The following is a 137369-nucleotide window of genomic DNA, read 5'->3' on the forward strand; positions in this document are numbered from 1 at the left end:
CACAGAGAATTGGTCTTCGAGGAGAAAGGAGTGAAAAGAATGAAGCCGTCGAGACAAGATGAGCAGCACGGACAACAAAGTCAAGAGATTTTGCTGTCCTGCTGTAATGTAGTGAGTGCATGATTTATAATATATATATATATATATATATATATATATATATATATATATATATATATATATATATATATATATATATATATATATTTACATATATATTTATATTATAATATATATATATTTACATATACATTTACATTTATATATATATATATATACACATACAGTATGTGTGTGCGTGTGTGTGTTTTTGCACACACAACTAACTGCACACGTGTAAAGTCTCCTGTTCTCTAAATCAGGTGTCAATGTGCATCACGCAAACTACCTGTATAAAATGATGGTGATATGCAGTTGTTCGGTACGTCAGCAGTCAGTTGTAAGCATCACCACAAACATTTAGTCAGTGTGCTAAATTAAAGTAAATCAATTCAATAGCTGGGTAATAGCTGCTCATGATCATTGTACGCACTTGAAAGCATTAAAACAGGATTGTTATGATCGAGGTATTTCGTCGGCACATCTTGGCCAAAGTGACTTGCCAACTTCCAAGTAAATTGGTCAAACTGAATCATTGCGATAAAACAGCGAGCGATTCTGAAAGTTGATGTCAACAACATACGAGAGGATCGTACAAAATATAATTCCATTAACATTTCCACATAGCAATGCAGACGTAAGACAAACAGATCAATGAGGCCTATTTGGAGAATTTTCTCCAAATAGGTGTGTGCAGTGGAGTAAGTGCAGAGCCTCCATCCTTCTGTGCCAAGAAAGAGGTGCAGCTGATTGTTTGTGTGAGGAAATGTGCGTGTACTCATATACAAATTGTACGTCAGCTTGAGTGCTGCTGTAGTTCAATTTGAATATTTTATCTGATATATTTCCACTTACATGTTTTTTTGTCCCATTTTTTGTGATTTAGATTTTGTATTGAACCTCTGAGCAAATATCTCTTGTATATAACATTCATGGGGTTTATTGTCCCTGAGGGTAGAGTAGTGTAAGATATCTTTCATTGTTCTATTCTGTCTATAAATGCTTTTGTTTTTGGGCAAATCCTCCATTTGTCATTATAGGACACCTTTTTTGAAAACGTAAAAGCCTTAAATACAGACTACACACACCACCTGGTGGCAATCTACAATCAGTGACATAATCAATTCAAACAGTAAAGAGTTCATCACAAAATCTCTATTAATCTAGTCTGTACTTCACCTGTGGAACCGGTTCAAATGGTGAACATATTGATAATCCCTTTTGTGGGTTTATCGTGGGTGCACAGGGCCTCCGAAATTGAGTATTGAAGACAGTTTTACTCCGCACAGCAGGAAAAAAAACAGGTGTAAAAAAAAAAGGATAAATGGAGGATGAAATCCATTTAGCAGCTTCAGTTTCAGGAAAAAGATCATTTTCCCAACAGCTATATTGACATGTCGTGGTTGCAGGGTAAACATAATAACGTGCATTATGGCCGTTTCAACTGGGCCAAAGCCCTGGAATTGGGCATGCTGGCCCACTGAAATGGGTGTTACACACTGAAATGAATGGGTCAATAATTGATGTTATTAAATACTCTATTTACTCAATAACATGCCAAAATGGTTGTTAGTCTATTGTGCTTGCTGTTTTCCTCTCAAAGTTAAATACAACAGAGGCATAGCATTAACGATAGCATTAATACAACAGAGCCATAGCATATGAGACCTTAGCTGTAGGAAACTGTTACGTTATAGAAATCATTTGCTGTATGAGAGAATATATTCATACATTGTTGACGACTACATCACCTTCCCTGGTGGTCTAGTGGTTAGGATTCGGCGCTCTCACCGCCGCGGCCCGGGTTCGATTCCCGGTCAGGGAACGACTGTTTTGTAATTTGTTCCGAGTGCAAATACAGGGTCCTGTTCGTAGATAGGTGTTTGATTTGCCTTACGATCGCTCATCGAGAAACCCACCGCAAACGCAATGACATACAGTATATCTATACATTCAAATACAGCTTTTCTTTCCATTTCAAACCAATGTGTAAATTATTACTTTAGACATTATTTTCCCAGACCAACCGAATTGTGTACGTCAAGCATTTGGGAGATTAAACCTTGTATAGAAACTATGGTTTAAACGGGTAACAGAAGTGTCTCAAACCGTCTGAGGACATCAAAATATATGACCTCTAGTGGTTTAAAAACAGAAAGCAGGATGCAAACTACTCTAGTTGAAAATATTCACTTCAAGCCTTTACAGTCACAATTAACTTTTCAGTCTGTGCTTCTTGATATACAGAACACACACAGAATTGATCTTATAGTTTCATTCTCATCATTAACTATTTATATACAATATCTTCACATAACATCACACGCAAGAACATGTAAGAGAAGGTTCAAATATTTATGGGTATTTCAAGTTTAATCACGTTATCAACACATTCTATAAGTAATAAGGACTCAGCCCTGCCATCCTGAACTAGATACAGAATCTGGTGTTCTTCAACATAGGGAATGGTAACCGTATCCCTACTGCATAATCTTTTCTTCTGTGAAAAGTTAAAATGTACACACACACACACACACAAATTGACCAACTGACTTACTGATCAATCAGGCCAGTATTTCTGTCGCTTGTTTGTGTCACAAGTATCAGAAAGACACAAGAACACACAAAAAGAAACTTAACAGCTGGGTGGCTATTTGTGCAGGCTGTGTGCCTGGAAAGTTCAGTCTGAGTTGTACTGTCCCATCTGATGATGTTAAGAGATAGGAGTAATGTCAGAAGGAATTTCTTTGTTTCCCAGGCTGCTCCTCGTTGTCACGTAAAAAAAAAAGAAAATAAGAGAATGAAGGATTAAGTGCCCGGGTTGGCACATAGATCTACTCCAACACGATGGTGCCGCCTGCTGCCTCCAGGGATGCTTTCAGTTTCTCCGCCTCTTCTTTGGCCACATTGGCTCGGATTTCCTGGGGAAGAGACTCCACTAGTTTCTTAGCCTGGTTGAGGAAAGAGATGAGAAGAAGATTTAGTGTGCTGTTACCCAATCTGGGAAAACATGAACTATGACACTGTCAAAGAAATCTGTGATGAGCACTATTTTTTTGATTTTATAACCTTTATTACTTTGGAAGATACACATATTGGATCAATGGTCTAAATGTATATGAAGGGCAACCTATGGCATTCCCTTGTAAACAAAACCTCTCAATTTAACACAGCGTCTAACCTTGAGGTGGAATAAACGTGTTAAATGTTTCAGTTTCAAATAATATTTGAAACCCTACATTGTTCACATTCATGTTTGCCAACATGCAGCCAGCCGCTCTACAATGTGTTGGTTGCTTGCTGCATTTCATGACATGTTATCGCCACCTGCTGTCAATCAGGAGACTTTATTCCTCCTTATTATAACTCCAGGGTACCTTTAGACCCGTGGTTCTCAACCTTTTATAGTGATGTGCCCCCTATAGAAGTAACCCCTAACCAGCGCAAAGCATTTTTGGTTAAGAAAACAATGCACAGCCCTATGCCATCAGTGTCTGATTGAATATAGAATATGTACAATGCAGTTTAAGAACTTACACTTATATTATTGAATATTTATTAAATAAGTATCTTTAAATAATCTTTGAATTTTGAAAGTACCCCCTGGGGTACTAGTACCCACAATTGAGAACCACTGATATAAATGACTCAATGTAAAGAACTAAGCACTAATTGAGACTTACCTGCACCAGATTCAGGCCTTGGATGCAGTTCTTCACTTCTTTGATAAGTTTAACTTTGTCAGCTGCTTTTAATTCTGTCAATTTGACTGTGAAGTGAGTCTGCACCTTCTTGACGGGTGCCTCATCCTCTTCTGCGGCCTAGATTCACACAGAGAAAAAAAACACGTAAAAATGTAATTTGCAAACTGAAAAGACAAGAAATTAGTAAATCTTGCAGTGATAAAACAGAAAAGTGTCGATTCAAATTCAAAGTATTTTCTGTAGTGTATAGAGGTGTGGTAGCAGATAGTTATATTGCAAAGTGTTCCAGTTGCATCGTCTACTTTCTGTACTTACAGCAGCAGGTTGAGCTGATGCAGCCATTGGCATCATTCCAACATCCTGAATGTTCAGAGTTTTCTGCAACAAAAAACAGATCATCACTCAAGATGAGCCGCAGCGGTCTGACACGGCGTATTGTGGTTTAGAGTCGTGACTCGTCCACAAACCTTGAGCAGCTGGTTGAGGTCCGACACCTCTAATAAAGTGAGGCTGGCTATGTCGCCAACAAGCTGTTGGATTTTGGCGGAATACTGTTTGGGTGCTCCGTCGAGAGGAGGGGTGGCGATGGCGTCGGAGCGGAGGGTTGGGCTGGTGCTCAGGAGTCGGAGCACACACAAGGCTGGCGTTTGCCGCTGAAGCTGTTGCCTGGAAAATAATGAGAAGATGGATTAACTGAGGTTCTCAGATCTCCAAAAACAAGACTCAGCCAATCCAGATGTGCATCTGTCCACAGAAGGGATCTTAAATACTGACAATTGCAAAAACTGAAACTACCATTTATCAAAAAGACGCTCCAGCTTACAAAACGATCTGAGGTTTACAGTCAGCTGTATGTCCAATCCTTTTCACAGCATACTGGATGTTTTTGGAAGTGTTTCTTCAACATTATTTAATGGGTGCATTCACAATGTACCACTAACCAGTTATTCCAAATTTGTCTTAAATTACTGGATAATAATGCATTCACACCTGTCTACTTGTGATCACATTGTAAACGCTTGTGACTCCATGAGTGCATGTGTCACAGACCAGTTCAAATGATTATTCTATATAGACAAAATTAAATATATTTAGGAATTTAAAGGCGGTCAAAATATTTTAGAGCCAGAAGCACAACTAAATGCATAGGTCAATTTATGAATAACTTGCCCGGCCAAACAACTATTTTGATGTTGATCAATATGTGATCAAAAGAAACATTCCTGAGTGGCAGCTTCTCACGTGTGAGGATTTGCTACTTTTTTGTGACTTAGATGGTCTGTCAAAATCATGTAAAGAACATGTACATTTTCTGCTAAAGCAGATAGTGATCCTCAGACGTATCCTTTGCCTCTTCGTGTGGAGGTGGGGTTACACACATACACCAGAATGAGAACACACCCGCCATTAGGTTAACTCCTGGCAGGTCTGGCGGCTCCAGGTGAACCGCGTCGGTTCCTGAACATACAACCTGTAATTAATATAAATGAGCGAGCTAGGAGATGCAGCTTGCAGTTAGTTGAACAGCAAAAATATGACTTCCAACAGACACGAGCATGACCTTGGTGACGTCAGGCGCTCCAAGGAGGTACACGTCAAACACACTTTAAACGGTTTCCACCAGGACACCGTGTTTAGTGTGAGCATCTGCAGAATACTAACTACACCGTTGTTAGACAGTTAAAGCCTGAAGGTGTTTTGCTAACGATGCTGCCGGACAAAGCTAACGTTAGCTGACATACCTAACATAACGTGTAATGGCTGCGGACTAAATGCAGAGTCTGCATTCACACAAGCTGTGGAGTCAATGCCATGTTTCACAACCAACTTAACCGGCAGCAGTCACAGACTGCCTGCCCTTGAGGATGCAGGCAGTGGGATCGTGATGAACCATTGCCTCCATTGACGTGCCTGACTGACGCCTGCTCGGCGGACGTTACGTACCGATGTGAGGTCGCTGCGACCCGCAGCGCGGTCTGGAGGCAGCGTCTGGTGCAGTACATGATGGCGTTAACTGGAGCCGTTTCCCCTGGTGTCCCTTAAAAATAAAACAAGCAAAGTCTGAAACAGCCGGGTCCCTCTGTTTCACAAGCACATGGCGTCCTCTCGACTGCTGCTTCTTTGCTCCTGACCTACCCGCAATGCATTGCGTGAACTCGTAGAAAATCTACGGGAACCCGTAAGGGACATGGGAAAAGGACAAATAACTGTGCATACACACTCAATTCATTGAAACTATTTCTCATAAATAGCGCCAGGTATCTATACTACATACGATATATACACACAAATAAAATATATCTGTACTGTATATGCTTTATACACACATATATCACTGTTCTTGTTGTTGTTGTTCCTAGTTACTTACAGTTGAATGCACTTATTGTAAGTCGCTTTGGATAAAAGCGTCAGCTAAATGAGATGTAATGTAATATATATATATATATATATATATATATATATATATATATATATATATATATATATATATATATATATATATATCAACCAGTCACGTTGTTGCAGTTATTCCCTACGACCATCAGATGATAGCAAACGCTCGTGCTTTTCACATACTCAGGCACAATAATATGATACACCACCATAAAAAATTTCCCCTTGGGATTAATAAAGTACTTTTCAATTCATTCATTCATTCATTCATACAATATGGTCCCACACTTTATTATGACAATGCTTGTCATGTTGATTCGCATTGCTACCCAGAGACAAACGTATTGTATACATTGATATTTGTCCCTCTGTTTCTGTTTGTGTGGCATACCTGTACTGTACAAGTCAGTAATGAACACTGGGGAGGAGCACAGAGGGAATCCTCTTATCCAGGTAATCTCTGCACCCATCTGCTGTAACAGTCCAACATGACCAGTCTTCACAAATATGCCATTTGTCAACTCGTTTCTGTCAAACAGCACAAGTTAAGGTAAGAGGAATCCTCTGAGACAGAAAATCAGTGCATAGACTGGCATAGCCGACAGGGAAACATTACCCTTCTGCTTTTCTCCTCCAGAGCATGCTGCTGTCTCTGCAGGCAGAGAGGAACTGGGAGAGTCTGTGTTTAATGCTTGAAGATGTGCTGGAGGACCAGTCCCCCAGGCAGCTGTTGGCCTTAGAGCTGGGCTCTGGAACTGGGCAGCATGTCATACGCTTTGCCCAGAAGTTGCCCTTTGTTACCTGGCAGCCATCAGACATCAAAAAAGAGTCTCTGGACAGGTTTGTGTCCGAAAAGGCTATATATATATATATATATATATATATATATATATATATATATATATATATATATGCAGTCATACAGTCAAGTGACAGTGAGCTTTGTGGGCAACAGGTTGTGCATTTTACACTTATGTGGATATGAAATAGCAAGTGATTTATTTATTACTGAAATACAAATGTAAATTTAAGTTTGCATACTCAATTTCAGTATTAAGGAATACATTGCTGCAACCCATGAAAAGAATGTGCTGCAGCCCGTCCACCTGGATGCCAGCGAATCGTGGGAGAAATGGGCAGGCCTATCTTGCAACTCCTGTGACATTATTGTTGCCATTAACTTACTGCAATACAGCTCATTCAAAACAGCACAGGTAGGCCTGGTTATCTATATATAAAAAAACAAGATATTGAGTTATAGATTTAATAATAATTCATGAAAGGCCACAAAATACAAATGTGCCCGTTTCGTAAACATTTTTAAAATCATTTCCCCAGGGTGTTTTCACTGGAGCCGGTCAAATCCTCAGACAAAATGGCCTTTTGATAACATATGCGGTATGTACCAGCTGTAAGGAAGTTTCTACGCACTCAAAATACCATAATGTCATCACGTGAGCGCAAAGTGCAACAACTGACACCTTTCCAAATCTTACACCTGTTCCAGGTGTATGCGATCAATGGCACCATTACACCAAGTTGTAACGAACACCTGGATGCAGAGCTTCGACAAATGTGAGTGGACGTTTATTTCCTCTAATGCAGCAATATGTGAATATGTAAATAGACACATTATTTTTAATGCTTTTACACAGGAATCCAGAGTGGGGTCTTCCAGACATCGATGTGCTGAGACAGCTGGCCTATGGGAACGGGATGCGCATGGAGAGGATGGTGAGTCACATGCTTCAGCACCGGGTAACAATACCTGGTAATAACTTCAATATCTTTCACACCCGTGCTGTTTTTCATTTCCAGATTGAGATGGAAGAATACTACAAGTGCCTCATCTTCAGAAAACTTTGAAAAAGACAAAGTGCAAAAAGAAAAGCTTTTTTTTTGGAATGTACAATAATAAGTTAGATGTTAAAGTATGTCATCTTATCACTCATCAATGTCATGTTATGGCCTTTACCCTTCTGATTGAAACATGAATGAATGTGACATGGAACACTGTATTCACATGAATAAAAGTTGTCATACATCTCTTTCTTTTCCAATCCTTAAAAAAAAAAAACAACTAAAAACAAGTTCAAGCAAGTGGACAATAAGAACCAGATATTTATTAAATATAATTTTAAAATTACTTTTAAAGTCAGACAGATCAGTATGATGGAATAAAGAAGTTCACAGGTGGCAAATGAAGAGTTACAAAAAGCACTGATTGGGTGCGTGATAACATACATACATGCGGTACATAATGTTTGCTCTGCTAGCATTTCCACATTACTGGAGAGTAGAGCACACTTGCGAAACAAGCTCCCACCTTTATTTACTACCTACATGTTCTTCTCTGTGACAGTTACAACCCAATGCCTGGACGCCATTTTCAGTTAATTATAGGTTAATGTACTTGTATCGGCAACACAAATCATTTTAATAAAGATATACGGGGCTGGTAGTAGAGCTGCTATAGTTTGTTTTATGGTCACAAGCCTTATCAATTCAATTATTACATTTGTTAAACTATATTTAAAAGACGAATAAACAACCAACCAGCTAATTTTCGAACAGTCCTCCCACAATGTCCAGTCCCTGAAATAGGTTTCACTATTCAAGTACATGAAGACGCTTGTTAATCCAAGCCGTGTACAACAAATAAATGCCAAAACGAGATGACCCCAGTATGTGTGTGCATGAAGGTATGGAACCTACACCTGCAATGGCATGCTGTGACTATGATGGAGATTTGAGTTAGTGATATATATTTCAGGCCTTTGACTGTGCTTTCTCTCCCTAGACATCACACCTATCTCTTAAACGGCACTTATGAGATGTCTCTCAATCACTGCCCAAACTGATAGGATAAGTTGCAGTAATTCACATAAATTTCAGAAAATAATGAAGCTTTAACATGCAGATTTTGATTTAGAAAAATATGAGACAAAGGATGGTTATGTCTTGTCTTTTTTGTCCTCAATTATTATCATACTTATTTATTTTTTTACTTTAATACCACTGACTATTTCTGATATTCAGTTATTCATATAATAAGGAAATACTACATACATATCAGCTGGAAAGAGGGAAGAGGGCAAAAGGGTTATGGTGCCCTCTCTTGCAGCTTCACCCTCCATTCCCACACTACAGTGGGGGAGAGGCAAGGAGAGCGACAGTTCTGCAACATCATCACAATAGTTTACATTGCCACAACATCACAGCAAGGTCGAAGGTGGGAGGTGTGTGCGTGTGTTTCTAGAGGGCGGAGAGTCCGGAGAGTGAGCTGAAAGACCAAAGGAGGAGAGAGGGTGTAGTGTGTCAGACCCTGCAGCATGCAGGCTTTTAATCGAAGGAGATGAGCTGTGCCTCTGTGCTGCCGGGCACAGCCTGAGGGACCTGCTGCTGCTGTTGCTGCTGCTGCTGCTGTTGTTGTTGTTGTTGCTGTTGCTGTTGCTGTTGTTGCTGCTGTGGGCCGCCAGGAGGAGCCACCTGCAAGAAAAATGATAAAGGTAAAAAAAATAAGATTTGTGGGGATTGAAATAAAAACTAGAAATCAAGGATAAATCATTAACGTAGAAGGAAGTAAAAAAAAAAAAAAGAGATTGACCTGTTGGTACATGGGCGGCTGGCCTGGCATGTACTGCTGCTGTGGGGGCATATTGGGGTCCTGTCCTGGCAATGCTGAAATCATGTTCTGCATGCTGTATTGCTGGTAGCCCATGTAACCCATGCCGTTGGTGGGGGCAGGCTGGGGCATCGGGGGCATACTCTGGGGCTGAGAGACCGCATTCTGCATAGAACAAGTACAACATCGAGTGAGCGCATTATTTCTCTTTGAATATTTTGGCTGTAGTTCTTATTGAGGAAAGAAAGTGAGAGTCAACCAGACCTGGTAGCCCTGTGTGGGTGTGGGCTGATAGTTGGAGTAGGGTGGACTAGTTGTGGGTGGAGCCTGGCCAGGAGGAGGAGCAGGCTGCCCATTAGTGCCTGCAGCCTGGTACATGTATGGATTTACCATGTTGGGATCTGGAAGAAGAGAGGACAATCAGTCACGCACACATACAGGAGCACACTGACAAACGTTTCCTGACCGCAGGGCAATTAATCAAGGTTGATTTTCTAGTGAAGCTATCAAACATAGGTCTTCTCACCTGGGGCAGCGTTAGGCATGGCCTGGTACTGCGGTGGTGCAGTCTGCCCAGCCTGGTTCATATAGATGTTGTGCATAGGTGAACCCTCCACAGAACCAGCAGGGCTGAATGTACCCGGGTAGCTGGGTGGAGCACCGGGCTGGTACACTACACCTCCCGCCACATTGGGAGGCAAAGACTGCATCTGCACAACGGCACATACATATATTATCAGACATTTAATCTTTATTGAATTATGTAGAGGTATATATGGTGTCTAAACCACCATTTTATTGTCAAAACTAATTAAATAAATTGTACTGCTGATTGGAATTACAAAGAGCAAAGTTAATGCCCGGGTGCAGTGATTCTCAATCATTCAACATGAAGGCCTACGTGTCTTGCCAACTCGTCGCACTGGGAGCTACGCTGTCAATCAGCCTGGTCATACCAATGACGCTTGCAGTGTGTACCTGAGCGTAGGGCAGAGAGAACGCAGGCATTTGGGCTCTCATCTGGATCGTGTGCTTCTGCTGCTCCAGACGCATCTGCCTCTCCTTTTCCTGCTCCTGGAGACGCTGGATGGCCAACTGTCTTTGCATCTCCAGGTACTCCTGCAGTTCAAAGACAAGATGCTTATGAGTATGGTTATGAACAGCGTATAAATATGTGCATTTTCTGCAAAGAGCCTTCTTTCATTACCTGTTTCTTCTGCCTCATGATCTCGAGCTTCTGTGCCAGCTGAATATGCCTCTGTCTCTCCGCTTCCTCTGTGGCACGACGCAACTTCTCTCTGTGTTCGTCCCGAAGCGCGTTGAGTGCTGCCCGAGCATCGCGCACCTGAGCCAACTTGTCCTGCAGACCCTCATAGTACACTGCAGACGGCATACATGTCGCGATAGTTCAGGGACTGGACTCTCAGAAAAGCCTTGGGACACACACAAACTCATACATAGCCAACACTCACATCGCTTCTCATCCAGCTGGTTGAGGATGTCCAACAGCTGTGGATGCATGTTGTTAATGGACTGGAAGAGTGAGAGCACAGCACTGTCGTTGGTGATGCTGCGCCCGCGCATGTGGTTGCTCTTCATGCGGTTAAGGAAGGTGGTGACGGAGTTCTGCAGAGCCTTCAGAAACTGCTCATGGTTCTCCTCCGACTCACCGTTCTGGTACTGCTGCTGCAGGCGGGGACGAGATGGAAGCAAAACACAGAGAGTGATTTGTGGTTTGCGCACTCCAGTTCAGCTCGAAATAAAACATACCAACCAACATCCGCTCTCAGCACAGAGTGTCAACATACCTCCACTATGCTGACCGGCTGGACTGGAACTGGGACCGCGACAGGGACTGGGACATGACTTTCTACTGGCTGACTGATTGGTGGAAGCGGCTCAGCCATTGGCACAGGAGCAGGAGCTGAAGGGGTGGGACTCTTGCGAGCCTCTTCCTGCTTCTTCTCCCAGTACGTTCTGTTCAGGTAGCGAGCCAGCTGGAATAACATATTAACATCAGTACTACAAGCATTACGTACAATTCCCATTAGTCTGTTATAATGCAAGTATTGCAAAAGAGAAGGATATGACATGTACCTCAGGGTCTACATCCTCAGCTGATGGAGCAGAGGAGTTCTGAAGAAATCATATTGATCACATTGGTCAGTGACAAAATACATTTCCATAATTTGTTAAATAATCGGCAGATGGTTTGTTTAATCACTTAAAAAATGCTTAGTGTGGTAAATAATTAATTTTGCCAGAGAGAATGGCAGCATTAGGACAGAGCTTACCACTGGAGAAGTGTAGAGCGTGCTGACTGGGGGAGCTGATGAAGTCACTGGAGTGGGATCCGCTTTGGGATACATCGAGTAGGAGTTCTTATGCCTCTGTAAGAAGACATACAGGCATGCATCACTGTCTCTTTAGAGTACAAATACTTAGCAACATTTCAGCTGTGCAACCCACCGTGCGCTCCTTCTCCTCAGCCTCGCTTTGAGAAAGGGCAATGGCCAGTTGTAGCTCCTCTTCCTCCTGCAGGGCTGCCTCATCTCTCTTGGGAGGCATCTAGTGAGAGAACAGAACCATGGTAGGATCCAGAAACAGCGCACAAACTACAATAATGAATGATAAAAAAATAATCTCATACAGATTACGTTGAAGCCGTGGTGATCTGTTTTCCTCTGGGGAAGACCTTAAATGAGGACTTCCTTCCTCCACAAAATGCATTTACACTAAAACCAGTAACACCAACAGGCATCTCATTTTTTACTTCTACCTGGGATTGTTGGGACAGCGGGCTGGTCAGGTACTCAGGAGGCAGCTCGGCAGGACCCGGAGTGGGGGCTTTCCCCTCAGCTTTCCTAAGTGGAGGAGAGAGGGAGGGGTGGCTGGAAGGAAAAGGGATCAAGGAGAAAAAACATAACTGTCACTGCTGCAAACACCAGCAGAGAAACGTTAAGCTCTAAGGGTGATGGTTCAAACGTACAAAATTGGTCAGTCAACGAAAACCCTAAACACAAAATTATGGCCGACTAAAATGTGTGTCACTATCGAGTCAGTCATATGTCAAAAAAACTTTTTTTGTAGCACTCCTCAAAAAGAGTATACACAGACCACTGAAACGGCACAATATGTTCTTTTATTTTATATCTTTAAATATTTTTACTCTAAACCAAGAAGCCATCGAGGCTTACAGTGATCAGGAACAAAGTATAACAACCAAAGTATATACAGCATAACTTGAGCAACACAGTAATATACAGTGTCATACTGTAGCTAATGACGTCTCGTGCTTTTCAGACTCAGAGACACTTTTCAGAATCACCATCCACACTTCCCACTTGGAAGTGGCAACTCACTTGTTAAGCAGCTCAAAGCACGGCTCACATACACGCACTTCCTTCTCTATGCCAAACTTTGGAATGGTGGAGTACTTCGACGAACATTTGCCACAGAAAATCTGGCCGCAGGCTCGACAATGGTGCTGGAGAAGCAGAGAACACAAATCAAGGTCAACTTCCTGACATGAGGAACAAACATTTACTCCACTCACTCAAACACGCATGTGCTGCTGTAAATGAATAAAGGAAACCATAAAACTCCAGCCTACCTTTCTTGTCATAACTCCAAACTGAACTCTGCACCGGTGGCACTCCTCAGCATCAACCCAGTCAGGGGCCTGGATCAAACAGACAGACGTCACATATTACACATCATCTCTTCTGAACAGTTCAGTGCTAATGACCAGCACCAAATGGACAAATATCACTGACTGATGACACTAACTAAACAAGAAAAACTAAATGTCTCACTCTCTCAGCTGCAAACATCGCATCACTCTCCTTGAACTCTGGGAACACATGACCTGTGAGAAAAGAAGAGAAACAGACCTGTTCAACTTACAGTATGGTGCATTACAAGAAGTTAATTAAACTAAATAAAATGAATCACAAAGCCAAATAATTCCTTGTATGTGCACCACACTTTGCAATAACCCATTTCTGATTCTGACAATAATTGTTGTGTAATACGCGTCATTTTTTGGAATATTGTTGAGCTTTTAGTTCAATTTGAAGCCATATGCATATGGGACTAATATTAGATGGGAATCAAATGAGATTTAGAAATTACCCTTAATAAAACCTGTTTCATGCAACACATTTGCAAAACATTAGTGTATTTTTTTTTCTTCTAAATTTACTAACATTATCTCCAGAGAATAATGTCAAGCATATGCGGAGCATTTACTTTTACAAAAAATAATATACTTTATGATATTTATATTACATATTCTAAATATTATTATAAATAAGGTTTATAAAATACACAGAAAGACCATTTGCTTTTGTGCAAAAGGGTCTCGGTGCCATGTCGCGAGATGAGCTTCAGAAAAAATTACTGGAGAAAACCAAAAACCTCGCAAAGAAATATGACTCCAAATTACGGAGACTCTGATTAACACCAGACTAATATTAGCACGTGACTTGTATGTCTGGAGAAATATGGTACCGTAATTTGCGGGGAAAATGTTGACTTGCAAAATGTACAGGATTAAGATCACAGAGAACCTATGCAATTATAACAAATAACTAAAGGTTCCAAGGATGTAGTAGTCCCGTGCAAATAGGGAATTAGTCATTAAAATATTGCTGGAATTGTAATTACATACAGACACAAACGTTACTGTGTTTTTCTTCAATGTAATTGGAGCTAAAACATGATGATTGGGAAACATTTTTGTGGGTAATTATTATTTCAGAGATCCTTAAGCTTCCTTTCAGCCAAGCTTGGTGGGAAGAAAACAAAGCAAAACACAGCATGAGTCCACTCACCTTCCACTTTCATGATCTGGTAAGTGTCTTGGACCACCTTATATTTGGGCTCGTTGCGGAAAGCATGAGCCCAGGCCTGGATCAGGTACAGGATCTTGTTTCTGACATTTGGTTCCGTCTGTTTCTGGTGGTAAAAGAACCACACAATGAAATAAAAAGTCTCGGCACTCCCTTTTGTGTTTATATAGATTTCTGTTGTCAAATAACATTCTTCCAACAAGCTTTTCAAAAACACACACACTGATTCAAACAACACTGTGTAAGATCACAAGAACAGAGGTGAGAAGTCCCTTGTTCATGTCTGAGAAAACACTCCTGTCACAAGGCTATGACATCATCAGGAAGTGGAAACCGGCATGAGCTGCAGGAGCTCATGTCACATGAGGCAGCAAATATCCAATAAAATATTGCTCGTCAGGCTGTTATGCAGCCAGCTGCCTGATGTGGGGAGACTTCCAGCCAAGATATGTCCAGACAGATCACCCCGTCTGTCACGAAACACTGTCTCCAAACTTCATACTGCTTTTTTTTTTATTTTACAAAATACATAGTTACACTGATATTATTTATATATTATTTAAACACATTTAGAGGTGAAATAAATAGTCCACTAATCGCTAAACAGAAAAACAATTCAAAAACACCCAATACTGGTTTTATCATTTTAAATATGAGGATTTGCTGCTTTTCTCAGTTTAATATGAATATCAAACTGAATATCTTGAGATTGACTAAAAAATATTATTGACCAAACTATTCTCAAAACTCATGCAAATCTATGTTTATAATATATGTTTAAACTTGAAAGATGAAAAGGATTATAGCAAGAAAAGTACATTTCAAACAGAGCAGAATTATGAAGTTTAAGAAATGAACAGAAAAAGGGTAACCTTAAGTAAATCCTTCAGTTCCTCCATAGTTTGTTTACTCGCGACCTCATCGTGGACTGTCTGGCCACAGTTCTTCACCACGGACTCCAGGACCTGAAGGGAGAGAGATCATAATCACTCACAAAGCCATCTATGTCAGACATATTTCACAGAAGAAGCTTTCTCCAAAAAACGAAGTGAAGAAATTCTGACAAAAGCACACCAACACAACAAAAATAGACAGTTGCACATTGTCCACATGTCTTACCTCAAGAGCATAAAGGGCCACATGGGGATTTTTGTCATTTAGCTTCTTCTTAATGGCCCCAATAGCATACTTAGCTCTGCAGACACACACACAAATAATGCTCAATAGAAAACTCAGGGCAATAAATTAAATAGCAATAAACCTAATAAACAAATCTGCTTCAACAGCTGGTGATATGATGAATGTGGAGGGAAATGGACAGAATGACTTACTGTGCGTCTCCTTGTCGAATGAGATCACAGATCTGCAAGATGGATTCCCAGTCAGTCTCCAGCAGCAACTGACTGGTGGCTTTATCTGCAATTAGAACAGATGGTTAAATCTTGCTTCATGAAAAGCATGTTCGTCTAATCTTTGTATCTATAGATATAAAGTAGGGTAAACGTCCCCATCTACACTTTTAAGTGCACCTCCCTAAAAGTAATGCAGTCGAACAACAATACCGAAATAAATCTTTCCTTCATGAAGGGTCTTATATTCAGGTTTGTTTAAACTGTTTTTTAGAGGTTTTAAATAAACTTTATCTTAATTTAGGAGGCTGTAATTAGCTTTTCTTTTTTTTTTTAAAGGGAACTAAGTGTATGTGTGTATACATGGATGTACTGTATCTTGTGTTAGGCTTCTTTTGATTGTATGCAATCACACAACAATGTTTTCTCATGACAGAGGTACACATCCCTGAACTACATCCCTGAACTACATCCCTGTTCCTTCTTTATTGAGTAAACAAATACAAGTTGTATCCGTTAACCTTGGGCTGTGAAACATTGTGAGCTCGCAATTCTCTTTTTCATTGTAATAATGTTCTATCTAATGTTGTCTGAACTTAGTTTCAGAAGATGCTTGATGATTAACACAATGTTAGGAGTTATTTCACTTTTTAAAATTTAAATATCATTGAGTGCCCACACTTATTCCCAAAATGTGGTTATATTACTGATTCCACTGTGAGAGTTGTGACATTTGGATTAGCCAAAGAGGGCCGTGGCCTCAGACTGTGTGGCATTTAGTTTGTGGCAATAAATCAACCAATTGTATCTTTGGAAATATACACACACAAAAATGCACAGCTATAGTTTACTATCCACTGACATGATGAGGTGTGTCAAGGTGTGTTTTGCTTTGCACCAGATCTTTAGGCTTAGTCTGAGGAATCTCGTTGCACAAGTTAATACAGTGACATGATAATTAGTCCTAAATGTCTGTTTCAAATTAACACACCACAACACAGACAACTTGATAATCATCCATCAAAATAATAATGCCAAACATGCAAAGAGACGTGTTTATCGTCTGAGAGCCAGAAGGTTCACTTCTACTCTAGAAGGTCAAGCTACCCGTCAATAAAAAAGAAAACGTGTGTTAATGCAATTGTGTCAGCCAGATATCAATGTAACTTCAAAGCTGTGAATGTCAATTTTCAACATGTTTGACAAAGTTGGCTACGGCTTGTAAAAGCTAAGCTAATTAGCCTACTGACGTCACCTTCACCAGCTGTATTTCAATAGAAAGGATCTAAACAAGGACTCGTTTAGCTGATCAACCTGTTGTGGCGCCGAACAACTTAGGACAACACTTAGCTAGAAGTCACACGCAGGTTGTCTCGCGAATGGCTGCCTGCTTTCTTAAACAGCCGAGTCATGAGTTACACAGTAACGTTATTACTAACTAAATCATGAAGCTGAAGGAAACCATCAGCCTGTCTTATCTCCGCTAACAGCAGATAACACACGGAGACAGTAACGTGGCTTTGGGGCGACTGGGAGAGGGAAAACAAACATCGGACAAATCCGATTGTAAAGCAGTTTAATCGGGCTGTTGAGCCTCAGTGAGCCCGTCTGGGCCTCCGAACAATAGCAGCGAGACTGTTAGCTAGCTGGTATGAGTTAGCTTGTTAGCATGTTAGCTTGCCCGAAAGCCACAACCCTCTGTCAAAACAATGCGCTGGAGAAAAAAAGCATCGCACTTTGTCTTACAGTTGGCTAATAAACCACAAACTGAACGAATGTGCCGATAACTCACCCAGAAGCCTATCAAACGTGCCTCCGCCTTTCCCCATCTCGGATCAAAAGTGTCAGAGTATCTGTCGCAGCGTCTTATTTTTAGTGAACGGGTATTTTCCACCGCGGAGGTTTCGCCTGTTAGCTCCTCTGTTAGCTCCTCTTGTTAGCCACCGACCACAGCTGTACGGCTCTTTTCTACTTCCCACTTCCGCCGGAGAAACGACAACGAGGAGCGTTTGTCTCCCTCTAGCGACTGGAAATTGCAATTGCAAGTACATTGTACAGTTGTCACGAGGACCAATAAGAATCTGCTTTTGTAGTTAAGTATGGGTTGTCCATATAAGGAATTTGACTATAGTTTTGCATCTCTCTCAATGTCTCTCTCAAAGACATACAAATAACTGTTTGGGACAAGGACACAAAAGCAGCACTGGTAAAGGAATATACAGGACTGTTATGTCTGCAAGTATAGTGAACAACTTTGTGAAATGTTAAATATACGAAGGTGGAAGTAAATTTACAGTTGCAGAATACAGCTGTGAGGTAGTAGAATACTATTTCTAGTTATGTTTCAGAGGGAAACAGTATGGCCTACTTTTTACTCCAAGACCTTTACAGTATGACAGTTATATATACCAGTTAAAATGCAAAATTTAGATTGTATCACTATAGGAAACATGATAAATTAATGAACAGTACATTTAAATATCCAACATTATACAAATTAGGCTTGTTACAATTAGTTGGGTTTTTTTTCACACACATGCACAGGCGTACTCCAAGCAGTTTGACATCACTGATGGGAATGGTTTCATGTGCATAAAGTACACATATTTTTGTCCTCACCGAGTGTGCTCAGCAGTAAAACAGGCTCAACAAGAGAGGGCAGCCAAGCACTGCTTTCCAGCCTGATATTTAATATTCTGCTCAATACGCTGCTTCAATATGAAAATAGTGCACTTGTCTCACTCTACGTGTTCCCTATTGCAGTGTTATAGCACAGTCTGCCTTACTGTATTCACCGCGTTACTCTCCCAGCATTGCTTAGGTCATGTATGAGTCACTACCTGGCACTTGGAACACTGGTGTCCATTGTCATTGTGGTGCTGTAATGCTTTATAAAGTGGCATTGTGTTGCTCTGTCCTCTGCTGATAAGGATGGAATCATTTTACTGTTTACAGCAAATAGAAATCAAATACCGGAGGGAACCTTCAATGCAGTTAATCTTATTTAAAAACATGTAGCTTAGAAAATGAAATTTAGAATCTGCATGCATCAAATCAGTAACTAAAGTGTAAGGGTCTTCAATGGTTTTAATTCACTGAAATTGTTTTTGAAACTCTCTGTGGATGACCATTTAAACGATTACAAAAGATGTGTTACAAACAAGCTGTGTTGATCTATTTGTTCAAATCAGATCAGTTTGGATATCCATGATAGGTGATGGGATGACTTGTCCATTGTGATTTGACAAAGAGTATGAGGTACTTTGAGATCACGTGTGCTAAGAGAGTCTGATTTGCTGTTGTTAACTGAAGAAATCCCAGGATTCTTATAGAAAGAAAGATGTGTTTTCTTTGTCCCTGGTACAAGGAAGAGGAGATAGAAGATAGGAGATGGAGTACCACACACACACACACACACACACACACACACACACACACACACACACTTCTCAACAATATGGCACCACAATCAAAAGTACACACATCTCCATTGTTCTATTGTTCTTCTCCACTCAGTAGAACACAGTAGTGTTTACATAAAGGAGCAAAACAAAGCATTTCTTATTAAAAGTACTATAATGCGTCCCTCAAACACATACAGTTGTAAGATTTTATATCTGTTATCATAAAAATGTGAACACACACCATTTGCTTCAGTAGAGAATTTGGAGGACGAAAACCTTTATTGTGTTTTACACCGACATACAGAGAACAAGGTTATTGAAGAATATCAGGTATGAAATAATACAATGAGTTCAATCTTCGCTAAACAGCCTGCTGCGGCTTTTCAGAGAAAAAAAACTAACTGGTATAACATTAAATATAAAATAATTACAAGGAGCAAAATCAAATGGTGAGGAATCAGGTTTGTCATCGTTTGGGGTGCGTTTGTGGGGTTTGAAGGCATTCAGACATTTTCAGAGCTTAAACGTAACCTTTGACCTGTGAGGCTGCCCTGCGAGGACTACTTTCTCCACTGCTGAAGGTGGGAGAGCCTGTGAGCCCAGGGGGGCTTGACCCGGCATAGAGCAGAGATCCCCCAATGAGGAGCAAGGCTGATGCCCCCCAGCCGATGTAGAGGCCAGGGCCGAGCTCACGCTTGTGTGGGGCCGCCACATGTGGATCATAGAAATCCCTGATGATGGAGTGGGCAGTCCAGCAGACGGGGACAAGGTAGAGGAACCCTGCCAAGGCAAAGAGGGCGCCAGAGATGCGAGCAATACGGGCCTTGGCGCTGTTTACGCCAATGCACTTAGTGCATTTGACTCCGAGGACCCCCATAGCCAGGGCCAGGGCACAGATCAGGATGGAGAAGACGGTGAGGCCTCGGGCAGCCTGCATGTCACTGGGCAGAGCCAACAAGCTGTCATACACCTTACACTGGATTTGACCCGTGCTCTGCACAATGCAATTCATCCAGAGGCCTTCCCAAATGATCTGAGCCGTCACTATGTTGTTACCGATGAAGGCGGTGACCCGCCACAGGGGGATGAGACAGACTATGAACCCACACACCCACCCAACAAGGGACATGATCAGGCCCAGCAGCTGCATGCCCGTGGTTGCCATGATGGAAGGTGTCGTTTGAATCAGATGGATATGTCTCTGTTTTATTTCAGTCTCTGTTTGTCACAGAGGGACAGTTTATAGTCCCACAAAGAAATGTGACAGTCTGTACAGTACTGGAAATATTGTGCTCCACTGCAGGATCCTCAGGTGATGATGATGTGGAGTTCAGCTTGGATCAGACAAGGACACGTATCCTACAAATTCAGAAAAGAAAAGTAGAATATATTTTGATACTTTGTTAACCTTCACACAAATAGTGCTCCAAAACTCACAAATACAAAACATATTTCTAACTTCCCCCACTTGGAACAACACGCATTACATCCGTGAAGTATGAAAAGACCAATGAAGCATATATTTATCATAAACATTTGGGAACAAGCCCATGTTTAGTAGATTCCAATGAGAAGCACAGAGAATAGCCGTCTTTGACACAGCTGTGGGTGTCGAGCTACGCCTTGCTTGGTGAGTGGATTATCTCAGAAAAACATGAGGAGACTCTGAACACAAGCATCTTTCATGAGGGCATGCAGAGTGGGCCAGGAAGACCTATGTCATCTATTTATCTCTGCTCTCAGTATCCACATTTCACCAGTTCTGTCCCTGCACAATTCATCCAGGGGTGGCTTCATGACATGGATGGAGGAGAAAATGTCAAAAGGATGAGCTTTACCAGTTGGTCATCTTTTACATTAACATGTATCCAATAGATCCCAAGCTGAGAGATGTTTTATTGAATTTGATATGGATAAAGTCGAACAGTCTGTTTTTTTTTAAGTGGGCAGATAACAATGGATCATATGAATCCTTGAAACCAGAATAATCAGTCTGACAGGCCCGCATTCTCCCACTGTTACAAATATTGCACACAAATTCATGAAGGGCCCTGAAGACCCCACTTCCATAATATATGTCTTAACTTTGATCCAACTAACGGCCTTGTCTATTGGGATAGTTAACAGTGGTACAAGTGATCCATACACCTGCTTCTAACTATTTAAATAAGTAATACTGTATTAAATTGCGATACAGCTAAACATATAATACAAGAACAACTAGGAACAGTCTTTATGTTCCATCAAACTCATCACATTTAACACAAATGTGTCGGTTTTCAGAATCATTTATTTTGACAGTATTTTTGGAAATGTATGGATATTTACCTCAAAAGAAGTATATTGGACTCAGGCTCCTTCCGTTGGTCCACAAGCTGGTGCTGCTGGTTCTCTGCTTGTGTTGATCAGTTGCGATGCCTGGACTTGTGGATGACCGACGGCCCTGAGGATTCAGTTCAGTCCCCAGGAAGGCTGGAGGCTGAGTCTCAGAGGTCAGGTGAGCTGAAGTGGAGCGGGACGATCAGCTTGGAAACCCAGGACTGGACTGGAGATGGGGCTGCCCGCCGAGATGCCAGCGCAAGTCTGTGTGGCGGTGGGCAGAAGCATGCGCTTGTGTGGACGACGGAGTTAGTGTGTGAATGAGTGAATGTGTTTGAGTGTGTCTCCCAGTGCCTGGCGTATGAGCACAATGCCCTGTTGTTTGGCTGTGCCCTCCCTCCCTGCTCCTCGTCAACCTCTGTCCCAACCCCGCAGACCCTCACGTCCATCCAACTCTGCAACCCATGTTCTCTTCTTTTTGACTCACTTGTTCATTTATGAGAGTCTTTTCTTTTCTTCTAACCTCCTCTTTCCCTTTCAATCTGTTCATGGCTTTCATTGAAGTTTTTTTTTGAGTGTTGGGAGTCAGTCCTTACTCAACCTCTTGTTCACTGTTTAGACCGGGAAAGTGTGGTTCATTGTAGTTTTCAAGGATTTTGTAAATAACTGGATTGATACTGAAAAGATAACCACATCAACTGCATACAGGAGAATTATGAATAAATACACAAATGAAAACATGATGTATAAAGATGGAAAAGTATCATGTTTAAATGCTGCAGAAACCAGACGAGATGATGAGGGGAGCATCGTTTTTGCCGCCATGCAGGCGACCAGGACTGAAGAATGGATGCAGCCTGTCAGTGAATGTATCTGTGAAGGTGTGAATGTGGACTCCAGATTCTGCGCAGTAAAAGGACACGCGGCCCTCAGTGTAGTCCAAAAACACGCCCACCTTCCTGGGCCTCTGCTCCAGAGCCAACGGCGTGACAGGAGAGGTGTTGGCATTGAACTGGCCTCCAGCCTTCAGGCTCAGAGTCCAGAAACCATTCGCAGGGCAGACGGAGAACTTGCCCTTCCTGTTTATGGACTGTCTGACAACACCCAGATTCCACTCCATCTTCCCCCCGACCTCCACCTCCCAGTAGCACCTCCCGCCGCTGAAGCTTTCTTTGGCCAGCACGTTTGCCACACGGTCGAACCGCTTGGGGTGATCTGGTACCTCTTGAAGCTTGTCTGTATGTCTCACTTGTTTTCTGTCATCTGACACAGAGAGGAAGGGGTGGGCTGTCTTGGCGCTCAGATTGACATCCACTAAGAAAGAGGGAAGGGAAAACGCCAAGAAAAGGGTGAAATCATCCATGTTTTGTGTTCAGTCCCTTAGATTTGTTTCTGTGTGGACAAAGCCTTACCTATGTACTTCTCCAATCTCTTCAGTTCTGTCAAAGGAGAGACAAAAGAAAGGAACAAATTACAAATGTATTGTACAATGAGTTAATGGTAAAAGATAAAAGTTGCATTACTCACCAGATTTGGAGAGCCTGTTGACTTCTACCTTAATTTTCTCCATTATGTCTGCCAGCGCCCGTCTGGTGACCCCAACACATGGGTCAGTTTCTATAGTAATCTTGGACCAATCCTTCATGTCAGAGGGGCTCATTGTGGGAACAATGTTCTGCAGGACAAAAGCAAGGTTTTCACCGATGGAAGCCGGTCACCAATACCATTGCATTATCTATAGAAGTTGCATTACCACAGTGACTTGCTCCGTATCGTCATCTTGATCACTTTTCACGGGAACATGGAGATCTGGTTCAGTGTTCTCCTTCCTCAGCTCCTGGATCTCCTGCTCAATCTCCTTCACCAGCGTCGCCACTCTCTTCTCCTCGTCTCTCTGTCTCCCCTCAATTGCGTCGACGACGGCTTTGTGACTCTTCTCCATGGCGTGTACGAGGACAGAAAATACCTTCTGACTCTCTCGCACCTCTCTGAGGTAGGAGTTCTGGTTTGGACGCCATCATGTATCAACAGTCAACAAGCCACATTCTTGTTAAACAGAGGATTTTAATGATGTGTCGAGGTTTTCAACGCACCTTTTGTAGCTCCAGAGCATATTTAAACCGTTCTACCTTCTGCTGCCTCTCCTGAATCATCTGCTCAACATCAATAACCTGTAACAGTGACATACACATGTAAGCTAGATGTAATAATAATAATACATTTTAATTGTATTGCACTTTATATTTTAGCAATCTCAAAGTGCTAATAATCCAATCACTTATGCATGAATTACTGACAAATGCAACAAGGTACCATTTCCTCATCAGGTGGGTTTGGTGGTCGGGTCTTCCTGTAGTTATCTGAGACTTCTGCCAGAATGCGGTTGACGCTGAGGTCAGGCCGGTCGCTAAACAGTCTCCTGCAGCTAGGGCAGTATTTGGACTGGTGTCGGGTCCAGTATTGGCTGAGACAGGACAAGCAGAAGCTGTGTCCACACGGGATGGTCACCGGGCTGGTGAAGATGTCGCGACACAGAGAGCACAGGAAGTGCTTCTCAGGGAGAAGGCTAATTGTAGAAGCCATACTCTGAAAGTTACAACGTCAACAAAGTATGAGAAAGCTTTTTTTTTTCATTTTTTGTTTTTACCTCTGCTGAATAAGTTCTCATGTGAATGTTGTGTAATATACAGAAATAACCAGTCACTTGGAGAGCCCTCGATTTTATTAACAAAAGGTAAAAGAGAATCGTTGTATTTTATGAAGTGGATTCACATTTATGTATAGATACATTAAAGGGACTATTGAAAATGAAGTATTTGTATATGTATTATACTCAGATCCTTTCATGTAGAGAACACAATATTAAATTAAAAAAATACTCCACTCCATACAAAATGTACTTAGAGTAGTACATCGTAAAAAGTGTATGTTTACCTCTATTGTAAAATCGTATTACTATTGCAGGTGTGTCTGTGTGTGTGTGTGAACATGCAATGTGTGCAATGACAATAAAGGCATTAATTCTACTCATGCGGTATTCTAATGCTACTTTGACAACAAATTTCCCCTTAGGGATTAATAAAGTATCTATCTATCTATCTATCTATCTATCTATCTATCTATCTATCTAATTCAGGTTCCACTGTAAAATAGTCCTTATGACATTAAGTAAGTAGCATTGTAAGTAGCATTGTATTGTAGCTGGTTAAAGTGGAGCTAGTTTTACATACTTACAACCTCTGATTTAATCTTTTAAAATATTATTACCCTAATGTGTTAAAGAGGAACTATATTGTGTAAAAATTCCAATAAAATTGCGTACTTTCCGCTACTATTTGAGAACATATTTTTATATCTTTCAATGCTTCATACTGCATATGCCATGTTGATACGTACTTCCTACTGACTGCTGAGCATTTTCTCTAAACTGTGAAAGGACAACTATTTTCAGCACAGACATGCAGCTTTCCGACTCGCAGGACAAATGGTACGTCATGTTCTTAAGCAGAACGGCACTGTTCCCAGATTATGTAATGAAACAAGTACAGGACTTCTCTTTTAAATCTACTAAAGTAACATTCATCTCATTGGTAAAGGCTCCCCATGGTGAAGCCTAAACCTCTGATTGTTTTCTCTTCTTATTGTAATTGTCACAGACAATTCAGTAAAAAGGAATTTCTTTGTGATCGAGGCGATGTACTAACAGAAAACGGAAGCAGTTCAATATATGACGTAAAGTATGTGGTCAAACAGGTAGCAACCACACTGTTACGTCTCTGGGGGAGCTATGTATCAACACAAAGCAGTAACCACTGAAATGTTACATTTTGTTCTGAAATGCTTGTAGGAAACACTACTGGGTTATACAGCAAGTGCATAAATGATTTAAGGTCTGAATTAACTGACAGAAAAGTAGTTTTCAAAGGAAAACCAGAACCTGGTGTCAAATATTTACTGAGCAAAGTGTAGTCTTACCTCTGTCCAGGTAAATCTTGTCCAGAAAACTCTTCACTCTGGAGAATCAGTCTCCACTGCTTCTACTCACAGTTTCAGGTGCGTAGACTGCAAATGATTTACACTGAACAGGTGCAGTAAGGTGTGTGTGTGTGTGTGTGTGTGTGCGTGTTGTGGGGCAGTCCAATAGACAATGGCACTCTCAGTTGAGACTCCACCCTGAATGTTATCTGAGCTTCTCAGCTAGCCTACAGCGAGACACCAGGAAATGTTAGAGCTTAAATAAATCACTATTTGCTTCACAAAGAACAAACTCTCCCATCATGTGTCACAAATCACAACTTCATTTATTCAGTTTACAAATTTACACTTTAAATCAGCTGTGAGATTTACTGCTTCAGGTTCCATTCTCAACCTAAAGGGAGTTGTACATTTCCTTATTTAGTTTGGTATCAAGTCAGCCTGAAAGCTACATAAGCAACAGTTCAATTTCAAAAAGCCCGTGATATATATTTTTCTTTTCCGTTCATACCTGACAAACAGACCGTTATCAGTCAATGCCACACTGTGATGGACGAGGAGCGGAAAAGAAGCGATTGATAAAGATTGAGTTAAAGTTAAGTCTGGCAAGTGGGGCCACCCTGTCCTCCATATGCTCTATAGCTACCTGTGCTGTTCCTCCTGCTGATCCACCTACTGCGCCACCTATGATCCCATACAGAACCATCCCTCCTGGCCCCTCTATGGACCCAAACAGGGCACCCAGGAAAGCTCCCACAACAAACCCTGTACCCAGTCCTCTTGCCAGGGAGGTTCTGAGCCATCCGTTGTCCATTTCCGCTTTGGCTCGGATCTCTGCGCCAACATTGGCGGTGTAGGCGTCCTTCTGGTGATACAACTCCTCCGCTATGTACTGTTTCTCCATCTCGATCCACGCCTTCTCTATCTCTCTCGTCCTCTGCTTCTTGAGCCTCTTCACCTCCTTCTTCACACATTCCTCTGCCTTCTGGAAGGTTCTGCTGGAGAAGCAGACCCCTCCCAAGGAGGCCACCATCCTCTCTATCTTCTGCAGCAGCTCTCTGTCCCGGCTGCGATCTCTCCAGTTCTTGCTGAAAACATGAAAGCGTCCACCATACTGCTCGATCAGTTCTCTTAGGGGCCAGTCAGTCTTCTGCACCCGGTCTTCCAGCGCAGCCACCTCAAGGTTTCCCTCATAGGCCAGGAGCACCATGCAGTGCCTCAGACAGTGTCTTCCAAAGCGTTCCTTCATTAATTTGGGGGTTCTCATTTCATTTATGGCGATTTTCTCCATGTCGAAGGTGACGAGAAAGGCATGGGGACCAGGAATACACAAGCACTTAGACCTCCTCAACTCCATTTTCCTCTTGACTTGAGATATATCCTTGTCGTAGATGTTTGGTCCATTGATCACAGCCACCCGTCTACCGGCGAGCTCTCCGGTATTCTTTCTGCTGCCAGAAATGCTGGTGACATTCTTAGCAAACTCTTTCCTCCCAAGTATGTGGTTTGTTAGTAGGAACTGCGAATGTCCACTGCTGCCGACCACCATAAGCCTTAATTCTGTAGGAGATGCTGTGAAAAAGTGTTACAAGTTTAATTTGAGAATAACAGCAGGTAAATGTAAGAAGTATTGTGCGTTTGCTCCTTGTTACATGCTCTTGAGGCTGTGATATGAGCTTAATGCTTACTTTGGCATGTCAACATGCTCACAATATCAATGTTAACATGCTGTCGTAGGAGGTATAAAGCCATGTTTAACATCATAGTTTAACACAATACCCGTTGCCAATCAGCACAGAATGCAGAAGTGCTGCTCGGACTGAAGCCTTTGACCTGATGAGGGCGCTAGATGAAATGTAAGAGGATCACTAAGTCATTTAAGTTCATCCTAAGGGCGACATGAATGCGACACAACATTTTATCGCAATCCATCAAACATGTCACGTCACAAAGGACCTCGAAGAAAAGCCAGAGGATCAGCAAAGTGATCAGGATTCATAATTTGGGTTACACACATGTCCGTACCAAACTGGCAATCGATTATATTTTTGTTGAGATATTTCAGTCCGGATCAATGAGGTTGTGAACTGACAAACAAACTGACAATGCCATGCCGCAAGCGTGGCTAAAAACTAACGCTAAATAAAAAGAACCAACCTTGTTAAACATATATTTGTGAACCCTGGACATGTGAAATCAGGGATCTTACCTTTCTTTCTCTTATCCATTTGGCAGATCTACAGCACAGATTCACCCTTTCAATTTGGATTATCCCAAAGTTCTCCAGCTTCTCACTGGACTGTAGTCATCACCATAATATATTCAATGAACGCCCTTCTCTGTCTCTCTCTCTGTCTCTCTGTCTCTCTGTCTCTCTCTCTCTCTCTCTCTCTCTCTCTCTCTCTCTCTCTCTCTCTCTCTAGTGATTAGGTAATAGGTACCAGATTTGCTATTACGTGGAAAATTACCTCAGGGTTAAATGCTGACAGAGAGCACATTCACAATTATTGATATTCTCAATAAAATACTTAGATTAAGTTATAAACTATGGTGTTTATATTTATATGTATATCATTGTTTGCAGTTAGATCCTTGGTAAACAGTAAAGATGGAGGAGGGGATTCTTTTTTTCCGGCCGTCTTTATTTAAATTTAGCCACACATTATATGAGTTATTTATATAACCATCCTCATCATCATTCACCACAAGCGCTGATCCAAGGTAATTATTTGAAGATAACAAGCAGGACTACAGAGCAGTTCAAGACATATACAACATGTAATTAACTGTAAACCTAAAAATCCATGATTAAATATTCGAACAGAGTTGAATGTGTGTTATTCTGTTAAAATTACATAAAAAAACACCAGGATTTAAAATGTGACGCTCCACGTCTATCTCTCTGTCAGTCCACCAGACAGTGTTTTTTCCTGGGATCAGAAAATCCATAACTCATTAAATTAGTTTCATCCTGTGTGAGCAGAGCACAAATTTCTATTCTAAATATAGACTAGTGTCTTGTTGTGACTAGTTATCTCTGCAACCACCAGTAACAGTGTTTACAAAAACATGCAGACCAGCCTTATACAAAAAGACTAATATTCAGTTATGCATGAACACTGTGAATGTTTGTATATGACGTATATATGGTACTTAAAGGAGGTTTTTGGATCCCCAGAGTCTTCTTATAAACTGTAATAGCAGTTTAACAAATGCATAATTATAGTGATTAAACACCTGGACATGCACCATAACTCAGTTAAAAACAGAAAAGCCACAAGAAAAATGCAAAAGTACATTTTAGCCATTTTGGAGAGGTTTGGATAAGTTTGGCCCACACATGGACACCAAGGAGCTCTACTTATCATTAGCCTCGTAAAACCTAAGTACTGTTACACATTAACCTGACATTTGGTACTTGTGGGCACTGTCTTGTAGTCTCATGGACGTTAATGGAGTCAGTTAGTTATGTTTATATATCTAATGGCTGTTATTAACCACAGTTCTATAACATATACACTATACAAGCAGGTGAAAACAGGTCCAAATCTGCAGAAATCGGTCAATTCAAACTGAACCGTGCTCTAAAGTATTTGACTTTGCAGATTGAACGCGTACCTGGTAGTCACTGTCCATAAAGGAAGGCCTGACCCTTACGCCAGTGAAATAGCGCCCCCGTGTGGTCAACCCGTGTAACGCACGCAGGGGAAATCACACGTAAGTATTTCCTGTTTGGAGCGACGTCACAGCTGCCCGGAAGAAGAATTTACGCCACTTCGAAGTAACTTCGGCCACATTGTTGTTATGAACACATTGATACAAGGTCTGTCTTTATGATGGCGCCTGACTCGTGTCGCCGTTATCCGGGTCCACGTGTCCATGTGAAGGACACCATTCAGACAGACGGGTTAAAAGGTTAAAAGTGCTGTCGTCAGACACACACCATGATTCAACACTCGCTGCGCGCGGTCCGACGTGCCGTCTCTCCCTCTCTGCGCTGCTTCTCTGAGACTTCCGGTGGAGAAATCATTGAGGAAAATGGATTTGAACGGACAGACACTCCAAGTCCCACAAAGCAGGCGTCCCTCTACGTGCACGTGAGCTAGCGTTTGTCAATAACTGATTTAATAAGTATATGCAGAGACATAAGCATACCCCTGCATGACCGCGGTCAAGTGAGCCCACATACAGTTTTGGAGATAAGTGACTTTAAAGTCAGCTTTAATGACATAATGATATTCATAATGTCAAAATTTCCAATATTCCAACTGCTGTAAAAATAGATCCTTACATTTGTAAAGTAAAATTACAAATTTAAGGATCTGTTTTTATAGCTGCTTGAATATTGGGATATTGGGAAATTGCGTTTGAATGTTTTTTGTGCTATCTAAGCCACAGTAGACCACCATACTGTAACACCAGGAAAAGGCAGTCATTTATTTTCGTGCCTGCGGCTCACTCAGTGGACGAGGGCTTACTTGATCGCAGTCCATGCATGCACTGAATCATACACTCCCCCCCCACCCCCCCCACACACACACACACACACTACATATATATGTATGGCAAATACTAGAAGGTATAGAAAGTTAGCCCAAATCATGTCAAAGTCACCTCCCTCCTCTCTTCCTCTTCTTCAGTGGCCATACTGTCTCAGACGGTGCTCCTACTGCAACTTTAACAAGTACATACCCAGAGAGAACAACAACCACATAATGACGGAGTGCCTTCAGCGGGAGACTGAGACGTTGCTGCAGCTCAGTCAGGTCTCCTGGTACGGTGCTTGTTTTTCTTCTACATGAAATCAGCCTTCAACACGTGCCTTCACACACCCTTTATTTATTTATTTTTTCCTGCAGCGTCACCTCTGTGTTTTTTGGCGGTGGGACTCCGAGCCTTGCTCATCCCTCGACTATTGCTGCTGTCCTCAACACTGTTTCAAAGTGGGCGTGTCTCTCAGATAAGGCTGAGGTCACGCTCGAGGTCAACCCTACTCCTGCTGGAAAGTCAAAGTTAGAGGACTATTGCCATGCAGGGGTTAACCGTTTCTCCATCGGGGTCCAGGTGAATATATAATCTGTAGAATATCGATGACAGAAGATTAGTTTTTGAACTGTGTAGTTGCACATATCACATGTTCAATCCTTCAGTCTTTGCAGGATGAGGATTTGAACATTCTGGGAAGAGATCACAGCTCTCACCAGGCTCTGCAAACTGTCGAAGAAGCCAGGAGGCTGTGCCCTGGGAGCGTGTCCGTGGACGTCATGTTTGGTCGGCCCAAACAGAGCGTTGAATCCTGGGAGAACGAGTTGTCCAAGCTGTTAGAGGTGTGCGATGACCATGTGTCTCTGTACCAGCTGACCTTGGAGCGAGGCACCCAGCTGTTCAAACAGGTGCTAGGAGGAGAGGTGACTGTTCCCACTGAAGACGTGACAGCAGAGATGTACCAGTGTGCAAGGAGGACTCTCCACCAGCACGGCTTTCTGCAGTACGAGGTCTCTAACTTTGCAAGACACGTAAGTCCTCAGCAGAGGGACAGCTCACTGATCGCCCTCTACGCCTTAGGAGGCATTCATTCTTTCATAAAGTTCATTAGCAAATTAGCGTTCATTGCAAAGGGATTCATATAAGGAGTAAACATGCAGCACAACAGCGTTTATATGAAGGATAACTTCAAATAGAAAACACAATAAAATAAAGATAAAAGAATGGAAAACATCAGTAAAAATCTAATGAGTTTAAAGAAGACTATATATATATATATATATATATATATATATATATATATATATATATATATAATTGATACATTATGTATTAGCATGAGAGTTAAAAGAGGCATTGCTTATTTTGGCTTCTCTGTTTTGTTTTTAATGAGACGTCACCAACAGCAAGGCAGATGTCAGATGTCAACAGCATTATAGCGCTTCACTTTGTGTCACATAGAAAGCAGTGAGTCATCACAACACAAGCTACTGGAAGGGAAGACAGTACATTGGCGTCGGCCCAGGTGAGCTATTATCCAAAGCTCCAGACCCTGATCAATGTAGATTGTACTAAAAGTGAGTTTTAACATTTTGATCCGTGGCAGGAGCACACGGGCGGTTTGTTCCTCTGGGGGAGGGAGGGGTCGTCCGGGAGGCGCGGACCCAGACTCTGGAGCCTGACGCATGGATCCGTGAAGTCCGGCAGAGGGGACATGGGACACGTAGGCGGATTCAACTCGGCCATCTTGAACTGTGAGTTGTTGCACTTACAGGCTTATGAGTATCTTGTTTTGCACAAGGGGGGCAGCTGCCATTTCCATGTGTCCGCCAATCCACAGCGTGTGAAACATAGTGTTGAAGATTGTTGTACATGTGCTTGTTCTTCCAGACATGCTGTCCCTGTGAAACACTATTATCAGTCTCCATATCACTCTATGCTGTCCTTGTTAACATCGAAGTCTAGTCACCGAGAAGTTTTCAGATGAAAGATGTTTCTTTTGCAGATTGGAGGAGGTGTTGGCGATGGGAATGAGAATGACAGATGGCATTAGTCACAAGGTGAGGTTTTTACCTGCAGAAGTGCACAAACTGAACATATTATATTTCCAGTTTCTGTGTAATCTTTTCTGTCAGTGCAGGCGAGGTCCAGTATTCAGGTGGTATCTGGTACGTGTATCTTTGTACATGTAGTATTGTTGATCACTTTCTGATATTCAACAGCATTGGGAGATGTTTAGCCCTCAACTGGGTCTCCAGGAAGTCTTTAGCACATCCAGAGATGTCCAAGAGTTGTGCCAGAGTGGACAACTCATTCTCGATGACAGGTGACCAGTGACATTTTTATTTATTTGGCGTAAAAGATTTTACTGGTGAGACAAAAATTTCTCTCTGATGCAAACCTGCATTGAATCTTTTCAATATTTATTTGATCTGCTGCTTATTTTTGGTTCATGAAATGTTGGACAATGCGTGTTATAATTCTCGAAAGTCCAAGGTTTATGTAATCATGCAGCTCATTTTACTTTTCAGCAGTCTTAAACTAATATAGAACAAAGAAAGGCATCACAGTTGAGAAGCTGGTATCAGAGAATATTTGCCATTTTTGATTTAAAAATGACAATTACCGTACTCTTGAGTTTTTCACGTGTCTGAATCTCTCATAATTTTTTCTCTCCTTTTCTTATTATCAGAGGACTGCGATGCTCCTGGGATGGACTGGTCTTACTGGACAGCATACTGCCAGCTCTACTGGTTGAACTGGAAAGACAAATCCGTCAGAGGCTACAAAGGGATCACCATGCTGATCACCAAACAAAAAGTCAAGACTCCAGCCCTCGATGAGAGTAATGTTAATACAGCGGATAACTTCAGAGAAGGTTTGTTTGTGTGTTAGCCTCTCAGGAGGGGGAGAAATCCTGAAAACAGGCAGATGTTTGCATTAGTTTTTCTGTTCAATATTTAATAACTTATTTAAGGCGTTGCCAATTTTCACATTGTAATAATTGTAAAAGTTGTTCCTTTTTAGAGGGAATAGGCTCTGATTTAACCCTGTGAATAGAGAAAGGAAACCGGCTCCACAGGCGTTTATATTATATTGACTCTGGCACTCTGGTTTGGATGCGACCCAGAACATTAGATGTGAATATGTTTGTCCACCTGTGCTATAATGCAAATATTGCTTGTGCTAAACATTTCTCCGGAAGTCGTTTTACTTTCATTTAAACATTGTTATTTCTATTCCTGTACACAGGAATTGTGTTTTATTCTTTAAATAAACGTCAACTTTCTTTTGAAACATTCATGTATTAACTGATCCATCTTCTAAATAGTTAAATTGGAGACAAGTCTTTGTCATAGATTTATTTTCACTGGTCTGTAATTTCCTAATTTAGAGCCGCAACGAGAAATCTATTAGTTGTCAACTATTAAATTCATTGCCAACTTTTTTGATCATCAAATAATCGAGTAGATCTTTTTCTTCTCTGATTCCTGCTTCTTAAATGTGATTTTTTTCTGGTTCCCTTACCCTATGAAAGTAAACTGAATGTTTCTGAGCTTGGACGTCATCGCAGGTTTTGGGAAACACTGATCGCCTTTTTTTTCACAGTTTTTTTTACATTTTATAGGCCACACAATTATTTGGATGAATCGAGAAAGTAATCAACAGATTAATCAACACTAAAACTAATAGTTAGTTGAAACACTTTCCTAAGTATTTTCTTGTGTGACTAATTATAGAGGCGATGGAGAGAAACAGAGACAATGCTCTGTTGAGTCTGAGCAGATCTTTGAAGGAAATTCCTCTGGCAATCTCACTGCTTATAAACTCAACAAACAAAAGCCGAATGAGTCTCCGGCGTTTCTGTTACCAAGTGCTTCTACTTCATGAGTATAAGTTTGATGTGGATTCATTTTTACCAGCTCCTTTATCAACAAATCAATTAAACTCGCTCCAAAAATCCCTTAAAAATGGTAGATCTCACATGTGACGAACACCGATGGTGTATGTCCTCTCACTTTCTGGTTAGAACTAGTGCTCTTCCAGCCAGAGAGATTCAGAAACGCATACTGATCGAGTCAGTTCATTTGTCTCTTATTTTTCTATTCATATAATCGTCACACGGTTTTCTCTCTGAACAGAAGCCACTTGAAAATACTTGCCTGCGCAGCCTGACGTCTGCATTCGAGATATTGTAATTCGTGACGTTGGTATGAGTCGTACTACTTGATAGTGATCACGAGGCTCTCAGAGTAAAAACAGGAGCAACAGACCTCCTTTATGATTCATGAGGCCGATAGTGATGACTCCTCTGCAGCACCTCCGGCAGCGACTGGAATCTGGTTGTAGTTTACACTGTATTAATACATTTTAAACTCTGATGGGCGTCATACATTGCCACGCTTTAAATATCTGCAGTGACCATTGTAGCTCCAAGTCTATTTATTGCTCAATAACTGATGTAGCTTCGTGTCAGTCAAACCGTCCTTTTCACAAACCAAGGACACTCTGAAAGAAGAGCCCACACAATCCTTTTGTCTTGAAAACCAGAAGAGTGGGTTGGATATGTCAGGAAGAAAAGGCTACGGCTTTTTAAGGAATTTAATTTCTACTCTGTGGTGAAGCAGCGTTGGATGTGGGCTCTCTCCATGGTGCTGAATCCACAGAGTCCAATACGTCTCTCACCTCCACCTACTTCATACGGGATGCTGTTGCCTCCAACCACCATGGCGACCCATGAGTGTGTCGGCTATTGGCGCAGATTAATCATGCATCGTAACACTTCAGCCCTTGATGCCAGTCGCAGCGCAGTGGGAGGATGTGAATGTGAACAATCTCTTGTGTACGGTAACAAATACTAGAAGACGTTTAAGGTCGCTGTGAGTCATCTCCTCAAACCGAGGAGCTCCCTCCCACACACGTACGCTCTTCTGTTGTATCATCACTTGAAACAATTGGTGTGTGATGCCCGTGAACACAATCTGACAGTATAGTATGTCTGTCTCACTGACCCATTTCAATGATAGAGCAGAGGCATTAATGACAATTCCAAATGTTTTATTATCAGATTTTATATAGTTACATACAAAAAGACAAAAGATGAAAACACTGGTCCAGCCAGGTAATACAGAGTATAACTCCTTACATAATATGACATTGCAGCATACTACTACAATTGGTTTTTCGAGCAGGCGCACGATTCATTGAATCTGACACCTCTCGGGTTTGTTGTGTTTGGTGCTTGAACGCAGCACCAGCCGCAGGTCGCTGGTGAAGCTCGGGCGGCGCGCCAGCGTGTCCAAGGCGGCGCAGGGCGCGCCGAGCCCCCGGCTCCCTCTCCTGCCTCGCGCGCCGACGCACATCGACTGGTAGCTGAGGATGGATATGAGCTGATGGCGCGACGGGCTCGTCTCGCCGGGCAGTCCGCCCAGAGTCGCGAGAGCCCGGAACACGCCGTCCATGCCGGTGCCGTCTTTCGCGGAGGTTTCGAAGTACGCGACGTCCTCGCCGAGTGCCTCTGCCACCTCTGACCGTCTGACGGCTCTCGGTGCCGCCACGTCCGCTTTGTTTCCGCAGATCACGACGGGCACTCTCGCGGGTTGTTTTAAGTTCAGTAGCTTTGCCCTGGCGTCCTTGATCTCGTTGAGTCGCTCGCAGACTTCACTGAAGGACTCTCGGTCATCCAAACTGAACACGAGCAGGAAGGTGTCACCTGGAAAGAGAGAGCGAGAGAGAGAGAGAGACACTTAATTAATTACAATGTCACATTGTAATGTTCAATCATATTCATAAAACACCACACATACACTGCTTTTATCTGGTAAAAAAAATATTAATAAACATCTTATTGATACTTTAAAAAACTACAGTGATGCAAGGTCTCACCTGTCAGGATGGATAACCTGCGTTTGGCGGGGAAGTCCCTCTCACTAGCGGCGTCCAGCAGGTCGATCTGATATGCCTCTCCTCCGATGTGGAACAGTTTTCTGTGGAAGTCCTCTACTGTGGGTTCGTAGTGCTCTTCGAAGTCTTTACCCAAGAACCGCTGGAGGATGTTGGTTTTTCCTACTTTAGGTGCGCCGAGCACAACTATTCTAAGGCAGTTCCTGCGCTTAGTCAGACCCAGCTCCAGCAGATCCACGGACCTTTTTGGGAGTCGATCTGTGGAAACCTGCCGATTGCCCGAACTGGAAGATCCGCATGGGGACACAGCTCTTTTATCCTGTTGTTTCAAGCGCCCCTTCACCGTTTTGATGATGCCCATGCTCGTCTTCTGTGTCTTTGAGACGTTGGGGTGCTGCGGTAGTGGGGCGATGAGGGCTGCGCTCTGCGTAATGTCTGATTCGTGATGTCCGGTGAGAGAGTTGAACAATTCGAGGATCCCATCAACGGGAAGGTAAATCTTCTGAGTTGCGTTCACCTCCATGTTCTTTCAAGCGTCTCCGGACACCGAGACGAGGCTCTCACAATCTTACCAAGACAGTTGCTTCCCCCATTTGTGTGCGCCCAAAAAGAGCCGAGTGGCCCCTCTTATACACCAGCAGCAAGCGTAGTGTCTGCGTCACCGCCTCATCCAACGAACACACTCCTTTTATAGAAGCACAGAGAAGCAACAAACACAATCAGCACCCAATGTCTCCACTGTACCTTATTGCAGTGTTTCTATTGTCTGGAAATATATAGAAAAGAGCAGTTTTCCAAATGTGTTTAAAATAATCCAAATCCGATTTATATTATGCTTTTGAACATTTTGTCCCGGGACAACACCCATGCAAAACAGAACATTATAATCTATTCTGACATAATGAATGTACTCGAGGCACCTCACGTTAAGGTGTTCCTGTCTCATTATTCATGAATAAATTAATGAACTAATGGACTTAGTGTTCCGATATCTGCCTGCAAATTCCGGTTGTCATGGACACTGCAGGTGTGATACTTAATTGTGTTTACTCGTCATTGTGCACATTAATTATTGGTACATTTTTTAGAGATGTCCCCTTCTTCTATTTATTAGTTATGTTAATATAAATCTCACACCGTGTTCTCCCAACAGAAGCCACTTGATAATACGATCCTGCGCATCCTGACACAACTGTGCATCTGGGATTTTGTTTTTCATGAAGCTATTATGAGCAGTACTTACAACCCTCATTGTTTCTGCAGTGGTCACGACACACTCAGGGTCAGGATGGAGAAACCGCTCACTCTCTGCTCTGAGATCCATAAAGCCTGCATGTAATCTGGTTTTATGTTCCACTGGCTGGCTGGCGTCCCGCCTTCTTTATAGTGAAGACATGAATGCATTCATTTACATCAATACATAGCTTTATTTGAGAGTGAAGGTTTAGTTCCACATGAAAGTTTGAAGGACACCTGCTTTAAAGTTACAGTTCAACAATACTTTGTTGGTGGATTACATGAAACAGAACATATTGAATAACTGCATATTGTTCTCCATCCAACAATGGGCACATAGCAAGGCCACTTCGAATGAACAGCCCACATAATCGTCTCTTTCTGGAAATCTGAAGTGGGTTGCATATGCAGCCCGATAAGAAAGGCTGATTGCCATGGAGAATGCAATCTCTTCTCACAAGTGCATGTTGGAGAAAATTGAAAACCTGGTCGTGATGGGAAAGCAACAGAGGTTTGATGAACCCCGGCATAGATTCATTTCAATATTGTATTTAAGTTCATATTGGACTTTATATTTTGGTTTCAATAAAGATGGAAGAAAAGAAAATATTTAAAAAAAGGCTTTATGTCAACAAAACATACAAGTTATTGCTTTTGCCACTTCTATAATTTCCCTCGATGAAGGGCTCAGTCGTGTCTCGATATTATTACCACTCTGCCCTGAGTCAGGCTCATATGCACTGACACACGCTGGTGATATGAGGAAATATAGAAACCACTTTCACATTCGATTCAATCTGGTTTGTATTTATAGAAATTATTGGACCATACCCATCAAAAAGTCACATACTCTGAAGTAATTTCACTACACTTTACTCTGGTAATATATGTAGCACAAACACATATTTTTTCAAATTATTTTCCAAGGCACAGAAAAATATGTGTCCCTCCACATTTGGATGGTGTTGCAAAGCACCAATACTCTAAAGCCGGAAGTTAGATTATGGACATTTTTTGTTTAATATTTATATGTGAATATCAATTGTGAATATTTGCTAGTTTTCCATAATACGTATAACTGAAATGAGTTGATATACCAAAAAAAGCAAATTGCCGAAACATAACTTTTCAATACATGAGTCAAAAGAACTGTTTTTGTAGATATTGAATCGCAATCAGAAATACTTTATTGATGGCATGGTATGCTACGTTATAGTTGCTCTGACACATAAGCAAGAACAAATAGAAACAAAGGACCGTGCAGAAAATAATTTACATACATAATGCGACAATGCATAACACAATATATGTAGAGAATGTATGTAAATAATAAATAAGGCATGAAAAATAGTCAACATACAGTCACAGTGCAAACAAGCAAACACAAAATGCTGATAAGTGGGTTGCATTAAGTGTGTTAAATATAAACGCAATAATAGTTTAAATAAGAATATTTCTTGAAATGTACAGGATAAATACAGTATTAATAATACACTTTGTTGTATGTGGCGTGAACCTGTGCGGCCCTGGTAGAACTACTCTACAGCTTAATATCTCAAAAGCAAGTAGACAAAAACATAACACGACCCACCAAACAAAGCAAACACTAAACCACAAGAGGGCAGCAAAGAGTGACATATCCATACAACAGCAGTTAAGAAACAGGAATCTCCAGTCAGTGGACAGCTCAGTGATCACACACACTTAATGACGTTGTTTTACAATACACACAAACACAAGAGATGTCAGACTTCCTCTGCTCCGTGACGTCACCTCCGTGCAGTAGCAGGTCCTCTCTCCTCCCCCTCTGGTCTCCCAGACCTCGCCTGCACTGACCTCATCAGGCCTTTGTTGCAAAACAAAGAGTGTTCAGGCATCTGTTTTCAGGAGAAATAGAGAGGAGGAGGGCTGGAGGTGGCATGTGAAGTTTGGCTCCACCAACCTGATCACTGAGAGTCACACGAAAACTAAACAGGGAGCGGCAACAAGTCAATGTGTCCTCCCACACTACACACTCATGCGAACCCTTTGTGAGAACTAGAAATACCTGGTTTCAAAGGCAGCTTAACTGCTTCATCAACTTCAGATTTTTTTTGGTACACTTTGCCTGTGTGTTGTCTCCAAGACACATGCCTTTGTTGTTTCAAGGTGGAGCTGGTATTTCCTGTATATCCTGCTCAGTCAAGGCCCACTGCTATCTCTGCTGCTCCCTCAGCTTTAGGTAATCATTACACACACAAAGTCCAGATAAGACCCCTTTGTACTTTCATGTAGATTGCTAGTAGATAGCAGGTGTTCAGTTGTACGTTTTAACGGACTCCAAGCCCGAGTAAATACAGGAACATATTTAACTCCTGTATAATACATTAGCATGTGACTTCGGACAACATCCCATTAGCTGTGATAAATAAGTAAAGAGCAGAGATGCAACAACGAAGCCGGCGAAGAGGAAATGCAGCCCGATGTTGAAATCCTCTGGGACGTTCGCTCACTCTGCTGGGATAAGTTACCAGCAGTGAACTATGGGAAATGAAAGGCTCTGCGGTATACAATGATTGGTTTGCCCACTGTATCACATTTCATGCTATTTCTATATCCCACTATGTTTCTCCCTGTGACGTCTCCGTAATATTGAAATATTAAACAACTTGCAGACTGATGATTGTTGCCCATGCAGCAATGTGCTGAACTGTAACTCGGGCTCACTGTCATGCAATGAGATCGGGTAAGGAACAGATGTGTCCTAACAGTGTGTCTCCTTCACGCTCCGCAGTGTGCGTTTACATATCGGCACGATCCTGTGTGTCCTGTGTGCGGCGATTCTTCCGCGTGCTCTGATCACCTGCTCCAGTTAAGTGAGCTCAGAATATTTTCCATCCGGCAGTGAAAGGGTTAAGTCTGACTCTGCTTGCGCCGAGCTCTCTCTCTCTCTCTCTCTCTCTCTCTCTCTCTCTCTCTCTCTCTCTCTCTCTCTCTCCATCCATTTTTACTGTGTGTGTGTGTTTTAAGGGGGGGAGGCTGTGTCATTTGCAAGGCTATATTGTGATGTGCACACACACGCACACAACTTAGTTTGATAACACAACAGCACCGCCGCGCTGTGGTTGTGGATAAGGTCTGAGCACACACGGCTTTCCTCTGTGCTTTGAATACCTTTATTTTTTTTTAAACTCTCGTAGCTTTCCTCACGGGATGTGTCGATAGGCGGAGGCGTTTCTTCCTCCACCCAAAGCCTCTCCAAGTTGGGACCCCACTGACGCGCTGTGACATGAAGGTAAGAGGGAAAGTGGATCGTGGTTCGTGGCGATTTTACTGGCTTTCTTTTAAATTCTGTCGAGGTTTCAACTTCTAAACTCGGAAGGAAAGCTGAGTCACGGTCACATACTTCACCTCCGCGATCATCCCGTTTGACGCAACGTGCATGATAATGGCTCCAGTCGTCCCAGTTCGGGACACACACACACACAAAAAAGGACGCAAATGGAATCGAAAGCTGTGTTTCCATCCAGCGGGTTTTGGTGTTTACGATCCATGTTTTGGCCACACATCTGGAGGGCATAATGAAACACACGAGCATGTAGGCCTGATCCGGGAACAGTTTGCTTCCTATAGGTGGCCTGTAGATGAAGAATGTTCGCTCATGATGAGCTCACTTATCAATTTGCTGGATTACTGAACCAGATCGTGCTCTTTTTTACATAATCATTGAATCAGCTAATGTGGAAAGCAGACAAAGTAAATACTTTGAGAGTTGAGTCCAGCCTGTCACCACGTCAAGGTCACAAGTTACAGTACAGTATGTGTGGTATGTGTGGAAGAAAACATTGTGAAGTAGAGAGTAAAGAGTGCTGCCTCCCTCCCCTGGCTACTATCAGTTTGACTTATGTGATAGTCATTCTCACAATAAGTCGCAACACGAATTTATCTTCATTAAGGGTGTGAGTGCAACAGTAATGGTGGCATCCTAGATTATAAATCTGGCTAAAAAGGGACGGTTTAATTGCCACTCTTTGATCTCTCCTGTTACAGCACTTCTGTCTCTCTCATTAGCTTTAATAAAACCACCACTTTACCGGCTTTCAGTTACAGGAACTGACTATCTAGGTACTCCTCAGACTCCAGTCGAGCGACCCCGGGGATCAGGAGATAATGGGACTTAGTCACCACAAACACATTCAGTCTCTTACTACCACTTCATGGTCCATTTAGAACGCTCTCTCATAGTGTGACTGATATTGGAGGCCAACCTTTTATTCATAGCACGCTCCACAGCCTGCATAAAGAGTTAAAACTGTAATGTTTACATTCTTTATTACTGTATCAACATAGCATATTCACATTATTTATGTTAAATATTTCAAGTCAAGGGGTAGATATTGACCATTTTAGCGCCCATCTCGTGCCCCCCCCCATTTTTTTTTGAATATTTGGAAATGCTCACACATGACTCAGCATTTGACTCTTAAGTAAAATGTCTGTGCATTTCAGTTGAATAGATGAGATCTGGGAGGGGAAAGTTATCGGTTTAACTGACTCACTGACTCACTTGTGTACAGAGAAGCAGTTCAAAGGGCAAAGTGCATACACTACATATATATATATACACACTTTTATATATTTGTGTATACTATACACACCCAAACACACACTAAATAGTGGTTCTGTTGTACTACTTGCAGTTTTGTGAGTCTTTATATGCTTTGAAGCACAACTGCTGATGTGGTGATGTAATCAGGTCAGAAAAGCAGGTGGAGTCCCCCCCCCCCCTCCCCCCCTCCCTTTCCTTTCACTCAAAGGTAAAACACATTTCTACGGATGAGTTTCTCCTGGTTGGGTTGAAGTCCCTTGGTCTAAACTAATATTTGCTTTTTAGTGAGGGAAACATTATTTTGATGAATGGAAAATTGAGGAACTGGCTGTCAAGCTGACAATTGCTTACTGAGGAACAATGCACGATAGGCACTCACACAGATCTCTTGCAGTTATTTCAGTGGAAACTGAGCCCAGGTGTTGTGTTTCACATCGCTGGGAGGCGCTGAGTTGTTTCTCTCTCTCCTTCCAAACACAATTACAGAGTGAAAAATGTGTGAGAGTTCAGCTGTAGTCCCTAGCGTTGTTAGTAACAGCATGCAAAAGGAGTGACGACACTAAAGAGGGTGTCGGTGTGTGTGTGTGTGTGTATGTGTGTGTGTCTTATATCTGTCAAAAATTAAATATTTGACACAAGGATAAAAATGCTTATATGTATATCTTTCCTTTCCATCAGAAACACACTCGTGGACATTGCTAAAGTTCCCAATAGAAGGCCAACTTCACTGCATTTTCCCACTGAACTGATCTCCGACGAGCCACCTCTCCTGAGGAGACACAGTGCCTGGCCTGCTGTTGGACTATCTCTTGTCACCTGGGAAACACAACCGCCATCATGCAGACCTCCTCGCTCCGCCGTCAGGTGAAAAACATGGTCGGCAACTTCACGGAGGCTGAGATCAAGGTCCGTGAGGCCACCTCCAATGATCCCTGGGGTCCTCCCGGCTCGCTCATGTCTGAAATCGCAGACCTGACTCTCAATGTCGTGGCTTTCACCGAGGTTATGGGTATGATCTGGAAGCGGCTCAACGACCACGGAAAGAACTGGCGCCATGTTTATAAGGCACTGACCCTGCTGGACTACCTGATCAAAACAGGCCCTGAGCGTGTGGCGCAGGAGTGCCGGGAGAACATTTACACCATCCAGACATTGAGAGACTTCCAGTACATAGATCGGGACGGCATCGACCAAGGTGCCCATGTCCGGGAGAAGGCCAAGCACCTGGTGGCTCTGCTGAAGGACGAGGAGAAGCTGAAGAAGGAGAGAAGCCAGGCACTGAAGACCAAGACGCGCATGGCGGGCTCCAACAGTGGCTTGGGCTCTGGATCCATGCCTCCTCCGTACCCGGGGCGTCGCACAAGCCAGCCCAGCGCGGCAGGGTTCTATGGGGATGAGCATGGCCGGTGCAGAGGCTCACCATCCTCTTTTCACTGTGAGTATCTGAGGAATCTAACATCTACACAATCGCATAACTACTTTCTTTGGCATGTGACTTGTCATCGGTCAAATTCATCACATAAATTTCCATGTGCTCTTATTGATCCTTTTTTTTAATTTGTGGAGACACTGTCAGCTATGTATCTCTAGTTTTGGCACAGTTTTTGAGACCTATCAATCAATGAATCAATCAGTTCTTACCTGTGGCATCTCATTCAGGTACATGCAATTTTAATACCAGCAGCACGTTCCAACATTCAAGGCTTGATGAATAGGAATTTAATAGCTTTTTTTTGTTTTTTGTCCCTGCTGCCAGTTGGACATCTGCATTCCTGTCATTCTCTTGTATACAGTCATGTCAGCTAAACTGGATTTACAAAGAGAGGAGGCCCAGTGTGTGGTTATCTCAATCTAATGTGAAACCACAACTGGATAATGCGTTTACTTTTACAGTATGATCTTTTCTGCTACTGCAGAGATATTGGTGAATTTGCAAGATAATATAAGACCTAAGCGCTCCCTTTGTGAGTGTGTAGGGCTTTGGACATCTGATGTCATTGACTTACTACTGCAAACAGCTCAAACTAGCTAACTATTAGCTGCATTGGTGAATGTATGACTAGTGTGTACCACATACTTTTGGTATGCATGGTTCATGGTGTTTATTAAAAAATATCGGTCAGTCAGTAGCAGAGCTGTGGCTTCATGCACCAGTTACTTTGATGTTGGAGGACTGTTACATGGTTTGAACAGAGACATGCCCACAGCTGGTATCTGTTTTATTTCTAATAATCCATCAAAAGTCCCTTTTCTCAATACACTTTCCACCTGATGCACGTTTCTGGCATACTTTTCTTGGCAGACCGTGTGCCATTGGAAATATCTGGCATGAAACCACATCCAATAGGAGCACGGCTTGCAATACGCAGGGAAAACATATACTTCAATTTAGTTTATTTTATATTTATATATATTACATGTGATAACAAAATGCAGCTTTCAGGCTGGATAATCATAACAATTTCCCAGCTACAGACTTGTGTGCTGAGCTGTGTAAAAGCAGTAATACCATTTTTTTTTTTTTTGCAATTTGCACTTGCTTTGCCCTGGCTGGATCTCTTGGAGATTCCAGGACACGGGCACACAGGGATAGTTGCCGTGTTGGACAGAATGCTAATTGACGGCATGGGTGGGGGTCAAGAGGTTGCCAGCGGCTAATTACCTGCAAGCATTTAAGCTCAGACGCAGTATATTGAGGGGCAGCACAGTGGAAATGATTGGTTTCTGAGACCGAACTTTGCCAATGTCTGGCCTGCTTCCCTCTTTTAGCCTTGTGACCGACAGCCTGACACCCAGACTGGTACAATGCCAGTAACCAACGCTCCCCTCCCCCCATCCCCTATCCCTTCCTCCAAACTAGGACCTGAGCCCTGGGACCCACCCAGCAGTATTCAGGGTAATAAGGTGGGCTCTACTCCAACCCGTCCATTCCTCTCCCCCTCCACCACCCTAACTCTCCACACAGGAGCACCATTGTTCTCAGTGCAGGCAGGCTGTGGCAATCAATGCCAGCAAAGGCCCTGAACAACGGGCAGTGGAAAGAAAATGTAGATGCAAAAACAGTGCCAGCTCTTTTTCTGGCCTTGAAAATCACCCTTAAGCGCTTCTTTCTTTGTTTTCCATGTATCTGTTTGTGTTTCTGCTGACACCCCTCTGCTCCCTGTTCCTCACTTAACACCCTATCCCCTGTGCTGTCCCTCTGTAGCCTCCACTTCCTCTCCTCGACTCGCTCCAGACATGGAGCAAGCTCGGCCGGCGACCAGTGGAGAAGAGGAGCTGCAGCTGCAGCTGGCCCTGGCTATGAGCCGAGAAGAGAGTGAAAAGGTACCTCTAACTAAGATAACACACACACACACACACACACACACACACACACACACACACACACACACACACACACACACACACACACACACACACACCTACACACACACACACACACACACACACACACAAAACCTCTCATCTCTCCAGGAGATGCACCTAACAGAAAGAGGCTTCTTAGTCGCCATGTTGCTGACATGTCACATTGTAACGCTGCAGTGATACATTAAACATTCCCCCCTCACACACACACACACACACACACACACACACACACACACACACACACACATACACACACACACACACACATACACACTTGGACACTGTCATGGTGGGTGAGGCACTCTCACCACGTATCTCTACGAGGCCACCATTTCCCAGATGCTTGAACCGAAAATGATATCATCAACTCGGTCTCGGATGTGGTCAATAATTGTGTAAATAATGCTGAAGAGTGAGAATGCTGCGAGAGAACGAGTGAGAAGCCAGACAGGATGTGTGCATTGATCCACTCTTAAGCATCCACAGCCCGGCGGAGTCTCCATGGCAAGGGCAGCCGCCGCCCTCTGTCACTTCTGTTCGGCTACTATAGGAGTATAGTGCACAGCAGTTCTGTGATACTCACTAAAGCAAAACCAAGCATTTACTTTCCCCTTTGAATAGTCTTCCTTCTTATCCCCCCTGCTTGACCCTAGCCACCTCCTACAGTGGATATGGATGAACAGACCCAGCTCCAGATCGCTATGACTCTCAGCAAGGAGGAGACCCAGAAGGTACAAGTCTGCTGGGACCAGGAAGGGATGACTTTTCTTTTAAATCTCATGCCCTATAGCACATCTCCCGTTACTCTGTACACTGAAACCAACCTCACTGCCCAGTAGGCCCCTCTGAGAAACAGCTGCATGTACTTTTCATTGTCTGTGGCCTCCCTTAACCCCTGAACAGCAAAAGGACATGTCATCTTTCTCCAGCGACTAATCCAATGAGGCTTCATCTTTCTGTTCCACTAACCATTACATCTCTTCTCCTCGTTTAATAGTATGAAATACTAATGTCAAATACTTTCCTGGTGTGGTGTCAGGGAAGGGCAAAGGGTTTAACCCCTTTTACTCTGCCTGGGACACCTGTAGAATTGCATGCAATGTACTCTACTGTGAGTTTGACCAAGCATTAGTTACCCTTTGTTGACCAAATACAATTCCCTCCCCGGTTAAGCCCCCTTCACAGCCAGTTCAACCTGCACCTGCTACACTGGATATGGATGAGGACACGCAGCTCCAGTTAGCCATGAGCCTGAGCAAGGAGGTGCACCAGCAGGTAGGGTTTCTGGTTTCTAGGGGTGACTGGGGGGCAAAGAGGGACTTTTTGTTTAGGGGAAGCTGGGCTTCAAATAATGTAATGTGTTCCTGTACCTACCACTCGTTTAAAGTTGTTGGAAATCTTTGTCTATGTTTTTTGTTTTTTTACTTTTAATTAATTTTCTATCTGAATTTCTGTTAATCACTATAAAAGTGTTACATTTATCTCCTTACCTTCTACTTCTTTTGTTTTGCCTATTTAAAAAAAACAAAAACAGAAAAAACCTTTTGTACCTATCGCTCTGTTGTGTTATCTGTTGCAACATTTTTCCTCTCTTTGTCTTTTTCCTCCCTCACTCTGCCACAATGGAGCTGCTCTGTTAGAGATCACAGTGATGCTCATGCTCTCTCGTCTCTTTGACCGCTCAATTGTCTGCTTTGTGGCCATTGCACTCATCTTCATATCTGGGTCACACATGGCCCAGAAAAATTGGCTTTTGTACTTGTGAGCAGTCGCGGAGTCATAAATATAGTACGATGTGACAATATGGGAATTTTGCTGGAAGCTGTCATGCCCAACGGCGCCCATGTGTCTGTATCTGTTGACAGGAACAACTCAGTCGTCAAGGGGACGACTCAATGCTCAAGAAAGCTCTGGAGGACAGCAAACGTGAGATGGAGACTAAAGGCGGGGTATGATTTATTGGGGTATGGAATATCTCAATGGGGGTGATGAAATATAACCATATGTTATGTTTTGAGATCCTGCATCTATAGAACAAGGACCAAAATCTAAATTCTAATACATAATAGTAAAGATGGGCAGGATTCTTGGGTCTAATCAGGTTTTACATCTCAACCATTAAAATACACTGTGAAAATCTCAAACACAATTTTTTTTCAATAGAATTCATCAATAATTAAACTTAACTATCACTTTGTCAATACGAATTAGAGAACTATCTGAGTGTTGAGGCAATATACTGAACTGACAGATCTTTTCTTGTTTTTTTATGGTCAGACCGCCTTCATGGACCTGGTAGATGTTTTCGCATTGCCCTCAGATCCGCCTCCTAATGACCACCGATGGAACAATGCCCCACGCCAGGCAGCTGCTCATCCGGGGAACACAGACCCCTGGGACTCCCTGGGTGAGCCTAGAGTTAGCCAACCTTGACCAAAGCAGGAGCGTTTTAGCACCAAGTTGTAAATGATATGGACTAAATTATAGTCATAAAATACTTACTCTTTGAAGACTGAAACATTTGCAGACTGATTCATTTCAGGTGTTTTGAGAAACGGATATACGATAATAGTAGAGTGTTTTAATTAAAACCGCCTCATTCTTCATGCTCACAGTACAATATGTTCTGTTCACTTGCCAGAAAAGGAGCCTCTCACACTCTCTCTAATTCACCTCTTGGTTACTAAAGTAGGCAGCAACAACACCCCAAGAGTAGATGATGCCTGGATGGCACCGCCAACATCCAACAGTCCGCCCCCACCGTGGGAGCCCCCGGTCAACCCCTGGGACGGCCCGCAGAGCAACCTCAACGCCACGGGCCAAGACTGGGCCTTCTCTGCCAACCCAGGTGACACATGCACTCATACAGCACAGCCATATACAATCCTGTAAAAAGGACAAGCCATACTGTATTTTTAAATGACATTTTTAAATAATAAAAGTAAATTGTATTTTGGTATGTTTGTAACCGCCCCAGGAGTTGATCCATTCCCCCTCAAAGGACCAATTGGGGAACCTCGTCTCCGACCTGGAAGCCCCTCAGGTGAACAACACATACCTTTTACCATTGTGATTCTGTGCATCCCACCAACTTGCATTGTTAGAATTTGCTATTTTTTTGTTGTTAGACGGGGATCTATTTGATGAGGCCATGGATGGAGGTCAGATGAATGTAAATGGACGAGGGGAGAGTCCTGAGATGTTTGACCTGTCACGTCTTGGAGAAAGCCTGGCAGCCCCCAGCCCTCGTAAATGCCGGACACCTGAGGCCTTCCTGGGCCCCACAGCAGCATCCTTAGTAAACCTGGATAGATTGATCCCAGCAAATCCTCCAGCCAAGAACATGAACCCCTTCCTATCAGGTATTTATTGTATCATTGACTGTCAATGCAACACTCATTATGTGATCCCAGAGGAAGACCAGGAACATGCTTTGATAGCTGCAACTTTAGGTCTAACTTTGTTTTCTGTTGTATCGTTCTGTTTAGGCCTCAGTGCGCCGTCACCCAACAATCCATTCCAAGCTGAGCAGCCCAAACTAACTCTGAATCAAATGGGCTCTAGCTCCCTCTCTTCGGCTCCTCAGGGCGCTTCTCTTCCATACAGTGCATCCTTGCCCCTGCCTATGAGCCACCAGCCTGCCAGCCTCCCTGTGTCCCTTACTCACCCTACCCAGCCTGGTCTGGGCCTGCCAGGGGCCCTCCCTGAGCCCTTGTTGCCCTTCTCTTCAGCCAGCACTGACGGATCACAGGCTGCACAGAACCCTTTCTTATGAGGATCAACTAAATTGGAGAAAATATCTAAGAAAAAAGGGGAATGCCATTAGGTTATGCTCTCCAAATATAACTAACTGCAGATTGACCTTGAGCCCTGAAGACTTGTATGAAACCCCCGTTCTTAATTTTTATATTGTATTATATAATACGGTAACCCTTAGATTGATGCAAGCTGGTTCTGCTCCTCACTGCAATAAGCTGTACTCCTCCTCTCATCAATGAGGCAGTATCAGAGTATACAAAAAAGGACACCTTTATATCAGAAACCATTAGTGTCATTTAAACATTCTTTATGGCCATAACTCATTGCAACCTAAATACAGCCAAAAACAAACAAACACAAAAGCACAGTTTGATAATATTTTGTTGTTGCTTCACATAGTCACAATTACCAGGCAAATGTATTTTGGCTTTTCAAGTAGTCTACAAATCTCTTGCTCACTCAGCTGTATGTTTGATTGGCTTAGCTGGCTATTGCTGCTGTCATATACAAGTGTAAAAAATAGATTTCCTATAAGAGACCAGAGGTAAAGACCTGTCCAATTCTTAAAATGTTGCCGCATCAATACGTTAACTTTGTTGAGCATCTGTTGGACCAAAACTGATGAGAAACATCATGTGTATTTGATTTTACTATTGTGAAATTCATTTCTGGGATTAACTGATTGAAATTTAGTTTGGAAGGACTGGAAATACTTCAGAGTTCACTATAAGCAAGGCAGCATTAGAACATGTATGAATCATGAGTTTTATTGATTGCTTGTGAACCACTGATTCATCAAATATAAGGGTATAAATGGAACACTGTCTCAGTCTTTAGTTGTTTTTATTGTTTCGTATTTCCTCAATTCCTGTGACATCAACACATTTCATTCTGAAATAATCACATCAGGCACACACCCAGGGCCATTTACAATATGTGTTGCGCACTTTATGCCCCCTGCTGGTAGTGACTCATTACCACTATGCTGCATCACCTACAGTAGTCCCTCATGAGTTTCTCACACTTAACTAGTAAACCTACGTGTAAGAGCTTATTTAGTTACACAATAAAACTAGTCCTTAGAGAAGCGTAAGGATCACACTGTTGTCAGTCATGAATCAAAGCAGTTGGCTGGTAATCTGGGCAGAATTAAATTAGTAACAGTGACCAGTAAAAAATAAATATTTTGCATGAGGTAGGACCAACAGTAGTGTTAATTTAACAAATGGTAAAATGGCCAAACATACAATCATTCACTCCTGCCATGATATCACCAATACATCGCCTTCCCCAATCACACTTATTAACAGTCACCATATGTATATATGGTAACAGAAATACAGGCAACGGCTATTCAGTGGGTCCAACAATAAACACATCATTGAATACTATAAAGAAAACAGTCTTTGCACAATGAGGAAACTGACATCTCTTGCCAAAAGGCTTGAAGTCATCATCCAACGTCATGTGAGAGTCGAACCACACACCTATGATAGTTCACTTGACTATGATGGACTCCAGCCAGTTCAGCACCTCCTGAAGTCCCTGTCCAGTGCGGGCACTGAGTTCCAGTATTTTGATTGGCTGAGTAGCAGATGCAATGATGTCATCCATTCTAAACAGTGATTTTATCTCTATGAGACTCATAATGCACGGCATGTCCCTGGAAAAATGTGGAAAGAAAAAGAGAAAATATACAATGGCGTGAACAGCTTCCACCAAGAGACAGAACCAAGGTATAGCAAGTGAAAGTAGGGATTGTTGTGTATGTGTATATGAGTGTTACCTCTTGTTGAAAAGAATAAGCACAGAGACATTGTGCAGAGGCTCCGCGGAGAGTACTGACAGCAGCTGGATGCAGGACGAGGATATCTGAGCAATGTTGGATGAGTCCACTATGAACTATGAGAAAATAAAACAAAACACATTCAAAGAAATTATTACAACAGCTAGTTTGTGTACCTCTCTCAAATGTCACAAAAAGATGCAGCTTGTTTCTAAAAAAACAAAACAACATACAATGACAGAGGAGCAGTCCTTGAAGTAACTTGGCCATATCGGGCCCATGCAGCCTCCCAGCTCTCTTAGGGTCACCTTTTTCTTCTTCAGTTTCAGGTCAGTGAGGTTGGTTCCTACCTGTGGAGGTTTAAAGAGTTACGACACATTACGGGATTGCCCGTCTTATCAAAACTGAGCTATAACACATATTAAAACTGGGATTAAAAACAACCTTCCCATATTACTTACTGTAGGCAAAGTAGAAGGAGGTTCCCCCAGTTCACATAATCCATGCAAAGTGAACTGTAAACTAAATCTGTTAGGAAAAATATCCCCATGAGCCAGTGCGTTAGCTTCAGATGTGAAACATAACTATTTAAACTGTTTGTTTGATATTATATATTTGGTCAGTTATATATAACTAAGCTATTTAGGTTAGTGTATTGTTTAAATGTAATGTGAGTTACTACTTAGTTAGCTTAACAGGTAATTATTGCATTAGCTAATATTATTATCTGGCTAAACTAGCTAGCAAGCTAACTAACGTTAGTGGAAAAGCTACACAACACTTTATATTTACAGTTTTTGTTTTGTTCTAGATCAAAACATTCAGCTGGGCAAAGGATATTTTGTAGACGTTTCATCAACAAAGTTTTTCCGACGCCAGTCGCTCCTAGAAGCAGGCAAATGTCATGGCTGCTCATTCCGGGTTTCCAGCAGAAGTACAGTCAACCGATGGAGCTTCATTTGGCACCATGGCGACGATCACGTGACCGTGATACGCCCCTGTGATAGGACGAAAAAGAAATCACGTGTCGATATAACGGAAGAAAAACAAGACTGCAGTCCACGATAGTGGTTGTTGGTTCATACGACAAGTAAAGTAAAACAACTAAGCTAAATTAAACTTCCGGCTCCGCATTGCGCATTAGTGCTACTACACGTCTACTAAAGTTGGCCGTGGGACACAATAATGGAAGCTAAATTAAAGAAAGAGTTGGGCACCGCCATGCTGAAGTCAACTGGTCACTCAGGTGGAGGATGTATCAGCGAGGGCCAGAGTTATGATACTGACACTGGGAGAGTGTTTGTGAAGATAAATCACAAGAGCGAGGTATTTTATCATCGCTGTATTATTATTATTATTATTATTATTATTATTAACAGTATTTTGACTGGCACTGTACATTGTGCACATGTTACGATGAAGATCAATCAATTACATAATATGCACATGCAAATTGGTGAAGATATATGTGCTACTGTACTACTCACCAGCCCAAATCTGCTTTTGCTTGATTCAGGCCAAATTGATGTTTGATGGGGAGATGGCCAGTTTGGAAGCCATTTTAAAGACAGAAACTGTTAAAGTCCCCAAGCCTGTGAAGGTGATTGAACTTGACACAGGAGGATGTGTATTTGTGATGGAGCACCTGGACATGAGAGGTCTTACCAAGTAAGATATCTCTCATACAATGTGTTCTGCACTGTATCAGTAGAATAGATGGCAACATGAACACATAGTTTTGCAAGTATAGTTTGTGCTTTTTCTTTTTCTTTTTTTAACAAAACACTTTTTTCCAAACCCAATGTAGGTACTCAATGCACCTAGGAAAGCAGCTGGCAGATCTGCATGTTCACAACAAGAGACAGTTGGAAAAATTAAATAAAGAGCAGCAGACAGTGGGTAATCCACCTTAACTTAACGTTTTGTACATACAGACAAATGCACAAACACGTATTATTTCATATTGCCATTACTACAGTAAATAACAGTTAACTCCCATAATGTAATTGCCGATTAGTTAAAATGTACTACAGACTTATTTGACTGTACATAGGAAAAGGAGCTGGACAATCGGAGGTGGCGGTTATTGAAAAATTTGGCTTCAGTGTGCCAACATGCTGTGGATATCTACCTCAGGTAAAATGAAAAGTATTGTGTCTGTATACTATATAATATCTGGTCTCTATGTCTTTAAGATGTCGATGCGGTGTTTTTACCTTACCTCCTCAGGAAAATGAGTGGCAGGATGACTGGGTGACGTTTTACTCCCAGCAGAGGCTGCAGCACCAGCTTAACATGGTGGAGAAATCTTATGGAGACAGGGAGGCCAGAGAGCTATGGGCCAAGCTACAGGTGCACCTCCTCCTTGACTGCCTCAGGATCAAAACATACTTTACACAAGTTTTTATGATTGTATCCATGCTTTGACGCAGCAGCAAACATACTATGTTTGTTATTTACAGTTGGAGATACCTCAGTTTTTCAAAGATGTGGAGATTGTCCCCGCTCTCCTCCATGGAGACTTATGGGGAGGCAACGTGGGGCAGTGTGCAGAGGGCCCGGTCATCTATGACCCGGCCTCCTTCTATGGCCATTCAGAGTATGAGCTGGGTATTGCAGGGATGTTTGGTGGCTTCAACAGCTCGTTTTACTCTGCGTACCATGAGAAAATTCCTCAACCACCGGGCTTTGCAAAGAGAAACCAGCTTTACCAACTCTTCCACTATCTGAATCACTGGAACCATTTTGGTGGGGGCTACAGGGCCACTTCAATAAGTATTATGAAGAACCTACTGAAATAATTGCACTCCCATTCACTTGTAGAAAGCTTCACAGTCTTAAACTCAAAACCAAGTATTATGTATGTATTGCCAGATACTAATTTGACCAAAAATAGTGTGGCTAATTGTTGAAGAGACTAACCATAATATTCTAACATTGTAATGTCTGTGACATTGTGTAGACAATACAGAATCAACATAGCAAGAAAGATTTGCCCTGTCTGCTCCATCTATACTAACCTGCTTCATATAAAATATGGAATTGTATGGTTGAACAAGGACATAAACTCTATAGGTATTTTTTAAATTCTGTATTTCCCACAACTAAACATAAACCCTATTTTGCAAAACTGTTTAAAAAGGAAAGGATTACCACACCAAGACCTCAGCTCTGCACTAACTTAAAACCTCTTGGTTTTTATTTCAATATGTTGTACGCGTGGAACGCATTACAGGTATTTTAGGCCTGTTTGTCAGTTGGAACACATACCAAGAAATTTGAAGTTGATCTGCAGCTGAGTATGCTTTGTTATGCTTATACTTTTTGCGCTTTACCCCATTTACTGCTGTAATACTGAAATGTCCCCACTGCAGGAATAATAAAAGAATATATAATCTAATCTCTACCTCTGTTATTATGATGATTTCTACCACTGACTGTTTGATTTCTGCCACAAAAATATTTCTTCTCCCAAACTGTTATACACCTTTCCTCCCTGAAATCACATACAACTTAGTAACATACACATATGACCGTAGCCATCTTAACTGCTGTTGCTACTTTGTTTATATGTGTGATGTTATGTTGTTATGTATATTTGTATTATGTATGTGTATGTCAATATGCTTTTATGTTTTCTCAGGTATAAAATAACAATCTTTTAGGAACTTGACTTGGAATGACAAATCAGAATGGTACAGACTGTGCCATTGAACCAGTAATTTAGTATGTATTGTCACATATGTTTGGAATTGAAATTCCAAACATCAGTGCAATTTTAAATTGCACTGATGGAAAACATTTTCAATGATTTTACATAAAAGTAGGGAAACGCAACACTAGAAATACTACAAATAAAAGTAATTTATTCAAAATGTAACTAACTGGAATAATGCACAAAACTATTTTCATGCATGGACATTATTATTTAAGCATTAACATGGAAAACCACCTAAATGGTGTAGTTGGTTGAGGTTAAGCTAATTTTACTATTGTTAGATCCGTAACACTATATCTAATTTTAGAATAGACCTACTGATCACTTGTTTGTAAAACTTAGATCTGAAAACTAACATGTACGCTAGTTATAGGTAGCTGTTGAAAAAAAGGTTCAAAATTGTCCTCTGAAAGGTAGAGTAACATTTTAAAATCGCATAAGATGAAGGTAATAGTGTAGTGGTTTTCAAATGGGGGTAATTGAGATTATTATATGTATATAACAATTGCATGAATAAAAAATCCTTTAAAGAATTTATTTAATAAATATGAATACATAATTAATACATATCCAATATTATAAGTGCACGTTCTTAAACTGAATTGTATATATACTATATAAAATCAGACACTTATGGCACAGCGCTGTGTATTACATTGTTTTTTCAATCACAAATGCTTTGCCCTGGTTAGGGGGTACTTTGCTGAAAAAGGTTGAGAACCACTAGTGTACAGCGTTGATCACTTTGCGTATCACGTGACCGACGATGCGCGTGCACGTCTGAGCCATCTCGCTTTCCGTACGAGGGCAGGGCGAGAGCACAGCTTCTACGAACATAAGCAAGATTGCATGAAAACTCCTGGTTCGCTGTTGTTTGATTGAATTAATTTCAGTTTGCATGTATTCATTTTCATCTGTATGCTCTCTAGACCAAGTCAGTGTTGTAGCTATTGATTATTAATTGAAGCTTATACAAAGTGTTGTTTCGTGAGCTCATTTTTGTATTGACATTCGTTCCTGTTGCTTAGTAATGCTAATATTAGCTAGCGTTAGCTAACGTTAACGTGTTAATATCTTCATAACAACACACACCAGCGTCAGCCTCTGCAACAAAGAGACTATTTGTCGGTGGACGCCGGGCATAATGGCCTTACCCGAGACAGAGAATGGATCCTCCGGCGGTGATGGAGCAGAGTCCATCGTTCAAACGTGTGTGTTGGGGGGCTTCAGTGAGAGCAGTGAGACCAGAGCTCTTCTTTCAAGTCTACTGGAGGTCCACGGCGACATGTTGACAGTCGAGACTGTTATACAGAGGTTCTTAGGTGACATAATCACCTTCAAAGAATAAACTAAATCAATCCGTGCTTAGGATAAGTCTCATTTTAATTCATCACACTTGCCCATTTCCTCACACAGTGATAATGAACAGATATCAAGAGCAACCTCATCTGCTGGATCCACACTTAGGTACAATGTTTCTTCATTTTAACTTTATTAGTACTCAATATTCACTTGGAGAATGTGTTTATGCATTTATTTATTATTGCTTCTATTCACTGTTGTTATAGAATGGATGCTGAACATGATGCTGGAGTTTGTGAAGAGTGAAAACTCTCCCTCTTCATTGGTTCATTTGGCCTTTAAGTTTCTCTACATCATCTGTAAGGTCAGTCAAAAACAGGTTCACGTTGACTGTGTTGTAAACCAGTTAATACTAACCAGACTGCACTACAGAGTAAAACCTGGAAGTCTTATTTCACTGACACAAAAGCTATATAGCTAATTCAGTAATCCTAATTTGTAAGGCCTTGTGTGTTTGAATTCATATATATTTTCCTGTTGCAGGTCAGAGGCTACAAAATCTTCATGCAGCTTCTCCCCCATGAGGTGGCAGATGTCCAGCCAGTTCTAGACCTGTTGTCCAAGCAGGATCCCAAAGACTCTGAGGTAAGATTGGCCTTACTTATTAAGAGTAATAATATTCAGGCCTTCACAGTTACTCCTCTATGAATTTGCCTAAAAGAGGTTATTTGTATGCATTATGCATACATGATATTTTTGTTTTTCCCATCAGCAAATATTGAATAGTCCATTTTATCATGTACTCATTCCAGACTTGGGAAACTCGCTACATGTTACTGTTGTGGCTGTCCATGACCTGCCTCATACCTTTTGACCTTTATCGTCTGGATGGTAATTTGGAGTCAGACGCTGGCAAGGCCAGAGAGTCCACTATGGACCGCATTCTCGCTATTGCAAAGGTAAGTTAAATATATGATACCATTTTTATTCTGTTTTGCTGTTTTGCATTAGAGAGATTTGACTGTATAGGTCTCGCTCCTTATAGTGGCTTGGCTCTATTCTCAGGATTTATGAATCTTCTGAATATACTTTCTGGATGTTTGACAACAGTAAGCGTGGGCCAGTAATGACACATAGTAACCTTTAAACAAGCATACCTTGCTGTTTTAGAGGTAGTGATACATCCATAATTACAGCAACAAAACAAATAATCAATATGTCAAAAGAAATTAAGTTAACCAAAGATAATCCAGACACTTTATTATCCAAACATTTTTTTTTAAGCCTGGGTAATGTTTGTTGATTTGTTTGTAGTTACTCCAATATTTAAGAATGTGATGATCAGCAACGGTGATGTTATCAAACATTACAAGTGACACATTTGTTTTTTCCCCCAGTCTTATCTACTTGTCAGTGATAGTCCTCGGGATGCGGCATCTGTACTAGTATCAAAGTAAGTAACAGTAACACCACGCAAGTAATGCATACTATGTGTTCATATTTTGGTTGTATCCAAAAATATCACAGTATAAAACATTGGAACAATAATACCATTCACAAATATAAAACAAGTTCTAACTGGACTTGCAGTACTCACTGGCTGTCACTTGCAGACTTAATTTTACTCGAATGCCATTCATAATAAAATGTGAATATACTTTTGCAGCCGCAAAATTCCCAAAGTCTAAACCTGAGCGGCTTTCCTGATGTATGCACGTATACATATGCTATAGTAATGAATGACTGACTTTTTTTGATGAAGTCAGTGCCATCGAAAAATCAGTGACATCCACCCTCATGATTTAATGCTCCATATATGAAAATAAAGGTCGACTGTATCGTTGACGCTGTTTTCCACCGATAGACTCCTGCTCTCGCGATTTCCCCTGATGGATACAATATTGAGGAAGTAAACAACTCATTACAGATGTTGCTAAGCTAATGCTAGCGCAGAGATATTTAATGAAGGAATGACTTTTGATTTCCGGAAATCTGACCGTCATCGTCGTTAGCGCGAAGCTCCGGCGGTCAATGAAACATCAGCAAACTGTTCCGCATTAAGCGAATTATGGACGAAAGGTTAGTGCAAATATGCTGACGTCAACAACCACATACATCTGTGTTACTCTGACGAAACGGACTAAAAGGAAGAGGACAGGGCGTGAGCACCTGAAGGGACGTTTTTGTAACTTCGGTGTCCTAAGAAAGACACATGAGATGATTGATCAATTTATCATTTTATTTTATTATAACAATAATACTTTCATAATATTTAACCAATTTATTTTGAGCTTTATTCAATTTGTTCTGCTCTGTGTTATGTGAACAAGGTGTTAAACACGTATAATTTGGTACCTCGGTCTGGGCAAGGTGACAAAGTTAAATACATAATGTAAATTCGTTGTGGAAATGTCCAGTGGAGTAGTCGGCCGATGCCGAACTCACCTATATTTGGTTTGCAAATAGAGATTCATAATCAAGATGTTTCAATACACTTTGATAGAATTCAAACATATTGCCAAGCTCTACTTTTGCCTTTTGTACTCACGTGGAAACGTACACTTGCTTTGTTGTCTTGTTTGTAAAAAGCTTTATATTTGATTTTTTTTTAAATGCACATAACGCTGTTGTGCATGATGATAATCTTCCATCATCCACCTTCATGTTTTGTTGTACAGAATGCATCCTGTGGTCACAATGTGTACATGCTCTGAAATATTATCTTTAAAGGACAATCAAATACATTGTTATTAGTCTTAGTGTAGTTTGCTTAATAACAAAGGCTTGTTGCATATGTCAAGGCCAGATGTCGGCTCTGTCTATAATGTAAAGCATGATCTCCAAAAGGTGCTATGAAAATATGGCAATTTGCAGTAAATATACAATACAATTCGGAAGTTATTGTAATGTCCTTTTCAGCCAGTAGAGGGCAATGTTGCCTTTTAAATCTATTTACTGGCGTCTGAATTTGTTTATTCATATGAAACCTTGACGGCTTTTGTATCTTTATTGCTCATGACTGTACAGGTTCATGACACGCCCTGATGTGATACACAAGTGTCTAGGAGACTTTTTGGACTGGAGCCTGACCACTATAACCCAGACCAATGATGAGTCAATGAGAGACATTATGGTGCTAGATGGTGCGCTGCAGTCTCTGGTAAACATGCATACTCACTGATCACCCTCAAACCTGTAGTGTTGCACACACACCTGTCTGTGTATGTTGTAAGCCAGTGTACTCTTGCAGAGGATGGTTTACAAGAGCTGACATGACCGGTATGTCTCACACAATAACTAATGTGGTTTTAGCAGGTGTGTAATGCACCTGCTGCTGTGTGGGATCTGCTGTTCGAAGTGACTTGTGTCATTTTAATACACTGCTTTAAGATAAACAGTTTTCCATAAAATGAGAATGGCAATGAGAGTATTTAGTCCCAATGAAATCCCCTTTTTTCACCCTGTTGCCCCTCACATTACAGCTGTTCTCTCTGCAAATCCGTAGCAAGGTTTAATTTAAGGTCAGCTATGTATAATGCAGCCCTCAAGCAAGTACATGGCATTCATATCATTGGCACATAAACTTGCACAACATGTTTAGAAAGCTTTTCTTTGTACCTAATGTAACCTGGTTCCAGCCTATGTGGTGCTTAGGGCGTTCAAATCTGCCTCTCCGTGTTCAGTCAACAAGCCAACAGAACCCATACTTGCATGATTTCTTTTTGTGTACATTGAAGTTAAAGTGCAAAGAATTATTGTTAAGAAATTAGCTATTAGGAATTTGGCTTTTAAGAGTAATTTTCAGTTTGCTTGTACAATAAAGACACGTGATGCCTTTCCAAATGTTACTGCTATCGTGTATCTTAAACTGATTTGGTCATCTTGTTTATCTCCCCCAGGCAACACTTTTCAAACATGGAAAAAGAGATGACATCTTACAGTATGGTGGGTTCCCTTTCCGGCTGTTATATTTATCAGCTCTAATCTTGAAAATGGACGTCAGAATTTCCAGAAAAGCAGTTATTGAATCATATGATTGTGACATTGTAATCTTTAATCAGTTGTTTTTTTTAAATAACACAATTATTTGGGTTGACAAATTAAGTTAAATGGCCAATGATATTTAAATGCAGACCTGTTGTGGGTTTGACTGATATTCCTGTTTACGTTTGTCATTCTTTTCATTTTAACCATATTTGTTCCCAGCTCCTGCAATTCTGCAGTGTCTGGAGCAGAAACGTCTTTCAGAGAGCAACCAGGCTATGCTGAGGAAGCTTGGTGTCAAACTAATCCAGAGACTTGGCCTCACCTTCCTGAAGCCCCGTTTGGCCATTTGGAGGTCAGACTTAACGCCAGCTCATTATACCTAATGTTGTAAAAACTCAGTCTCCAAACACAGTCAGCAGGCGCATTATCTGTACTACATATTGACACAAATCCAGTGTGTGTTTGTTCTATCTAAAACCTAGCATCATAGTACATAAACAATATTGCGAATACCAAAACAAAAGTATTCCTATCACCAATCATGGCTCCCTGATCAGTTTGGAATTGCTTCATCGCAGTTTATCTTCCAGTTTTCTTTCATAGTGAATAATGTCATATATGTCTCAACATACTTTAGATATCATTTATGATATATGGCGAGATCAGGCAGTAGCACAGAGCTGAGCGCCTTAAAAAGTTTAAACACATGTTTTTTAGGTACCAGAGAGGCAGCCGCTCACTAGCAGCAAACCTTTCCATGTCCCAATCTACTGCAGTCGCTACCGCTGTGACTCCTGAGACAGAGACACAAGAAATGGAAGAGGACTATGACATTCCTGAGGAAGTGGAGACAGTTATTGGTCAGTTTCAGCCTCCACTGTGTTTAAATCGCTTGTTAATGCGTTATTCCTGCTCAGGAAATGTAATGTGTGTTTTATTTTACAGAGCAACTGCTGTTAGGACTGAAAGACAAGGAAACAATTGTGCGCTGGTCTGCAGCAAAGGGGTAATATAGGTCATATGTCACCTAGCAAGTCATCCTCATTGCTTATTGTCTTTTGTAATCTTTATGTCAAAGACAGCTCATCTGAAAGAGTTTACGTGTTACAGTAATCATCTGTTTTATTTAACACTTTAGCATTGGAAGGGTGACTGGGAGGCTTCCCAAAGAGCTGGCAGACGAGGTGGTTGGATCAGTGCTGGACTGCTTCAGGTAGGTTCATTCGAGGGGCAGATTGGCTCTCTGTTATGCTATTTATCATTTTCTTTTCATTTTCATTGTTTCCAAATACCACATAATGGCCAATTTATCAAGCAGCCCCATATTCCATCAACGTGTTTTATGTTCGCCCGTGTTGTGTGTGTGTGTGTGTGTTCTTTTTAAAGCTTCCAGGAAACAGACAACGCTTGGCATGGCGGCTGCCTGGCACTGGCAGAACTCGGTCGGAGAGGCCTGCTGCTTCCTTCCAGGTTGACAGATGGTACGTGACTACACATTCACATTGAGATAGTTATCATAAGATACACGGACTAGTGCAAGCAAATTCTGGTGATTTATTGATTCAACATTTTTAAATTTACAATACATTACCACATCGTCCAAAAATATACAAATTTAAATATTAACCTCCCATATAAAACAATGCTTTTCACCTTTTGCAATCAAGTGTGAGAACGAGACATAATATGTCTTTGCATTTCACTATTATTTTCTTACAGTTGATCCTGTGGCAGTGCTATAGACATTTTACTTATTAATTATGTTCAATACATCAATCTTTACAATGTTAGGCTTGCAGTGTTGAAGGTTTTGAGATCCGTCCTTCACACCAAGTAATTACAACAGTCACAGTTTAGCGGCAGCGAGGCCTCCTCCTCGAAGCCCGTCCTGTTGCTTTTGCTCTCTTGTTTGGTTTGAGGCCTTTGCTATCAGCCTGGCCACTGCTTGCTCTTTTCACACCAATTTTCTTCGCCATACTTGTGTGTTTGATCTTTTTTGGAGAGCTAGAACGTATTGTGTCTGTGGAATTATGTGAAGGCCTCTCCGCAGTGTTAAAGTCGCGTGAAGAGGCAGCAGAACTTGCAATGGCTAGCTGACAGAGTGCCAGTGCTGCACTCTGCCTCTGGTCACATGGTTCTTCATCCAGCTCAGTGTCTGGCCCTGCCTGAAGATCGTCTGAAGTGCGCAAGGCAGAGCTGTGAACAGAGCTGCTATGAGAAGCTCGCAGGCTGAGGTTCAAAGGCAACTCTTCCCTGTTTAAGTTCTTTGTGTCTGAGCACGTCAGTCTGTGGTCAGGTGGACCTTTTTCTTTGTCCTGGTTCCTTGTTGAGAGGTTTAGGGGTGTCAAATGTTCTCTGTTGTTCTCTCCATCTTGGTCTGGGGTTTTTTCAGGACATGGCTCAGAAACAGGCACAGAGTAATATCTGTTACTCTCAGCCAGTCTGAAAGGTGAAAATAACCAATTAAAGGACTTAATAATTAAATCAAATAATTGCAAAAACAACACACTGTAGCTCAACTAAAGCAAGAATACAGATTTGGGTAATTTTACTCACCCTCCATCCACATGCGAAGTTCTTAACTGCAGCAAGCTTTGTGCAGACTCCTCAAGTCTTATGTCAGTTTTAAAAGGTTCAATGGGTGTAGCTGTGTGTTCTAGTTGGGTGGTGGCCTGTGGGCCACTCTTGTTGGTGTAGTGTGGGGCGTCCGTGTCTCTCTGGATGATGTGTGCATGGCTGGGTCTGTCAGGGGACCCCAATGCTGAACAGCCCTCTTTAGGACTCAGCCTGGTTTCCTTGTCGCCTCTTTGCCCGTGGTTGCTCTCCTCTTGTGTAGATGTGTTCTGGCTGTCAAGACTGGACCGGGAATGCACGTATAAGTCGTAATCCTTTGGCCCAAGGGCCGGGCCATACAAATCCATAGGGAGATATCTGGGTCCTGTGACTGGCATGGGGAGCTCGTGGGGCCTGTACAGGGTAAAATGCATAGAGGGGCTCGAGTGAAGAGGATGGCAGTATCTGTATGAGTATGGGGGATAGAGGGAAGTGTGAGGTGGGGCAATGGGTTGTGGCACCACAGGCCTCTGGGGATCCATAAACTCTGGCTGGAAAGAGGGAGCATTTGACTCATTTGCGTGATGGTTTGCTGGGAGGTAGTATGGTGGATACAGGTGCCGGTCCGGCAGTAGATAAGGAGTGTATTCAGGAACCATGGAAGGAGGGAATGGTTTTAAGGAAATAGGTGAAGACATCGTGCCCCATGGGAAGCCTGGGTGGTTGAAAGTGGGAACAGGAGCTTGTGAATCCTCCGCCTGCTGCACAGATGACTTGAAGGCTTCTGCTCCGTCACTTTTGGGTGTGACAGGGGAGAAAGCAGATGGGCGTGGCAGAGACTTGTTCTCATTTTTGTTCTCTCCCTCTGTTACTGTATTTGATTTTGTCACACTCTGGCTATCCTTATTGACTGGACTATCACACCCAACGTCTACTTCTTCTGTGTCATCTTTGCTCTCAGTACCTTGTTTCGCGTGACTATTGTTCTGAACTGCTGGCAGAGGGCTTGAACAGTCCTTAGATTTGTCAGCGACTTCCTTAACTACAGGCTTGACCTGTCGGGCTGTTTGCCCATTTTTCTGGGACATCAGGGAGATGGAGTTCTTACACAAGTTGTATTTCATGTGGTTGAAGAGATGGGACTTTTCATTGCAGGTGAAAGGACACTGGAAACAATGGTACTTGTAAGGCTTGCCTGGCGGTCGAGGAATGTAGTGGGGCCTTTTTGGCTTGCGTTCCTGAGCGGTTTCCATCTCGATACCAATGGATGTTTTCTGAAAGAAAAATTCATCACATTGCAGTTGAGCAATTCATGATAGGTTTTTTTTTGCTATGTGGGAATGTGTCACTAAAGCATACACAAGAAACTCATGAATCACTGTAGCTTGTTCTATCTAATTTTCACTGAGCTGAAGAGGCTAATGGAGTTGTTGGACTGGTTCAGGTGGCGAGTCGCTCTCATTGGAAAGTTGTTGTCTGTGTTCCTTAAGCTGCTCGCGCAGAAAAATCTCTAGCTGCACAAAACACTGCACCCTCAGGCTAATGTATTTTACAACTGTTACTGCTCACTGGACTAGAAAAATAGTTAAATGGGAAAACCTGTCTTCTGTATGCAAAAGTGGCCCCATATGTTTGCATAGGTGCACTCCTTTCTTTGTGTGGTTTTGGTTGATTAGCAGCAGCCTACAAACGCCTTCACCTGACGGTCCACCTGTCTATCCGTTCGGATATCACTCGACTCATCAGTCCTATAAAGTGAGAGGCCTGCTCAGGCGCTAGGTAGACAGATGTTGGGTAGACTACACACTTACTAACACCGTCTCTGCAGACCCGGAGGGCATGCAGAGACTTGCTTTCTCTATCAACCTTACTAAACTCTGTGCTGTCGGCGTGGGAACCACAAGCCACCTGCTTCCCATGACTACACCTGCGGGATGCAGCCAGCTCCCAATCATCATATGATGAGCTCTAACAACTCTGGAGAAATAATGATTTAATAATTCTATAGCATTGCAATGTATCAGTTAGCATGAATAGCAATTGTTAAAACCAGCCATTTTCTTAAAACGGTGAAGGAGGAGGCATCTGAAGCATTTCAGTTTCGCCTTTGAAATGAAACATCACCTAAAGCTGTGAGTAAAGTGTTGCTGGGTGCCGCATGGAGGAACCTGCTTGTCATGCGCTGTCGCAAGAAGTTGTCACTCAAGTTTCTGCCCAGTTGTTGTAGCATGCAAAGCCACTCCTTTCTTAAGTACTGCAATTCATTCGAAAATCCCTTTAAAACAATATGTAACAAAAAATTATAACAGTTTCTCTCTGACTGTGAATATCATTCAGTCAAAACATTTAGTTTTAATTTTTACTTAACTAAAATATATATTTGGTTTCAGCTCAGGTGCTGTGTTTTTCTAATGTTATAAATATGTTTAAGTATCTTTAAAGATCTCTAATGATACCATATTTAGAGAGCTTTGGTTCTCTAAAGATGGTTTAATGTTTTAGAAAAGTCTTCTACTGAGGCCGGCTACTTTAAACTTTGTCAAGACAGTAGTAGAGGCTAATTATAATCCATAGGTAACAGGTGGATACGCAACTTTTACTAACTCTAATATACAAACTAGTTTATGATACCTTTTCAAAAACATTTTTTTACAATAACACAGAAAGACTTTGATGGAGTGCTACAAGTAAATTAATGTAACTTAATGTCACTTGCGTGACTGAGGGACAATAAAAATGAAGACATTACCTGCTCTGGTTGTAGCAACAGAGTCCTCTCCTGAGTGGTCAGCCTGCAGAGAGCCGCTCCGTCGTCCTCAGCCAGCACTAGTCAGGATGTTCACTTCAATATGTGCAAAGAGATTAGAGTGTGTTTATTGAATGTGTGTGATGGTTTGCGTGTGTGTGCTGTATTTGGTAATGTTAGTTGTGTGGTGAGTTCCTCTCTCTTGAGATGTTGTCTAACTAGTGGGTGGGGCTTCAGCCCAAACAGCAGGGCCCTCAGGCAACATTGATGTACCTGATATTAGTCGAGCCTTAAGCCATGATTTACATAACGGGGTGGGGTGGGGGCTCTCGCACCTTCTTCCTCTTACCCTCTCCATCTCTTCCTTTTTTTTGAAAAAGGACCTCACAGGCCTGCATTTCCTGGAAATAAATAACAACAATCATGTTGATTTCCACCAACGCGCCACGTTTTTAGTCTCTAGTAGCAGGCGGGCAACATTGGCATGACATATATAAACATGCAGTTACAATTGGTGCTGATCTTGTTTATTGTGTTAAAAAAATAATAAAGTGCTACAGATATATAACCTCATAGAACTTTTAATGAATCTGCTGACTTTATTACTAACACCTGGCACCTGGGAAAGTAACAGTTGGGCAGGCACTGCATTGGATTCAATTAGGATCCCAATAGTTCTTCTTATGGATGATGAACATGGTGTGGCGCTTTGTTTTTATGCAAAATATGCAGCAAAAGTGTTGCTTTTATATGCATGTCATTACTACAATCTAAAAATGCTTATCACAGTTCTAGATTTGGTGTATGGAACATTCAAATGTTAATATCTGTTTTCCATTTTTGCAAAAATAAACAGTACATTGCCTACACACAACCTTAATTCAGCTAGACTTTGGTTTGATCATCCATGTCTGTTGTTTACTTACAGTTGTGCCGCTCATTGTCAAATCCCTAACCTACGATGAAAAGAGAGGAGCGTGCAGCGTTGGTTCCAATGTGCGTGACGCCGCTTGCTACGTGTGCTGGTCCTTCGCCAGGGCTTACGAACCCAAAGAGCTCGAGCCTTTTGTCACTCAGATCGCCAGGTAACCTTCATAGGCTTGTGATAAGATTTCAAGAACTTGAAAAGCTAAGGTCGACTACAAAAAAAGACGCTTTCTGATATCGTCCCATTTTATTTTTGACTTTTAATATAGTTTGTTGATAATACAAGCACATTTCCTCCCTGTGAATGCATTGTACATGTTTTACAGCATTGTTTTACATCAGCATAACATCACCAGTTTAATTGTCTCCCTCAACAACAATATAATCCTTGTATCTTTCCTTACAGGTCAAATATCATACTGCACAGAAATGAATGTATTTGTTACAAGCCCACTATCCGTCAATAATATCAATAATATCATGACCACTATGTACATACTTTAAATATGTTCCCATACTTAGAAAAAGGTGCAGCGAGAATCAAGAGATAAAAACAGGATAAACTGTTTTAATATTCAGCAAGTCATTCACTGCCTCAAACCAGTTTTTCTGTACTACGTCAGGCGTGCATGTCCCCACACAACCACCTGATGTGTGTGCTTCTTATATTGAAGTCGCAGTAGGTCTTAATTACACAATGTCCTTTTTAAGGTAATTAAAATAAAAAATATATAAAATGTTAAAAAAATGTAACATTGCTGGCTGTAAATTGTTGGCTTTTGCCAGTAGAACATAGGCAACCTTTACATTCAATTTCTGACAACTTCCTGTTTAGAAGGCAAAGAGCTGCATTTACACGTGTTTGGCAGAGAGAGGCATCATTTGCATACTTTCAATTTTTAACGTCGATAACTCACAGCAGACAAGCATTGGGCGGCAGTTGGGACTCATTTTATTCCTGTTTTCTCACATGCTGTATGTAAAACATTTGACCAGGTTGCTTATTCAAATATGTGACCGCATTTTAAATAAACATCAGATTGTCGTCAGGGCTGCATGTTTGTAAGAGTCTTATGATTTATCTCCAGAGTCGATCAATAAACAGTTTTATTTGCAGTTTGCCCAACTGTAGGGCGTGAGAAGAAATTGTCTTTTTTGGTCAGGACACTAAAATGAGGCATTGTTCTCGAACCATAAGCTGGAACCAGCCTGAACAGTAATGAGTAAGCCCTTAAAACGTGTCTATCTATACGGCAACACGGGTGCCATGTCATCCAGGGACGTACGTTCAGTCTTACTCAATAGTAACAGTTTGCCTCCTCCTCAGTCTCCTTTTTCTCGGTGTGCATGTATGAACCTGTGGACTCTGACTGTGCAGACCAGCTCTGCAGTGTCAGTTTGAACCCCTGTGACTACCATTACCATCAGCAGTCGTGACAACACCCTCCCTTTCCCTAGCCTACAGGATTGCCAGGTTTCGCCTGTTGCTGTAGGTTTCGGTCGCCGTTTGGCAGCAGTGCTCAGACAAGCTGGTTCCTGCTCTATTCATCACAACTTGATGACATTTACAGAAAACTTACATTTGCAAATGTGTGACTTAGAGACACACACACACGCACACACACGCACAGTTATCTCTCTGTTCACTTATTAAGTATAGCAGCCATAGACATAATTCAAAATATCCTGTAGGCCATTATCCAGAGAGGACTGTTGTTGTTTCCAAGCCCTCTGGGCTGGGGCAGTTAGTAAAGCTTCAGGCCTGAGTCTTCCTGTTAGGAGACAGGGAATATGGGAGGAGAGCAAACAAGGCCAACAGCAGTTGGTCTCAGACTGTCACTCTTTGATGTAAAAGTAAGTTGCCCCCCCTTCACTAACTGACATTCACACACCCTCCTGAGACTTGTAGAGGCAGTGTAGAGAGGAGCAATATTTGGGGTGAACAAACAATCAGACACAACCTCTAGTATTGCTGGAGACTCCTAGTTAATCATATTGTTGCTGCACTACAAACTGTTCCAGGAACCTGTGCCCCTCAATGTTTCATGGTGATGATGTAATCTAGATTTAAACACCACTTTAATATGAGTCACTGACTTGTAACTAATTATTGAGATGTTGAGAGACTCTTACAGGAAAGATGTATTAAAGTTAGGAGCTCAGTTAAATATATCTATAGAAGGTGTCTACATTTAAAACTACTAAAAAAAATGATACCAAAGCAATACAAATGGACCAAGGAGTAAGGAGAACAAATACATATTGAAATAGTTAACTGTCAAAAAAAAAATGCAAAAAGGACCATTTTCTGTAAGTTGTCTCTGCTTTTAAACTTAAATGTTTACACATCCTGTGACTGAAAACACTCAATACCCTCTTTTTGTTGCATTCGGTGGACAATTCGATGTACACCACTTTTATCAGATATTTTATACTCTCCAGTCTAATTCACACTTTGTGTTTTTTCTCTGCAGTTCTTTGGTGATCACAGCCGTGTTCGACAGAAACGTAAACTGCCGCAGAGCTGGCTCTGTAAGTTCCCCGGTCAACTTTCTACAATAATTAAAGATTGTCAGCTTTTCAGTGACTGATTTTAATTTTTACATCTCATTTTGTCCCAGGCTGCCTTCCAGGAGAATGTCGGCAGACAGGTTTGTGGCTACTTGTGTATTATGAGTTACTGTGATTTGATGTTTATTTGCTGCCAATCACTCAGGTCTTGCTCAAACTTGTCTTGTTAGTGAAAGCTTTTGAAGCAAAGCGATAACCTCCCAGTACAGCTACATGGCACCAGCAGACATTTAATTTGCCAACAGTGCTTCAGCATAAATCTCTCTTTTATATTCGAGGTCATTACATACATTTTAAACTAATTCACTCATAACCCTTCTCAGATTCCACTGCTCAGTGTTAAACAACGTGGGCCATTCCTACACAATGCTCTGAAAACGTTTGTCTTTTGTTGCTTGCTTTTGTGTCAACAGGGGACATTTCCTCACGGTATTGATATCTTGACAGCAGCAGACTACCACACTGTAGGGAATCTCAGCAACTGCTATCTGAACATCAGGTAACAAACTGTGTATTCTGCACATTGGCAGCCATATTGTGTTATTCACACAGTCATCAAGTGACGCTGCACTTGGGTAAATGCTACAAGAGCCAAAACAATAAAGTGGGTGGCAACAGCTAGTGTCCCATCCTTCCTCAGTGACAAAGGAGATGACAAATAGAAACCAGTCCAACTTCATGGCTGAACTCGCGGCCAAAAGATTTTCTTCTCGTCTTCCTATCCCAAAGAAAAAAATTCACTTTGGTCAAAGGAGAGTTGTGTGCAGACATTCCATGATTTCTGATTTGTAAAGTACCCAGAAATGTGCTGCAAATTCAACTAAACATAGTAAAGTTTAGTTTAACTAATGTGGCACTAAAGCAAAGTTATCAATATCTGGTGTTGAGATTACCAAAATTTGCAGTTTGAAGCTCCAAAATCCTTCCCAGAACGAAGCCATTGCTAATGTTGCTATAGCCAGGCAGTTTACTGCTTGTGAAGAATATGTATTTTTAAATTAGAACTAAGAACTACTGCCACCTATTGTATGTGCATATCAGGCATTTAAGATATGAAATGCAACATAATTAAAATAGAAAAGCTCCAAAACCTTTTCAGTAAATTGTCACCTTTGGCAGAAGTAGAACAAAGATTCAAGCAGAACGACTGAAGAAAGATGCTAGCCTCAGGGTATGACTACAGAACTGCACATAACAAAGAAAAGTAAATAAAGATGTAGAAAATGATGAGAAGTTGATTCAATGGTTAAATTAAATTTGTTTATTGGAGACATTAGCAGCTAACGCTGTCTGTTTTGTTTTCAAAGTGTCTACATAGCTAGTTTCCCAGAGTACACCAAGGCCATGATAGATCATTTGATAGCCATGAAGATCAACCACTGGGATGGGTATGTACTTGTATTCATATATTTTGGATGTGAGTTTGTGTGCATGTTCATCTGCATGTCATGTCCTGTTTTTTATTCTGTTGTTTTTTTTGTTTTCTTACTGACTTGTAAAGTATACTGAAACTTTCTGGTTAATGTGCATTTTATGTTAAATTAGTATTTGTCTGTCTTCATAAATGTCACCGAATATAGTTGGTCTGACCACAATGCTGTATTCTTTATATGTGCTTTACAGAATGATCAGAGAGCTTGCCACCAAAGCACTCCACAACCTGACGCCTCAAGCACCTGATTATATGGCAACTACAGGTAAACAATGTCACCTCACCTGTTCCACGGGCTATGGAGAAAGCCAGTCGCTCCTAAGCCATTTGGAAATTGTCAGAAAACTATAATGATTGCTCTTTTATTTTTTATTTTCCTCCCTTGTTTTGTCAGTTTTGCCACAGCTGTTGCCAATGGCAGTGGGTTTTGACATCCACGGTCGCCATGGAGCCATCCTAGCGTGTGCAGAGATCACACACGCTCTGTACAAACTGGGCCTTCAGACCAACAGGTAGACTTTAATACCCAGTTAGAATAACTAGTCTATGCACATTTGTAAAACGTCTGCTCATGATGCAGCATCTTTAGGTTTTTAAATAATTTAGTTCCCTTCTCTATTCTATGAATTGTTGCTTCGAACTGGGATGAGTCTCACATCTTGTCTCCCTATATTTGTATGACAGGACTGTGGTGGACATCATTTCTCCAGAATGTGTGGATGCATTAAAGAACATTCACCAGAAGGTACGTGTACCGAAGCGAGCTGACTAATACTGATAATAATTAATAATATTACATAAACTGAGCCCTCTGTTGCTGATGATGTTCATTTGTTGGCTTACTTTCAGCTTAATGACAAAAAACAGTACAAGTAAGTGGAAAGGATATATATTTTATTAGCAGTATCTTTTAAAAATAAATAATTTATTATCAATCAATATTTTGTTTTTAATAACAATTCTGCTTTTGTTTCAGGGGTTTTGGTGGAGAGCTAATGAGGCCAGCAAGTAAGTCACACAGCAATTACAAAAAATGGCTTCCACAAAGCAATTAATTGGTTTGAATAAGTTGTTGCACATACATGAGGAAAGATGATAAGCAATACTAAGTTCTCATAATACTGTAGATGTGATCAGTTTAATTTTTTTCTACAGTGTGCTCTCTCATTGAAAAGCTGTCACTGTCCAAGATGCCTTTCAAGAACGACCCCGCAATCTGTAAGTTATCTTTTGCTTTTTAAACATTTGTTTTTCTTTCCACGTTTCAGCTCAAAGTTTCTAAAGTTGTGACACTTTGTTTCAGCTGGCTGGCAGTGGCTTATTGACGACACCATAAAGAGTGGTGTGAAGGATGGCAATATGGTGAGCTTTTCTTTTTTAAATGCAAGTAACATTGTGGATCCAAGAGAATATACATTTTCCCCTTGCCAATTAAATAATGGTTAAATGTTCAACATTTACAAAGAAATGCGGCTTTTTGGCAGAAGTTAAAAAGTGTCTTTTCTTAAGAAGTTAAAATTAGCAGTTCTATTTTGATACTTTTCAAAACTGTGGAAGTCAAGACTGCCACTATTTGTTGTTTATAATGCTGCCTTTCACTCAGAAAGATTATTTGTTGTTCTATTTGCTTCGTCCTCCATCGTCTGCAGGTTGTTGTCGTGTCGGCCTTATCTGCTCTGTGTGAGGAGTACTACCAGGCCGAGCTGGGCAAGGCGGACTCACACATGCAGGGTGAGTTGGATAATATGCCTTTGTTCCACTAGTTATACTGTGGTTGGATTTGAAGGTAATCTCTGCATGGCATGTGTGCGTTTGTAGATGTCCTGGTATCGCAGTACATTGAAGGGCTGATGAGTAACCAGATTCTCATTCGTTGTGGATCTGCACTTGCTCTCGGCTGTCTGCCAGGATTTATGATCCAGAGCAAACTGAAGCAGGTCTGTTTGGAGGTTATTTACATTTTCTAGCCATTTTACAACTCACTGCTTCAGTATTTAGTTATTAAGTGTGTCTCTGTTTGTGTGTTAGATCCTTGAAGGCCTCACGCAGATGTGCACAGTCAGCCAGAAGGAGGGGACTTTTACAGAGTCGAGGAGAGATGCAGTCAGAGCAATTGCTCAGTGAGTTTCCATATTCACTTGTATTTATTCATTATATTTTCTTATTTAATAAAGTTGTTGTGGTTCAGACTCATGATGTGAAGGACCCTCATTCGCTCCTCTGTTCTTTGTCTTGGCTGTCTCGGCAGTAATGCTAAAATAAACACCTGCCTGACAACCTGTACGACCTGAATGACGTGTCCGACCATTTGTTTCCCTCCCCTATTTTCTCTCAAATTTCAAATTATTTCTCATTGAACTAGGTCATCAGCTTCTGTATTGCCTTCTGGTGAACATTTTGAGTCTTTTTTCAAATATGTATTTATTTCTAATCCTCCATCAGAGTGTGTGGGAAGGTGGTTGTCTGTGCCCACGGCTCCCCAGACTCTGCTCTATGTTCGGAAAACGTAGCAGAGGTATACGGGGCTCTGCTTCATAGTATGAATGACTACACGACAGACAACAGAGGAGACGTAGGCGCTTGGTAAGTTGACTTCCTCTTCATCGTACTTTCGTAAAAACACATGCAGATTGCAAATACACAAATGTGCTTTTAATGCGCCTCAGGGATTAGGGATGCTCCCCTGCCTGAGGCCTCTGGTGTTTTTCTGTACCTCCACCTAGGGACACAAAGACATGACATACATGCCTGTCTCACTAATATCCCCGGGCCATCCTTGCCGCCTCGCCAGGAATGTCACCAGGCTTGTCACTTGTCCTTACTACATGGGCTGGGCTTCTTCTCTCACACTGTCTAGTAATCTTTTTCTTTTCTTCAGTTTTTCTTGTGAATTGACCTCGTTTGCGTCCTTATCTCTTCAGTTTTCGTGCACTTTTCTTCTTCTTTTCTCAGCCTACACCATACAGGGAGAGATTTATTTCCACTGTGCACCTGTTTCTGGGAGTGACATTTTAATGAGTATGTCTCGATTAACATTTAGCATAAACGAAGTGTGCCCTGTGGCCATGAAGCTAATTTGACTACAAAATTGACATATTTATTGACATAAAAATATGATCTTCCACTGACAGCTTGCGTCCTTGTGCCATCTTGTGTTATATATGTGTAAACGTATCGTTTGTTAAAAGATTATGTTTGAGAAGCTGCTGATAATGTAAGTGGTTGTATCATATTGACACAGGTTGTGTGTAAAGTAGATTCAAGCCCTTATCGTTGAAAACATAAAGTCCTCTTCACCCGTTCTGTGACCACCAGGGTGAGAGAGGCCGCGATGACGAGTCTGATGGAGGTGACTTTGCTGGTGGCCAGCAGTGCTCCAGAGATCCTTCAGCCAGATCTGTGAGTAGCAAATGGAGAACTCCACACTGGGTTAAAATTCACCAGCAGGGGACATAAAAGTTATGTCAGTCAGTTTATGACTGTAGTCTTCACTGTTATTTCAATTTCAACATCCAACTTGCATTATGCAGTGTTTTAAGTTATAAAGGAACAGGTTAACAAAATAATACAACTTTACTTTATTTGATTATGGTTGAATTCACACACAGACTATTGCCTTTGGGCTTATTTATTGTTCAATATTGATTAATTAATTAATTTTTAATTGTTTTTAACCAGTTGGTACAAGTTACAACACAATAGGCGATTTGTTGATACCGTGGTGAAGTTTAGTCAAGTGACACCATGCATGGATTTCTGATGAAGTAAAATAGATGATTGCACTAATTTACTTTATTCCCCACTATTCTGTATGCAGGGTGAAGTGTATGATGTGCTGCTTGGCCCAGCAGGCAGCCGAGAAGATTGACCGCTACAGAGCCCACGCTGGCAACATCTTCCTTCGCCTCCTCCACAGCACAAAGCCTGCAGTACCTCACATTCCCCAGCAAGAGGAGCTGCTGAGCATTTTCCCTGTGTGAGTCACCCCGCTCTCAACTTGCACCATCACAAGTTGGCTATACTGTTTTGTCAAATATGTAAAGAATATGAAGGTTTGAACCCTGTTTTTAGCAAAGGCTTAAACTAAATTATACTTAACGATCTTTCCCTCTACTTGCTTTGTCTTTCAGTGAGACCACAACCAGTCTGAACTGGAATGCTCCATCACAAGCGTTCCAGTACATCACCCAGCTGCTTGGACTGCCCCAGTATCAGTACCACACCCTGCTGGGCCTAACTGTGTCTGTGGGAGGGATCACCGAGTCCACAGTAGGTCAACTGTAATGAGATGAGTAGAAAATGGTCAAAACAGAGCTTCATGATGTACAGATTACTTTAAAAAGTAAAACAGAAAACAAATGCAGGCCAGACAGTCACCGTATGCTATCATATAATATGGCTTTTGCAGTCACAAGATTTCAAAATGCTAAATGAGGCAACATATTTGGAAAGAGAGGTGTTCCATCCCTGCAGCAGATTTTGCAATGTATAATAAGGAGCACTACATTTCTCTATCTCATGGTTAGACCCTCCCTTTATGAAGACACTTAATGGTCTAATGATGTTTAACTTGTCCATAAATCAGTTTTTTTCCAAATAAAACTTCACTTTAACCTACAGTGTACTAGAGGTTTCTATAATTGTAATCACATTTCAAGGTCATAATGAAGAAGTTCACAGGATGAAAAATGTAGTGTATGGAGTTTAGTAGGAAATATAACATATTTTAACTTGTTATTTCCCTTTTTAAGGATGCTGTTTCAACATTTCACTACTGGTATTAAGTAAAGAACTCTTGAAATAACATAAGAGAGACATTTAATGGCATATCAACAAGCTGTTGCGTTTCACATTTCATTTTGGATATTCACATTTTATCACACAGTAAGGCCTGAATATTAGTGGTAGATCTTCCTGCCTGTATTAAGTTGGCAAAGTCAGCTCTTGGCTGTTACATTCAGGCCAACAGGGGGAGCCATATGTCTTCTTTAGTCTACTCAGTCTTCTGCGCTGAAATCCCATACTCTTGAATTCATAACTTTCAATACATTTTTAAAAAAAAACAACTGATATCAAGCTGTAACACTTTGACTTGTCTCTCCACCATGTCCCTGCTCGTAATACTGTGGCAACCACCTGAGCTTGAAGCATTGATCCAGAACAAATTGATCTCATGAGTCCCTCGTGATAGGGACGAGCGTGAATTTCCCATCATTTGAACCTTCGGTATCCACTGCTAAATAACAGCTTCAAAGCATGTCTGACACTTTCCACTCCTGACCCCTTACACAGAATCTCTCCGGAGGCTCAGCAGGGGCCCCAGCAGGGGCTGATCAAGTTCTCCCTCCTGTTCCAGTATGACCTAACCCCGTAAAACCAATCATTCGAAAGATTGTCCCGCTCGCAAAGATTTTTGACGGTTGTGTTATTTTTAACTTTTAGTGTTGGTGGATGTAAAAAAAGAAAGATAAATTTAAAGTCTGTAGTAGCGGCAGTGAAGTTAAACTTGTCTGCCAATGAAGGCTGTGAACATATCCCCTTAGAGACAATCTGGCTCTCGTCTGGATTTTACCTCCAATTTCTTTGCCACAGATGCATTCTTAAGGACGGGAAAGACTGATATGTTTGTATTGGATTGCATGCCGGAAACTGAGCCAACGCCGCATCAATACACGAGCCAAGATTACCATTCTCACACCACAGGCACATATTCACACAGACCAGAGAGAGATGGAGCATCCACGAACTTTCCAAGAACTGCTTTGAAGGCCTGCCTCAATGTAGAGAGATCATGAGGCCATGCAGAAACCAAACAGCGGAAACTGTCAGTCAGTCGCAAGATGGAGAAACCTTATTCTTTACCAAGTGTTTATGTGTGTTATATCTGGTAATATGAATTCTAAATGCTTGAAGTAACATTCAAGCATTGAAACACAAATCAAATGTAAAATAAGTGTAGATTCTGATAGCAGACACACCTTTTCCATGTTACTTTGTTTTTAGCACATTGTGTTGCTATGTTTTGTTGCTATGTTGAAAGTGTCAAGATTTGACACTTTTATTTCCTGCAGCCTGATGATATCATCACTTTTACTGTTTTTCTTTCCAGGGCCCCCAGGTTCACACTCACTAATAAACACACAGCAGTGGAGTTATTACAGTGTTCTGTTTTCATCAGTAACTTACATTCAAACCAATATTTACTTCTGTTTTTTCCTATTATTTTCTGATTGCAACATACATGTTTTCTACTAAACTCTTTTCAACTTACTCTAAACAACGTTTTTATTCTGCAAAAAAACTATATATTCTGCAGCCCTGGCTAACAACCGCACTGAGTGGTAATTCCACTGTTTTAATCATCAAGTGGCGTCACATTAACGCTCTCTGTTGTTTCCATTCAGGTGCATTTTTCTTCCCAGTCGTTGTTTGACTACCTGAGAGGGATTCAGGACAGCAGTGCTGCTCTGACACCGTTTGGAGATACGTTGCTGAGCATCTTCAGAGACCATCTCCGCAATGACAGGTACACACTTTATTTTAATTTTATATTTGAACCTTTATTTAACCAGTAGAGTCCTATAAAAACTTTTTGGAGGGATACCTGGCCAAGACAGGCAGCAACATAAGAAACACATAGTTACAGACAGAAAACACGGAACAAGACAAGTTAAAAGAAACTAAAAGCGAAGAGACAGTGATGCAATGAGTTAATTTAAGAAACATTTACATTTTTGGGAACCTGCCTCTATTTCTTTCATTTTGGATTCAAAAGCAGTAAGTTGTATCAGTTCTTCAAGTTATAAATCATTCTGCAACATTTTCCACAATAAGGGTGCAGAGTACCCATGAATATATTTGTAATATTAATATGTCACCCTGTCTTTTAACTTTAACTTTATTACTTTTGATGGAACACATTTCTGTGTTTAAATAGTGACATGTGCTTATTTTATTGTCAATGTTATCAACATGTTTAGGGCTTCTTTCTTAACAAATACACTTAAAAAGCAACCAGAAAAATACTTTAAGATACCATAATATACTCTCGCTGTGACTCTGTTTCTTTCTATAGGGTGTCTATTCCTTTTCTTAAGATGCTCAATCAGATGCTTGCCAACAGCTGCTTTGAAATCTTCACTACACAAGAAAAGTGAGTATTTCAAAAGCTTTGTTTCAAAAAAAAATTAAAAAGGAAATACACATGAATGATTTGTGTGAGAGCTTATGTTTTTATGTCCTTTTTTTCTTGAAGTCACCAGTTCTGTCTGGACCTTCTGACTCTTTGCAAAGAGTTCAGGAAGACCAAAGATATTTCCAAGCTGCGCGCCTGCATATCTGTGTAAGCCTCCATCTTATTGACTTATATAGTTACATACTGCACCGAACAGAAAACACACACTACATGATGACTGTGCTGTTTGCTTCTTCCCAGCTTTTGTGGGCTGATTCAGTTCCCGGGTGATGTGAGGAAGAAAGTATTGTCCCAGCTGCTGATGCTACTCTGCCATTCCTTCCCTGTGGTAAGTTCACAGGACAGGACCATTCGTATATCCTTACTAGATCTACAGAACCATTGACCGGCTGTCTTTCAGCATTAAAACATGTGGATACTCTGGTTGACGGTAAAACATTCAGACTCTCACAATACTAGTGGTATTACTGCATTGCATTGTGGTTTTAGCTAGAAGTGTGGCAACGTCAGTTGTTTGGTTGGTCGGTTGGTCGACATCTTTGTTCCAGAGATATTTTAACAGCTATTAGATGAATTGCATTGAAATTCATGGTCCCAAGAGGATTCATCCTAATGACTTTGGTGTTCCCCTGACTTTTTCATCCAACCCCACCCCGAGGTTAATATTTGTGGTTTTGAGTGAAATTAATCAACTTTAATGATCCCTTGGCTTTTTGTCAAACACTATCATCAGGTCATGCTTTTAAGTATAATGGTTTATGAACTAATAACTGCAAGACTAATAACATTCCTATGAGCCTAAGTTATACTTTGTGTTGAATGCTAATTAGCACATGTTAGCATGCCAACACCCCTCCCCCCCTCATGTTGTGTTTCCAAATGTATTAATGTTGGCACAGCTGTCAAAAGAAAAGACAACCGGATCCCGGATCACTGGCTATTTTCCTCAGAGCAACTTCCAACGAAACAGGATGTACTGCATTTTATTTTCCACGTTTACTTCAATTGTTCCCCCGGGATAGTTACTTCGAAGCACTTATGTTGATCAATAACTGTCAATAGCAAACTATTGCTATTCTCTTCCTGTTTTGGTTGCAGCCTTCATCCTGGGATTTAGACAGAGCTGGGTAGTAAAAGCGAGTATTACAGGGAACCAATCTAAATGTGGATAGTGTTTTTATTCTATTACATCACATTGGTGTCGTCAACATTTACTTCATAATGATAAGTTAAGGTCTACTACTACTTTAACTATCACGGTTAACATGGTGAACAACATAGCTGCTTAACAGCAGCATGTTAGCATTATCACTGAGAATGTGTTAGCTTGCTAGAGTTTGCGGTTGGTCAGTACAGCCTCACAAAATCGCCAACGTGGCTGCAGACCCCGAGTTATCGACATTCACAACATAAACTTCATGAATTGTTCCTCTCTAACAACTCCAGATCAGAAATGCCACGGCAAGCCAGATGTACGAGATGCTTCTGACCTACGATGATGTCATAGATCCAGAAGTGTTGGATGATGTCATGACCCTGCTCAGTGACGCTAATTGGTTAGTGGTCACGTTGGGTGCAGTTACTAAATATCGTTTCATTGTTAAATCCTTTAGATATGTATGTATATGTGACATTTTGTCTGTTCCAGGGAGAGTGACCTCGCCACAGTTCGCCCACAGAGGAATCAGCTTTGTGACTGGCTGGGAGTCCCCAAGCCGCAGGCAATTACCAAGGTAACCAGGATCTCTGTCAGCAGATGCAAACAGCAAATATTTGTACTTTTATCACCATGTTGGACATAGTTAACCCTGACTCTTTTTCCCCAGCAGAGCCCTGCCCAGGTTTCCTGATCACCTGCGGCTGTCAACAGCAGCTGCAAGTCATGTAATGTTGACAAAGGGCTGTAATAATTAAGAATGAGCTGCTCTTCTGAAGCCGCCCTGGATCATTAATCTGTACGTCTGCCAAAAAATAACACGTTGAATGAATTGCAATTAGACAGTTTACGTAACAATAGATGTGATCCGAACATCAGCTATTGTTACTACAAAGTTATTTTGCATGTGCGCGTGTGTCAACTTGTGTTTTGACAGATATAAAACTATGGTATTTGAACTCCACTGACTGTGATTAGCTAATATAATCCAGCACACTCTCACTCACTTGTACTCATGTATGTTGTTAACAATGCGTTGACCCTTTGCTCCTTCCCTTCAGGAGGTCTGAACATTATTATTAAAACAAGTAAAAATAATCAGTGTGGTGGATTTCTCTCTCTCTGTCTTGTTATTACATATTCCAATCCCAAAGCAGATATTTAAAACGCTTTCCCACATGCACCATTCAGGAACAAGCCCAGTGAGACTTTGGAGAAGGTTTCGATAGAGCTGGTAACTTGTAACCTGTACCTGGAACAACACTGAGAGGTGAAACCGAAACTGTAGTTTGTGCGCACGCCAGGGAAATGGTTGCCATTTAGCCGTTTTTGGCCCAAACGGTGGAATGACACCGGGACCCTGCTCCTGCTCCCCTTGGGGCCCACGCAGACCTACTTTTTCTGCATCAGTGGAGGTGCCAGGGACTGGAGGAGTACCAGGCCTGATAGTGGAGCCTAACTGGTCGCCTGTTGAACAGAGCCTGTTGTTTCACTATTGGTCCAGACGTTCTCATTACACTCTAATAGTGGCCACATTGTCTCCGCCAGCTTACACCGACAATGATACAAATGTTACATTCTTTCAGAATTAGGTGGTTTCTGGTTGTTTATCCTACATTGCAGAAACTCCCCAGCCGAGTAATCACTATATTGCATTACATTTTTCTGTAATATGATTAATTTAACTAGGCTTGTCCAATCCCATGAAAATTGCTGTGCATTTTGACTCATAAAACTGTGTAGAACCTTTTTTCCCCATGTGTTTGACTGTCTGTATTTCAGCAGCTCCTGTAATTGTGTGTGTGCTGCTAAGTCATTGGTAATATCTGGTGATTATCCCCTAGTTGTTCTTTAAAGGTCCTCTAAGACATTCAGAACATCAATGTAGCAGCAAAAGACTATTTCCTCTGTAAAGATGTATTGTCCCGGCCGGCTGTGCTTGCTTTCAGTGTGTTGAGTGTGATTCCAAACTCTGTTAAAATGTGTCTTCACTAACGTGGATTTACTTTCTCGTTTTCAATCAACTGTTTTAAAATGGATCACTTCATTGGATCAGTATTTCTGCACCATAAGACAACTCATTTACTTCTGTGGTGATGAATACAATACCATTACGTTGCATACGTTGAACATTCGAGGATTTGACTTGTGCATTACAATAAACATACCTAGAATAAAACAATACAAATATAACACAATCAATAAATATAGTGCAATCATATATACATATGGTAGATAACAAACATCACAGTACTTAAATACAGTATTTTAAAATGAAAGTGTATTTTAATAAGAGAAGAAAGAGGATGTAATTGTACTAAAAGAATCAGGAAATGACACTAACTTTGAGGTCATTTAAAGTTAAAGCCACAAGTGCACACTTTTTCAAAAGATAAGTTTGGTATAAAGATGTTTGTGGCCAAGAAGAATGACGATCAACAGTCACGTAGTTATCTGTGCTATGGCTATCTCGCCCTATAACTGCTGAGTTAGGGCCTCTGACGAGTGGCTTTGCTCGCCTCTTGCTGCGCTCATTAACAAGGCCACATTCACTCTTACCCTCCATGGGTGTTGTTGAATTTGTCTGGCTAGTCCAATATTGCTGCAGCCCATAATTCGACTTTAATTAATTCCCAGCCAGATAGAAATTCCTGTATTTTCTAATAAAAGAAATGGTGTGTTTCTCTCAAGGCGGATTGATGGTAAAGCGAGTAGTTTTGCTACAGTGCTCGGGGTAGAGAGGAATGCTAATAATTCTAAAAGGCTTACAGTTCGCAGGCAGTAGCCATGGCAATTCTTCACATACAATGGTGGCCTTTTAGAGGAGTGGGGAAGGGAGGGGACGGCTCCCTTGTTGACTCAGTTCGGTGTGATATTAGGAAAGACCTCTTTTCACTTTCCACTGTTCTGGTTATTATGAGATTAAGTGCTACTCATAGTAGTTTGCCCAAGTTAATGATCCCGGAGTGGAGAGGGCAGTGTCGTGTTTGGAGATCGGTCCACACAACACGGTCAGGTTGTCTACACTACAGCATTATTAATATTTGATTTGTGAGTCTATGTCTACACTGAATTCCTTTTGAAATAACACACACATTGGTGCCATTGCTGCTACTTATTTTGTAAACTGTGAGTATGCACTGCAGCATCTCCCAAAACGTACAGCAGGTTACAGACCTTTTAGACCTCCAGTTTCTTGTGACGCTTCAACCTTGTTGGACAATTGTGCAATTTTACCGTAACTGAAAAACTTGCTGTTGTTGCTCAGATAATGTGTTTCTAATTCCCCTCATGGTCCACTGAATGGATTTACCGTTACAGCAGCATATATGAGTCATCATTTCCCCTAAACGATGACTTAACTTGTGGTTGACACATAGGCAAATTGCCTTCCAGATAACCTTTTCTTTATTCATTCATTTTCTATATTGGAATTTCTGGACTACTACTATACTATCTAAAATATATATTTCTAATAGCGCACCAACTGATTAATGTGTGGGTCCTTGTCAGAAATTTGGGAATCATGCAGTTGCAAAAAACTCTGAACAATCCTAATAAGTTGTTCCTGAGCACAGTTTAGCGGTACTTATGAAGTGCAGCTATTGTGCTTAAACTGTTTTTATCGCAGTGTTTAGCTTCACTTTCTGTACACGGAAGCTTTTCTCGTATTTCCTTGGTGGCATAGGCCCTGAGATGGAGCTGTTGTCTGCTGAAAGAGTTTATTACTCCCAGGTGTTACTCCTGCTGAGACTTCCTGTGTGAGGCCTCAACACCTGGTGTCGGAGCCACAACCCTCCTCCAGCTTGTTGGTCAGGTTCATTAGTGGAGCTCGGGCCTTAATTGCCCTGCATTTATGGAGTGAGGGTACTGTGGAGCAGCTGTTACAACTAGCTTGGCTTTTGAGTTCAGCGCTCTTTACAGCCCTCCAAATGAATTTTGAACATATACATTGTTTATAAGCTTAACTCATCCTATTTTTAAGAGATAGTCGTTTTAATTTTCTCATAAAGTATGTGATTTTAAAAGGGAGCTGTCCACAAAAAGGCTGTGTGCGTCAGACATGTGTGTGATATCATGTGAAGAGAGCAGCACACAGCTCGTGCCTTTGTCCACGATCGTGTGACCTCCGTCCGTCTGTCGTGGCTTCGTCATAAAAATATCAAGTCAAGCACTCAAAGCAAAGCTCGTGCTGGAACTGAGGTGGAAAAGAAAATCTACAGACACTGTTCTGACAGGGACGACTGTCATGGATCTTAATCTGTAAATAAAACTTTAGGAAATTGCAGAAAACAAAGTTTCAAGTCAAAGTGACTGAATATGATAATTACATGACTGATAGAAATAGCAGAGATACAAAAATCACATGATTGTTAGAAATAGCAGAAATGCTATAATTATGAATATATGACAGCTGATGCGGTCTCCCTGACGGAAACCACAGTCTTTATACGTTCCCAAAAAGCCATAATCAGCCGGCACCAGGCATGCGCTCGCTGCCTTGTAAATTACCACGTTGTTTAGAATTATAGTCATTTGGAAATAGAGGCAGCTGGATACGTTTGGGAATGTGGACTAATTACTAAGAATCTGTCCTTTTTTAAACCGCAGGTTAATGGGCATTGTGTTTTTTTGTATATAAACAGCACAAGCCGTTTTTTTTCTTTTTTTTAAAATAATGTTGAATATTGACGCATATAAATGACATATTCAACTGTTGACTTCTGTTTCTTTGTTGTTCTTCTTGTGAAAAACCACTTGTCTGTTGAAAGTTGACCAAAATGGATTGGGCAAGCTTGACAACGTCTCACTGCTTTAATGTTTCCTTTCAAATTTTTTCCCCTTTTTTTTCACAATGGGCACTCTGTATATACTCTGACCACCTTATCACAGTAGTCGTGTGGTGGATGCAAAATAACATGTGGTTTAGACCTGATAAACAGTTTCCTCGGCGTGTGTCTGAGGACTGGCGGGCCTTGTTGGAGAGCAGCTTTCCTTCCTTACTGCTGCTGTCCTAGAGGAGCCTGACAGCCACGATCAGCTCCAGCACCGCACATAGTCCACATTCACCAGTCATGTCATGTTTGTAAAATGTGTGTGTGTGTGTGTGTTATGTCTGTGTGACCACTGAACAGTGAGGGGCAGATGCTCTTGTGTTATTGCTGAGTAAGCGAGAGAAGGCCAGCTGGTCCGTTGGGGTTAAAATGAAATCAAGAGGCCTGCTGAGGGAATTATGATCTTTTGATAAAGGAGGCTCGGGGCTGCTTACTTGGCGTGGTCATGGTATTTTTGGCGAATAAGATTTGTTGTTATTTGTTCACATTACGCTGGTTATGAGTATGACGAGACTAAATGTAACCTTGAAGGCATGTTTTCAAAACACCCTTCTCTAAGATGTACCTCCTCTTCCTGTCCTCACTCTGGCCTTGGTTGAACTAATTCTCAATGTTTTGCAGCCCTGTCTGCTGAGACCGTGCTGCTGCTCTGTCTCGCTCTGTGCTCGGAGAGTGACTTCATGGAGACGGCTCAACATGTCAGGGGCCTGGACTGCACTCTCGTTTTGGACGGTGGCCAAAATGAGCTCATCCACGACAGCGAATCCAGCTGCTCGAGTCGTAAGAGCGCTGTTCTCTCTCGACCTCTGCACCCGTCCCTGAACCCGGGAGCCGGCTGATGTGAGGATGAGGGTTAGAGTGAGTGTGACACCATTCCCAGAAGCTCCGGCAGCGACTGACCACTGGCAGCCTGCCGCCCCCTCGGCGCCTGCTAAGCAGCACGGCCTCAGGCCTCCGCTGTTCCCCACGGAGAGGCCCAGTTTGTTCTGGACACACGCCAGCGCTGAGCGGCAGGGGGGCATGGCCAGGTCAGCTCTCAGGGGTGGTCTTGTAGTCCGTGTGTGTGGATGTATGTGCATGTGTGATGTGTTTGGAGCCATAATGATTAGCTTGTGTTTTGTTTTTGTGTGTGATTCTATTATTTTTGCTTCAGCGCAAAGCCTTCGAGCTGTAAGATCTGTCTGTCTTTGTCGAGCCCCTTATGAGTCTTGGGAATAGAGAGGAGGACAGCACATAAAAGATTATGCTTCTAACTCATTCAACTTTTCTGCAAAGATCAATGCTGATGGGCTTCTGGTCCTCAGGAAGAATTGTGTTTGTTAAAAGACAGAGAGAGTCGCTTTCTCCAGCAACCCGCGCAACATTTACATACTGAGTGGCGAGGTGCCGCTCTATCTTTAATATCAGCCTTAGTTAAAGATCTCTGGAGTACATGAGGTATCCACAGCTCTCAAAGATAGCCCCTGTGGGGAAGATAGCTTCACTGGACTGTGTGCGATTCTGGTAGTGAGATTATTCTGTCACTCGGTCATCTCCTGGGCTAACGCAGGCAATCTGGTATCAATCTGTGGCAAAGCACATGAGCGTGGGTGCAGCCAAAGGTCAGGACCTGAGATGGAGTCATATCTCCTTGCTCCTCCCTCTGAGCTCGCGCTCTCTCCGTGGCCACCTCCTCCAACCCTGCACCCGGTCCTACCGAGCTCACCATTTGGAAGCCATTATCCAACCCAGAGTTTTCTGATAATTAAAAGGAGACGTTCTCCAACGTTCTCCCTCAGATTAACGGCTGTTCGCTGGGATCAACCCGTGGGAGGGCTGACACAGCAAGGAGGTGGGTGGTGCTCTGGAGACTCCAGGCCATGAAGAAAAGGGCCTTAGGGTGGAGGATAGGTATATAGTTGGACAAGTTGTCTTAAATTGCTGGAATTTGGGATTGAGGGATTGTCTTTAAAAGGGTGGAAAGACGTTCTTCTGGTGTACAACTTAGCGTACGCCAAAGCTGTGGTTTGCTCAAATAAAAAATCGATCAAAAACATCTGTCGCATAGTGTAGACCTGGGCAGTCCTATTCGTGGGTCAATTCGGGATCCAGTTGGATCTGCTTGCAGTGTTGGGCAGAGGTCAGAAACACTGGGATTGCAGCTCATTGCTACAATATCATAAAACCATCCCAGCAGAAGTGCACTTGGTCAGGTTGAGTTCATCCCACGTCTCTGAAACTGTGTTTGACAGCTTTGACTTTTTTCATTATTAGGTCTTGGCTCAAATGGGTATACGCTTTCCATTGTGATTACAACAAATCTACCCATTATTCCAATGTCCACGTTATAGGAGAATAAAAATCAACATTTCTGATGGCAGCCAGAAGTAACATAAAAACTCTGTCCAAATACATTTTACGTTCAGTTAAATTAATTCATAAATAATGTCAAATGAAGAGGAAACGTGGTGGTGGAAAGGACTTTGTCTAAGGAAATACATGAGATATATTTTAAGCAAAATTCAAATAGTGAGGATGACTTTCATTACTTAGAAAAACAGATGAGTCACATCAGATAGCATCAGTTCCAGTTCTGTGCTTAATGTCCCACTCATACATGTTCCATATCTGTGTGCACATCTGCAGGACTCAGATGATTATTTTCACTTTGCATGGAGAAACTTGCAAATCGAAAGGCTACCAGCCAGCAGCGTGAACGAGGTCATATCCAGTCACTAGTTTGTGGTTGGAGCATGTGATAAGGCTGCAGCATGTATCTGATGAGCCAAAGTTGGTCTCTGCAGGGCGGTGTATTAACCGCGGCTGGTCTTGAACTTGTGGCGTGCGAACAGACGGACACTTCACGACTGCAGGGCCCAAAGATCCTCACAGCTCTCAGATCAGTTGATATGGTGGCTCTAAAAGTCTTTTTGTCTTGTTGACATCTTCGTCACAGTTGTGTTCTCCTGTCATGTGATGCCATGTTCCTGCGGGGCTGTAATGGTGACTATGGGCTGTGTTATATTGTGTGATATAGATCTGTTATCAGGGCTTTAGGATTGTTGTGTTCAGAAGTCAAAGAGTCATTCAGAATTGTGAACTATATAACATTTGTATTTTCATGGAGCTTATAAACATAATCTCACCTGCTTGAAATTCAAATATATTTGTGTGGTTCGGTGCATCAGCTTTAGCATCCTATTTTAAGTGGCATGAACTTAATTCTGTCACTTGCCTTTTGTAAAAATCTGTTGGTCAGATGAGACTTTTGGTACGTTGTCAGCACCTTCCCTCAATTCAATAATCCTATTTGTCTATGTATCAAGAGTTTTAGCTTCATAAATGTGGTTCAGGCCATTGTTTAGTTTGGTTAACCTCAGCTGGACGAATCAATATATTGTGTGTTAGCACGACAGATGTTATTGTATTGCCTTGTCTTTTAACAACGGTCCAAATTACAGGGCTGGAAGCTGTGACTTTCAGGTGGTTGGAGTGTACATACTCAGCATAATCTCCGCTTCCTTTGAAATCTTTCAGCTGTTCATGCCTCATTTCCCATCAGCCTCCAGTGAACACAAGGACCAGAGCGGTTACACTGCGCCAGACGTGTGTGGGTCATTAACATGATAAATATCACACCAGTTACAGGGCTGCCATTCGCTCACACTTCTGATGACACACACACACACCCACGCACACACACTTTTTACATAAAAGGAGATGTTTAGAGGTACTGAACCAACCGAAACATAGCAATCAAAGCCCCGTCCTCTGTTGTTAGAATCTGTCTGTGATCTGGGTCCATTGCAAGCACATGTTTGTGTTTCCATTCAAATGTAAGGAATGTTTTTGAAAATATATAATACATACAAAAACCACAGGCTGGCAACGCAAGAGGCAGCGGGAGCTTTGGCAGGCGAGAGGGGCTTCTGAGTGAGTGATGCCATGCCTCTCTCCCCCACATGGCAGGCCTGCTGGCGCGGTCATGGGTCGACATCAGACTAATAACAAGCTGCTGCTCTGCTCCAATCAGAGGAATTCAGACATCCGCCCGGGCCAGCCGCCCTATACTCTCTCTATTTCTCTATTTTAAGAGCCAGACCGAGGGGGGTGGAATTACACTCCAATATACTTAATCATTTCCATCAGTGATGTGGGATACAGACCAGGGACTGAGCTCCTCTGCCGCTACGGGGCTGTTTCCATGAGGCCCGTTCATGCTCCACATTAATGCCCTCAAACGGTTTAGAGACGATCACCGCACAACTGCCGCTTGTAGACAAGCCTTTGGAACTATCCGTGATTTGCGTCACCAATGCTTTGACCCAGCAAGCGCGGTGCAGTCTGCATACTAATTCTAGTGCTGAGGAGAGCGAGAGAGCGAGAGGGAGAGATTTGGGATGAGTAGACGGAGGAAGAAAGGACATTGGATGCGGTTGCGGCGGTCTACAAGCAGCTGTCATCCCAAATGACTGGCTCAACTCGAGGAAGTGGCTTTTGACATGCAGTCTAAAGGAAGTGTGCACATTAACTGAACTGTTCATCTGTACTTTTATGCTCCACATTAAATTGAATGTGCCCAGTGTCAAAGTAGCTGCAGCATTGTCACTGTTGTCTGTTTTCGCTCCCCCTTTAAGTAACCGTATCCTATTTTTCTGAGGTTCCTCAGACGGACAAGAAGATGAAATTGCAGGATGTGGGATTCCCCCTGTGAAATGATTATCCCTCTTTCCTCTCATCTATGTGGTCATGGGAGTGGGCGGGGGGGGGCAAGGAAGGAACAAGCGCGTGCAGGGCCACAGGCCGGCTCGCATGCTGTTGGGAAGATCACAAAGGCTTTGGCGGGAGCGCTTCTGTGATGTGGCTGCCGGGTGACACACACGGCCACCGATTCTGTCCCTGGGTGGCAACAGTGGCTCATTGGAAATCCCCAGTCATCTGCTGCGTGATACAAAAAGTGCTTTCAGGACAGCAGTGGATGTGTTTATGTGTTTCCTCTCCACTTCGGCGCGACCGCTGACCCACAGGGCCCCAAATCTGGTACGAGGCAACTCAGTGACGCGATACAGTCCAGCTTACACTTATCAGCCCAAAAGCAAGACATCAATCACGTACATAACAGGTTCTCTCATGACCACAAATTAAACAAATTAGTCACTGCTTTCTTACAGGTGCTGCGGCTGCTCTGTCACATTCTGTTGTGGCATTCACTCAAGTTAATCAGTCTGTCATGTCTTATTACCGGTTCTCAGTTCAACCCCGCCTACTGACGTGCGCGATGACACTTGTGGTGAAAAGGCGAGTCTTGGCATGCCTGGAACAATAGCAAGCGTTTGTCATGATGGCAAGACATCCATGAAGATCAACATACTGCAACACTTTTTTTCAAATATGTTTTTACTGTATGGTCTTTTATGATATTTTATTCTTACTTTTGTGTTCATCCCTTTACGGTATTTTGACATCCAGGTGAGCCAACTGACATTCTGGCGGCAGTTTGAGTTCACCGTGAGTTTACTTGTCTCATGATGAATGTGAGTGTATAAGTGTAAAATATGAAATTCTATCAGGAGATGGGAAACAACGACAACTGATTTTTGAACTGAGTAATTGTGAAAAAAGGAGGGAACTTGTATTGCTATTTTGGGCTCTGAGCTGTTATGAGTGATTCCACTCATGACAAGGCTATTCTTAATAAATGACTGTTTTTATCTTAAGGTTATCTGTGCCTTTAAGCGACGTTAGCTAAAAGTGTAAAAAGTTTGCCTAATAGCTCAAACTAATGGACAGACAGTTGAAAGTACTCAACAGATCAATGAGTTTGCTAAAATCTAACATAAAATGGTTAAAAATGTGCAGTTACACTACTTCCTATACAAACGCAAACCAAACAGACATATTAAACTGTACAAAAAAGCGTCTCAAACATCCAAGTTTAAGTAATAATGTTAGGTAACGTGCTCTTTAAAATCAGTTGCAAAGTGAACATCATGGATAGACAGACGGACGACAGAGGATGGGAAACACTGGTCTAGCTTGTGTGGTCTGAGTGGTTTGGAGGAAACGTATTATCATTTTCAGCCTTTGAGCCACTCCACCAGAATTATTGAACTCCACTGTTTGCACTGCTCACTCTTGAACCTCATAGCTGTATAGCTGAGCTCCAATTAATATAGTGAGCCATCTGTATTCAGCCATTCTGAATGGGTGAGTCATTAACAAGGAGTTATAAGGAGAGTCCAGCATTTTGCATCCCCTGAAGAGCAGTAGTCATATTATGGCTGCTCGACTCTGCTGTTTACAGTCTGTGTTGGCCTTTGACCCCCTCCTCCCTTTGCTGACTCCTTCCATCAAATCCCATATTTATTAAACAGCCTCACCACCTGTTTGTACAAGAGGAATGCGTGCGCTGTCAGGGTGCAGGAGGATCGCTACCGCTGCTGCCAGTTTCTGCCTCCATTTTAGAGGAGACAGGAGAGGGAGAGGCAGCGAAAGGTTAACCGCTGGACTGCTGCGGTTTCAGGCTGGACTTCCAGGACCAGGCAGCCTGCTGGTTCTCTCATTAGCTGCCTCTTTTTCCTTCCAAAATTTCTTATTCCCCCTCATTCTGCTGCGATGTGCCAGTGTTTTTTTTGTTGCCTGGAACACTGAAATAGCCTATGTCTTGTTTTATTTGTCAGGCATTCAGTGAAAATTCCCCCTCCAACCCACAGCTGGCTCAGGAATGTCCTTTGACTCCCCTCTCAAGTCTCCACTCACTTCATCACGTCCCTATCCCCCACTCGCTCTTTATTTTTCCTCTTTTCCCTCACTCGCTCGCTTCACGTTGCCCCACATCAAATTTTGTCTCTTGCGCTCACCGCTTCCTCTTTTTCTATGTCGCCCGCTCGTCTTTTCAGGGATGGCAGTTAGGAAGGGGCGAAAGCGAGGAGACGTGTCGGTCGGTGCCAAAGCTCACAAACTGCTAGCTTCCAACACAAAGAGTTGCTGTGGCGATGGGATCACGTATGGCGAAAATGGATTTGCTCACTTTGTCGTATCTGCTTCTTTTTTTTCTCTCTCAGTGTTGCTGCCTGTTGCTCTGCCCAATGTTGTTTTCCCCCTCTTTCTGCTCAACTGCCAGTACACGCTTACCTTTCTGTGGTGTGTACCTCTGCAGGTGATGAACGGGTTACAAACATCTGCCCGCGTGTTACAAAAGTTATAGTGATGAAGTATTGTATTGGACAAAAACACGAGTGACACTTAAAATATTTTATTTGAAGGAAACAAAGAAAGCATTTATGAACAAAACTGTAAACTCTCTAAAAGAAAATCTGCCCCGAGCACTATTTGTCATCAACCCCTCATTGACTAGAATGTAACAAGAGAATACGAAGAACCTCTTCTTCAGTTTGGAGGCCTAAGAAATGACAAATGAATTAAGATCAGTCAGTATTTTGTTAAAAACATGACAGTCTTTGCTACGTAAAGCGATCATCAGGTACTGCATGTACTTATAGTTGATGTGTATATGTTCTATGTTTTTTTACATATATTTATGAGAACATATCTTTCCTTATGTAAATGCTTTCTGGCCGTTTCTGCAGGAAGGACACACTTTTGGATTATTTTCTCTTCTCAACTGTAAAAGCACGATACATTTGTGAACCCATTAATAATATTTTCCTATGACATGGGCAGCATAAACAAGCTGTTAAACCAAATCTGACATTGTTTCAGCTTTTAAGTTGATATTTAACTTGTTAATAGTTACTCATCAAGCCCCATAAGCATTTATTTTGGGTCCTGTTTCTGCTCCCTAAGTCCAATATTCAGTCTTTTCTAGCTCTAGTTTCCCCCAGCCAGTGAACTAGAGGATACCTTTTTTTAAGCCTTTTGCTGAAAACAGCTGCCTGCTATAACAACGGTTTGACAGCGATGAGACAAAGCAAAGTGGCAGCCACAACAGGAAACCCTCTCCCTGTAACAGAGTGGGGTGTTAATTGTCTGTGGGTTCATCATTAAAATGAATGAATATGTCACATTCAAGCAGTTCTGTTATTCATAAACATATTATATGTACTGATTATACACTGTAAATTGCCTTAAAATGTGCCTTAAAAATGTAACTTGCTGTAAACATCCTTTATACAATAACGAAAAGCTGCTTTAAGGACAATCAGTCATTTAGATGTGCATTTGAATGCGACCAAAGATGAAAAATATACATTTTTTAAAGCATTCCCCCTCTAAAATCTGCCACAGACACTATTCATCATCAACTGGAATGTATCAGGAGACGTATGGCATTTCTGAATCCTCCGTAGAGAAGTATTTTATGGGTTCATATAAATACCAAAGGAGAGAGCGACTGCTTTCTGCTCAGCTACCTGCAGTCAGCTCTGCAGAAAGCAGCTGGTGGAGAGAAAAGAGCTCATGGGGCTCATACTCAGCATGCTAAGCTGTTATAAACCACAACCAAAACCTGTGAACCCGTCTGTTTCAAATGATTTACAGCATAGGACCACGGTCCCCTTCATTTTCCACTCCTCACACAGGGAACAAAGGGAGCGTTGTTTGGGACGCAGAGACCCTAGTAGAAGCTTTATAGACAGGGTTAGGTCAATGTTAAGGTGGTTCTGTGAATGTGTAATTTTCTTCTAAACATGCCCAGCGCCCTGGGTAAAGTACAGTATTTTCCACTCCATAACTGAATTCTCTCTCATTCAGACTCCAAAACATGACTCTTTTTTGAATGCAAAGAACTTCCTCTGAATAATATACAATAGTGCCTCCACAGAAGATCACCTAATACAATTATGAATGGGCCCCTCCAGTGAATAAAGAGTGCTTGTGAGCTTTTGTGGACTGCAGGTATTCTAATCCTCCATCACTATGCCATGAATCTATTGTTCAGCTCTCTGTCGCCCAAACAAAACAGAGCAGCATGAATAAAACGGCGTCTAATGCCTCATGAAATATACATCGGGTGCTATGCTCTCAAGCTTTGCAGCACATCATCCTCTGTGATTCCTATGTGCTGTGCAGGAGAGAGAAAATGCATGCACTGTAGAAATGGAAGCACTTGTTGATGCTGAAGCTAAAGTGAACCAGATGTAGTGGATGGATTTGCTGCATTGCTCTGCGCTGAGATCATTCTTGGGCTCAGTTTTGGCAATAGTACCTTATTTGCACACTCGCTTTGGTGTTAACTTGGAAGACAAACAAGGAAGTGTTTATGGGCAGGTGTAAATGAGGTGTTGCCCTTCCTGTCAGTGTGTTGAGTAATCCCAAAACAGAATAGTAGACTTGAATTGGGCACAGCCATGGTTGCCCAATATAGTCTTTTTTTGGCAGAGTCGTTGGCACATTTGAGGCAGATTTGTGCTCCATATCCTGAGGATTAATTCATGGTGAGAGTACAGTCCTTCCAGCCAGAGCCTTTGGTTTACTGAAGGTAAAGTGAATAAAGATAGCTTATTCATAAACTACTTGTTTGAGACGTTGAAGACTGTAGTGTCACTCGTGCATAAAAAGATAGTTGCGTAATTGCGTAATGATGATAGATTACAGAGTGGGACTGCCGTTGGCTGATTATGGTTAAGAAATTCTTCCTCAACTATTTCATTTTTATTTCTTTTTCTACTTTGGTCTGCTTTTTGTCTCCCTCTTCCACTGGTCTTTTACCATTGTGGAATATGGATTTGTATCAAATACCAAGTAATTTACTTTTCTGGGCGAATCATTTCTTCTCGAGGCATTAAAGGCCAGATTACAAGTTGTTCCACGTGTTTGAAGATTGGGTCCTTGTATGTCCTTGTGTTCACAAATGTCCCAGACATAGATAGGACCTGCTGCGGGTAGGAAACAAGATTTTATTCCCTCATACTCTCTAGGAGGAGACCTTGAGTCCAGAACAAGTCATTCAGCTGTGTTTGAGCTGTTCTAACTTGTCTAATGGCTACATATCAGCAAGTGTAAACACAAAGCACACACACACAACAAAGACCGCAATGTCAAGATAACAAAAAGCACGTATGTCTTGTGACTCAAAGTTCCTCTGACTCTGTATGCAAATATTGTTAAAGGGGAGATTTGCATATTTAACATTTTCAAATGTATGTTTAGAGATTTGAGTATACGGACGTGAGCGCTGTAGTGGTTACCAGAAACCCATTGTTCAAAAAACAAAAAGTGTCATGCATTAAGCCTCTGATTGCAGCCAACATGAGCAATAATCTGTGAAATGGAACTCGGTGAGAATAAAAAGAAAAACCATTGGGAGGCACTGTAGTCGCTACAATTTGCTACAATTATTATTATGGAGAATTTGAAATGTTCAAATTCATGCAAACATAACAAAATAATGCAAAGTCCAGCCACTGGCTATTTTTTAAATAAAGAAATGTCAAATAAAAGTTAAAGGTCAACTTTAAATGATGAACTTTAAAAAAAAACAACTTTCTCTTACGATACAAACTAAAGTGTTTGAATCGACTCTCAGTTGAGGCACATTTAATCACTAATATCTATAGATCTGCATGTAGCAGCACCTCTCTCACCAGATCCTTCCCGTGTCCAGTTCGCCCATGAACAACATGCAGGTCCACTCCAAGGTACACACAGAAGTTGCAAAGGGGGCCCCTGCTGTCCTAGTCCATTGTTGGGGGGGCCACAGGCATGCTTGGACACATCAGCCGAGGATCACATTGCTTTTGTTGGGGCCGGTCCCGGGGCCACGCTGCTCCCCATGACTTCAAAGGGCCATGTCAGTGCGTGTTAGAGAAGATGAGAAGCGGTACCAGCACAAGTCAGCGGAGTGTGATCAGCAGGGGCCGTGTTGCACCCTCAGGACGACACCATGTTGTCTTAGCGGGCGAGAAAGTCACGCAGGACTAACAAAACACCCATGCACAGGCGGAGAGCTGGTCAGCAAATGTGAACAAGACAAGATGGAAATAACTATAGTTATAAACGTATGGAATAGATACTGTCCATGGGGAGGGGTCAAAACAATAATGAGAACAGAGGCTGGCTGCGCTGATGTGAGACAGAGCCAGTGTTATCTCCTGTACAGGCCAGTGGACTGAATGTATGCACAACATGCAGCTTTTTTATGAAGAGCTACAATGGGACAGAGGTTGGGAGAGGATGGTGGAGGTCAGGAGTCACCACACAGGAGGCAAAACATCCTCTGCAATACTCCCAAAAATCACATCCCCTGATGTCGCTGCAGCCAGACCTAAGCATCCTCTCCCTGGTCCAAACACAGCAACTCTCTTCCCTACACACCTAGTCTGCAAAAGGAAATTCAGCTGTAAAAACGTTCAGATTGTAATGTCTGAGCGGGCCGTCTGTTATCTTTTAGGGTGTTTACATAGAATAGAGGGGCAGAAGAGAATATTTTGATATGTTGTCGTGGCGGTGTGAAAGCCGTTTATCTCAACCACTTTGAGATATTTCATGTGTTGCCTTGAAGTAAAGACAATTTCATGAGCTTTAAATACAAATGAAATTTGCTCAAAAACACATGGCGGCCAAAAACTGTAAACAGCGCCATCATTCTTATCTTCTTTAAAGCTGACGTTTTTGAGGTTTTCCACCACACAGTGACGCACTGGTGATGTTTTTCACTCGTCATTCTTCAGGGTGTTTTTGAGTGCACAGGAAGCTACGAGTGTTGAGCGTGTGAGGTGGCAACGCCTCGTGCGCGGAGAAAGAAGCGTTTTACCGACAGGTGTGACTTTTGACCTCTGTCAACACATCCAGGCCTGATGTCTGGGCTCGGGCATGGAGAGACACGCAGCACGACCACAGGCTTTGTCTGCTCACCTGGATACAATAACCACTCTGCTGAACAGCAACAGTACGCGCGTGTACCTGGTTTTGACTATTCAGCTGTTGTAAGCAAGTCTTTGACAAGTTAAAAGCCAGAGGAAAAATGTGGTACTTGTACATAAAGTGTGTATACACGGCCTCTTTCTTCTCTGTGCAGCAGATAATAGAGCAGTTACACGGTGGGCCGTCCTGCCATGAGTAACGAGGAGGGGACTGATTGTATACTTGTTGATGCTCAGCAGGAATTTGCTCAGTGGAGATGATGTCAAAGCCCAAACATCTGCTGGCAATTCACCAGTGAGTTTCCTTAATTTATTTGCTGGACAGTGAGGTTAATCTTTTACACAGTGAAAACATTCCTGGCAAACCTCCTGAAATACACACACATGCATGTGCATGCTTTCATTCAACCGGCAGATGATTCCAGATGTTTCCTAAACGGATGAAAGGCAGGGAAGCTCCTCACAAGGCTGCATTAGGCTCAATTTAGAGTTGGAAACGGACCAGCTGGAACCACCCAGGCCTCCATACTGTTTCCTCCTCACTGGCCCCTCCCAAACGCAGACCATAGTTGTGATTTATCTCCCCAGGAAATGTAAGGCGCGTGGGGAGGAGGCCGGGGCAGACGTCCCTGCCGTTAAATGCAGCGCTCCACGATAAGAGACAGTCCGGGTAAAGAATAGAATAAATAAATAAAACCAAAAGAGAAACCCAAGCTTGGAGCATATAGATGTCCTCTTTTCAGCACATCTGTTTATGCATCGTTAGAATGTCCGTCTTGTGGAAACATTATTTCTCATTTGGGGTTTAACATTGGCAGCGAGGGATTATTAAACTTCTCCAGTGGACTGTTCTTTCGTCACAGATCACCGATCCACCTTGTGGAAATATCAGGCTGTTATTAAACCTGTCACTCCAGCTCTATAGAGCTTGCGGTCTAGACCTCGGCACACACACACACACACACACACACACACACACGCACACACACACACACACACACACACATGAAGATACAAACAGGAGCTCACTGTAGTTAGGGCTCAAGCTGCAACCTCAGGTGCGCGAGCCACCCACGTTTTCCCCCCATTATATCTGATTAATACTACATCACTGAAAGCCACAAACCTCTCAGGATGTCACTGGGAGTCAAAAGTGGGTGTGTTTTTCACCTGAATGGGAAGATTGTAACAATTATGGTGTTACCTCAAAACGTACAATGAGGCCATTGTGCGACGTGCAACTCCCCAGGCTGCTGGTGGATCTGAGGCTTGGCGAGAGCAGAGCAGGACAGGGTGGAGGTGCAGAGCGAGCCCACCGCTGAATCGCTGGCTTTGTTTGCAGATATATCCTGAGATTTTGATCATACGGTTGAAATGGCTGGGGCTCAAAGCTGCTTAGCTTTGCTTGTAGTCTGGGCTGCACATTGTCAGACACATCTAAAGGCACATTTAATCATGCTTTATGAATCTTATCAGTTTTCCAAACCCATCTGGACTCAGTTTTAGGCACGCATTATGCATTTAATAATGTGTTACATTGTTGTTTAAGTTGTGTGAATGTGTGCTATGTTTGATTTCTGGTGATGATTAGTCGGATTTCAGCCACGATTTTGATTGATTTGTTGTTCTGTTTTGGACACTGTACACTGCACTGTACACTCTGCTCGTGCCTCCTTTGTGAAAGTGTGTGGTTGTGTGAGTTAGTGGTTGTGTGCGTGTGCACGTGTGTGTGTGTGTATGTGTGTGTGCGTGTGTGTATATGTGTGTGTATGTGTGTGCTTGTGGCTGTGTCACCTGCTGTAGCTTTTCACCTGCATAGATGCATGTCTCATCATGACGGAGTCTCCTGTGTTTCAACAGGTGTCAGGCAGCACAATAACATGAACTCCTTCACATGAGGACATATTCCTCAAAGGGAAACACAAAACAAGCTTGCGTGTATTTAAAAGTGTTATCTGAATGTACACATTCAATTTAATTACATTTAATAATACGTGTTGTTGAGGTCGCCTAACACCACAATGTCGTGTTCACACCAGTGACGTGCCATCAGTTTAACTTCTATCATTCATTCGTCCTCACATTGTGAATCTTCTGTGCTTTGTTGTGAGATATGTTTTCACATGTGGCTTCACACACGACTTTTGACCTCCTGAAGCGTGCCTGTGTACTAGAACATATGACCCACAGAAGAAGTCTGTGCGGAGTGTGCCAGCCTGGAGTATATGGGAGGATCTAGACGCGTGTGTGTGTGTGTGTCACATACACAAACCGGCGAGACAACTTGCTGGTTCAACCCCACGGTGCTAAAGGTGTGTGTTTGTGTGTGTGTGTAAGACACTGAGCTACTTAGCCTGGCTAAGCCGTGCAGGCAAAGAGTGGAGTAGAGTGCCGAGCAACACAAAGCACAATAATAAGATCACAGAGCACAGCCTCAATGCCCAGCTCGCATGATCCCTCAGCTGATCCCTCAGCTGATCTGGCCTCCATGTTCTCCTCAGTCAGCACATCAGCCGCTTTCAACCTCATCCAGGTTGCTGAATATTAAGACTTGCTCTGCATTTAGCAGCACCTGCTTAAGCCCTGAAATAATCTCCTGATGCGGACGTGTCCTTTCAGCGGAGTCGCTCAGTGGAAGTGTAATATTGCAGGTTTCATCTAAGGTGTTTCAACCCAGCCTCATTCCTCCAACGGCTCATTGCTCACAAACAGTATTAATCTGAATGGTGACTAGGTGTCTTATTGTTTTTGTCAGAGGTTAGTGATTCATTTACATCTTTGTTTTCTGGATACCAGTTTGATCTAAAATGACTCTTCATTTCATCACAAGCTCTGCTGGCCTGAGGTAACCTTAATGATTCCAGAAAGATACAGACCTAACAGGTTATTTGTTTGTTGTGTTCTGCTATCTACGAATGCTTCTTGTCTCAGCATGCCCACAATGTGTTTTTTTTCATGTGAGACCACAAAACAAAGAAGATATTTGAGTATTTAGTAATGACTTGGCAGGCAGCATATATTTTTTTTCTTTCATGTTCCTCATCAGTGAGACAAGCACTTTGCAGCGTACGGAGGGACAAGAGGTTGATGAAATGTGTTCTTTATAAACCCGGAACAACCACCATGCTCCTTGCCAGAAAAGCTGTAGTGAAGTCTAAAAAGCAAAAGCTGGAATTACTGGGGGAACATTTGTTCTCCAGTAAATCTGCTGAGTGTGTATCTTTTTCACTCTGATTAGCGGCAATTCCTTTCAAACATGCCTGAAAGTTTCAGCTTTTGAGCTAGTGATGGAACATCTGTGCCCCTATTCAGGAATTAAGTATTTTATATTAGGCACTATCACCTAATTTAATATTATGATGGGAGGCTCATAAAAACCTAACACAACTGCACTGGACCAGAACGTGTAAAACAATAAGATGCAAGTTTCAAGGATGCGCTGTTCTTGATTTCAGTGTCTGAAAACCTCAGGAATGAGTGTTTGTATCCCCAAACATGAACTCTTTGTCTTCCTTATTGACCCTTATATGGTTTTCCCTGAACCCTACCTTTCCCATCAATCTTCCACTTCCTGTCACCTGTGGCCACGGCTGTCACCAGCTTGTGAATCAGCAGATGAGGCGAGTATCGCCTTCAGAGCAGGCCACTCCATTGGCAGAACTCTGGGTTTCCGAAATCCAGCTCTCATTACAGGCAGAAAGAGATGCATTCAGACGGGTGCCAGAGGATCTTAAAGACCCCTCTGTATCAGCACTCCAAGAACCAGACAATTGGGTCAGAATTTCCATAAAGAGCCATCGTGCTTAGTTTAATGATTGTTATGTTCTCAATAATTTCTTGGTTGTTTCTGCAGGCAAACCATGTGCTAATACACAACATTGCCTCTTGATGGACACAATAGGCCAACTGTTCTCCTCTCCTGCATTTCCTTTTCTTGTTTTCTTCCTGTGTAAACACATGAGCGTGTAATGTGAAATGATGTGCTTGTTGGCTGTATTAATACCACAGTGGAAAAATACACCATTACAAGTAAACGTCCTGCATTCAAACTTCACTGAAGTATGTGTAAAAAGGGTATAAGGTAAATGTGATTCAAGTATCAAGAGTAAAATAAAAAATTCTACACATAACAGAATATTAGAATAACATGGAAGCACCATTTTAATGTTGCTGCTGGTGAAGGTGGAGCTGATTTGAATGACTCCATCTTGCTATGTAATTATCCACAGGGATTGAGTCATTAAAGTGTTGTATTGATAGGGTAAGTGAAAAGAAATAATTAAGTCACTCTTTGTGTGTTTTGTTATCCAAGCGTCTCTTTGCTTTATTGTCACAGTCGTGCTGTTCACGCATGTGAGCGTGCTCCCGGCCACCGCTGCTCTGCACTGCTCTCATTTGGCGGTCACAGCTGATAATGCTGCTTCGACCAGTTCTCTCAACACTTTTGCCGTAGTGTGCACTCTTAGCACTATTTGCGCCTTCTAGTTGGGAGCTGCTGGCACAGCCATCACTAGGTTGACAGGAAATAGAAATGCGTCCTATCTCGTAATTAACACTTTTAAAATATGGCTACAAGTGTGTACAAGCAGTATTCTTTGTTACCTTTTCAACCCTAAAAACCACATGGGGGAGATATCTCCTGGACGATCTCATCCTCAAAGTATAAAGGCCAAAAAACACAACTTTTATGAACAGTTCAAAATGTCCAGGGTGTCTGGCTAAGCCTCATCTGCACTGGCAGATTACTGCATCTCTGATTAAAGACAGATGACATCTGCAATATTGAAGCTCTAAAAAAACAAATCTGTTTTGCTTTGTTTCAGAAACACAGAGATAGACACGGCCTTCGTGAAATCAATATTATTTGGATAGTCAGATGTTTAAATGTTCTCCTGCAGTGTTCGAGAGAGAGCCAAAGCGTTGCACAGGAATTCTGCCAGAGTCTTCGGGTTGATAGAGGGAGCTCCCTGTGTGAGCCAGAGAACTTGGGCATTAACAAAAGAAGGCGCTCTTGCTTCTCTCTCCCCCCACAGTCTCTGGGTCTATCATGGCTGTCACCCAGCATCAGGGAGCCTAATGGCTGAAGCTTTTTGTGTACAGCATCCTGGACTGATCAAGTGAATCGAAGAATGAGTGTCCCGAACAAGGAAGCTCTCATGTCACAGGTCCATAAAGAAAAAAGAGGGACGTGAGCTCTTTCTCCACACGAGGCCATGAGAATCAGATCAGCGAGGCTAATCTGAAGAGCGGAAGTCGTCCTGCAGAAAGGGCGCTGCAAAGACACAAACTGCTTTTCCTTAGTGAGACACATTTCACCTTCAGTGCTGGTCCCTGTCTTTCTCCTTGCAAAGTTGATTGGCTAATCCTGAAGCTTGAGAGGCACCTGGATCTGCTCGCCTAATCCATAACTGATCTTTGTGAAACGTAAAAGCAGAATATCACTTTTATTATTTTTGCTTTCATAAGAGTTGCCCACCTGTCCTGTCAAAATGAGCGCTGACCCAAATTCCTTTTATGAGCGCTGTGGTTCCTCAGGGTTCTGGTGCTGAGTGAGGGATATGAAGATGCTGATAGCATGGTGTTGGAAACAGCTTGAAGGCATCGAGGACTAATTCAGCATGGACTTGAGCATGTCGCAGTGTGGAGGCCTTGGCAACAACTAATCTCCTCCGCCACCCCTCACATTGCTTACAATAGTAACACCAAGGAACACCACCGTGACATTTTCTGTCTTTCTCCTCTTTGGCCTCTCTTTTCTCCCTACTTCAGTGTGTTTTTCTTCTTCTCCTACAAGCACGTTAGCTATACATCACCATTTCAGGGCTGAAACAAAAGACAGGCTTTGTCTTCCCTGGCTTGCAAAAACTTTGAGGAATTCTGAGTGAGATGCGCCAGTTGCTGCATACTTCAAACATGTCACTTCCTCCCACAATTTTTTCCACACTCAATTGATATATGGACTTCACAATGAGCAATACAACCACAGGCCAGGGCTGATGATTGACGGCTGGAATGTGTGTTCATGTTATTTAAGCAAGAAAAAGTATGGCAAGGTGATGGAAGAGACAAACGCCACGTCTGTCTTCAGATACCACTAGTTCCTGTTTACTAAGAGAAATGTTCATGCAGGTTTGAGCTCAGCTCCTTGTGTGACTGTCTGGAAAGAAGCCAGAGAGGGATGATGACAGGCAGACGGCCTCTCGATGATATCAGCCTCTGCCTTTGCATACCACAAGATATCGGACATGCTTGTGTGACTTTACGGTTTATCTGTCCAAGATAGTAGACTAAAAGAAACAGGTTGAGACCAGCTCTGCAGCAGAGCAGTGGGTTAGGTGTTCATCAAACTGTTTCACAGGGGAAGGTTGTTAAAAATCTACTCCATAAGGGTATGTCAGCCACCAACACCAAAGATCTCAGCCAAACTGGATCCTTTAGAACCCAGAGGAGAAAGTGCAAACACTGAGTTTGTTCACTGTCTGCCGTTTTACAAAAAAAAACAAAAAAAACTGTTCTTTTGTTCAATTATTGACAAGCTTGTTTTCTTCTTTTACCACAGCAAAACAATTAAAAAGTTAAAGAAAGAGGAGACGGTGCGGACACACAAGCAAACACACATAAACATCACATCCTGTCTACTTTATGACTGCTTTTTCACCTGGAGGCTATAGCTCCGGGCATAAAAGTGAGTCACACAGCAAGAGTTTGGGACAACAGGCCCGACAAAAAAAACAATCCTACCCCTCCCCCTCAAACTTCAGCAGCCTCCCCCCTCTCTGATTCTCAAATAACTTGACTATCCCAGGCTACAAAACTCATATTTATCACCTAATCCTCTAATTAAATCTGCAGCTCATTCTTTGTCTGTTGAACGTGATGTTTTCTCTGCCAAGTTTCAATCCAAAACCTGAGCACGCTGTGTGATTAACTGCCACAGTCTCCTGCTATATGTCATCGATTTTTTTTTTTTCCCGCCTTCATTTCCCACTTTCCGTTCCCACAACCATTGAAACCTCTGACAGGTGGAGGGTGAGAGAGCTAAACCTGCTTGCTTTCAGAAAATAACAAACACTGAGAGCAAGTGATCAAGCAACTGGAATAACAAGAAGAGGCCAAACACCCTTTTCTTGGATGAGATTAAATACGTGTTGTGTAATATATTTAACCGTGATTTAAGCATGGCTGCGACAACATATTATTCTCACGACAGACTAATTCTTAATTATATATGTCGACGAATCGTCTAGTCTATAAAATATCAAAGAATTGTGAAAATGGCCATCACAAAGGTCATGTTATCAAATCTCAATGGTTGGCATTGACTTAAATGATTGATATATTACAAACCTGTTGATGACTTTTCCCTTAATCAACTAATTGTTCACACTGTAGTTGTGACATTGAAGTCCATCAAAAAAGTCAGTGTGCAGACTAAAAGCTAAAATACTTTGCTAAATATGATACAGTAAGTAACGTTGTTTTACTGTAAACTGGCTATATATATATATATATATATATATATATATATATATATATATATATATATATATATATATATATATATATATATATATAAAGTTCGGTCAGAGATTTAGGTGTGTTATCACAGTAGCGGCTAATGTATCCTCGCTCCGCTATGCCTCAAACTCACTGCCCGAAACCCTCTTTTTTTTTTGTTCTAGAGCCACAAAAAGCTTTAAACTTTAATCTTAAAACATGACAAGAAAGCCGGATACACATTGTGTAATTTGATTTAAAAAAAAAAAGATTGAGAAACTCTTACAGGTAGTTTTGGTATTACAGTACAGGTGTCATTGTGACAGCTCCTCCGACATCAAGTTCGGACACGCCTCGAGGTTATTTTACCTCATCCAGTGGTTTTATGCCAGACAGCGTGCAATACAAGGACTACAGAAACCAGACCAACTAATACAGTGACTAATTTACACAAACAATACTACACCATTGCTCAATTCAAAGTCTGGAAGAGGCATTGCTGAGAGTTTGAGCAGTTTCATTCAAGAGAGAGAATCTACTGAAAACCCCTTCTGCACTCTGCACCTGAGGTTCGCAGGGCTCTTTGGCGGCACGTGGCCCAGGCTGGGACATGTACCCTGCATGTCGGGTCATACAGAGACGTCCATCAGCACCGAGCCACAACCAAGTCCTGAGAAACCAGAGAAGAAAAAGTAGCAGTTACAAACTGCTCTGGTTTTCCTCGTCAGACAGGTTTCTTTCCCATGCCAAACACCAGACACATAAAAAAATCTTGTTTCAAAAGAAAACCCGGGATCCACGATTTGAGTGATGAGTAATTTATGTTTACAGATGCACCCGGTGGTTAACGGACCCCGCCACTGTACAAGTCTCTGCAGCTCTTGTTGCACGTGGAAACAGAGCTGAACTATAAAGCTCAGAGGGGTTGTCTCCCAGCTTTGTGTCATAAACTAATCAATCAATTGTAAAAGTATTAATAGGGATTACTATTCTTATTTGATATTCTGAAATTACTCTTTAACTGTGGAGCTGTTTAGGATGCATGGTATGGTTTTCTAGATCCTCACTCGTCATATATATATATATATATATATATATATATATATATATATATATATATATATATATATATATATATATATATATATATATATATATATTGCTGTACAATTGTTGAAAGCTTACAATGTAGTCAAACTGAGCAATAATCCAGTTCTCTGTTACACTGCAACTATATATGACTATACTCTGGTGACAGTTTCAGAAAGCAGTTCCTTAATTTACAGGAAGCCAGCTATAATCATGATAGTAACAAAATGCAATACATGTGCCAATAATAAACTGGCTTTGTCAAGTTTTATTTAGTCACCTCTCCAACAGATGCTCTCACTTTTCTTCCTTGTCATCTCCCACCATTTAGCCTGACTTCACTAACTTAAGGACAGACAGATGTGATTGGAGGACTGTTCTGCCAAATCCCTGATTTAGTTAAGTACAGGGTCAACTTCTTGGAGCCGTTCTCAATTTAGGAATAATGCTGATTTCCCTACTTCAAATGAAAAACGGCACAATTTAGTTTCGTCTAAATATAATAAGGAGAACATGCAGAGATGTTGTAGTCCTCTGCAAAAACAAAACTTGACTTTTATGCTTACTTCAAGTACTGTCGGAACTTTTACCAGTGTTATCAGATAAATTATCTCGAAACATCTCAATAAAGAAGTACATATAAAATGATGAAATTGGCAATTTTCTAATTGGTAACGCAAATAATGTAATAGTACACATTGGTCTATTTTTTATTGATATATTTTTTGAACTCACTAAATTATTATCGGCTACACTCAATGTTCACAACAAAAAAATTTGAATTGGTACAGTATGTAAATAACTGTGATGATTACAAACAAAAAAACAATCAAATAGGCAACATCTTTAGCCTTAAACTTTGTTGATTATTAGGTTAATAATCTATTTGTCATATTTTGTATTTAATCTGCAACTATAATGTTTGTCAAACATGTATTCATTAACCCATGAAAAATAATAAAATAAGAAAGATACAAACATATGTTTTCACCAATGTATATATAGTAATTCAGTTGTGTTTGTGAAATGAAACAACATTTAACCCACTTCCTAAAGCGTCGTTTCGTTGAAGCTCTGAGATCCGAGTCTCAGTTTAGTCCCTGAAGGCAACATCCGCGATAAACTACTGTGGACGGGGTGTGACGTAAAGAGCAATCAGGGCTCGAGTCGAAAGTTGAGCTCGCTCCACACTTTTACTGTCAGCACCGGACGCATTGGACCGAGTCTGAACAGCGCCGTTACTCACCTAAACCCCCCGAGCCTTAAGGCACATCCCCCGGGGACCAGCGCCGACCGGACCGGGCACACATGGACACGCCATGTCGCTGGAAGTACGGCGGTGGACCTCTGCTTAGTTTCGCTCGAGGAGAGGCGAAGTGAGCTGCGAGATAAACATGCTCGCCCCGATGCTGGCCTACCTGCTGCTGCCTCTTCTCCTCCTCTGTCGGATTTCTTTCTGCCAGTATTCAAGCGACCAGTGCAGCTGGAAGGGCAGGTGAGGGTTCACTGTCGTGTAAACCTGTTGCGCACAAGTTATTTGAATCAAAGTCTGGAAGTAAAGTGAGCTGCAGCTGAAAGGACTGTGACCGAAACTCAGACCGCGATGATGCGAGAATGACCCGCACATTAGTACAGAACTGAAACGGGCTAGAGACCGCATGTCTCCTCAATGTTCAATAGCTACATTCATGATATGATAGTACGTGAAAAGTCGTATGGTTGTTTTACAGACTCTGTCTGAGTGGTGAGGAATTTATGAATGACTTGTAGGCCTACGGGTATTTAATCGGAACTTTGAGTATTCAAAATGGTGCTGAATTAATGATTGAAATATGACTATGATGTTAAAGTTCTTACTTTTTATGAAGGGGTTTAATGTACCCCACAAACTATACTGAAATAGTCACTGGATTACATGCACAGATCTCCCAAGAGCTTTTAAGTATTATTTTTTTCAAACCAATTTCCAAAACCTCAAGCAGCAAATGCTGGAAAATTAAACTTCCCATCACACATCTGCTGAAGTCTGTTTTGCACTTGAGCGGCTGCGCCTCAAATAGTGTGGTTGTGTTTTTCATCCTCCTGTCAGGAGGGGCAGGCGAAATGCAGCACTGTGAGCCCCTAACCATGTAATCTGTTGTCCATTAGGGAAACTCTTGACTAATCTTCTTTAATTGCATGCAGAAGTGATGAAGTTAGAAAGCACTTAATTAGAGGCGTGCTGAGGAGAGCCTGGTTATGGGGCTTCAGCTGCAGATGCTCTGCATGTGCCATGGGTTACTTCAGATCTAGGGCAAATTAGGATTTCAGCATCTCATTTTGAGGAAACTGGGCGTTTCTCCCTCAGAGTCAAACCACTAGCTTGGCATGCGCATGCTGGTGGACTGCTGATGGCTTCCTGCCTCTGGCTTTGCCACAGAAGTGACTGACTGACTGGAGTTTTCAAACCCTGACCAGGCATTAAGTTCGGGAGGGAGTCATTTGGTCATGCTGGCGCCAGAGTCCAGAGTGCTGTCCGGACAAGTCTCTTCCAGTCTCTTTGGTGGCTTGAAAGCGAGGGGAGGGCTCGGTGCGTGACCTGCATTTGCACTTGCATGCAGCAGGCCCGGCTACTGTTGCTGCCGTTGTCTGCCCAGAAGCCCTTGTGTCCCTCCATTCATCCATTTCTGCTTCCAAGCTCTTCCTAAAGGCAGCTTGCCAGTGGTGCATTTTGCCAAAGCTCTGGGAAAAGAACAATGTGGTATGGGAGGTAAGGGAGGGGGGAAGAGAGAGAGAAAGAGAGAGAGTGTGTGTGTGTGTGTGTGTGTGTGTGTGTGTGTGTGTGTGTGTGTGTGTGTGTGTGTGTGTGTGTGTGTTGGAGCTGAGGTCACGGCGGCTGCTCCGGCTCGTGACTGGTCACGCAGCCAGTCTTGCGCGCAGGCGGACATAATGCTTCAGGAGGAATGTGGTCTAATGTCCTTACAGTCTGCCAGCAGAGGTCTTCACCTTGGTCGGATAACTCGGGCCTAGAATAAGGAGAAAATCATTTTCTGATTACTCCCTTTACGCTGAATTAAAGATGTAGCGTTTTATAAACTCCACAAAGAAAGCTTTCACATTCTTGAGATTTCCGTGATTGTGCTTTTCAGAAACTCATCACAGATTTGAGTCGTCGATGTCTGCTGACATCTTTTTCTTTTTTCCTTTCAGCGGTCTGACTCACGAAGGCCACGCCAGGGATGTGGAGCAGGTGTACTTGCGTTGTTCCCAAGGCTCTCTGGAGTGGCTCTACCCGACGGGGGCCATCATCGTCAACCTTCGACCCAACACGGCCTCCCCCGCCGCCGCCCGCCTCTCCGTCTGCATCAAACCCTCAGCAGAATCCAGCGGCACCAATGTCTACCTGGACCGTAACGGCAAGCTGCGGTTGCTTCTGCGGGATCAGGACCAAGCGCAGGGCAAGGTGCAGTGCTTCAGCATCCAAGAGGGCGCTCTGTTCATCGAGGCCGTCCCGCACATGGACATCAGCCGCCGGATCACGGCGTTTCAGTACGAGCTGGTCAGCGACAGGCTGGGGCCAGAGGCACACACGGTGGGAGGTGAGATACATCTCCATTGTGTTGCTTTTTACAGCTCAATATTGGTGGTAAACCTGTACATGTTTGTATTTCATCTAGTCATTATAAAGGGCGGCAGACTTGTTTTTGATTAATTCCCTCAAGGTCTGGCTTCCTTTGTGCTTTGTCTCTGTGGTGTGCACTAAATGCAGCCATCTACTGGTGGAAACTTTTATTCAGTTGGACCTTAATAGTAGGAAACTCAACATTTGCTCCAGTAGACTGCTAATACTAAAGCCAAAGTCCATTTCTCTGCTAGCATGTCTGTACAATTTGGTTTGGGGAGGGAGGGTGGGGTGGGGGGGGGATATATTTCTTGTCAAACTTGATTATCAAGACGGCAAAAAGTCTTCATGGAACTTTTTTAGGATTAAACGTTCACATTTCAGCATGGTTTCACAACCATCCACGCATTGTGTGTGTGTGTGTGTGCGTGTGCGTGCAGCCAAACGGGGCCTCCATTGGAAAAAAACCCATCTATTTTCACGCTGAGTACCTGCGAAACCTGCACAGTTTCAAGCTGCGCAACAGTGCGAGTAGCTGTTTTTTTTTCTTCCACCTAAAACAAAATAAGAGCAATATCAGGCCAACATCTGTTTTTAGGGCTCTCTGGGTTCACATATCCACATCCTGCGTCATTCTCTGGCACAGCGGAAAGCGGGAGAGAGGGTTAAACATAGAGCGCAGTGAGCGTGGAGTTGTTTTGGCCACATTAGTGTGCTCTGCTCCGTTCTGCAGTATAATCTGCGTGTGTGATGTGGCCTGAGATAGCATTGGGATGATTCACAAAGACAGTGGTCTCGCGTCATCTGAAGCCTGAGCTGGTGGATTGATTGCTGCTTTGCTTCTTCTCATTTTCTTTCTTTTCTTTTTCTGTCTCTTCCATCTTTCCTCTTCTCTGTGACCTGCTGTGCTGGGATTGAGTTGCTCACCGTCAAGCTGGAATGTGTCTCCAGCCAGATGTTGGGAGGACCTTCTTGGAGCATGTAGTCTTATTCCCCCTCCCCTTTCTTTTTTGCTGTCACTCCCTCAGCCTCCCTTTTAGCTCACCTGAATTATTCGTTTTCTTCCTCTGTGTCCCTCTATTTCCTCCCTCCATTTCTTTCTTGTCTATTTATCATTCTAGTGTTTTCATTTTCATTCCTCCCCCCTTCATATATCTTCCCGCTCCTCTTCCCGGCTGTTTGAAGTGGTTTTTGTCTGTGCTGAGTGGTAGCGAGTTGTGCTCCATGACAGTGGAATGCATCATGGCCCAGATGTTGCAGGGACACTGGATGGTGCCCCTCCACCCCTTTTTTTTTTTACCACTCATCCCATCCCTCATCCCTCTCTGCTCCTGTGAAGTGGTTCTAAACTGAGCGCTGCTGCATGTGCATGGACCGGAGAGAGATGCTGACTCTGCTCTCAGTCCATTCCTGTGGTTCTGTTTCATGTCTGAAACGTGAGCCCTGCTCGGCTCTGCTTTGGAGGGAAGAAAAAACATGCCTGGGTTTAGACCTCGGCTCTGGGCTGCTCTGCCTAATGCTATAGCAGCACACCGGCTCACTTCAAAGGGCCTTTGCACTCTGCACGGGCTCGGGGCGAGGTCGGCCGCTCTGAAGTCTCCCGGCTCTCCAGCTGTTCTTAAGCCGTCCGAGCTTGTGGCTGTTTGACCTCTGACCTCTCCGGTGATGCAGCAGAGCCTTGCGTTGCTTCTCAAGCTGACCTGAGACATGCTCACCCCTGAACTCTCAGCTTCAGACAAGCCAGCTAAAAATATGCTCCAGCTGTTAAAGATGATTAGGTTAGCGACTTAATTTCAGGGTGATGGTCCTCATGTATTTTTCACCAGAATGCATAGTTTATAAACTACATAAAATGTTCAGCGTTCATGAGACTATGTATCCAGGGTGGTCTCCATTACACCAAATCCACCAGAGGGAACAGTTTTTGATACTTCTTTCTCCAATTTAATTGATGGACACTCCATTGCTGCCCAACCCTCGGCTCATTGCTGACTCGACGCTCTTTCCTCGACCCCTACTCCTCCTCCCCGCTTGGCCCTGTGTGCCAATCTGCCGCAAAGGAAAACCACAGCAGATCTCAGGCTAATAAAGGCGTTCCAGTAAGGCCAGCCGCAGGACCAGCTGAGTCAACTAATCATTGACTTGACTGCTCTCATTTAGGGCCCTTTCTCCTGCTATAAAACACTCGAAGCGGGCAGTCAGTGTTGCTGCTCTACAGCCTCCAGGAAAAGGTCAAATGCAGCCCGGGGCAGGCTTTCAAAATACGGCCTCTTTCACTTTTCTAGACCCAATTATTTGCCCTTCAGTTATGAGAACATGTCCTCTCTTGGCTTTCCGTTTTATTGTTCAAAACAAGATATGTTGGAGGTTGTATATAAGTAGTAGGTTTTTTCCTCCTTATCTGCCTCCTCTCTGAAGTGATTTCACGTTTTTAAGGCTGTTGAAAACTCTGCTTTTAAGGCTGTTAAAAACTCTGCTTGGATGTTATTGTTGAGACACTGCTCACAGTTTCAGTCCCAGCAGGCCTGCTGGAGTGCGAACACTGCTCAGGTCAGAGATGAAGCTTTTCCTCGTGTCTGTGCTCTCCTCACCCTTTTCATCTGGTCTTTGTTTGTCATGGGCTGTTGTGGCGGGGAAGCTGACCAAACGGCCCCTATGAGTATTAAACACGCAGCATTTTTTGTTGATGAATCTTTTTTTCAGCAGCATGCCCAGTTCTTAAACCAGGAAGCTCATGACAGCTGAATCCTTCCCTGCCATCTTTGTATATAAATAACCATTTGTGGGGAAATAAAATTAGTGTGTGTGTGACTCCTACAATGCTAGCCCACAATTTTGTGTTTGTCTAAGGGGTACTTGACTGGAACACTGTGGATTCAATGAAGATTTGTATCATGCAGTAAGACTGGGCGTGCCGAAGACACAGGGGATGTTTCGTCTTCCTGTTTGTGGTGCTCTACCAAACTCATCCTCATTCCCTCTCTGTTTTCATTCAGGACCTTGTCAGCCCTGCAGCGACACTGAGATGCTTCTAGCCGTCTGCACCAATGACTTTGGTGAGTCAAAATCGCTGTTTGGGAGAATTATAGGCATCCTGCTGCTGCATGGTGTACATAAATGTCCAATAAAAACACCACTCTGTGTAGCATGACACATGGGCTTAACTTAAATCTTGTCTTTCTGCTTGGTGTTTTCAGTGGCTCGGGGCATCATCAAGAAGGTGGAGCTGGAGGAGGAGCACTCGTCCGTCACCGTGGAGCTCCGTCGCCTCTACAGACAGAAAACCCAGGTCTTTGTATCCGGGGGTGTGAGGGTACGGAGATGGACCGGCCACATCAAGATGCCCCTGCGGTGTGAGGTGAAGCCCGGAGAGGGGGAGTTCCTCTTCACAGGGACCGTGAGGTTTGGGGAGGCTTGGATGGGTTGCGCCCCACGCTACAAAGACTTCCTGCGGTTGTATGGCGAGGCGCAGCAACAGGGCACCAACCCATGTCACATAGACACAGACTGAGTGTGTTACCTGTCCTCGCTTTGAAAAGGACAAGTCCTCACCATGGGAGGAGGAGAGTTGAAGCTAGAGTTCATGCTCAGGAGAGAACGAGGCTGACGGACTGGCCCAGTGGCAGAGTCTCTCTTTTTTTCTCTCTCCTCTTCTGCTATCTCGTGACTCTTTGGGGACAATGACTGGAGCTCCTGAATGTTGCCAAGCAGCATGCTGGACGGACTCGGCTCTCAAAATCGAACGTGATGCAACGTGGAATGTGTTCAGACTGCTTTTCTCGCAGACGAGGATCTCCCAGTTTTTAAATGTAGCAAACCCCCATTTGGTTTTCATTTGTATAAAATGTGAATGAACATTGTATATTTTGAAGTTTTTGTGTGCTTTGTAAAAAAAAAAAAGATAGCCTGATGTACAGTTTTGAAGTTATTACTTGTGAAAGAAATGTATAAAGTAAAAGCCTGTTTTTATTTTGTTTTAAAAAAGTATTTACAATTTTAATGCCTGAATTCATGTTTGTTTTTTTCAGGCTGTACAATTGTAGAAAAATAAACCAAAAAAAAAGCAAAAACTCTTTTGCCGTTGAGAATAAAAGCTTTTATTCCCTGGATGATGTCTGTGGTGTTTACATGTAAAAGCAATAATTAACCCACATTGGGTAAATTTTATAAGTTCATCAACAGAAAATAAATCGTTAAATACTTAGTTTATTGATCAATAATTTAAACGTTCAAACAAAAAAAGACTTTTCCCTCTTTTGCATTATAGTAATCTTACTATATTTGGGTTTTGGACTGTTGGCTGGCCATACTGTACCTACATTTGAAGACTGTGGGAAACTGGTGCTTGTTATTTATTTGACCTGTCAGTCCAAAAAATCGAGTAGTTAGAAATATATAATTGGCAGATTACCGACTGACATATTTGTAGCCCTAATCATATCTATTTTGAACACTAAACCAACACTTAGTGTTTTACATTTGCCCAGGTGGACATAGTGGGTAATTTGAGATCAGAATATATTCTCAGTGGTGCAACGGTAATTCTTTTTCCCCTGGATGCTCCGTTAGAATAAAACTCCACTCATATGATGTGCATTAGCCTTCTCGCCGAGATCCACCTCAGCCTTAAGCTGGAACCGTCTGCCAGGGTTACAGAGATTGATATCAGAGAGTTGGAGTGGATTCCTCTGCGTTGGTTCCTGTGGTGATGGGGGTGGCCGTGTGTCAAGGTCAATGTGAAAGGCCTCTTTGTTCTAGCGCAGCGGCCCGGTATGAGAGAGAGGCCTGAAGACAGACCTGCATACAGCCCTGTGACTGGGCACGCAGAAGAAAGCAGCACTCTCCAACCACACTCTAAATTTTGATTGGCATGTGCAGTCCTGCTCAGGCTCCCTGTTTAAATTAAGGCCTTTTCATTTTCATCACCTCAAACATGAGGAACAAATCACAAGGTGGTTATTGAAGTGCTTAGCTGTGCTGCGACACCAAGATGCAACCTGCGAGTCGGGCGTGTTGAGGCCCTGTTTGTCCCCCTTTTCTCTTAAAGCGGAAATGCACCTAGAATGTCTTTCAGTAAGTTGCTCCACATAGACAATTACTTTTCCAGACAGCACTATGGCTTGAATTGAATGTCTGAATTCCAGCTGAAAGCCAGTGGCCCCTGAATTGCTCACTGGGAAATGCAAACAGAGTTTCTATGGGAACGATGACTTACTGTGAACCTTCCTGCGATGGCTTTAAGACCAGGAGCCGAGGAGGAGGAGGAGGAGGAGGAAGAAGAAGGCGAGGAGGGTTGGTAGGCATAACTTGGCTGGTGTGTTCTTTGCTGGCCCTGTGCTGTCAGACCTTCCTCTCTGGTAACTGACACGCAAAGTCTTCAGGTGTTCACTGCAACATAATCAATATCTGCTTTACTGTAGTTGGTGAATTGATCAGTCTATTGAAAATATTCTAATAATCAATCGCAAAAAATAAAGATGAAATGTCCTTTGGAAACTATTTTCTGATGTGTAGCTATTGGCAACAATACCGCACTTTCTTTTTGGGTTTCTTCTACTTAATGAGCAAGCCTCAGGAAACAATTATCTAAATAATAAATAATATTAAATTAAATATTTTAGAGAATGTTCAAAAAGATCTCCTTAAGGATTTGGTTCTAGTGTCGCTGGGTGTAGTTTGTTCATTTAATCTGACTAATCTGCTGTGTATGCACACGTAATGGGTGGCAACTTTATGGGCGAGGTCAGTTTTCTTTGTAGTAGTTAAGAAGGATCAGTTTAAACCAGGCATGGATATGAGATATGTCATTGTGCCGTTAGTGTGATTCAGTCATTGCGTGGGTGGAATTAAAAAAAGAGGAAAAAAAACAATTCTGTTGAAAACTACAGCCAATGGCAAATTGCTCAGTGACGTCGCAGAAAGAAGAGCAGTCGAGTAGAACAGCAGGAGGTCCCCAGCAGCGAGAAAAGGCCTGCGAGCTCACTGGAGTGGCTCATATTTTATGCCTCTTTGGGAAGTGCTGGAATGTGGGGAATGTGTTGACTTCACACACGCATGCACAGCGTCCCTCAGTGCCGCTGCCTTGATTAGCTCTAATCAATAGAGTCTCTGTGTGTGTGTGTGTGTGTGTGTGTGTGTGTGCCAGTGTTGGTGTGTATGCCTGCACTGTGCGCGTGGCCCTAACCCCAGCACACATAAACACACCGCCCCTGCAGTGAGATAGCCGCCACCCACACTGAGCCACAACTGACTGACTGCAGCTGCAGTCCTAACACCTCCGATCTGACACAACTCTGCCCCGACACTTCTGTTTAGCAGCCCTCACATGCTCACATTTCAGGTTGAAAATCAGACCTTTTAATCACAATAATCATGTGCATTATTACTGTTTATCTGAAGATGGTATTTGTTTTAACAAATCTCTTCGATTTAGGTTTGCCGGGTTCCCTTGACTGTATAAATCAGCCTTGTGTTAGTCCATCAGATGTATAGGACACTAAAATTGTACGATTTGATTTATTTAGATGTCCCTGGTTAAATAAGTCCAGTTAGACACAGAGAGAAAGCGAGCGACCTTTATGGGGGTCACCTTATGTTCCCAGGGTTCTAAACAAACAAAAAGGAAGGGAGATGAATGTTTCAATAGCAGTTTAAATGGTGAAAATGCATTTCACAGTGAACGTATCAATACCTAAAGAAAAGTTTCAAGCAATACAACATCAGCCGTCGGTGGGTGATATAAAGATTTGACCTGGAGAAACATACATTGTTGAGAACATAAAACCCTTAGAAAGGTCTACAATAGTCTACAGCAAATTAGCAGCTTTGTGTAGGTTTAGGCACAACCATGCTAACTTAAGTTAAGCTAGATGCTAACTTATGATGCTAACACGCTCACAGGACAATGATAACATGCAGATGATTTGCAGGTAATATTTACCATGTTCAAATTTAGCCTATTAGCCTGCAAATATTTGATAATTAGCACAGACTCCAGCTGGGGTTGAAGAAGGGAACAGTTTTGGAGGGAGGCCTATATAAAATTTTGACCTGAGCCATTACCATTCATCCCTAGTGATGTTGAATGTCTTTACTATATTAAAAGTAAATCCATTCAAAAGTCTGAGATATTTTAGTCTGGACCAAAGTGGTGGACTGGTGTATTTGATGAGCTGAACTTATTTAAATAAGATTGATCTTTTGATAACAATAAATACAAAAGTACACTTCCATTTCCAATTCAAGCCAGAGAGAAGGGGACATAGCAGAAAGCGAGGGTCAGCAAGCCAATAAGGCCCCTCACAGAATGCTCATTAATCCCCAGTGGGTCATGAGTTTCCCAGTCATGAAAAGCATCGTAGCCGCCTCCTTCGCCCCGCCTCTTCCACCGATGTGCTACGACAGGATTACAGACTCTGGTGTTGGGTGTCTCTTGCAAAAAGTGATTGCGGGGTCACAGAAGGGGCCTGCATGTCTAAATATCAAGTATCAAAGAGGATCTAGGAATTGTGTGCTTCGACTGAGTAAATGGGTAGTGTACATGAGGTAGACCAGGCACTGTCTTCACTGGGTTGCTTAATTCTGGCAGAGACTCATGGGATCACATCCATTCACAAACATACAGTAGCAATAGTCTGTTAAAGAAACTCATGCATGTGATAGAAAGCTCCAGACTGCAATGCTTTATCATGTAAATTCCTCTTTCTTGGCTGATGTCTGTATTATGACTAATTATTTCTCCTTGTGAATGGTGGTTTTCTGCTGCAGTCTGCTTCTACAAGACTGTCTCCTTCTCTCTTTTGTCCCTCATCGTCCTCTTTTCTAAATAAGTGAATGTGCGCGGCCGCTGTCAGCTCACATGGCTCCCAGGGGCCGCGTCGGGAGTGCCCTGTTCGCTCAGCAAACACGCCAACGTGTTCCAGAGTGGGGGGTCCCGCTGCACAGAGCCACCGGGAGCCCCCCGGTGCACGGCAGCCTCATAACAGAGCAGAATTTGGCTCCAAGGACATCAAGCAAACACACAGCAAATGGCACTTTTATTTACTTGCCTTCGCGTCCCCGCCCCCAACAGTGTTCATTTACTGGGATCTGCAGTGCCATTTCCAGGAGCCCATGGCAACAGTCGGCCTTGTCAACGTGTGTGTGGGGGTGGGAGGGCAACTTTCTCATGATGTCACCATGTCATGGTTATTAGCGGCCTGTTGCAAAGAGATGAGATGTCAGCGTCGCAATGGAACCGATTTTTCTTTTTACAAAACCCAATTTGGACTTTGGTATTGAACCTTGGACTATGAAGTCATGTGTTTTTTTGATGGATCAGGTTTTGTAGGTTATGTTCCCACATTTCTGTTCCCTTGTTGTTTCTAGTTTTCTTTGACTATCACCAAAGTAAAGACACCAATCAAACTGCTTGTCAGTTGAATAGCTTCAGATACCCCCAACCCCAGACTTTTACGACATTGTTTGTTCTATTACTTCCTTAAACAGACGATCAGTCATCCAATGGCCAGCTCTTCACGCCTTGCAGTGCGGCCGCTCGCAGCACCTCCCAACACTTTCGCCTACCAATTTGAAGGCAACACGTTCTATAAAGTTATCTTCTAGCATTAACAGCTTTAAGTGATACAATGGATTGTGAAAGAACCATTACAGGAAATTTCCCTGATCACAATAACAAAAGCTTGTCCCGTCACTAGAGTTCTCTTGACTTAATCTTGGCTTTGAATGAGCGTGTTGTTGTGCGCTCTATACAACCTTTCACTCATTAACCCTTGCTTCTTGTCTGATTGTGATAATGCAATGTGCCTGGGCTCCTCTGCTCTCAGGCCTGTCAGACTTAGAAGATCTGCTGTTTGCACAGTCCAATGAGCATCAGTGGCTTTGCCCCGCCAGTGGACTCCTTGGCAACCAGGCCGACCCCCTCTGACCTCTGGCCTGGGTTGTGGCCTTTGGGTGAGAAAAAAAAAGGTTCCTGTCTAAATTCAACCATTAGAATCTGGAGGAGATGGGGACGTGCACTCTAACCTCTGAAGGAAATATACATCTTTGTGCATTGGGGGCGGACGAAGATCATCAGCCAATGGCGGGACAAGTGCAGAGCGTGATGGATTGTGTAATGGAACATGTGACGTTTGATGGATGTCTAAATGAGGAGCATAATAGCTGCGTGATGGATAGGTAGGAAGAGAACACTTATATTTGAACACAGCAGCGGATGTGAGCTGTTTGTTTTGAGACAGAGGATGACTGATCGATTCTTGAGGGAGGAGGACTGGGCAAACAACGGAATAAATGCATCGTACTGCTGTTTAGTTTTCATTATTATTTTTTATTTAGGTTTCTTATTTTAGATGGTTTCACACATAAACAAGAATTGAAGCCACGAGACAGCACCATCCTGGTCCACATCTAATATTTTAAATTTGCAAACGTTTCTCTGTTACTTTCAATGAGGCAGGTAAAAGTTAGACATGGAAAGCATACAGGATAGGCTATAATCATAGGCTATAATCTTCTTGTATGTCCAAAATAGACCCAAATTCACTCAAAGGTACATTTATTCAGACTCCAACAAAACTTCATGCACCACTAAAAGGATGTGACGGTGGTCGATAGTTCTCTTATTCAGTACTTTTAATTTCATCTAGAGGTAAAAACTACATACTGTCTTGCCAGAGATTGTGTAAATGCTTAAAATTGAAAAAAGAAGAACTTTGTTTAAAAAAAAACAAACTACAAGCTGTTCAATATTTCGAGTGTGCTTCTTCAACATTATAAGCACATGTTGAACTTAACCCAACAGAAGCGCTGCCTAATTCAGGATAGTATCAGAGGAATTTAAGGCCCGTCGCACACGTCTCCCATAAAGCTCAGCACACATCCCAAGATGTCAAACTTGGATTAACAGAATTTTTACTCTTGCTTGGTCAAATTAACATAAAAAACACATTGTCTCTGTACAATCCCTGAAGTATGATGTACAGTATGTTCAATTACTGGGTTATCTGTCCCACAGGGGTTGCATTAAAATCATTACTGTGTAAACCATCATGCTGAGTTTTGAGTTACAGCAACAGTAATCAAGTGGACAAGTGTTGGCAACAGCTGAACGGTCAGCTGGGAAAAGAATGCCTGAGCAGAGGGAAAGTAGAGCAGTAGGGGGTCACACACACACACACACACACACACACACACACACACACACACACACACACAGAAACACACACACACTTGTGTGCACTTGCATGTAACTGTTTCATGTAGTAGCTTAGCACAGGTGACAGTCAGTGACCCTTAATCAGAGTTCAGGACCCTGTTTTGTTGCTGTGAACCTGCCGGCCCCCCAAAAGGTGAAAGGTCAACCTGATTGACTGGCATTGAGGATGTAATCCACAACTGCAAAGTGCACAAAAAAACAAAACAGAATTGAAATTCCAATTTTGCTGTCCAGCTTGTGAGAATGAACACTTGGCATTACCAGGACAGAAAGGGAATACAAACAGGCAATTTTTGATAAATGAGACCACAAACATGGGAAGTCACTTTACATAAAGATTATTTATTTCATTCCATTTGACTCGCAGCCTATTTCGGTTCTGTGAGAAACTCTTGGGGCGTTGTGTGCTCATGTTGCACCAAAGTTGATTCACGTTTACCCAATTGAGGCTGAAGGGACAAACGCTCAATGGCATGACATAATGTGTAGATTTTATAGGGATTATCACTGCTCTACTGTGGAATGCATAACATGTCTGCGTGGGGAAATCAGCGAGATAGAGTGCAGCCACGAGGACACAGGAGCCTCACAAGGTGCTGATAGTTTTATTCTGGATCCCAAAAAATAATATGAAATACGACTCCACTCCCGCTGCTACAATCCCAGCGGGTTTGACGTGTTCTTTCACAATATGCCGTCTGATATGTGCATAAAAAAATCTGATCAATGTTCTTAAAAACAAATGTAACAGGTACAAAATCCCCTTTACTTATAATACTGTTCAATGTCTTTATTTTTTTTTAAACATTTTTAAAATGTTTTTCTTCACACAACTCTCTCGTCATAAGACGGATGGTGCCCCCTGCAGGAAGAATCTCTTGCAACTGTGCATGATGAATCCTGAGACCATGACAATGTGGAGTCCAGAGTACATCCCTCCACTTATCACCATCATGTCTGCACCAACAGACCGAGTTAAGTACAGTATTAACCCACAAACCAAACCCATAATAACAGAGAAGTGAGAGCACAGAAAATAGAAAACGCTCATATTTCCTGCCGTGGTAAAGTGCAGATTTATGCTGCAGTCATAACAAAGCCTGAATAAGTCTGACGCGGCATAATAAAGGGTTAAAATGATCATTTGTACTGTGGACATGAAATCCGCACACGCATGGATGGCTTGATTCTGTCTAATGTATCAGAGGATGGGATCACCACAATAAGACCGGGCTTACCTGCAGTACTACTGCCTTGCTGATGCAGAAAACGAGTTGCTGTCCTAAAGAAAACAGTGACCCCACAAGGGAAGGAAACTTTACACTGCTGAGAGGGATTTGGCCGAGTGTGTACTTAAAAACTCATCAGTGTGTTCACAAGGGATTGATTTTCGAGTGTTGGGGGATATTTCATACCAAATTTAGAAAGAAAACATGTTCCAACAGATCAAGTTCAGCTTGTGACGCCTCGGAAGAAATTTAGTAATAAGATAACAGTTGTTTGCCTGTGAGGGGCCTACGAGCTTGTTTTCAATGGGCCTGTGAACACTGACAACCTTTGACTCATTTTACTGTTAACAAAATGCCAGAAAGTTGATTTACTTTCAGGAATCGCCTAATTTGTTGAATGTCCTCTCATAGACTCTTTTACAGTTTTTACAGTAGAAAATAAATCAACAACTTGTTGGTTATTTTTCTTCTGACGAGATAAAACAAGAATTATGTACACATACTTTACAAGTCTTCAGCAGTTATACTTCATATAAATATGGTCAGAGAACATTTCTAGTTCAACAATGGGTTTTTATGACAAGTGAGGATGTTTCTCTTTGTGTTTCTGAGAAAGACAACTGGGAAAAATAGGAAAAATACAAGTAGGAACCAGATGTTTTTTTCATTGAACAATCTGTTGTAAAATTGTATTATTACTGCATTTTTCAAGCTGTAGGAGTTCAATGAAGCTAAAAGAGTGACTTAGGAACCTTTAGGCTGCTGAAGTAAGAGGAAACAGAAAGTTAATACGATATCTGCTAATAATAACAAAATACTCAATATGCTCTTACAGTCTTACAACTGTTACTGTTTGAGGTAGTCTCAAAGTGAGGGGAAAGAAACTGTTCTGAAGTTTGCCGATACGGCAACTGACACGTCTGTATCTCTTTCCAGCCGGCAGCAGGTGAACAGCCTGTAGCCTGCGTGAGTCTTGTCTTTTATTATCTATTTGAGCTCTAAGCAATCTCCTCTTCTCACCAATATCACTGATGCTCTGTTGATGGGTACCAATGATGTTCTGGGTGGTTTTAATCACGCGCTGCAGAGCCCTCCTGTCCCGGGCTGTGCACATCTCATGCTAGTTTGTAATGTTTCCTGTCAAGATGCTTTCTATTCCTGCTGTATAAAAGGTTACAGGACCTTGGCCGAGATTTTTCCACCTCAAGTTTCTTTAAGAAATACAGCCGTTTATTACCTTAATTCTCCAAGAAATGTGTCACAACCATGTCAGGTGGACAGCATGAGCGGGAGGGGGCCGAGCACACAGCCCTGGGGGGCTCCAGTGTTCAACACTAGTGGAGCAGCTTTGGAGTGAACTTGATGGGATGTTCAGTAAAAAAATAAGTCATCCTGTTTATGTGCTGCTGTGTTGAAGGATTCATGGCAGGTTCTCCCTGCCGACCTGCGAGTGTAACAAAACTGAAAACATGCATAAACATGAAAAAGATAACGCTGAGCAGCAACATGTCATACACCTTTTTAAAGAATGCTGTCATAAACTCACAGGAGCAGAGCTTATCCAACATATAAGAACATGTGTACATCATGTTTGATAGGGACACTGCCACATTTAAGGCCACGTGAAAGACCTGATTGTCCGATAATAAAAGATATTCTTTTTCCATTTATTATACTAGAAAAAGTAACCCATGACCTGTAGGTGGCGCTACAGGCTTCAACTACAAATATGTACATTGTTATGGCTTCTATTGTTTGTTTTTACCATTTGAAGTACCTTCAGTACCGTTTAAAGCGCTATAGAATTAAAATGGGCTATTATTAATATATTCATATTTTGTTCAGGATGTCAATTTTTGTAAATTATAGCATGTCTGTTTATGTTTATTAAAACTGTAAACACGATTTGATTTATGTAAGATTTCAGCTTAGTAAAACGGAAATTACATCACAAAACAGAATTGCAAGTCATTCAAGCTGTAATTTTTTCAACAAATATTGTGTGTCCATTTCTTAGATGTTTAATTAAATAATTAATTGATCCATATGCTTCTATAAATCAAGTGTAATAACATACTTTTCCTCTCCTGATGGCTCACGTTGGTTAGCAGCTTCTTCTCTTGCTTTTTGAGTGCTTGACATTACAAATCACAAATTATAAAACATCACAAATGTGGCAGACTTAATGGGGGCACACTTTATAGGAACTCTCTATTCACAGGTCCTTGTCAGGTAAATGATTTACATTGGTTATTTTCTATAAATTATACATTTTCTTAGAAACAACCTGAAATGGGTTTAAAATGAGCAGTTGGCCCTCAGCCAACAGAAGTGAGCGGAAGTTAAAGATTACACACACACACACACACACACACACACACACACACACACACACACACACACACACACACACACACAGAGTGATATAATCCAACTTGTGTACGTAGAGGCAGGTAGAACCAGTTCATTCGTCGACGTGGTCTCCTCGACACAACACATTATTTATTTGAAACCGATCGTGTGACTAAAAAACAATGTCGGCACTGCTCAGCTCCTGGGCTCACAGTCTCAGGTGCGTGGAAGGACTCAAACACAGCAAGGTGTGGAAAATATGCAGCACAAGTTTGCTCCAGTGTTGTCGGTAAGTTTATGCTCATGATCAGTGGTCAATGCAGGCGACAACTTTTCTGATTCAGAATTAAAAAAAAACATGTTTGCACACATGCATTCAAGAAACTGACCACGACCAGTCTAAGTGTGAGTAATATGCAGACTTTGTTTGTCCATATGTTTGGTTTTAGAGTCATTATCAGTGCACTGGAACAATAGCTCCTCTAAAGTCGTTTTGCTTTCAGAAGTTCACTCACTGAGATGTGGTCTTGGCCAAGTAAAGCGCGACTTAGTCTGGTTTTACTGTTCTGATTGTTTTCTAACTAAATTATGGCGTCAGCATACTCCGTGACCCCTTCAGGGTCCCAGGTAAATGGGTCTTTTAGCCTCCTCCCACACTCCACCGCGACCTCGCTTTTCTTCAGCCGTCCGCCTTTAAACTGGGCTTCCCGCAACGTGACTTTTGTGAACTATTTTGTATTTTTTTTCTGTCCTGGTGGCATCCACCTGGTCTCGCCAACAATTTATTTCACACCAAAATCGACCCCACGAGTTGCCCACGTTGTGCATGTCAGCAAATATTCAAACCACACGAGCTCACCCTTGTGGTCGAGTTGTCTTCTACTACGACAAGGAGTACGACTACTACTACTTGATTAAATCAAGTACCGTCCTGCTCCATTAAAAACAATTTTGTTTGTATCAAATCACTTGTTTTAAGCAGCCTGATGAAATAACGTGTCATTGATAATAATTCTCTCTGACTTCGTGGCATTTTTCTACAGGATCTAAAACCTGCAGTTCTCAGTCTTGATGCTACTGTACTATTGGCTGATATCAAATGTACCATTTTTAGATCAAGACATAGAAGTGGACTGAGATAAGACTTCGTTGTAGCACAGGAAAAAAGACAGAATATCAGCTCTCACCTTTACTCTCTGTCTATTAACTAAGAGTCAAATCATAGAACATGTGCTATATTTGACCCCTGTGCTTCTTCCTAAATCTTTGTGTGCCAGACCCCTCCATGTGGACAGTCCTCCTCGCACACCCTCTCTGACCAGCAGCTATGTGCATGGCACCTCCTCCACCTCTCTGCTCCCTCTGACTGTCAGCCAGAGCCTGGACTCCGCAGTCCATCGCTGGCCTGACCGTGAAGCTGTGGTCTTCCTGCACGACAGCATTCGTAAAACCTTTGCACAGTTTCAGCAAGATGTGCGTCTCCTACTTTGTGCCTTCATGCATGTATCAACACTTTATTGCTATTAGTGTTGTACAAGTGAGTTTCCTGTTTCAATAACACAACATGTCAAATCATTGTAAGTAGCGGGTACCCTTTCTTTCTGTGTTCACTTTTAAGGTTAATAGAATTGTTGTTTTACTATATGAATTGGTTCTCTTCTCTGAGTCATCACAAACTTCTCAAAATCACAAGAAACATTTTCCATCAAATACTATCACATCCACAAAGCTAGAACGCTAAGGTAGAGTGCCAGAAGTGATACGACTAAATATCTTTGTGACATTCATGGCTGCAGGTCGACAAGACGGCTGCAGGTCTGCTTGCTTTGGGCTTGAAGCGAGGCGACAGACTGGGAATTTGGGGACCCAATACGTATGAGTGGATCCTCTTCCAGTTTGCATCAGCCAAAGCTGGAATAATACAGGTCAGTTTGAGAGTAGTTTGTAACGTTAAAATTACATTTACTGTGTAGCCTTGTGGTTCGACAGACAGCTGCTCTGTGTTACCAAACACCCTTCTGTCAAACATACCGTATAATATTGTATGATATGTTATCTACTGGAAAGGCCTTTAGATAATGTGCTTTGTGGGTCTGTATACATACACTTTACTTGAACCTGTTTTATGTGCAGGTGTCATTGAACCCGGCCTATCAGTTGAAGGAAGTGGAGTTTACTCTCAAGCAGGTACGACGAGTTGTGTAACAGCCGACACACATAGCCACCAGTTGTGGTGTCAGACCCTGGGGCATAAGGGCCATGAAGAAATTAAAAACCCGTGGTTTTCCTGCCCATCAACTAAAACAATATGATGTGTTATTCTGAAAAGGATAAGTACTTTGATCTCTGGAAGTTCTCAAGCTTCCCAAAACTATATCATATTGTAAAACAGCTGCATTGTTAAAGTAATCTGCATTTTATAGCATCAATATTATATATTTTACTAATATGATATATGCTGGTTTGAGATGGGCTGCACAGCATGTGGACCTTTTACACTAAGTCAATTTAGGTGCAAATGTTTTTGATTAGTTTGAGTTCAAAAGCATTAACCTGAAAGTTTACTAATTTAATAGAAATAGTAATCGTTACACACCACTATGTAAATACATTAAACAGAACTGATTTGACGTACGCAGGTCCAGTGTAAAGCGGTCGTCTGCCCTGCCCGCTTTAAAACCCAACATTTTAGTGAGATGCTGAGGGAGCTCTGCCCAGAGATCGACACGATGCCTGAAGGCATGATCCAAAGCTCCAGGTTTGACAAAGCAGACGTCATGTTTGTGCTCTATTGCCACTATGGGAGTAAAAGGCTGTAAGAACTTCACAATCTACGTGAAGGACGGATGTGATGTTAACATCCTGTCTCGGGTCTGCCAGGTTGCCAGACTTGCGCATGGTGATAGTGACGGACAGCAGGCAGCCGGGGATGCTCCATGTGGATGATGTGATGCGAGCAGGGGAGAGCCGGCACCACAAACAGCTGATGGATCTGCAGAGAAAGTTGTCCTTCGATGATCCCATCAACATCCAGTTCACATCAGTTACATTCAGCATTGCATCTTTCACACTGGCACAGTTATATACATTTGACCGACATTACGTTGTAACTATGATTCAGATCAATGTATTGTTTTTTGTTTCAGGGGACTACAGGGAGTCCAAAGGGAGCCATTCTTTCCCATCACAATATTGTAAACAATGCTTACTTCATGGGTCTTCGAATGGGTTATGAACGGATAGTAAGTCCATACTTTTCTTTCAATTTGCAAAAAACAAAGACAGTGAATTTTAAGTAACCTTTTTTTCCCGTATTTATCTTAGCCTAAAGTCCGAGTGTGTGTGCCCGTACCCTTGTTCCACTGCTTTGGATCTGTGCTGGCAGGGATAAATATGGCTGTGCATGGTATCACGCTGGTCTTTCCTTCCCCCGGCTACAACAGCCGAGCTAACCTGGAGGCTATTCAGAGGGAAAAGTATGGCCCGCTGCTCATCACCCAAATTACTTTCAAATATGCAACATTATGCACTTCAATTGATTCTTGTGTTTCCACTCAAGGTGTAATTTTGTTTATGGCACTCCCACTATGTTCACCGACATGCTCATCCAACAGGAATTACACAAGTATGATGTGTCTTCAATTGAAGCCGGTAATAGAAGATCTCTATGAATACAAACGTTGAACTTGATGGGATGTTGAGCAAGCATTTGAGGCATCATTGTTTATGTTTTGCTGTGTTGAAGGCCTCGTGGCAGGGTCTCCCTGCCCACCTGAGATTGTGACAAAACTGAAAACAAGTATGAAAATGAAAGAGATAACGGTGAGCGGTTACATGTCCTAAACCTTTTCGAAAACTGCTGTAATAACCTCTCCAGGATATAAGAACATGTGTATGTCATATTTTAACAGATAGGTTATGGAACCACTGAGAACAGCCCCATTACATTTCTGGGATTTCCACAAGACAACGATGAGCTGAAGACAAATACTGTTGGATGCATCATGAACCACACTGAGGTATGTCTTTTTTTGTTTGTTGCAAATAAAGCTTTATCTGCATATCAGCATCACAACACTCTGACTCTTACCTGTGTCTTTACTGTAGGCTAAAGTGGTGGACCCAGATACTGGGGAGATTGTCCCACTGGGGGCTTCAGGGGAGCTGATGATCAGAGGCAGCTGTGTGATGCATGGGTACTGGAACGATCCCGAGAAAACCAGAGAAGTTATCTCCCAAGACCGTTGGTACAGGACTGGGTGAGATAATACATGACTCCTGAATGTTTGTCGAAAAGAGAACCTGCAGAGACCTGTTGAAGGAACGAGTTGACGCTCACGTTACATGTTGTGTGGTCTTTCTTCTGCACAGTGACACAGCCAGTCTGAACAGTTTGGGATACTGCCGCATTGAAGGCCGCATGAAAGACTTGATCATCCGAGGAGGAGAGAACATCTATCCCGCTGAGATTGAGCAATTTCTCTTTACACATCCCAAAGTACAGGAGGTGCAGGTAAGAGTCGACACCACTAGAGGGCAGCAGACGTCAGATTCCTTGTCTCTAAGCAAGCGACTACCGATGCACCTTGAAACCATACTTCTTCTCTCTGAATGTTACATTGACAGTTACGGACATTCGTTTTAATGTGCATTTAATCAGTATAAATGTCATGTTATAATAATGAAATGAGTGTTGAATCTGCTCTCTGGTTGTTGTGTTTCTGTGTCTGTTTCGCAGGTTGTTGGAGTGAAAGATGAGAGGTTGGGGGAGCAGGTGTGTGCCTGCATCAGGCTGAGGAAGGACCAGACATCCAGCGCAGAGGAGATAAGAGCTTTCTGCAAAGGCCAGGTGAGTGTTTGGATGTGATCAATGAAACTGCTCAACATACTCAGAATCAGCAAGGCTGTTGTACAATTTGTGTTTTACTCTACTAGATTTCTCACTTCAAGATCCCACACTATGTGCTCTTTGTAGACAGCTACCCTCTGACGGTCTCTGGAAAGGTACGATATACTTCTGCTCTCACACCAACTGAACTGTCCTGAGGATTTACCGTTGATCAGTTGAATGAGACTAAAATGACTACTGTCTGCTTTTCCAGATCAAGAAGAACATATTAAAGGAGCAAATGGAGAACAAATTAGGCCTTTAATTTTGTGACCCACATCAACGTTCATGCATCAGCAGGAAGAATCAGAACTGATCCGTGTTGAGTTCATGTTTTATTTACCGAGAGCTGAACTGGGACTCTTCAAAATGTTTAGCTGCTGATTGTTCATTACTTGAACAGTTGTAGCACATACACTGTCATTACTTCAAATTCTTTTATTTTTACTTCAAAATGTTAAAAAAGAGGATGCAACACTAAACTATGATATATTTTATCACACTTTTTTCAATTTCTCTTTACACATCCCAAAGTACAGGAGGTGGAGGTAAGACTCAGCACCACCAAGGTGCAGCAAAAGAGAGATTCCTTGTCTCTAAGCAGGCGACTAAAGCTGCACCTTGCAACCATACTTCTTCTTTACAAATATTTTTATTTGTTTTAACCTGTGAGATGTCCAGTATTGTATTACCCTGTCAAAGTGTTTCTTCTAATAAATGTCATAATCCTGGGGTAATCTTTGGTCTCATTAAGCCATCCATTGCCACATGGATCCTAAGAAACTGCAAGCTTTTTAGTCGTTTTGATCAGTACAAAGTGCAGTACGAAGTACCATTTCAACCCTCTCAAGGCATCGTCGCAATCTGTGGTCACTTACATAACTAGAACTTTACAGAAGATTGATGATGAATTAATCTTAACATTGAGAGTTAATGATGAGCCAGCAGACTCATCATGAAGGCTTTTCCTATTTCGAAAAAATAAACCACAATCTCATGTAATCAAAGAACGTATACCTGATATTATTAACTATAGTAACATCTATGGTGTTACGGGTCAATTTCGACCCATGTATACTTCAAGAAAAAGGCTAAAACATATTTTTTTTTTAGCAATAGAACTTTAATACAAACACAAAATGAAAACCTGAACGAGTCATACCACAAAATATAGATGTGCAAGGTCAAAAAAACAACAACCAACCAATCAAATTATTCTTTTTTTAACTAGGTTGAAAACGACCCTAATAACACAAAGGTCCTAATTTTCTTTCACTCAGCTGTCAACACCCTTAACTCTGCACCAAGGTCACAGCCCCATCACCACACAAACACCAGACACCTCCCTAATATTTATATATATATATATACACACACACACACACACACACACACACACACACACACACACACACACACACAATGTTAATACATAAAATGTAAATACCTGTTTATACTGTCTATCATATTATCCATCACACTGCACTGCACCTTAACTGCATTTATGTGCTACAACTGTTCAAGTAATGAACAATCAGCAGCTAAACATTTTGAAGAGTCCCAGTTCAGCTCTCGGTAAATAAAACATGAACTCAACACGGATCAGTTCTGATTCTTCCTGCTGATGCATGAACGTTGATGTGGGTCACAAAATTAAAGGCCAAATTTGTTCTCCATTTGCTCCTTTAATATGTTCTTCTTGATCTGGAAAAGCAGACAGTAGTCATTTTAGTCTCATTCAACTGATCAACGGTAAATCCTCAGGACAGTTCAGTTGGTGTGAGAGCAGAAGTATATCGTACCTTTCCAGAGACCGTCAGAGGGTAGCTGTCTACAAAGAGCACATAGTGTGGGATCTTGAAGTGAGAAATCTAGTAGAGTAAAACACAAATTGTACAACAGCCTTGCTGATTCTGAGTATGTTGAGCAGTTTCATTGATCACATCCAAACACTCACCTGGCCTTTGCAGAAAGCTCTTATCTCCTCTGCGCTGGATGTCTGGTCCCTCCTCAGCCTGATGCAGGCACACACCTGCTCCCCCAACCTCTCATCTTTCACTCCAACAACCTGCGAAACAGACACAGAAACACAACAACCAGAGAGCAGATTCAACACTCATTTCATTATTATAACATGACATTCATACTGATTAAATGGACATTAAAACGAATGTCCGTAACTGTCAATGTAACATTCAGAGAGAAGAAGTATGGTTTCAAGGTGCATCGGTAGTCGCTTGCTTAGAGACAAGGAATCTGACGTCTGCTGCCCTCTAGTGGTGTCGACTCTTACCTGCACCTCCTGTACTTTGGGATGTGTAAAGAGAAATTGCTCAATCTCAGCGGGATAGATGTTCTCTCCTCCTCGGATGATCAAGTCTTTCATGCGGCCTTCAATGCGGCAGTATCCCAAACTGTTCAGACTGGCTGTGTCACTGTGCAGAAGAAAGACCACACAACATGTAACGTGAGCGTCAACTCGTTCCTTCAACAGGTCTCTGCAGGTTCTCTTTTCGACAAACATTCAGGAGTCATGTATTATCTCACCCAGTCCTGTACCAACGGTCTTGGGAGATAACTTCTCTGGTTTTCTCGGGTTCGTTCCAGTACCCATGCATCACACAGCTGCCTCTGATCATCAGCTCCCCTGAAGCCCCCAGTGGGACAATCTCCCCAGTATCTGGGTCCACCACTTTAGCCTACAGTAAAGACACAGGTAAGAGTCAGAGTGTTGTGATGCTGATATGCAGATAAAGCTTTATTTGCAACAAACAAAAAAAGACATACCTCAGTGTGGTTCATGATGCATCCAACAGTATTTGTCTTCAGCTCATCGTTGTCTTGTGGAAATCCCAGAAATGTAATGGGGCTGTTCTCAGTGGTTCCATAAGCTATCTATTAAAACATGATATACACATGTTCTTATATCCTGGAGAGGTTATTGCAGCAGTCTTTGAAAAGGTTTAGGACATGTAACCGTTCACCGTTATCTCTTTCATGTTCATGCTTGTTTTCAGTTTTGTCACAATCTCAGGTGGGCAGGGAGAACCTCCCATGATGCCTTCAACACAGCAAAACATAAACAATGATGCCTCAAATGCTTGCTCAACATCCCATCAAGTTCAACGTTTGTATTCATAGAGATCTTCTATTACCGGCTTCAATTGAAGACACATCATACTTGTGTAATTCCTGTTGGATGAGCATGTCGGTGAACATAGTGGGAGTGCCATAAACAAAATTACACCTTAAGTGGAAACACAAGAATCGATTGAAGTGCATAATGTTGTATATTTGAAAGTAATTTGGGTGATGAGCAGCAGGCCATACTTTTCCCTCTGAATAGCCTCTAGGTTAGCTCGGCTGTTGTAGCCGGGGGAAGGAAAGACCAGCGTGATACCATGCACAGCCATATTTATCCCTGCTATCACAGATCCAAAGCAGTGGAACAAGGGCAAGGGCACACACACTCGCACTTCAGGCTGAGAAGAACATGGAAAGTGAGATTACCGGTACTTAAAATTCACTGTCTTTGTTTTTTGCAAATTGAAAGAAAAGTACGGACTTACTCTCCGATCATAACCCATTCGAAGACCCATGAAGTAAGCATTGTTTACAATATTGTGATGGGAAAGAATGGCTCCCTTTGGACTCCCTGTAGTCCCCTGAAACAAACAACAATACATTGATCTGAATCATAGTTACAACGTAATGTCGGTCAAATGTATATAACTGTGCCAGTGTGAAAGATGCAATGCTGAATGTAACTGATGTGAACTGGATGTTGATGGGATCATCGAAGGACAACTTTCTCTGCAGATCCATCAGCTGTTTGTGGTGCCGGCTCTCCCCTGCTTGCATCACATCATCCACATGGAGCATCCCCGGCTGCCTGCTGTCCGTCACTATCACCATGCGCAAGTCTGGCAACCTGGCAGACCCGAGACAGGATGTTAACATCACATCCGTCCTTCATATAGATTGTGAAGTTCTTACAGCCTTTTACTCCCATAGTGGCAATAGAGCACAAACATGACATCTGCTTTGTCAAACCTGGAGCTTTGGATCATGCCTTCAGGCATCGTGTCGATCTCTGGGCAGAGCTCCCTCAGCATCTCACTAAAATGTTGGGTTTTAAAGCGGGCAGGGCAGACGACCGCTTTACACTGGACCTGCATACGTCAAATCAGTTCTGTTTAATGTATTTACATAGTGGTGTGTAACGATTACTATTTCTATGAAATTAGTACACTGTCAAGATTTTTTTTGTCTTTAGTATTTTTTTAGTTCAGTACAGTCATCATTTGGTTTCAGAGGTACAATTATCTTGTAAATGAAGCTGTACCACAGTGTAGAAATACTTTATTGCAAAACGTTTAAAAATATTTGAACCTAAATTTACTTAAAATATAAAAGGGCAACATCTTAAAATAATGTATATCATATTGGTGAAATACAATATAATGCTTTAAAATACACATTACTTTAATGTTGCAGTTGGTAAATGTGTGTCTTTTTACAATATACATTTTTGGGTAGCTTGAGAACTTTACCAAAAGATCAATTAATACTTATCTTTATCCCAAATAACACATATTTTATAAGTTGATTATGTTGTATGATTACCTACTTAATTACGAGACACTGTTCTGTGAGGACGGCAAGAATACATCCGTTTCTCTTTTATTCCTTCATAAGCCTCAAGCCCTGTGGTCTGACTACGTAGGTCGGCTGTTACACAACTCGTCGTACCTGCTTGAGAGTAAACTCCACTTCCTTCAACTGATAGGCCGTGTTCAATGACACCTGCACATAAAACAGGTTCAAGTAAAGTGTATGTATACAGACCCACAACGCACATTATCTAAAGGCCTTTCCAGTAGATAACATATCATACAATATAAACTACTCTCAAACTGACCTGTATTATTCCAGCTTTGGCTGATGCAAACTGGAAGAGGATCCACTCATACGTATTGGGTCCCCAAATTCCCAGTCTGTCGCCTCGCTTCAAGCCCAAAGCAAGCAGACCTGCAGCCGTCTTGTCGACCTGCAGCCATGAATGTCACAAAGACATTTAGTCGTATCACTTCTGGCACTCTACCTTAGCGTTCTAGCTTTGTGGATGTGATAGTGTTTGATGGAAAATGTTTCTTGTGATTTTGAGAAGTTAGTGATGACTCAGAGAAGAGAACCAATTCATATAGTAAAACAACAATTCTATTAACCTTAAAAGTGAACACAGAAAGAAAGGGTACCCGCTACTTACAATGATTTGACATGTTGTGTTATTGAAACAGGAAACTCACTTGTACAACACTAATAGCAATAAAGTGTTGATACATGCATGAAGGCACAAAGTAGGAGACGCACATCTTGCTGAAACTGTGCAAAGGTTTTACGAATGCTGTCGTGCAGGAAGACCACAGCTTCACGGTCAGGCCAGCGATGGACTGCGGAGTCCAGGCTCTGGCTGACAGTCAGAGGGAGCAGAGAGGTGGAGGAGGTGCCATGCACATAGCTGCTGGTCAGAGAGGGTGTGCGAGGAGGACTGTCCACATGGAGGGGTCTGGCACACAAAGATTTAGGAAAAAGCACAGGGGTCAAATATAGCACATGTTCTATGATTTGACTCTTATCTCAGTCCACTTCTATGTCTTGACCTAAACATGGTAAGTTTGGATTTAATGGAGCAGGGTGATACTTGGCTTATTTAGTCACTGCTAAGTAGTAGTAGGAGACAACTCGGACCACAAAGGAGAGCTAGTGTGGTTTGAATGGGATGGAGAAGTTTGTTGGCACGTGATGACATGCCACTATAGTCGCGAGGTAGACTTTAGTGTGAAATAAATTGTTGTTTCGAGCGTGCGATCCCAGGTTGAGGCCATCACGACAGAAGAAAGTACAAAAAAATGGTCCACAAAATATGTGTTGCGGGAAGCCCAGTTTCAATAGGACAGGTGTGGAAGACAAGATGACACGAGCAATGCCACAGTGGAGTAAGGGAGGGGACCAGAGGCTCAAAGACCCGTTTACCTGGGACCAGAGGCGGACTGGGGGTAAAAAGTCTCCCGGGAGTTACTGTCAGACCGGCCCACTCAATGGGTCTTAACATTATTTTGGACGATTACAAAGAAATTACATCATGTATGTTTTTTAATAACATTTGGATCCACCAATTTGCCTGGATGGACACGAGGAATAAAATGATACTGCTATTGGTTTTGCGTGTTAACTCTTCTCTGCCCTCTGTATCGCGCACATTGGAGTTCCGCCCTGATGCGCACACACACAGGTGAGCACTGAGCACACACACCAGCGGACAAGTGTCAAAAAATATGTCAGGTGAAAAGCAGACAGCTATATCTGCATTTTAACGCTCACAGGGTGAAAATGGTAGCAGTCGCTCTCCTGCTCCAAGTGAAACGAGCCAAACGCTCGTGTCTTGAATCCAACAATGAGCCTGCTGACTTTGCACAATACAAAAGTACAAAGTACACGGACATAAAACCAGAAATGTCTGAACTTTTGGGTAAATGCCTAAATTTTTGGGTAAACGGTTACGGTACGCCGTTAATAGGTTACGCTTGTAATAATTAGCTTATTGTTTTCCACAATAAGTGATTCAGTCGTAACTACATTTTTTGGTCTGATGGAGCAATCTGATTTACTTGAAAATGATTGTAATTTTCTTTATTCTGTTATTTCTAAAAGCACAGATGGAGTCACACAGTTATGTTAATTGCAGAAATAGTTGAAGAACCACTGGTTTAACTGTGTCACTGTCACCGTCTTTAAAGTTAATGTTCAGATGAATTCATAGTTATGTACCATGAAGCATTTATGGAACATTAACATCAATACAACAATTTTAGTGACACCATGTTGCATTGACCACTGATCATGAGCATAAACTTACCGACAACACTGGAGCAAACTTGTGCTGCATATTTTCCACACCTTGCTGTGTTTGAGTCCTTCCACGCACCTGAGACTGTGAGCCCAGGAGCTGAGCAGTGCCGACATTGTTTTTTAGTCACACGATCGGTTTCAAATAAATAATGTGTTGTGTCGAGGAGACCACGTCGACGAATGAACTGGTTCTACCTGCCTCTACGTACACAGGTTGGATTATATCACTCTGTCTGTCTGTGTCTGTGTCTGTGTGTGTGTGTGTGTGTGTGTGTGTGTGTGTAATCTTTAACTTCCGCTCACTTCTGTTGGCTGACGGCCAACTGCTCATTTTAAACCCATTTCAGGTTGTTCTAAGAAAATGTATAATTTAAAGAAAATAACCAATGTAAATCATTTACCTGACAAGGACCTGTGAATAGAGAGTTCCTATAAAGTGTGCCCCCATTAAGTCTGCCACATTAGTGATGTTTTATAATTTTTTAATGTCATGCACTCAAAAAGCAAGAGAAGAAGCTGCTAACCAACGTGAGCCATCAGGAGAGGAAAAGTATGTTATTACACTTGATTTATAGAAGCATATGGATCAATAAATGAATTAACCAAACTAATAAATGGACACAAATATCTGTTGTATATTTTATTCATAACTACTGCTGGAAGAATAAATTAAATTAATAAAAATAAGGTCAAATTACCGGTGTGGACCTGATTACCTCACTCTGCAACTGGTTATTATCCTTCCTCACCAACAGACCGCATTTAAGATGGGCAGGACATCACACGTCTACATAAACGCATAAACGGCTGTATTTCTTAAGTAACTTAAGGAGACAAAATACTAGTGCCAAGTTCTTGTTAACTTTTACAGGGGAGCAAGGTAAAGCATCCTGACTGGAAAAATTACAAACTGACATGAGATGTGCACGTTCCGGGACAGGATTAAAACCACCCAGAACATTATTGGTACCATCTACTGACGAGACATTGGTGAGAAGAGGAGCCTGCTTAGAGCTCAAAAGGATATTAACTACACAATATACTTTATATGTGTCCATCTTTATTTGCTTAAACAAGTTTGACAAACAATTTGATATAATACAATGGCTTTAAGCATTCATTATCTGAACATGCCATACAGAATCTGAAATAAATAGGAATGTAATGTCCAAATGTCAGTATGTACAAATGTGGTAGGCAAAATTACCATCCTTACAAGCTGTATACACCGACTGTAGAACACACTTTAGTAACAAACTCATAGAGTGGCCAAAATGACAGCTCGTATTTTCAAACACAAAAAAATAGTTACGGGTCAAATTATGCTTTGATTTGATGACACAAAGATCTTTGAAATAGAGAAATATGTGGGCAAAATGGGTTTAGACCAAATTTTGGCATGTGAAAAGTGAATGCATTGTCAATATAGCTAAAAATCAAAGAAAGAAAGCCAAATTAACATTACACAATAACAAATAAGCAAATGCCACAATGGACCATAAATCCATACACCAGTTAAAGTCCACATAGTCTCAAAAAGAATCTTTCAGTCAGTTTTGTGCATCTTTTTGTGAGTTTTATAAAGCCACATGTAGCTACCCATATTACAAATTCATCGTAGATCATTGCCATTATATCAGAATGAGGTAAATGAGCCTGTCACAATAGTAAAAAAACAAAACAATATATTCAACATAAAAAAGGCAAATCTGTTCCCTCTAAATATCAATGATGTCCACAGAGGAAAACACAAAATTGCAGCAAAATCTGCGAGTAGCCGTTTGTTTAAGTGCAGGTTTAACCCAGAGGACAGAACCAGCTGATACTTCCAACCTTTAACACGGAGACTACTGCCGAATCCAGCAAGTAGCCAGTAACAAGAGGAACGACTGCACTGTGGCTACGTGGCTTTGAACGATCAACATTCACTTCAGTCATGAACATGGGGAGCAATGATACCTCTCCAACCCCACATTACATATGCACACATGCAAGCAAATCGGAAACATTGCATTTTTAAAGCATACTGCGAGATAAATTAAGTCATGTGAACACATCCCTTTTTAAATATAATACATTCTAAAATTGAAAATAGTTTAACTGTGCAATTTAAGTGAAAGTACAAGAGGAAAAAAAGATGAAGATGAAGCTGTGGGTCTGTTGGGGAGCTTTTGTCAGAGATGAGTGACATACACCTGTTCAGGTGAACAACGGAACCAAGAATATAATGGTGCAACTTCGGAGTTGACATCTAAAGAGCAACGCATTTGCGATGGCGTTCGTACAAGCACAGCACAGTACAGCTATAGGCACATGCAGGTATGTGGTAGGAACATATGCATACACACGACTGTGCACCTACTCACAAATGCATTTCGCACCGCAAACTGGATGCAACTCCATTGTTTTGTCAAGCCTCTCTTTCCACACATCCCATTCAAAAACACACACAGCCACACGCACACACCTAGCATACAATGTAATGGTCTTTCAAGTGTCCTCTCGGTTCCCACATTGTGTTGGGTAAATAGCAGTTTCAGTCGAGGTGTATGTGGTTATGCGCGCCTCACAATCTCAGAGGCAGCATGCCGGGTGGAGACACGGCTCGGGAGGTCGCCATGGAGGTCAGGGAGCTGGGATCCAATCCATTTACAGTCCTGCAGTTACCACATGGACATTGTCCATATTAACATACACAGACACACATACAAGGCAGAACAAATGTGCATAAAACCAGGTGTAATGCACTGAATTGCTCAGGAGAAGAACACAATTTGCTCCAAGGACTCACGTTTTGTCAAAGTAAGTGGTATGTAGAGAATGAGAGAACTTTGTGGCATTGCTGTTGATGAGTTTTCCATTGTCTGTAGAGTAATTTTTTCTTGCTGCCTGGTCTTTGGCAAAGTTCCTACAGGCGGCAATTTTGGACTCCAAAGCCTAGTCACAAAGCAGAAAGTTTGTATTTAGCCTCGTCATCTCTTGTGGTCGAAGACACTCGTTTCAGATAAATAACGTAATTATGTCTCAAAATAAAAGAGAATAAAACCTACCCCAACTTTTCTCAGGAGATCACCAACAATATTAAGAGCTGAGATTCTAGCAGAAGGAGTGAGGGATGAGTTGCCACATCCATTGGTCAATGCTGCATAAGAACACAAGTTGATATTAGAATACACACTCGAAATGCCAATCTCCAATTTCATATGTGCAATAAAGAGTGAGTTTAATAAATCCTGACCTTTTGGGCTGCTGAAGGAGTGCTCTATGCTCTTTCCTACGGGTGTGGCTGGGAGGGATAAAGAGGCCTGTACTGCTGAATCCATCTTGTCAATGTCTAAAGTCGGTGAGCTCGGTGCCGACATCCTGTCTGTAGTCCGCTCACGCACCGCCATCTCCTGTCTTAGGTCTGCAAAACAAAGAGTTAAACGTATTAAGTATTTCTCTATTAACCCTTTCATAGATGATATATCCTGAAGGGGTAGATTGGATTCTTGTCTTTACCTCGTGCTTCATCTTTCAGCCGCTGCACAGATACTAGAAGAGACTCCTTCTCGTCCAGCTCGCTTTCCAGGAAGGCATTCCTCTCGATGGCCTGGTTTAAACGGCCCTCAAAGTCCTCAAGAGACACTATTGTTGCCCTTTACACAAGTATAGAGGTTGAAGGGCACATATGTTAAAACCTGAATGAACATTACAGTCGGTCCAAGTGCAATAAAATCTCAATACAGCTCAAATTCTCATCTCCTCAGCGCTACCAAAAGCAATTCATCTATTGACCAAAATCCAGTCTGACCGTTTGGCTCTCTCCAGGTCATCATTGGCCTGCTCCAGCTCTCGGACGTATTTGTTGAGCTGCTCCTTGATGCTGCGTGTCTGGCCCAAGTCATCCTCGAGCATAGAAATCTGTTTATAACTCTGGGCATACTGATGCTCCAGCTTCTCCTGATAGAGATGGATAGAGTGAAGAAGAGAACAGAGCTTCGGTGTGAGTGTGTGTCGAGAAACAAGGACATCAAACAGCACTCTTGCTCCGGGATGCAAAGTACCATTTATCTATTGAGGGATGCAAAGTACCATTTATCTATTGAGGGATGCAAAGTACCATTTATCCAATACATAACATAATCCTAAGACAGTTAGTAAAGATGATCATCCACACATTATCTTTACTTTTAAAGAGCCTCTTTGTTTACACTCCACTTAACATGTCTGTATTGAGGTCCCCGGAAGAAGACAGCATGATTCCTGATCTCTCTGGTTCATTCACACATGGTTTGTTTTCAGCATTAGCTGCTGCAATCATGATAAACATGTTTAGCCATGTGAAACGTCACAATACTTTTCTACTCCATGTACCGTGGCTACTGTGATTTTCTGAATGTACAGTAGACACAGGACCTGCAGTGGTTAAGAAGAACCAGACTTGTCTTTGGAGTTTTCTTTTTTCTTCCAATCCAATTAAAGAGTACCGGCGGATTACCTGAGAACATACCTTATTAACACCTAACGTACA

General features: G+C 42.1%; 17 protein-coding genes and 1 non-coding gene across 26 annotated transcripts in view; 8 read left to right on the forward strand and 10 right to left on the reverse strand.

Moving 5' to 3' along the window:
* Nucleotides 1-1852: 1852 nt before the first annotated feature.
* On the forward strand, nt 1853-1924 carry trnae-cuc (transfer RNA glutamic acid (anticodon CUC)). The gene has a single exon. It is a non-coding gene; the product is annotated as a tRNA-Glu (tRNA).
* A 529-nt stretch (nt 1925-2453) lies between these two features.
* mrpl12 (mitochondrial ribosomal protein L12) lies at nt 2454-5930 on the reverse strand. The gene is made up of 5 exons (XM_068578954.1): nt 5748-5930; nt 4271-4469; nt 4119-4181; nt 3783-3920; nt 2454-3050 (listed from the first exon to the last, which is right to left on the reverse strand). Exons 1-5 carry the CDS (start codon nt 5804-5806, stop codon nt 2934-2936), a joined length of 576 nt encoding a protein of 191 aa, XP_068435055.1. The 5' UTR covers nt 5807-5930; the 3' UTR covers nt 2454-2933.
* Nucleotides 5931-6837: 907 nt separating this feature from the next.
* Nucleotides 6838-8063, forward strand: zgc:103625 (methyltransferase-like 26 B). Its single transcript, XM_068578543.1, has 6 exons — nt 6838-7037; nt 7249-7411; nt 7536-7595; nt 7705-7772; nt 7853-7931; nt 8016-8063. Exons 1-6 carry the CDS (start codon nt 6838-6840, stop codon nt 8061-8063), a joined length of 618 nt encoding a protein of 205 aa, XP_068434644.1.
* A 237-nt stretch (nt 8064-8300) lies between these two features.
* hgs (hepatocyte growth factor-regulated tyrosine kinase substrate) lies at nt 8301-18005 on the reverse strand. Of its 2 annotated transcripts, none has more exons than XM_068578542.1 (20): nt 17817-18005; nt 16007-16091; nt 15795-15870; nt 15548-15640; nt 14658-14775; nt 13638-13690; nt 13436-13504; nt 13185-13309; nt 12602-12713; nt 12292-12390; nt 12117-12212; nt 11920-11958; nt 11631-11819; nt 11295-11508; nt 11030-11202; nt 10801-10941; nt 10349-10532; nt 10087-10223; nt 9805-9987; nt 8301-9686 (listed from the first exon to the last, which is right to left on the reverse strand). In XM_068578542.1, the coding sequence occupies exons 1-20, from the start codon at nt 17851-17853 to the stop codon at nt 9540-9542; spliced, it is 2370 nt and encodes a 789-aa protein (XP_068434643.1). In that variant the 5' UTR covers nt 17854-18005; the 3' UTR covers nt 8301-9539. The 2 variants fall into 2 exon arrangements, with proteins under 2 accessions (XP_068434643.1, XP_068434642.1); XM_068578541.1 differs by having other exon boundaries at nt 12596-12713.
* Nucleotides 18006-19688: 1683 nt separating this feature from the next.
* Nucleotides 19689-22095, reverse strand: cldnk (claudin k). Its single transcript, XM_068578522.1, has 2 exons — nt 21757-22095; nt 19689-20787 (listed from the first exon to the last, which is right to left on the reverse strand). Exon 2 carries the CDS (start codon nt 20591-20593, stop codon nt 19949-19951), a length of 645 nt encoding a protein of 214 aa, XP_068434623.1. The 5' UTR covers nt 20594-20787; nt 21757-22095; the 3' UTR covers nt 19689-19948.
* Nucleotides 22096-22516: 421 nt separating this feature from the next.
* Nucleotides 22517-24330, reverse strand: btr02 (bloodthirsty-related gene family, member 2). The gene is made up of 6 exons (XM_068579478.1): nt 24061-24330; nt 23841-23918; nt 23543-23749; nt 23275-23422; nt 23160-23186; nt 22517-23061 (listed from the first exon to the last, which is right to left on the reverse strand). Exons 1-6 carry the CDS (start codon nt 24328-24330, stop codon nt 22517-22519), a joined length of 1275 nt encoding a protein of 424 aa, XP_068435579.1.
* Nucleotides 24331-26251: 1921 nt separating this feature from the next.
* On the reverse strand, nt 26252-27950 carry LOC137786458 (GTPase IMAP family member 9). Its single transcript, XM_068578356.1, has 2 exons — nt 27932-27950; nt 26252-27294 (listed from the first exon to the last, which is right to left on the reverse strand). The coding sequence occupies exons 1-2, from the start codon at nt 27948-27950 to the stop codon at nt 26252-26254; spliced, it is 1062 nt and encodes a 353-aa protein (XP_068434457.1).
* A 1537-nt stretch (nt 27951-29487) lies between these two features.
* Nucleotides 29488-33608, forward strand: rsad1 (radical S-adenosyl methionine domain containing 1). The gene is made up of 9 exons (XM_068578970.1): nt 29488-29819; nt 30363-30496; nt 30582-30786; nt 30873-31238; nt 31669-31732; nt 31814-31961; nt 32213-32267; nt 32430-32533; nt 32900-33608. Exons 1-9 carry the CDS (start codon nt 29667-29669, stop codon nt 33048-33050), a joined length of 1380 nt encoding a protein of 459 aa, XP_068435071.1. The 5' UTR covers nt 29488-29666; the 3' UTR covers nt 33051-33608.
* Nucleotides 33609-35408: 1800 nt separating this feature from the next.
* rasd2a (RASD family member 2a) lies at nt 35409-36689 on the reverse strand. Its single transcript, XM_068579110.1, has 2 exons — nt 36094-36689; nt 35409-35920 (listed from the first exon to the last, which is right to left on the reverse strand). Exons 1-2 carry the CDS (start codon nt 36632-36634, stop codon nt 35409-35411), a joined length of 1053 nt encoding a protein of 350 aa, XP_068435211.1. The 5' UTR covers nt 36635-36689.
* A 3479-nt stretch (nt 36690-40168) lies between these two features.
* Nucleotides 40169-49882, forward strand: epn3a (epsin 3a). Of its 5 annotated transcripts, none has more exons than XM_068577884.1 (12): nt 40169-40197; nt 40527-40621; nt 42614-43370; nt 45141-45259; nt 45958-46035; nt 46478-46579; nt 47170-47253; nt 47582-47711; nt 47994-48152; nt 48282-48347; nt 48433-48666; nt 48793-49882. In XM_068577884.1, exons 3-12 carry the CDS (start codon nt 42773-42775, stop codon nt 49077-49079), a joined length of 1857 nt encoding a protein of 618 aa, XP_068433985.1. In that variant the 5' UTR covers nt 40169-40197; nt 40527-40621; nt 42614-42772; the 3' UTR covers nt 49080-49882. The 5 variants fall into 5 exon arrangements, with proteins under 5 accessions (XP_068433985.1, XP_068433986.1, XP_068433987.1 ...); XM_068577885.1 differs by having other exon boundaries at nt 40183-40238; XM_068577886.1 differs by lacking the exon at nt 40169-40197 and having other exon boundaries at nt 40344-40621; nt 47997-48152.
* Nucleotides 48315-55861, reverse strand: arl16 (ADP-ribosylation factor-like 16). 2 transcript variants are annotated; one of them, XM_068577890.1, is made up of 7 exons: nt 55722-55861; nt 51689-51847; nt 51311-51365; nt 51083-51199; nt 50850-50965; nt 50551-50726; nt 48315-49104 (listed from the first exon to the last, which is right to left on the reverse strand). In XM_068577890.1, exons 2-6 carry the CDS (start codon nt 51763-51765, stop codon nt 50561-50563), a joined length of 531 nt encoding a protein of 176 aa, XP_068433991.1. In that variant the 5' UTR covers nt 51766-51847; nt 55722-55861; the 3' UTR covers nt 48315-49104; nt 50551-50560. The 2 variants fall into 2 exon arrangements, with proteins under 2 accessions (XP_068433991.1, XP_068433990.1); XM_068577889.1 differs by lacking the exon at nt 48315-49104 and having other exon boundaries at nt 49815-50726.
* fn3krp (fructosamine 3 kinase related protein) lies at nt 51897-54218 on the forward strand. The gene is made up of 6 exons (XM_068578841.1): nt 51897-52175; nt 52366-52517; nt 52657-52748; nt 52903-52985; nt 53079-53201; nt 53312-54218. The coding sequence occupies exons 1-6, from the start codon at nt 52035-52037 to the stop codon at nt 53648-53650; spliced, it is 930 nt and encodes a 309-aa protein (XP_068434942.1). The 5' UTR covers nt 51897-52034; the 3' UTR covers nt 53651-54218.
* On the forward strand, nt 55374-79548 carry tbcd (tubulin folding cofactor D). 3 transcript variants are annotated; one of them, XM_068577881.1, is made up of 40 exons: nt 55374-55501; nt 55663-55889; nt 55984-56034; nt 56136-56233; nt 56413-56514; nt 56682-56828; nt 57267-57322; nt 58897-59029; nt 59769-59814; nt 60076-60208; nt 60574-60716; nt 60802-60862; nt 60995-61069; nt 61243-61337; nt 66084-66240; nt 68557-68614; nt 68704-68733; nt 69067-69152; nt 69961-70041; nt 70277-70350; nt 70480-70597; nt 70770-70830; nt 70935-70957; nt 71062-71093; nt 71241-71303; nt 71389-71447; nt 71735-71816; nt 71904-72022; nt 72114-72205; nt 72528-72668; nt 73401-73484; nt 73903-74061; nt 74216-74354; nt 76490-76611; nt 77161-77238; nt 77341-77427; nt 77521-77608; nt 78727-78836; nt 78929-79013; nt 79107-79548. In XM_068577881.1, exons 2-40 carry the CDS (start codon nt 55712-55714, stop codon nt 79128-79130), a joined length of 3570 nt encoding a protein of 1189 aa, XP_068433982.1. In that variant the 5' UTR covers nt 55374-55501; nt 55663-55711; the 3' UTR covers nt 79131-79548. The 3 variants fall into 3 exon arrangements, with proteins under 3 accessions (XP_068433982.1, XP_068433981.1, XP_068433983.1); XM_068577880.1 differs by having other exon boundaries at nt 55380-55889; XM_068577882.1 differs by having other exon boundaries at nt 55380-55889; nt 79110-79548.
* znf750 (zinc finger protein 750) lies at nt 61452-65178 on the reverse strand. Its single transcript, XM_068579304.1, has 3 exons — nt 65159-65178; nt 62413-63683; nt 61452-62298 (listed from the first exon to the last, which is right to left on the reverse strand). The coding sequence occupies exons 2-3, from the start codon at nt 63660-63662 to the stop codon at nt 61710-61712; spliced, it is 1839 nt and encodes a 612-aa protein (XP_068435405.1). The 5' UTR covers nt 63663-63683; nt 65159-65178; the 3' UTR covers nt 61452-61709.
* Nucleotides 79549-104825: 25277 nt separating the features above from the next.
* On the forward strand, nt 104826-111259 carry metrnla (meteorin like, glial cell differentiation regulator a). Its single transcript, XM_068578727.1, has 4 exons — nt 104826-105153; nt 106848-107236; nt 110256-110315; nt 110457-111259. Exons 1-4 carry the CDS (start codon nt 105053-105055, stop codon nt 110768-110770), a joined length of 864 nt encoding a protein of 287 aa, XP_068434828.1. The 5' UTR covers nt 104826-105052; the 3' UTR covers nt 110771-111259.
* A 9935-nt stretch (nt 111260-121194) lies between these two features.
* On the forward strand, nt 121195-126296 carry LOC137786789 (medium-chain acyl-CoA ligase ACSF2, mitochondrial-like). The gene is made up of 16 exons (XM_068578886.1): nt 121195-121345; nt 122334-122529; nt 122853-122981; nt 123190-123243; nt 123696-123814; nt 123937-124099; nt 124203-124298; nt 124381-124532; nt 124616-124707; nt 124802-124878; nt 124968-125075; nt 125164-125315; nt 125428-125569; nt 125795-125905; nt 125992-126060; nt 126159-126296. The coding sequence occupies exons 1-16, from the start codon at nt 121239-121241 to the stop codon at nt 126207-126209; spliced, it is 1818 nt and encodes a 605-aa protein (XP_068434987.1). The 5' UTR covers nt 121195-121238; the 3' UTR covers nt 126210-126296.
* Nucleotides 126297-127561: 1265 nt separating this feature from the next.
* LOC137786827 (medium-chain acyl-CoA ligase ACSF2, mitochondrial-like) lies at nt 127562-132970 on the reverse strand. The gene is made up of 16 exons (XM_068578937.1): nt 132864-132970; nt 131318-131513; nt 130866-130994; nt 130697-130750; nt 129998-130116; nt 129713-129875; nt 129514-129609; nt 129275-129426; nt 129100-129191; nt 128929-129005; nt 128732-128839; nt 128492-128643; nt 128238-128379; nt 127902-128012; nt 127747-127815; nt 127562-127648 (listed from the first exon to the last, which is right to left on the reverse strand). The coding sequence occupies exons 1-16, from the start codon at nt 132968-132970 to the stop codon at nt 127598-127600; spliced, it is 1818 nt and encodes a 605-aa protein (XP_068435038.1). The 3' UTR covers nt 127562-127597.
* Nucleotides 132971-133896: 926 nt separating this feature from the next.
* Nucleotides 133897-137369, reverse strand: part of ndel1b (nudE neurodevelopment protein 1-like 1b) — an 8057-nt gene continuing 4584 nt past the window's right edge. Inside the window, exons 4-9 of the mRNA XM_068579496.1 lie at nt 136650-136798; nt 136358-136494; nt 136095-136262; nt 135907-135998; nt 135648-135793; nt 133897-135513 (exon numbers count right to left, since the gene is read on the reverse strand). Of these exons, the coding sequence (XP_068435597.1) occupies nt 135423-135513; nt 135648-135793; nt 135907-135998; nt 136095-136262; nt 136358-136494; nt 136650-136798 (783 nt within the window). The 3' untranslated portion in view covers nt 133897-135422. The remainder of the gene's footprint in view (nt 135514-135647; nt 135794-135906; nt 135999-136094; nt 136263-136357; nt 136495-136649; nt 136799-137369) is intronic.

This window comes from Clinocottus analis, unplaced genomic scaffold (genome assembly GCF_023055335.1).
Source record: "Clinocottus analis isolate CAN_PGR_092001 unplaced genomic scaffold, fCliAna1.0.p SCAF_16, whole genome shotgun sequence".
NCBI lineage: Eukaryota > Metazoa > Chordata > Actinopteri > Perciformes > Cottidae > Clinocottus > Clinocottus analis.

Bases quoted from the DNA above. Each gene is read 5' to 3' on its own strand.
- mrpl12 (XM_068578954.1), bottom strand. From the start codon at position 5,806: ATGTACTGCACCAGACGCTGCCTCCAGACCGCGCTGCGGGTCGCAGCG. The intron at 4,470-5,747 runs GTACGTAACGTC...ATTATTTTCCAG, and splicing joins GTCGCAGCGACCTCACATCG to GCAACAGCTTCAGCGGCAAA. The intron at 3,051-3,782 runs GTAAGTCTCAAT...TTCCTCAACCAG, and splicing joins AAGGCCTGAATCTGGTGCAG to GCTAAGAAACTAGTGGAGTC.
- zgc:103625 (XM_068578543.1), top strand. From the start codon at position 6,838: ATGCTGCTGTCTCTGCAGGCAGAGAGGAACTGGGAGAGTCTGTGTTTA. The intron at 7,038-7,248 runs GTTTGTGTCCGA...ACTCAATTTCAG, and splicing joins AAAAAAGAGTCTCTGGACAG to TATTAAGGAATACATTGCTG. The intron at 7,596-7,704 runs GTATGTACCAGC...CACCTGTTCCAG, and splicing joins GCCTTTTGATAACATATGCG to GTGTATGCGATCAATGGCAC.
- hgs (XM_068578541.1), bottom strand. From the start codon at position 17,853: ATGGGGAAAGGCGGAGGCACGTTTGATAGGCTTCTGG. The intron at 13,691-14,657 runs GTGAGTGGACTC...CTTTTCTCACAG, and splicing joins CCAGATCATGAAAGTGGAAG to GTCATGTGTTCCCAGAGTTC. The intron at 9,988-10,086 runs GTCTGGTTGACT...TGTTCTATGCAG, and splicing joins CACCCACACAGGGCTACCAG to AATGCGGTCTCTCAGCCCCA.
- cldnk (XM_068578522.1), bottom strand. From the start codon at position 20,593: ATGGCAACCACGGGCATGCAGCTGCTGGGCCTGATCATGTCCCTTGTT.
- btr02 (XM_068579478.1), bottom strand. From the start codon at position 24,330: ATGGCTTCTACAATTAGCCTTCTCCCTGAGAAGCACTTCCTGTGCTCT. The intron at 23,750-23,840 runs GTGCGTTGAAAA...CGTCCAAACCAG, and splicing joins ATGCTCTGGAGCTACAAAAG to AACTCCTACCTCAGAGAGGT. The intron at 23,423-23,542 runs GTGAAAAGTGAT...TTTGTCCTGCAG, and splicing joins AACCAGATCTCCATGTTCCC to AACATTGTTCCCACAATGAG.
- rsad1 (XM_068578970.1), top strand. From the start codon at position 29,667: ATGATTCAACACTCGCTGCGCGCGGTCCGACGTGCCGTCTCTCCCTCT. The intron at 30,497-30,581 runs GTACGGTGCTTG...TTTTTCCTGCAG, and splicing joins CAGCTCAGTCAGGTCTCCTG to CGTCACCTCTGTGTTTTTTG. The intron at 31,239-31,668 runs GTAAGTCCTCAG...TGTGTCACATAG, and splicing joins TCTCTAACTTTGCAAGACAC to AAAGCAGTGAGTCATCACAA.
- rasd2a (XM_068579110.1), bottom strand. From the start codon at position 36,634: ATGGAGGTGAACGCAACTCAGAAGATTTACCTTCCCGTTGATGGGATC. The intron at 35,921-36,093 runs GTGAGACCTTGC...CTCTCTTTCCAG, and splicing joins CAGGTTATCCATCCTGACAG to GTGACACCTTCCTGCTCGTG.
- epn3a (XM_068577884.1), top strand. From the start codon at position 42,773: ATGCAGACCTCCTCGCTCCGCCGTCAGGTGAAAAACATGGTCGGCAAC. The intron at 47,712-47,993 runs GTGAGCCTAGAG...TGGTTACTAAAG, and splicing joins AGACCCCTGGGACTCCCTGG to TAGGCAGCAACAACACCCCA. The intron at 48,667-48,792 runs GTATTTATTGTA...CGTTCTGTTTAG, and splicing joins CATGAACCCCTTCCTATCAG to GCCTCAGTGCGCCGTCACCC.
- arl16 (XM_068577890.1), bottom strand. From the start codon at position 51,765: ATGAGCAGCCATGACATTTGCCTGCTTCTAGGAGCGACTGGCGTCGGA. The intron at 51,366-51,688 runs TATCCTTTGCCC...ATTTAGTTTACA, and splicing joins TTGATGAAACGTCTACAAAA to GTTCACTTTGCATGGATTAT. The intron at 50,727-50,849 runs GTAACACTCATA...ACATTTTTCCAG, and splicing joins CTTATTCTTTTCAACAAGAG to GGACATGCCGTGCATTATGA.
- fn3krp (XM_068578841.1), top strand. From the start codon at position 52,035: ATGGAAGCTAAATTAAAGAAAGAGTTGGGCACCGCCATGCTGAAGTCA. The intron at 52,176-52,365 runs GTATTTTATCAT...TGCTTGATTCAG, and splicing joins AGATAAATCACAAGAGCGAG to GCCAAATTGATGTTTGATGG. The intron at 52,986-53,078 runs GTAAAATGAAAA...TTACCTCCTCAG, and splicing joins GCTGTGGATATCTACCTCAG to GAAAATGAGTGGCAGGATGA.
- tbcd (XM_068577881.1), top strand. From the start codon at position 55,712: ATGGCCTTACCCGAGACAGAGAATGGATCCTCCGGCGGTGATGGAGCA. The intron at 70,351-70,479 runs GTAAACAATGTC...TTGTTTTGTCAG, and splicing joins TGATTATATGGCAACTACAG to TTTTGCCACAGCTGTTGCCA. The intron at 72,206-72,527 runs GTGAGTTTCCAT...ATCCTCCATCAG, and splicing joins GCAGTCAGAGCAATTGCTCA to AGTGTGTGGGAAGGTGGTTG.
- znf750 (XM_068579304.1), bottom strand. From the start codon at position 63,662: ATGGAAACCGCTCAGGAACGCAAGCCAAAAAGGCCCCACTACATTCCT. The intron at 62,299-62,412 runs GTGAGTAAAATT...TTCACCTTTCAG, and splicing joins ACTTCGCATGTGGATGGAGG to ACTGGCTGAGAGTAACAGAT.
- metrnla (XM_068578727.1), top strand. From the start codon at position 105,053: ATGCTCGCCCCGATGCTGGCCTACCTGCTGCTGCCTCTTCTCCTCCTC. The intron at 105,154-106,847 runs GTGAGGGTTCAC...TTTTCCTTTCAG, and splicing joins CAGTGCAGCTGGAAGGGCAG to CGGTCTGACTCACGAAGGCC. The intron at 110,316-110,456 runs GTGAGTCAAAAT...TGGTGTTTTCAG, and splicing joins CGTCTGCACCAATGACTTTG to TGGCTCGGGGCATCATCAAG.
- LOC137786789 (XM_068578886.1), top strand. From the start codon at position 121,239: ATGTCGGCACTGCTCAGCTCCTGGGCTCACAGTCTCAGGTGCGTGGAA. The intron at 121,346-122,333 runs GTAAGTTTATGC...TTTGTGTGCCAG, and splicing joins AGTTTGCTCCAGTGTTGTCG to ACCCCTCCATGTGGACAGTC. The intron at 124,879-124,967 runs GTGAGCGGTTAC...ATATTTTAACAG, and splicing joins TGAAAATGAAAGAGATAACG to ATAGGTTATGGAACCACTGA.
- LOC137786827 (XM_068578937.1), bottom strand. From the start codon at position 132,970: ATGTCGGCACTGCTCAGCTCCTGGGCTCACAGTCTCAGGTGCGTGGAA. The intron at 129,427-129,513 runs GTAAGTCCGTAC...TGTTCTTCTCAG, and splicing joins GAATGGGTTATGATCGGAGA to CCTGAAGTGCGAGTGTGTGT. The intron at 129,192-129,274 runs GTATGGCCTGCT...TTTCCACTTAAG, and splicing joins GAGGCTATTCAGAGGGAAAA to GTGTAATTTTGTTTATGGCA.